We start from the raw sequence: 144,179 nt of genomic DNA, 5'->3' as shown, positions 1-144,179 counted from the left end.
TATTTGAGGCAGCAGCTGGTGGTTCAGTGGATAGAGTACTGGGCCTGGAGTTAGGAAGGCTTGAGTTCAAATCCAGCCAGAGACAATTAGCTGTTTGACCTTGGGCCTGCCACCTAACATCTGTTTACCTTAGTTTCCCCAACTGAAAAATGGGAACAGAAATAACACCTACTTTGAAGGGTTGTTGTGAGGATCAAATAAAAAAAAATTTTTTAAAGCATTTAGCACAGGGCCTGGCACATAGTAGATGCTATGCAAGTACTTTTTCCCTTCCCTCTCCCCATCCTTATTTGCTTTCAAGACAGTTATTAAATTTATTTTACTCCCATGATTTAATTAATTTATTGGTACTATTTTAATGTCTTTTTTCAAATGATATTAAAGAACGTTCACAGGCTCATGGATAAAAGGAATCAGAGCTAGACGAGGTCACAGGGTGACCTAGTCCAACAATCTCATTTTACAGAACAGGAAACTGCGCCCCAATCGGAGGGATTCACCCCAAGTTATACAGGGTGTAAGTGCAAATCTGAGATTCAAACCCAGGGTCTCTGACTCCAAATCCCATGTTCTGTGGCTACTTCTTATCAAAACAACCAGTTTGAGAGTAAAAATGCAGCATGCATACCAAAAAGCCAGGCTGGATTTTTAAAAAATCAAATTCAGGCAAAAGCAATTGTGGAGGTAACTAGAGAGAGTTTTCTTTTCTTTTCTTTCCTTCTCTTTTTTTTTTTAACATCGATCAAGTATGGGTTTTTATTCGGTGGTTATTGTTTTACATAACTTTGTTTAATGAACAATAAGGGTTTTTGAGAGGTATAGTGATATCTGTCCCAAAAAAAGAGGTGTATTCTTTCTCCCCTAATTCCCCAAAGAGATGTATGTATATGAATGTTTATATATGTATATGCATTTATATACATATATATGTATGTGTATGTGTATATATCATATATATATATATTTATACATATATAAATATATACATACACACACAGAGGTACGTTATGTGTGTAGCATGGACAGATTAGTTTATGAGGGCCCGTCCTTGAAGCCTGCTTCTAATCTAAGAGACTAAGTGGAAATTTGGGAGCTTATTTTGGGCCATGCTTGACTAAGGGACTGATACTGTGTGACAACAAAAAAACTTCTGTTTTTTGGTTTTTGTTTTTAGGCAATTGGGTTTAAGTGACTTGCCCAGGGTCACACAGCTAGTGTTAAGTGTGTGGTCTGAACTCGGGTCCTCCTGACTTCAGGGCTGGTGCTCTATTCACTGCGCCATCCAGCTGCCCCTACAAAAAGACTTCTGATTGACTGCAGAACCAGAACTGATGCCTCAGGCGTTGCCAAGCCACAAATGTTATTGAATACAAAAAAGGCAACATGCCCTTTCATGGTTCTCTCTCTCTCTCTCTCTCTCTCTCTCTCTCTCTCTCTCTCTCTCTTACTATACACACACACACACACACACATACACACACACACACACACACACACACACACACACACGGGCCTGGAGTCAGGAAGACCTGAGTTCAAATCTGGCCTTGGACACTTACTAACTGTGTGACCCTGGACAAGTCACTTAGCCTCTGTTTGCCTTAACACATTGAAGAAGGAAATGACAAATCACTCCAGTGTCTTTGTCAAGAAAAACCCATGGACAGTATGGTCCAGGGGTCATGAAGAGTCCAACATGACTTACCAACTGAATAACATGTATGTATGTATGTATTATAAAGACTTCTGATTTCATCACTATAGGGAATTCCTAGTATAGAAGACAAATGTATATCAGCAATTCATCTGTAACATGTAGTCTTAGAAATAGTCAATCAACAAGCATTTAAATGGCTCCCTCGTGCTAGGCACCGTGTTAAGTGCTGGAGATTCAAAGAAAGGCAAAAACCAGAGATGCCTGAGGCCACTGGAATGTTAAATAACTTGGTCACAGTCACAAAGTCATTACATATTAAAGGCAATTGAACCCGGGTCTTTCTGCCTCTGAGACTGGTTCTCCATTTTTTAAGTCACATTGTTGGAATCATCACTGGTGCTACGATTTCCTTTCTTCCATACAGGCTCCAGGAAACTCACCTGATATCAGGACCCCTTCTTAAATATTCTCCACATTGGGCACTGAAAAAAAAAAAGACAAAACCTCCCTTGAATTGATATTTGAGCAATAAACATCTGACCATCTTTTCCTGTCTGATTTCCTCCCATATACACCTCTACTCTGTTCTTTAAGAGGACTAAAGTACTTCACGGCAGATTCGCTGTGTCTCTGGATGACTTCAGAAGAAGAGACTTTTGCCCTCTTCATCAAAGGCAGTGCCCAAAGACAAAGGCAAGCACAGTGCCTAGTTGTTGTCTCCTGTGAATGGGCAAGAGGCGATGCACAGAATGGGGAGGATAATTAAAATCTTTGAATGTTTTAACCACCCTCAGAATGGACTCCAGTGACCATGAATGAAAGCTTCATACACTCCAGCACAAATCCTGATGTGTAGCTCAAGCAAACAATATAAATCAGAGTGAATCGATCCAGCTAACAACAAGACTTCAAACCTTTCTCTTCGGAATGTGCAGCCTGAAGACAGTATCACTTCGGTTACTTCTGCTCTTAAGCCACTGGTACGACGTCGAGAGCCCAGATCACTTTTGGAAATATTTGGGGTCTACAAATGCTATGCCCCTTCAGAAGACTCAGGAAAAATACCCCATGGCTGTGTCTGCATAATTCCAAACACGCAGATGAAAACTGAAAACGTTAGGGCAACATCCCAGTGAATTCCCACACTCAGCTTTTAGCATCATGGAAGAAAAACCTCCAGCTGTTTGACTGCATTTTTCAATTTTTCCTCTGACCCTTGAGCATATGTTGAAACATATACTGCAATATATTCTAACCTCTGACATTGTGTAGATATTGTCAATATCTCATCAGTTTGTGTTTTCCAGAGCTTTACCATCTTCTTTCTTCTGCCTGACTTTAACATAAAGAATATTTAGTGGGCAACCAAGACCACCACATACTTTAAAGGGAAATACAAATGTAAAAACAACGCAAGGAAAAAAGTGCTGTCTCCTAAGACAAGGCTACATATGTATCCCAATCTCTCACACACGTATGCACATACACACATGAACCCAACAAATAGACAGAGTAGACTATTTTTCCCTCCACCAAAGTGATTAAAATAACCAGCTATTTGACACTGGGGAGACACAAGGCTCATTCTTGCTCAAGCCAAAAAACCACATTTAGATAAAACATTGCAGAAGCACCTGATTTCTGTTTGGAAATCTATTGATCATTTTCCGTCTATCACTTGAAACTTTGTCTCTGTGTTTTTAGTAAATGTACAGAGTACATTTCAGGGACACTACTCAAGTCCCAAATGCCCACCAAACCTCCTTTTCATTTTGGAGATCAAATCGATGCTGAAGATAACTTTTTTGCAGCACTCCATACTATAGGCAAAACTTTAGCTATGAAACATAACTGGTGCTTATTTAATAGGAAGAAAATCTTTAAGTAAATGAATTGTAATAAGTAGAAATCAATGCACCCAAAATTAATGTACTCCCTTCTTTGCTCATGAGAATTAATATTTTGTATTTTGGTAACAGGATATATTTGCAAATGACTTACCTTAATTTATATTAAAGAAGAAAGGAAGAAACAGAGAAGTGAGGTGAGCATTCAAAATACAATCAATCAGTGAAATTGCTTTACTTAAAACAGATATAAATGAATTGGCTTTCTAACAAAAATGGAAAAGGAAATATTTCAAACTTCTGTTTGATAAAAGCTGCCTTCAAGAAACCAATAAGCAGTAAGTACCTCTGACCTTTCCTCTGAGCTCTGCATTCCTTAGAAAGGCATATTCATAAGCCATAGATCTCTGGAGAGATGATTTCATGACATATAGCCCGTAAATCTCTACAGTAGTCCATTTCACAGTGATAACCGAGCCCACATCTTCATTTCTGTCTTTAACTGCAACCTTGGTAAGCAGAGATATGCTTAGGCTTTGCTAATGCCAGTTTCTCCATGACAATGGAGTTGTTAAAGAAAGTTATTCTAAAGACCAGAAGGGGCAATGCTTTCTAGAAGGTGTAGACTAGATCGATGTGTGGAAAAGACAATGTTTTGTATGCTTGATCATCTGGAGAGCTATGAATTCTATATAGTACGTATGGTGAATCACTCAAAACCTGCAGCGGGGAATTCTGCAATTAAATAAAAATGAAAAACCACACAATGCACCCCATTATTAGGGCACATCCCAAAGACTAGTGATTTCCACATTTCCTTCTTATCTTTTAAAGTTACATCCAATAATATTGAGTTAACATGCATTACAGATATAAACATATATGTAAAGAGTAAACATATAGCACACACATGCACATGTTTATTGTACACTTCAAGAAACATTTTAATGAGGCAGGAGTGGAAATCCATAAAGGTTTGCGTGTCAACACTGGTTCCATGGCAGAAATATTTTCCTTCCTCTGTTTCATTACTGAAAATATGAAACATGTTAGGAGGGCAAAAAAAAAAAAACCAAAACACTCTCTCGTGAACAAATACTTATACAGACACGAAAGCTTTTATGGATTTTCTTTTTTCCCTATCAAGAACAGGAGTGCTGCCATTCTCTAGCCTTAATTTTGTCTAACCCAGGATAGTATTACAGATGTTGAGCTTTAGGGTGCAGTATGACCATAATGATAGCTTAGGGGTTGCAGCAAAGAATTCAGAGTAGTCATATACAATTTATGGGTGGCTTGGAATCTCCTGCATCAGATATCCTTAAAAAATTATTCCTCAGGCCTTTTTGAGGCTCAATTCTTACTTTATATTCTATGAGGAATTTTTAAAAAGGAGTTCTGCATCAAATACTCTTCTTCCTGAAGTAAACACATCTGTTTGATAACTAAAGGGTTAGTGGGGGAATAAATAAGGCATGTTCTTTCTTTTTTTCTTTTTCAGTGCAAGTTCTGAACCAAGAATGAAAGGGTCTGATTAAAAAAAAAAATTCAACATGAATTTGACTCAAAGAGAGTGCAGAGTAAATAAAGTGCCAATTTGCCCTCTAACAAACCCCAGCTCTGCCGGCCTTTCTGCCGCCACACAAAAGTGTATTTTCCAAGAAAATTGGTTACAGCAGTTAATATGCTTTATAAGAGTGGCTTAGAGCAATAAGGCAGTGAGCAAGTCTGTTCTCCTTATAGAAGTTACATTCTCTACCTTTCTATCCTTGCCGCATTTCTCCTTTTCCCAACCATATGGAATCCATCTCATTCAAGGACAGAGAGGAGAAGTGGGGTGAGATACTTGGAAGTAACTAAGACTACATTGGACATTTTACCAGCACACTACAGAAAAGTTTTATTTCCAATTGATTGGTTACAAATCAGATAAATAACGCTTCTAATGAAAGTAACTTTGAACTGCTCGAAATGTTATCTAGAGGAGTCTGGGGTTTATCAGAAGTCAAATGTAGCTTTAATCACATCAACATGCTAATTACAGGCAACAATAAAAGCTTTAAGAAATGATTGCATGGGTTTTATTACTATTGACAGTCACAGAGGTATATTTATTTCTGGGTGTAATTGTCAGAAGACTTTCTCCAGAAAGACTTGTTTGTATAATTAAGCATGTGTTATGCAAGCTTATCTACTGATCAGCTCCTGTGGGTTATGAAGCCCTCCTAGTACCCTAGGAAAAGAGAGAGATGGAGAGACAGAGAGAGACAGAGACAGAGACAGAGAGACAGAGAGAGACAGAGACAGAGAGAAAGAAAATTAAAAAGGAAAAGGACAAGAGAGGGTTTTTTCAGCAACCTATTTGGGAGGAATAAATAATGTCTAATGTGCCTTGAGGGAACTCTGATTCAGCCATAACCTACAAGGAAGAGAAATCTTAGCGGCTATTAAAATTTTTATTTTTTTAAAAAGTAAGTGAAAACCATCTCCCTACCCCCACCCGCCATCAGTGATGTAAAAGCAGGGTAAAAATGGAATGGGACTTACACAGTTTTCTTTGGGGAAAGGAGAAAGGAAGTGGTTTATTCTGGTTATAGAAATTATAGGCAATGAGAAAAAAACAACTTCAAAATATATGTTGAGAGAAATAGACAAAGTGGAAAATAACTACAAACAACCATGTTCCCCCCTTCACTTTATTATTTTTTTGTGGATTTATTCCCATTTCTTTAAATCACCTAACTTAGAAATCAATTTGCATTTTTTTTTGTTAAAAGCTTGACAGAATTGTTCTAAGCCTTCTCAGCCACAGATACTTTTCCATCCAAATAAACAACAAAGGAAAATTTATGGTTACAGCCCTGAGCATGTTTTTAAGTTAGGAGACCTGAAACACACTTAAAAAAAAATTCCCTCTTATTTTTAACGATGAACTGACTGCATTGTGTCTTGGCCAGGAAAAGAAAAAATAAACCTTTCAAACTGTAAACTATTTTTTGTGCCATAAAGAATCATTCAGTTCTCGAAGGTTGAGGGAAAACCTTAATTAAAAATATCATTATTATATTGAAAGGTGTTGGACTGAATTTAATTCTTTCCATTCCCCAATATTGGCATTAGTTCAATTTCCATTTCATTCAAAGCCATTAAAAATGTGGCAAATCCTTGATCAATTTTTTTCCCTTTAAACAGGGTCAGTTCCAAAGTTGTTGTCACATTTTAATGGGTTCAGACTCAGTTTATGCAACAGACAATCAAATGTTTGCTTTTTAAAGCCCAATAAAAAGTAGGAGCTTTTAACCTTTCAAAAGCATTAATAACATGCTAATGACATCATGGCCAAGACCACATTTGGAGTTCCCCAAAAAACTCCAAATGACCATTTTGAAGAGAAAACAGATTTTTAATCAAATGATCTGTTATTTTAATGGCCACTTACAATAAGGGAGATTTATTGAGAAGCATAAAGTTTGTTTGCATGACTGAAAGCTAAGCTTTTAAAAATTACCTTCCTCTGAATCTTTTCCCCTCCTTTTTTAGTTTCCTTGCAACATTATACTACCAAATATTTGTGAGTTGTGACTAAAATCTGTAGCTTTATTCCGCTTTAGAAAAGATGGGGAAAATGAAAAAGAGAAAGACGAAGAAGTGGTGCCAATTTGTCTGCTCAAGCTCTGATTATTGGATGCTGGGTTTAGGTTTTTTTTTTTTTCTTGTAGAGGAGAGGGGTTTGGTGGGAATGTTTCTCCCTTCAGGTGAGATATCTGATATCCATCCTGAGACCAGACATAGGGCCAAACTTTCATCCAAAACTGCACAAGGGAAAAGAAATTAAGCCTTTGGATAAAATTCTTGTCTAAATTTGCAGCAGATCTGTAGTTTCCGCTGAGCAATTATAGCTTTTTTTTTTTACGTTTCTGATTGTAAAGAGCACTGATTTTTTAAAAAGCATTTCTGATAACTTGAGAACCTTGCTCCCTCCCCCCCCACCCCAACTCCTACCCCCTTTGGGTCTCTGTCCTTCTTTTCTTTTTCCCTCTCCTGTCTCCTGTCTAGAAGTGCTATCCAGTGACCCCTGGTGCTGATTAAAGTTTCTCGGGTGACCCCTGAGTGCATTTTATTACACTAGTTGGTAATAAAACCTGCTTAAACTGCTGGCTTATCCAAACTCCCGCCTCTTCTGTGGAAAGCCCCACGGTCAGTCAGACCTCAGCCAGAGGAAATACAAACAAGCCACCAGAGCAGAGGCAGAGAGTGCTTTAAGGCAGCCTGATTCAATAATAGAGAGGTCTCCCAGCAGTCACCCTTTCTTCAAAGCTTCCTGGAAGATTTGAGGGAACACACTTAAAATGAAGACAGACAGACATGCAGCAGTTTCTCTGTGCAATAAATAGATAAGTAAGCTGGTGTACTATTGGAGTGAGGGTGGGGAGAAGACAGGGAGCAGGAATAAACGGGGAGGGAAAATTAGGGGAAAGAGTCAAATCAGTTCATTAGTTAACAATCATATATTTTGTGTCTACTGTGTGCCAGACACTGTGCTAAGTGCTGGGAATACAAAGAAAACCAAAATAATAAACAAATGCATGAATTTAATTAATTTATGGATTGATATATGAACAAGTAAATGAATGAATGAATTTGTAATCCCTGCTTTTAAGGAGCTCACAGTCTAATGGGGAAGACAATACACAATCATTTTACAAACAAGATATATACAGCATAAATTGGTGATAATCAACAGAAGGAAGGCTCTGGAATTAAGAGAAGTCAGGAGGAGCTTCCTGTAGATGGTGAGATTTTAGCTAGGACTTGAAGGAAGCCAGAGAGGGAAGGTGACAGATATGAGGAGGGAAGGAATTCATGTGTGGGTGACGGGGAAGCCAATGTCACTGCATGGAAGAGTACATAGAGAGGGGGAGGGAAAGATTAGCATGTAGGAATACTGGAAAGGTAGAAGAGAGGCAAGTTATGAAGGGCCTTGAAGCTGAACAATGGATTTTAAATTTGATTTTGGAGGTGATTAGGAGCCCATTTATCTTCTCCACTTTAGATAAGAGATTGAAACATATTACGGGGTAGGTGTGAGCCATAGCCAAGACAGGTCAGCATTAATACTCCTGCCAATACACCATGCAATGCTGTCAAGGGAACAGAGGTAGATAATGGAGTATTATATGCAGGGCATAGCAAATACACCAGTTTCCCTTGAATGTAGCTTGTGTAGAAAAAGACTCTGAGGTGAGAAAGGGAGGACCAGCCCCTAAGGATCCCTAAGAAGACCAAACTAGCAGTTTCAGTCTGAGTTGCACTTCAAGATAATGTAAGGGGTAGAGTGGTTTTGTGCATATATATATATGTGTTGTTCTTTTAGGAGAGAGAAGTTTGGTGGGAAGATTTCTTTTTTCAGAAATGAGACGCCTGATACCTCCTAAAGAGTCCTGACAGGGTTCAATGTTAGTTAAAGCCTTATTTGTCCTTTTATCTCTACTCAGGCCATAACCACTCTAATTCAGGTCATTATGCCGCTGGCCCAGACCATTACCACAGCCTCCTGATTAATCTCCTGGCCTTCAGTATCTCTTCTCTTGAACCAGTCCTCTATGTAGGTGCCAAATTGGTATTCCTGAATAGCATCTAACTCCTCTGCTTAAGAAGTTACAGTGGCTTTCTTCTTGTCTCTGGGGACAAATATAGACTCTGTTTGGCTTTTAAAGCCCTTCACAATCTGACTCCATTCTTACCTCTCCAGGATGAATGCATATTACTCTCCTTTATACCCTCTGCATAGCAGCCAAACTGGCTTGTTTGCTGTGCCCTGTATGTGACATTTCCTCTTCAGCTCCCCCACAACTGGAATATATTCCCTCCCTACTTCCTCCTGAATCCCTACCTTTCTCAAAAGTTCAATTCAAATTCCATCTCCTACAGGAAGCCTATCTTCCCATCCTCATTCCACATATACACATATATGTTTATATGCATATATATACGTGGACACACATATATGCATACATATATGTATATACAGGCACACATGTGTGCACATGCATGTACATGTTTATATATTTTTTCTTTTTTACATGTTACCCCTCAGTAGAATGTAAGTTCATGGAGCAGAAACTATTTCAACTTTGTCTTTGTATCCCCAGAACCTAGCACAGTGACTTAAACATAGTAGATGCTTAATAAATACTTTTAAAGTTAATATGTGAACAAAGGAGTCATTAGAGGAAAATCAGCAGTGTCTAAGGGCACTCACCTAACCTTCTGAGGTCTATAACAAAAGGGAATGATCTCATTCTCCCATCACGCTCCTCAAAAGCAGGAATCATGTCCTCTTCTTAACGTATTTTCATCAGAGGCCAAATGTTGGATTCATTTTTTGTTCTGGTCCGGCATGACGTTTCTTTTATTCTTATAATTAAAAAATATTGTGGCTAGCTTGGCAGTTGACAATATAAAACAGCAAAAGTTCCCATTCTACCTGGAGAGGGTCATATGAATATTTTGGCATAATTTTCAGAACCATCCAGGACAACGTGTCCATTAGAACTTTAAGAATGTCCAAGTTTCATCAAGAATCAAAGGAGTTGGATTGTGATGACTGATAGTGATGACTCATCATGGCATGAGGAGGGAGTGGGGGAGATCTATATTTGTTTTACTGAGTTGGAGGTCTCATAGTCTGACAACCACCCAGCTACAAACCCACATGATAAAAGTTAACAACTTATATGCCTAGGACCAAGATTTCTAATTCTTTCTACATGTCACATTTAAATTCTCTGAAGAAGAGAAAAAAGAGAAGAAATGATGAGAAGAATACTGATTGTTGTATATTTGACAAGCCATGGCATATAGTATGAATATTATGATACTGAGGGACTGGTTGTCTTTGAGATGAATATAAACATGATTTCAAGAAAAGAGGGAGAAGGACCATAAATCTTGAGTCTGAATTGCAACCCTGTTTAATCCTTGATTGGGTTCTGATGGTCTGTTCAACCCCCAGGCTGCCTGTATTAATCCAAGTGCTAAATCCTAATTACTAACTGCTTTTGGTGTTTCCAGATGACATCAAGATGTTAGGAATTAGAAAGACAATGTCAAACTCACAGTACAAAAATGAATGGAGGTTACTTTATTCTCATAGAGCCTCTAATATACCTGTTTGTGGAGAAGACAGTCGGCAAATCCCTAGTAAATCCAAAAGGACTGACTCTCAAAAGGAAAGAAACTTTTAAGCTGTTAGGTTGACCATGTGGCTTTTCAATAGGACTTCCTTTGCAGACACTGAGCAGCTCTTCAAAGTCATAAGACTGCCTTATGAGTCCATCATTGCATAGTTCTCAATTCTTCTGGACATTTCTAATCCTTTAAACTCATTTGCATTTCTGCTCTTGACCAACAATGGATTATGGAGCATCAGAGAATTCAGAACAGGTATGAAAAGCCTACATTCATATTGTAAGTGGCACTATACAAAGTTACACAGACATAGTCCCTTCTCTTTGGTACCTCACAAGCCAAACACATGCACCCAAAGCATGCCAGGCGTAGCAATTGCCACCATGAATGTCAAAATGCACAACTTCCAAAATATATGTCATCCAAAGATAGTTCACAGCTGTGCTGTCATCAAGAGTTTAATTTCAACATCACTGATGTCATGGCCATAAAATTAGATTTAAAAAAGCCCAATATAATTGTTACGTTATTTTAACCATCAGGATGGTAAGTAATGAGTGATCTGGTCACTACCTATAAAGCTGGCTGAGAACCACTGATGTCAGGGGCTTAATCAATAAGACACACATATAGTGCTTATACATAGTGGGTGTGTGCCAATGTTTGTCAAATGAATGGTTTTCCATTCAATTTTAGCAGGGTTTTAAGGAATTGCTTAGGACTTAGACATGCTTACACTTACACATATTACCCCCCCCCAAAAAAAATTTAATTATAACAGGCAACAGCAACTGGAGCCAATTTGACACATGCATGTGAGATATCACCTAGCTCTCCAGAAAGGCCCTGATTCCAAATATAACTAACTCCCATAGTGTCTGCAATCCCACCATTAAAGAGAGATTCTTGGATAGAGCACTGGCCCTGGAGTCAGGAGGACCTGAGTTCAAATCCAGTCTCAGACACATAATATTTCCTAGCTGTGTAACTCTGTGCAAGTCACTTAACCCCAATTGCCTCACCAAAAAAAGTCATTCTTTCTGGTTTTCCTTCCTGTAGGCCTTTTTTAAAAAAAAACAATACTCCAGAGGTAGAGAAAGGTAGCAAAATTGAATTGATTCTGATCTACTTCCTCTTGATAAGAGGAATGGGCCTGCTGAAAGCAGGAGATGCCTGGGTGGGAGGGAAGAATGATGCTTATGGGAAACAAAAAAGGAGACTAGGGAAATGAAGGCAAATTTGACTTATTTAAAAATTTTTATTAGGACTAAGTCTGGATAATAGCAATAGTTGCATGGAGAGAAGAGGATTATGGGTTCCTTTTTTTTTTTTTTGCATTCCAGGCTTAGAAAAGAATCTTTAGTACATAGTCATGCCCTTAATGTGAAGGATAATTATAACTTTTTGTTCCACTTTGCAGGCTATTTCTATTTTCTGTCATTTTAATAGACAAGTGTTGGCATTGAGATAATTTTTATATTATTTATCTATTCTCCATTTTCTGTAGGCCAATCCTTGAATTTCAGTAATAATTTATATGAAATATAGCTTTTATTCTCCCTAAAATGTTGGCAGAAATTTCAGCCACTTCTGCTTTGTGCATTTTGGTCTTTGGACTATCACTGAGTTTGGAGCCTCAATTGTGGATTTGGCTAATGCTGTTGCTAGACAACAAATTTTACAAAACTGTAAAGGAAGGGGGAAAAGCTAGAGAATCATCACTGTCTCTTTGAATTTGGGGCTTGGCTGAGGGCTGGTACATACAGCAAGCCAGATTTAGAACCTCCTCAGACTGTGTGTGTTCAGAGACAAGAATTGAACTCCAGGATCTACCCATGGCTGGCAGGAGACAAGGTTCCACTTTAAAGGAAAATGTTTTCAAGGGTTCTCAAAACTCATCTCTTCTGGAAGAGGAGTTCAGTCACAATCAGACTAGTTTAAGGATTTGGCAGCCGTCTTGTTCCCTGAAAGACAAAGCTGCTGACTTTGAAATAAGCTAAGCTGAAATTATCAATGTGATCTTCTTAAAACACCATTGAGCCCTTTGTCCCTGAACTTAGAGCTTCTAGGAGATGTGCATGAGCATGTACACACATGCATGAGCACACACACAGACACTCATATACACACAAAGACACAGAGTAACATGATGATTCAGGAAATCCAGTCATCTGAGAAGATCAAAACCCCAGAAGGCTATTCCTGTGACTCTGGCACTGACCAGTGATGCTTCAATGTTTGGGTTCAAATTAGTAATCAATGACAGTGGTTCCTAAGCTGAAATCAGTCCACAGATGAAGTGTGTGTGTGTGTGTGTGTGTGTGTGTGCACGCGCGCGTGCACGCATGTGTTGCAAGGATGACCAACCAACTTTAAAAAAAAACTTTCTTTGGCTGTTTATTTTTCTCCAATCATCTATCCACCTATGATAGGCAACAACAGTGCATTGTCACTCCAATGAACCAACTTGATGTATGATTTTCCCCACCTCTCCAAATCCTGCAAAACGGATGGCTGACTACCTCCATCTAACCTCATTAAGGCTCTCTGTCCTCCAACACATGCCTGGGTGTTTGGAAAAGATATTCGATATGGAAGGAAACATGATCCCAGATCTAAGCTCCAGACTGCTACCAGAATGTGTCATGTGTCTGGCACTGCATGTAAGTACCCTGCCAACTTAAAACTGACTCCATCATCTCAGTTTTCTTGAAAGAGAAAAGGAAGAAGAAGAAGACCAGATCAGATCAGAGGATGGTAAAAAGAAATCTCACTAAAAACCCATTGTTTGAAGAAAAGGTTTGGACTTTGGTTAAAAATTAATTAAATAGGTAACATCTGGTGGATTTTTCCTCAAGTATGGCTATTGAATATGTGTATATTTATATAATATTGCAATATTATACATATTTTTGTATATTTATATATAAACCTTATATAATCTTATTTATTTCAAAATAATTATTATTGATATCTTTTGTTTTTACATTGCCTTTATTTTCCTCATATTATTTCCCTTCTTCTTTCCAGAAAGCTATCCATTAAAATAAATATTTTTTTAAAGAGAGAGAAAAAACCCAGCAAAACTACTCAGTGTGTTAAAAAGAAAAACAACAACTTGACATGTGCAATGTACCATACCTATGAATCTCCCACCTCTGCAAAAGAGTGGGATGGGGAGGGAGTGTAATCCCATATTTCTTCTTTGGGGTCATACATATTCTTTATAATTCCATAACATTCAGCTTTAATTATTTCGTGTCTGTTCTTTCCATTGTGGTAGTCATTGTATATATTTTTTCCTGACTACTTAACTTCACTTCACATATCTTTCCATGCTTCCCTATATTCATCATACGTATTACTTCTTACATCATACCAATATTCTATTATATTCTATATGTTGTACCATATACCATTATTCCATTACATTGTACCATAATTTATTTAGCTGTTCCCCAATTTAGGGGTATATTTCCAGTTCTTTGCTACTACTCTGACCTCCATCTTGGTGTGTCAGATCAAAATTACTGGAGTGGAAGGTCCAGGAAGCTATAATCTACCAGACTTAGTAATTGGCCTAATTTAAGATGAGAACTGAAAACTTGGTATGATATTCAATAGCATTTCACTTCCACCCCCTCACGCTGTGCAAATGGAGCCCCAATAACTACATCAATTATAGAACCAAGAGATGCTTGAAAGAAATAGAAAGCAACACCTTTGCCAGCCATTCCTAGTTGAAGGACCAAATAAAGAGCCAAATCGAAGAAAACACCTAATATAGTGAAGAATTACTATGGGTTAGGTGCAACCTAATATAAAATTTTAGAATAATAAAATATTTCTAAAATAATTGCAAACTGAATCCTAGAAGGGGGAAAAAAGAATGGTTGGACCACAAGGGATCTAAGAGTGGATAGAAGGCCTATTTAGAGAAATAAAGGTAGAGATAAAGAATGCAATTAGAGTTCTTGAGAAAATACTTGAAGGATGATAAACAGCTTAGAACAAAAGCTGGAAAATCTTGCCCAAGAGGTGATATCCTGGAAAATAAAATAGAGAAACCAAAACACAAAAATTCAATGATATAGCAAAAAATGTTAGAGCAAAATCAAAAGACTAGATAATTAGAAATTGTGAGGCATCTACTATGAAAAATTCTGGCTGGGAAACACAACAAGGAGAGAGAAACACTGCAAAGCAATAACAACAAAACCTAGCTACTGTGTTTCAGGAAATCATAAAAGAAACCTGCCCAGAACTACCTAACTGAAAAGGCAAAGTGAAACTAGACAGAATCCACAGGTCATTGCCTCAAACAAACCCCAAATTTAAGACATCCAGAAATATGTTTGCCAAACTCTAGAGCTCCCAGGTTAAAAAAATAATAATGCAAGAAGGCAGGAGGCTAAATAATATTGTGTCTGAAATATTGTGAAGGGGACTTGTGTTTTCAGAATGAATTGGCTTAATTGACCTTTGAGATCTGTTCTATTCCTTAAATTCTGCAATTTTGTATGATTGGTAATTACAATTCTTTTACAACCTCCTAAATGATTAGGACTCCTACTAAATATCTTTTATGTATTTCCTACTTAGTATCTAGCACATTCAATGCTTATGAATATGATAACAATACACTGGTTATAAAGTATTCATTTAAAAATTCATATGCCTAGACGAAACAGTGCAGCTATTCACCTGCTTTTGTAATAGTGCTAGAAATGAAAAGAAAGATGATGATTAAGATTTTTCTCCTCTTTGGTTTCTTTGGACTTCTTCAGCCTCAAAGAAAATAAACATGCACAGCTGTTACATCACTTGATTTCTGCTCCTGAAAGGTATAAGTGTGGTGCAGAAATTTGGGTACCTCCAGACATTCTTTAAGAACTAAATGAAGACTATCACAATGGATTCTTCTCTGTGACTCTGGCGGCTTTACAGAAAGAAGGTCATTGCAAAAGCATTCAGAAGTCATTAGAAAAGCACTCAGGCAGCTGTACTAGGTGTCTTTCCACCCTCAGCTGTGCTGGAGTGCTTTCTTGCCTAAATTTGTGCAAATGAAATACTGTATGTTCTGCTGTCTGTGTCCACACCTGGGTGGGACCCACGTTGTAGTCTCACAGGGACAGAGGCTGAGCAGGTTAGTGATCATCAAACCCTCCCTAATTAGGGAGTAGGAGAAAGAGTAGTAAAGGAGTCCTGGCACAAGTGGAATTTGGGGATGCAACACCTCAGGCCAATGTGAGGAACTGGGTCAAACATGTCAAAAGATTGAAGAAAAACCAAAGGTCAAAGGCAGTGTTAAAGGTGGCTATAGGGTGAAAATAAGAAATCAACAATAAATGAAGGGAAGGGAGCTAGAAGGAGGTAAGGTCCGTGCATGTTTCAGACTGCAAGAATTTGGTACCATTTAAGAGGTACAGAAAGTGAGTTCAGCTTATCACATTCAAGAGCCTAATATATTAATGAGAGTTTTAAGCCTCAAAGTAGAAAGCTAAGTTCTACACTCCAACCTAACCCCAACCCCTTACCTGGATTAGTGCAATAGCTTCCTAATTGATATCCCTGCTTCAAGATTTCCCCTACTTCAGTCTATCCTCTGCACAGCTACCAAAGTGAATTTCCCAAAGAGCAGGTTTGACCACATCACTTGCCTTCTCAATAAACTATAGTAACATCCTATGATTTTTAGGATTATATAAAAACTCCTGTTTAGCTTTTAAAGCTGCCCTTAATATGTATTTCCATCCTTATTTTACTTTACTACCCTTTTTGCACTCTTCAGGTCAGCTACTCTGGCCTTTTTGCTGTTCCTCACATACAGGACTCCATCATCTCCAATATCCATGCCTTTATACTTACTGTTCTCAATGATTACCATGCACTGTTTCCTCACCTCTGCCTTTTAGTATCTCCTCTTTCCCTTACCTCATGTACCATTTTGTCCTCTTCTGATCCCTTTAGCTGCTAATACCCTTCCCCTCAAAAATAAAATGAAACAAAACAAAACCAATTATCCTATATTTACTTTGAATTCTCATATAGATACATGTTGTCTACCCAATAGAATGTAAGTATCTTAAGGGAAGGGGCCATTTAATTTTTGCCTTTGTATTCCCAGCAACTAGTACAGTGCTTGGAATAAAGGAGGTTCTTAATACATGCTTACCGATTGATTGAAAAATGACATGATCTCTGGTTCCCTTGGCATCCTGGTCACCTTATTCTGGTCCAGTCCAATCTGTTAATGTCTTTCCTACAATCTAATGCTCAGAGTTGATCATCATTCTCCTCATGTGATTTGATTAGGGCAGAATATAGGAGAACTATCATGTCTCACATTTTGGACACCATGCCTTTATTGATGAAGCCTAGCATTGCAGTAGCTCTCTTGGCTACCTTCTCATACTGTTGGCTCATGGCTCATATTTCTTTCAGCATACTAAAACCTTTAGGTCATTTCCATATAAACTGTTATCTAGCCATGATTCTCCCATCCTATACTTGTGAATAATAGTAATTATAATGATGGTTGATGTTTTATAATCTTTTCAGGTTTACGAAACACTCTCCTCACTGTAATCCTCTGAGGTAGGTAATGAAGTATTATTTTCACAATTTTACAGATGAATACTTGAAGCATAGAGGTATTACCCATTGAACCTCTTTGGTTGGTTGCGATATCTACCCCTCCTCTTTTTTGGATTGGCTGGTAGTTAAGTGGAACTGAGAGTAGCAGTGTGGTGCCTGTTGTTAAGTCAATATCATGACATCTAGGTGGGATGGCTGTGAAATTCTCTGGATGTAATATTGCTGGTATGGGTAGCTGAGTGGAGTGGGAAATATTTGGTCTTCCAAAGAATATTTGCTTAATGATTACCCTCTCCAAATCTGGGAGATTGTGTTGAAGATGACTGGAACTGAGTCAGGAGGGGCCATCCATTCTGTGGGCTATAAGAGGGGCTGAAGAGAATCAGTGCCATCTCTTTGGATTCTGCCTTATTTGGGATTTATCTAGTGCTTCCTCTCCTTTGAACTTCCAGCAAGGAGAAGGGAAGGGAAATGTGTGTATGTATGTGTATACATATCTACATACACACAGACATTTATGTACATACATGCACATACACATACATGCATATACCAGTACTGTGGACTATCTATCCAATTGCACATGAGTCTGTCTAATAGACATTATTCATCCGTTTAGATTTTCCTATAGTATGTGGTTATTTGGGCTATATTCTTTTGAGTAGTAATGGATTTCCTTTAAGAGACTCTGCAGTATTCCAGGATTTGATAAATTCAACTTAATGCCTTCCACAAACAAGAATACCTGATAGGTCTGACCATCTGTCAGGAAAATTCTCCACTTGGTTGCTGTAACTGGACCCCTTAAATGACAATGGACAAGAACCTTTGTTGAACATACATTCTATGCCTTACTTGAAATTAATAATCAGAGGGGAAAAAAAACAAAATTAGTTCTTCTGCAATATCTTTCAAGGAATCTCGTGTGATTTTAAGATGTGCATGTCAGCCACTTTGTTGGAGGAGGGCCTTTAAGACAGCATTTTGTTCTTTCAAATCAATTTCCTTTTAAATTGCTATGAACAAACAGTGAGATCTTATAGTCTCTTTAAAACCTTTCAGTCAACTGTTTTACTGTAAGGCTATGAGTTGCTATAGATTTTGTGTTTTTTACTACACAGTGAGCTAGTTTTACATTGAGTCAACATCTGCCTCTCTGAAACCTTTTCCTTCTGCCTCCTGAAGTCAAGAAGAACCTCTTTCACCGGACAGACCTCCAAATACTTGAAAGCATATAACTCAGCCCCGTCAATTTTTCTCTTCTCCAAAATAAAGATCCCAAGTTCCTTCAGCTAACCCTTGTGGGACATGCATATAAGTCAGAGAATATTGGAGACTCATATGCTGAAGAAAAATGAAAATTATTCATGAAAGCAATTGCACACCATCTAGTTTCATGTATGGCACAAATGTGTGTGTGGTCTGGGTGGGTAGCTTAGTTCAAGAATGTCAACAGTGATGACTGGCCTGGATTCCTGAAATCATCTCATAGCTATAAATTCACAAATCAGAAAATCAGTCCGGACTTTTTAATTCAGAAAATCTGGTCGTCTGGAGATGTGAATGAGGTCACACAATCCAGCCTCTACCCAAAGCATGACTTCTTTCTGCAATATGACTGAATTGGTCCAGAACCAATTATTTACTGACACCTTTCTCTCATTTTTACTTTTATTATTTCTCCTAAAAGCCATGTTAGAGGTACATATCACTTATACTTGTGCTGATACAGTCATTTTTCTCCTAAAATTCTAAAAGCTCTCCCATTCATCAAAAAGAAAATGAAATCTTGCTAGGGATACTCTTACCAGAGAGTAGGGCTTTGCACTACTTATTCATGTTTCACTACACATTGCAGGTTTGCACATTTCTTCTTTCCTTTTTTCCTGGGGGATTTGTACAGTGTGAAGCTTAGAAGCTCTGTTTGGAAATGTTTTGTTCAATAAAAATATACGCAATCATAATAGATTACATTTGTATAAAAGTTTATTGTTACTCAGCAATGTAATCTAATTCAACAAACATTTATTAAGCACCTACTATGTACAAGGCTCTAGGTAAAAAGAACAAAAGATAGTTCCCACTCTCAAGAGCTCACACTCCAGTAGGAATTGCTTCATGCTCATCATTTCATTTAAAAGTCAGCCTTGTGAATTGAGCAGTGTGAATATTAACATCTCTACTTGACAGATGAGGAAACTGAGACTTGGAGAGGATAAGCAGAAGAATTCCACAGGGCAGCTAGGTGGTTCAGTTGATAGAGTGCTGGGCTTGAAGTCAGGAAGACTCATCTCCCTGAGTTCAAATCTGGCTCAGGCACTTACTAATTGTGTGACCCTGGGCAAATCACTTAATCCTGTTTGCCTCAGTTTCCTCATCTGTAAAATGAGCTGGAGAAGTAAGTGGCAAACTACTCTAGTATCTTTGCCATGACTTGATGGGGTCATGAAGAATTGTACATGGGTAAACAACGAAAGCTAAGAATTCTAAAATCTTAGTACTGGAAGGAACCTCAGAGACCCCTTTTTTTACAGATGAAAAAAGTGAGGCTCAGAGAAAGGAAGTGACTTGGCCAAAGTCACACGGTTAATTAAATGGCCGATCTGGAATTAGGCAAAGTTGGAGTATTTGGTGTAGAAAGGCAGAAATGTTATTTTTCAGCAAAAACACATTTTGTTGGTTAGGCCTTGCAAACACCAGGCATGTAGAGCCCTGTAGTAATAATAGCTTACATCCATGTGTCTGAAACATTTTTGCAGTGACGGAACACTTAATTTTATTTTTATTTTTAAAATAAGTTTTTATTGATATCTTCTGTTTCTTACATCATCATAGTTATCCCAAGTTTTCCACCTCCCAGAGAGCCATCCCATGTAACAAATAGTAATTTTTTGGGGAGGAAAAAAATTATTACAGTTAATCGATACATTCATGTATTCAAATATTACCATGCTGTAAGAAATATAAACTATATAAACTAGTGCTGAATGAGGTAGACAGACTCAAGAATTTCCAATTGCTGGGCATTTTTGATTATTAATTCATAGCCTGCAATAACTGAAGCTATTAATTGTCTCAATTAGTATCTTTGCTGATTCCCTAGGATTGTTCAAGTAAACCATCTTATCACTAGCAAATAGGGATAGTTTTATCTCTTTGTTACCTATCTTTATGCCTGCGATTTTGTTCTTTTGTCTTACTGCTATTGCTGGCATCTACACTATTATCAAATGATGGGAGAATGGTCATCCTTGCTTCCCTCTCATATTTATTGGGAAAAGTTCTATTCATCCCCATTGCATATGATGCTCACTTTTGATTTTGGATAGATTCTATTTATATTTTAAAAAGCATACTTCTGTGCCTATACTTTGTGGGGTTTTTAAGCATAAAAGCTTTTGAGATCTATTAAGATGATTATGTGGTTTTGAATGATTGGGTTTTTAATATGATTAAGTATGTTGATTATTTTCCTAATGTTGAACAATCCTTGCATACCTGGTATTAATTACGCTTGGTCATAATGAATGATAAATCCCTGTAGTCTGTTTGACAGGATGTTGCTTAAATTTTTTTGAGTCAATATTCATTAATGATTTGGCCTGTAGTTTTCTTTCCCTGTGTTTTATCTTTCCCTGGTTTAGGTATTAGAACTATATTTGTTTCATAAAAAGATTCTGATAGAGTGCTTTTTTTTTTCAATTTTTGAGAATAATTTGTGAAGTATAGGTGCTAACTATTCTTTAAAAGTTTAATAAAATTATCCTGTGAATCCATTGGGACCAGAATTTTTTTCTTTTCAGTAGGTTTTTCCCCCTGCTAAATCTATTTCCTTTTCTGAGATTGGGTTAAGATGGTTAAGATCTCTACCTGGAATTTTAGTAGTTTGAAGTATTTTGCATTTTTGAAAGTATGCCTCTATTTCCTTTGTGTTCTCAGTTTTGTTATATAACTCTTCATGATGTGTTCTGTCTTTATATCTTCTGGTTTTGCTGTGATATATACTGAGCTCATTTGCTATTTTATTGATTTGATTTTCCTTTCTCTTTTTATAAAATCAAATTATTTAAATGTTTATTGATTTTATCAGTCTTTTCAAAAGAACCAGCTTTTAGTTTTATTTATCATTTCTATGAGTTTTTGTTACAATTCATCTATTCCTCCTCTAATTTTAGTATCTCCTGTTTTGTGCTTATTTTGGATTTGTCGGTTTTCTAATTTTTAAATGCCTATTCAGCTAATTAAACCTCTCTTTTTCTATTTTATTAATGTACGTTTATAAAGGTATGGTTGTTTTCCCTGAGGGCTGCTTTAGCTGCAACCCCAAAATTTTAGTATGTTGTTTCGTCATTTTTATTAATTGTTTTTTTGATTTGTTCTTTGACCAACTCATTGTTTTGGATTTCATTCTTAAGTCTCCATTTGGCTCTTTTGTTTGTGGTCCCTGTACCAATTATGATTTTTGTTGTGTTATGGTCTGTAAAGAATTTGTTAACTATTTCTGCCTTTTTACATTTGTTTGCAATACTGCTATGTCCTAGTACCTAGTTAATTTTTATTTAAGTTCCATGTGGCATTGACTGAGAAATATGTATATTCTTTTCCTGTCCTATTTAGAAAATGCCATAAGCCTTTTAACTCTAATTTCTCCAATAATTTTTATCAGATTCATATTTTCCCTTTTATTTATGTTTTTGTTACACTTATCCAAAACTGAGAAAGGGGCATTGAAGTCTCCTGTCACTGTTGTGTTACTCTCTATGTCTTCCTGTAGTTCAGTTTGAATGCTAAGGCTTTTGGAGTGTGTAAGTTTATTACTGATAGTGATTTGTTGTTTATGATTCCTTTCAGCTTAATATGGTTTCCTTGTTTGTCATTTTTATTTTTTGAATGTTTTGTTTTTGCTTTGTCAGATAGCATGATTACAACTCCTGCTTTTTTTATTCACTAAATGTAGAATAGTTTTCCCCCATCTCTCCAGTTTTATTCTGTGTGTTTCTTTGTTTTTTAAATGTGCTTCTTGTAAGCAACAGATTGCAGGGTTTTGTTTTCTTCTCTAATTTGTCACATTTTTCCATTTTATTGCATTATTTAATCCATTCACATTTAAAATTATGACAATTAGGTTTATATTTTTCTCTGCTTGACCCCAATATTGTGTGTGTGTGTGGGGGGGGTGTTTTCAGGGTATGATTTTTTTTTCTTTTCTGCTTTAAACACAGTACTATACTCCTTCAGTTACCTTACCTTGGTATTTTTTAAGGTGGCCCTATTATTACTGGATCTCTTCCCCTCACTTCTGATCTCCAACTCTTGTTTGTTACCCCTTTCTCTTTTTTTCCTTTTTTCTCCCCTACTTTTATCTGGTTATTTAATTCTTTCCCCCTTTTCTCCTTTCATTTAATAAAATTCATTCTCCCTTCCTTTCCTTCGCTTCAACTAGTCCTGTTCATTAGTTCTTTTTTAATTTTTATTTTGGGATCCCTTTCCAAAAATAACTTCTTTCATTTTTTTTTTATTATCCATCCTCTTTTTTGGTGAGGCAATTGGGGCTAAGTGATTTGCCCAGGGTCACACAGCTAGTAAGAGTCAAGTGTCTGGTCTGAGACCAGATTTGAACTCAGGTCCTCCTGACTCCAGGGCTGGTGCTCTATCCACTGTGCTACCTAGCTGCCCCATATTCATCTTCTTTTTCTGTCTACCTAGACTCTCATTCTCTGATTCATGACCCCTATAATTATCTGGTCTCTATATTTTCTCTGTATTTCTCATGGAATCAAAACTTCCAAGGTATTCATTGTAGGTTCTCCCCAATAGGTAGTTTCTGACACTACCTTGTTGGGCTTGCCCTGTAAACTCCCCAAACAATTCCAATTATTGCAAGTGTCAGAGAGGACACTGCCCTATGGTAGGGCTCTTCCCCTACTAGGTCACTGATTATACCATCTACCCCACCATTATTCAGCCCACCACTGAGTTATACCCTCTACTAGTTACCTTTTTTTTTTCACCATTTGCCTCAAAATCTCCCTGGGTCTATGTTCTTCCACTCCCTCACACACAAGTTGCTCCCAGGAGTTCCAACTCACTCCCTTCCAAGGTAGGATGGGTAGAATTTTCAAGCATCTCCCCTAGACCATACTCAGTAAAATGTCCCCATCTTTCTTCAAGGATCTTCTCTCCACCCATAGAAATGCTCATCAGTGGAACTCCCTCCCACCACCACAGCAAGGCCTCTTTCCTCCCCCTTTTTTCAATCCTCCTCCCACTTCCTCAACCACTCCCCTAGGCTCTTCCCTTTCTAAGATCACAGGAGTCACCTTTCTGTCATTGTTAGCCTTTGGTTTGACTCCAAAGCGTCACACATTTCTTTCTATCCCCCTACTCCTCGTCCCCCTCCCACCCAATTCATATACCCTTCTAGGTTGTAATGTAGCCATATAAAAACCATTGATTTACCTGTAGGCAGGAAATCACCAAGTTATGGTCACTCTGTCCTAGGCCTGCCTCTTCACTGCCACCTGCACTAGACTTCAGCCTTCACTCCTGTCCCCTCGTGTACATTTAGATAGAAATTTCTTATTGGTCTCCCTGTTGTCACTACATTGCTGTTATTATCCTTGGCTGCTGCTTCTATTCATTCCTCCTTTGTTTCTGTTGTTTGGGGTGTTGGAGAAACAAATAATCTCTTCAGTTCTGGTTTTCTTTCTAAAAATATATCAAATGCTTTTCTTTTTATTATTATTGAGCATCCATCTTTTTTCATTTATGGTTAAGGTCAGATTTGCAGCGTAAAACACACTGGACAGCATCCTGAGCTATATTGCCCTTTGGAACACATTATCCCTCTTATATTTTCTGGTGAGAGTAAAATGGTCTTGTTAATTCAAATTTCTTTTCTTCTGTATTTGAAGATCACTTGTAGAACTTGTTTTTGAATTGAATTATTTAATTTAACCACTATGTGTCTTGGAATTTGCAGCCTTAGACTTTTTTCTGGAGGTGATCTATGAATTCTTTCAATTGGTATTTCATTTTCTGTTTCCAGAGATTCTGGACCATTCTCTTTTATTGTTTCCTTCATTATGGTATTAAAGTTTTTTGCCCTGTTGTGTTCATCTGGGAGACTTGTGGTCCTTAGGTTGTCTCTGTGCATCCTATCTTTGAGACTGGTAGGTTTTGTGTGTATAGTGATCATATTTTATTTTAATGTTATTTTTTTCCTCTTCCCTAGATTATTCTTCACATTTTTATGTTTGCATTACCAATCTATTGTTCTTTTCTTTCTTTAGTGAAACTTGCTGTCACAGATTCCAGTTTTTCTCTTCCATTATTTTTGCTATTTAGCCCATAAATTCTGCTCCCATGATTTTCATTTCTCTTTTGGAACACTCAGGAACAGTGTATTATGGTTTCATGCTCTCATATTCCACAGATTTCTCTGTCTCATCAAGTGTTGGATCATTTTTTAAATTTGTTTTGCTAGATGCCCAAATTTGTTTCCTAGATCTAGGGGCCATATTTTCTTCTGTTTTTAATATTCTCCTATTAATTTATTTTTTTTTTTAATTCATGGTTCACCAGCCTAGGTCTCTGCCTCAGGTGACTTTTGGGTGGTCAGAACTGGCCCCAGCTGGATTTTATACTCTTTTTCTCAGACTTAGTGGAATGCTGCACAGTATCTGGTTAGTTCTCTGGCCTGATACTGGAAAGTTGGAGATTTGCAACACTGGTGCTATGGGGTTGCAACCCCTAGCAGGCTTTTGCTCCTAAAGAGTGGCCAACAAGCTGACTGTATATTGTAGCCCAAATGTACTTCTGCAGCCTAGAGCCAGAAGATCCATGGTACTGGAAAGAAAGTGGGGGGAACTAGAGTATGTGGTTGTGTTGTTGTGGATCCTTGATTCTGCTAGTGTATCCTGACTGCCCTTACTGTGGGAGATAAAGGAGGGGTGCTGAGTAAGCTCAAGGTCAGTGAGTGTCAGTTCCTGGGTTTGGGTTTTTTTTTTTAATCTTCTTTTGAATTCTGGGTGTCCTATATCATGGAGACAGCTGAACGGTTCATTTAGCCCAGTGGTATCAAACTGAAATAGAAACAAGGGCCACTAAATCATACATAAGTTTCCCTGTGGGCTATATCTATACTTAGTTTTAAAATGCAGTATTATCTATGTTTTATTATATTTTTATTTCTTTTGTTAATTATTTCCCAATGTCATATTGATCTTATTCAGGCCTCACTTGGGAGAGTTATGGGCCTCGTGTAGTTTCACGTTTGACACTTTGGGTTTGATTGTAGCCCAATTCCTTCATTTTACAGATAAAGAAACTGAGGCTCAGAGGGTTTAACTAACTTGCCTAAGGTAACAGGGGTAGTAAGTGGCAGAGGACTTGAACCTTGGTCCTCTGGCTTCAATTCCTGCCATCTTTCTGCTGTGCCATGTCAAGTCTCCTGATCATTTGTTCTCATTGAATGTTTTATTATTAGGAAAAAGGTTGCTTGCAATGACTCACCTTGGAAGATGCTCGTATTAATTTTTCTATGATCCAATTCACATTTAAATTACAGACTTTGTACTTTCATAAAAACTCTGTGAAGTGGGTAGTTTTAGTATTATTATTCCCAATTTACAGATGAGGAGACTAAGCCCCAGATAAGTGGAAATAGGAAGTGGATTAGAGACTTAGATTTCCTCCTCTGGCTCTAGCTCTATTACCCTATTATCTTTGAGGGGAAGGTACAGTGGAATGGAGTCAGAAGCATTGTTTCCTGATCCCAGATATGTGTTTGTGTAACTCTGGATACATACCTCTACCTCTCTGGGCCTCATTTTTATTCTCTGCTAACCTAAGGATGTTCAATTAGAATGATCTTCCAGCTCAGAATCTATGACCTTAGATTTATAGCTCCCATTTAAGTTCTTGAACATGATCAAATATAGCTATTAAATGTCTGAAGCAGAAATCGAACCCAGGTCTCCTATTTCTAAAGCCAGAACACTTTCAATTTCACCCTGTAGCTCTCATTAGAAGAAGTAAGCCCAAACCAATAGTAACTTTTGTCAGGATTATCTTTGGAGAAATTTGATGTTTCAACTTGGTTTGTGGATATTTTTTTCATCATTGAAATCCTGTTTATTAATAATTAGCCCTTCTTGTCTTTGGTCAAACTTCTTGATTTTACCTCAATTATCCATGATGGGCATTGGTACCAAAATTATAAGTGGATTCAAAATGTACCATACTCTAATTATATAAATGCATACTGACTGTTTTTACCTAGCCTCTACAAAGACAGTCTGACAATCATTTCATTTTATTCTACATATTACTGGGCTCATTCAATGATTCTAGGCCAATAAGAAACCAATATTTTGGTCATGTAATTGATTTCTATCAATATTTTGTAATTTACCACAACAGCTGAGCAAACACAAGATTGGAAGCTGATGGGGACCACAAAGAGGATGAAATTACTGTGTGCACTATCTATGTCCCCACCCCATACAACACCACTTTGTGAAACTTCTAGTGATGCTTCACAGGTGGGGCTCCCTGGAACACACTTTGTGAAGCTAACATAATATAGTAGACTAACAGTTCTCAAAGTGTGGTCTGAGGACTCCTAGATGTCCAAACATCCTTTCAGGATGTTCACAAGCTCAAAATTATTTTCAAATATTAATACATTTTACTTTCCCATATGAAACATATCAATAGATATAACCTACATAAACCCTCTTTGAGGGAGGCACTTCAATAATTTTTAAGAGTGCAAAGGGGTCCTGATCTAAAAAATTTGAGAACTTCTGTAGTAGAGATTATCTCATTTGATTCCAATAACAATAGTAGATAATGAAAGTATTATTTTGCCCATTTGACAGATAAAGTAACTGAGGCTCATAGAGGTAGATATAGGATTATAGACTTAGTACTTCCCATCCAGCTGTAGCTCTATTATGATCTTCAGTGAAAGGATTTAGCCCAGCTCACACCTATTAAGTGATAGAACTGAGATCATAAATTTAAAGTAGAAAGGGAATCCAACAGTCATTCAGTTCAAGCCCTGTCTTTTTGCAGTGGAAGAAAATGAGGCCAAGAAAGGTTAATTAACTTCCCCCAAAGTCACACAGGTAGTAAGAGACAAAACCCAGATTTGAACTCAGGTCCTTTGACTTCAAATCCAGCACTCCTTCTATTTAAATTGAACCAATTCTGGTGTACTTCCTACTAAATCACAAAATAGACATCCTGATGAAATTTGAAGCCTTGTGAGAGAAATGAATAACTGCTCACCACAAGGCACAAATCAAAACACACAAAAGCCATTGTGTTGAATTGAATTTGACCTTTCATCTCAAATGCCACTAAAAGCAATATAGGCAAGGCAGACTACGGACATCCTCAGTTCAGGTGTTGCTGACTCTGAAATTTATATTTTTTATTTGATCGTCTCTAAAATACTCTTTGTTCTCTTGCATGAGTAATGAGTCCAGGTTTTTATTAGGCTCACTGTAGTGGGGTGTAGTAGCTAAAATTCCTCCTAAACCTGTAGGTGTGCAGATTCCTTTTTCAACACAAGCTGCTATCTCCTGTAAAGACATATTTCACCAATAAGGTTCAAGGCCGTGAGGCTGAGAGAAGAGTGATGATAACAAGCCTCATCTAGCATCATAAAACAGGAGGCTGCCTCCTAGCAGCCAGCTGCTCTGGAGCGTGCTGCCTGCAATATGTATCACAATGTGTTGATGAAAAGGAATTTCTCCTTCTTGAGGAAAGAAGGAGACCAATGCTGTTATTCAAGGATCTAGTTGATTAAAAAAAAAAGAGGAGGGAGGGAGGGAAGGAGAGAGAGAGAGAGAGAGAAAAAGAGAGAGAGAGAGAGAGAGAGAGAGAGAGAGAGAGAGAGAGAGAGAGAGAGAGAGAGAGAGGTGGAAAAGGCAAAGAAAAAGAGAAAGAGAGAAGAAAGAGGGAGAGAGAGAAGTAAAGGAGAGAGGAGAAAAGGAAGAAAAAGAAAGGGAGAGAAAGGACAGGAACAACAGAAGAAGATGAAGAAGAAAGAGAGAAAGAAGAGGGAGAGAGAAGAAAGAAGAGAAAGGAAAGAGAGAGAGAAGACAGGAAAAGATAGATGAAAGAGAAAGAAAGAAGGAGAAAGAGGGGAAAATAGAGGAAAGAGGAAGAGAGAAGAAAGAAGGAGAAGAGGGAAAGAGGAAAATAATGAAGAAAAAGAGAGAAGGGGAAGAGAGGAGAAAGAAGAAAAGGATGAGATAGAAGGAAAAGAGAAGAAAGAAGGGGAAAGTGATAGAGATGGTGATGGAGGCATAAAGGAGGGAAAAAGAAGAAAGGAGGAAGACCTGGACTTTAGGCCCAGTGAGGCTCTTCCACTAATTAGTATGACCCCGGGCTAATCACTTCACTAAGGCTGCTTTTTTTCATCTCTACAGTGAATGTTACTAGATGACTTTAAACATTCTTTCCAGCTCTAACATTCTGTGAGGTAACTTATCCACAGCTTTAGTGGGCATTGATAACAGTCATAGCTAGCTCTGCAACACACAGCAGAGAGGACAGGATGATTTGGCAAATAACCTTGTAAGCCAAAAGACAGTCTTATACAGATTATTTGTGAAGAGGTGATGGCTGTGCTGCCAAGGAAGATGATTTCTGAAGCATCTCATCATATAAAAGGCAGGGCTCCACAGGTAATTTACATCCATTGCCCAAAGCCATTCTGGGAAGAAGAGAGAGAACCCTGTATACTCCCATTGCTCGGTGTTCTCCTTCCCATGACCAATTTCCTTTTGACTTCAATGATCTGATAAATAGGAGGCTCCTCAGTTTACCCCTTGGCATGTCATCTCTGGGCTCAGATTACCTATTGCTTGTAAACAGGACCTCAGATGGGTGAGCTCTTATTAAATATCAGATGTAGTACCTTTACTCAGGTAAAACAAAGGGTAGAACGAAAGAGTTCAAGCCCAACAAATATTTATTAAGCACCTACTATATGCAATGCACTTGCTAGGTGCTGGGGAAACAAAGCTCTGTACCCTGTACCAAATCTATTAATATGCAAAATGAATAGACTAGAGACTAAACAGATGATCTTGAAGGCCCTTTCCAGCTTTCAATCCTATGATCTTACAGTCTACTGGGGTGGGGGAAAGAGTAGAAATACTAGTTATAATAAGTGCATGGGAGAGGTATGAGAGATTAGAGGAGGGAGGGATGTAGTAGTAGTAGTAGTAGTAGTAGTAGTAGTAGTAGTAGTAACAGTAGCAGTAGCAGTAGCAGTAGCATTTATATAGCACATTTCAAATATTATCTCATTTTATCCTCATAACAGGCTTGGGAGGTATATGATTCCCATTTTACAAATGAAGAAACTGAGGCAGACAGAGGTTAGGTGACTTGTCCAAGGTCACATAGCTGCTAAGTATTTGGAGACTTTGAACTCAAGTCCTCCTAACTACAAGTCCAGCACTCTGTCACTTAGCGCTCTAGATAGCTGCCTTATAGCTAAGGGGGATCTTGATGGAATTATTTTTGATACCAGAGGGATGGACACCTAAGTCTTTAGAGAAGAGAAGGAAACTAATAAGGTATAGGAGGAGGGGAACAGAAAAGAAAGAGTATTCCAGGAATGGGGAAAAGTTGGCATTTAGAAGACAGGAAAGGTCAGGATGAAAGTGGGGAATGTTGATAGTACAGTTTGGCTAGAGTATGAAGTATATGAAGAGGAATAGTATAAATTCTATGAAGACTGGGAATCTAGGCTGGCTCTGGATTGGGGAAGGTCTTGACTGCCAGGCTAAAGAATTGGTACTTTGCTCAATAAACAATGTTGAGACAGTGAAAACTTTTGAGCAGTGAATTGACATGGTCAGTGAAGCAAACAGGGAAAATTACTCTTACTCTTGAATGTACTATATAATGACACTCTCAGGTAACACAGAAAGCAAGAATTTTAAGATCACAGGATTTAGAGCTAGAAGGTAAGCTCCTTGAGGTCAGGGGCTTTTTGTGTTTGGGTCTTTGTGTTCCCAGTGCTAGCAGTGTCTTGTATACAGTGGGTGCTTAATAAATGCTTGTTGAAATTGAATTATCATCTATCCTAGCCCAATCCTTTTATTTTTACAGATTTAAAACACAGACAACAATAACTATGCTCTTTAGTGATATTTATCAGATCTTTAGCTATTAATAGTGATAAAACTATGACATTCCTCTTCTTTAACTTTATTTCTAGGTAGCAACAATCAGAACAAGAAACAAAGAAATGAGAGTGGGACACAGGAGAAAGAAGACTTCTGTCAGGGACAAGTGAAAGATAAGAAACTAAAAAGAAAGAATAAAGAAGGGGAAAGGGGAAAGTTTCTAGGGTGGCTACCTTCTCCATTTTTGTCCCATCCCCCTTTTTAGCTCCTTTTATGTTGTTTTCCTCATAAACTCCCAGTCTTTCTTTTTCACTTATATTTGTATTCCCTGTGCTTAGCACAATGCCTGACACATGAATGTAATACCAACCTCTCTATCTGTCTATCTGTCTGTCTACCTATCTATCCATCCTCTCTGTCTATCTGTCTATTCATCCTGTCTGTCTGTCTATCCTATCTATCTGTCTGTCTGTTTGTCTGTCTATCCTAACCAGCTGTCTGTCTGTCTGTTCATCCTATCATCTATCTATCTATCTATCTATCTATCTATCTATCTATCTATCTATCTATCTATCTCTACTTATCCATCCATCCCATCTTTCTATCTGTCTATCTAGCTATCTTTAATAAGAGAAGGCTGTTAAATGTTTTACAAAGGACTCTGGGGGGGAAGAATGAAATGTATGCATGACATACTTCTAAGTTTAATCTGCATTATTAAGATTTTTTCTATCACTTTCTTCAGTCCAAACAATCAATAAAACAATAAACCAAGACTTAATTTGTAGCATTGGCTGATTTACAATGGGTAAATGCTCCTACTGAAAACTCAACATTTGTCTCTCTTGAGCTGGCCCCAGCATACCAGTGTGTGAGCTTTCTAAGGAACAAGATGTTAGGAAGAAGCAAGAAATAACATGCTGTTATTCAGGATCTATATATGCCTGTCATTCTATGTATTTAAAAATGGGCTGATGCACAGTTAGATCATTTGGTGCAAATTTCCTACTTTACAAGGGAGGCCCAGAGAAATGGGGTGGTTTGGGGCAGCTAGGTGGCACAGTGGATACAGCACCAGCCCTGGAGTCAGAAGGACCTGAGTTCAAATCCGGCTACAGACCAAACACTTGACACTTACTAGCTGTGTGACCCTGGGCAAGTCACTTAACCCCAATTGCCTAAAGCAAAGAAATGGGGTGATTTGTTCCAATGTCACAGACAGAGACAATGGCAGAATTGGGCCTAGAATCCAGTTCTCCTCATTTGGAGTTCAGGACTCTTTCTACCAAATTTTGCACTCCCACCTTATTCATTCCTGGAAATAGGTGGAGAAATTCTGGAAACAAAAAGAGAAGGCATGTGTTAAATTGTGAAAGGTTTCATGTGAAAAATTAGCCAAGAAAACCAGAGGCAACACCTCTGAATGACTGAATGAATATGAAAGTAATGACATCTTGTTTAAAAATTAAAGAAATCAGAGGAAAGTCAGGTTAGGCCTTCTCTGAGTACTATTACTACCGTGATGTTGCATTGACAGTTCTGGCTATTTTCTGCCCAGTGGAGAGTATCTCCCTTTTTCTATTTTTTTCTGAAAACTGTAATCGAATGAACTACTATTGTCTCTGCAGAGATTGTGATCAATGCCTATTCTATTTTTCTACTCAGTATTCTTGTGGTCTCCAGGAACAAAACTCCCTTCCCTGGGCAGCACTGTCTCACATATGAAGTTTCCACCGCCAGACTGTCTCAATTCAGCGTTTGTATCCTCAGCAATTAACACCAAGTGGGATACAAAGTAAGGGCTTGTAGAATGATTATCATTCTTCAGAAAAATCATAGATCGGATTTATAAATCATTTTAAGATTTATAAAGAGCTTTACATATATTGTCTCATTAGATCCTCCCAACAACGGTAAGAGAGGATGCTATTATATCCCCATTTTAAAATAAATTAACTGAAACTAGTTTAGTGATTTGCCTAAGGTCATGTAACTAGTTAAGTGCCTGAGGCAGGATTCAAACTCAGGTCTTCTTGACTCCAGGTATGCACTCTACCCAATGTACCACATTAGCTACATTTGAAAAAGGGGAAATAAGTGAAAAATCAGAGAATAGGAGAAAGAGGTTGTTAATGAAAATATAAAAGATAAACCAAAATTTGAGCATAATCTGCTTTACACTAATTGAAAAGTCACATATATAATTTGGATTGTTGGCTATCAATCATTATTTTGAATGCAGTGGGTAAGCCCCGAATTTATGTAAACGTTCTATGAGTGAATGCTTTTGTAAATCAACCATTCTCTAGTGAAGCTGTCAATTATCTCCTAAGATACATACTTTGGAAATCTGGATTTTTTTTTTAAATAATGGATTCTCTTAAAGTGGGAGCATGACTGCCTATACTCAGCCCATGGATATATGGCATTGGTAGGTGAGAATAAAGTTAGTGAAAGATCTTCAAGTCAGTGAAAACTTTCATGGGCTATTTGATGGAGGAGCAATAATATGGAAAACAATTTAATTTGACACACAAGAGTAAAGGCTGCATGATGTATTGGAAAGAACACTAGATTTGGGATTAGAGGAAAATAATTTGAAAACCCCGTTCTGCTACCATTGTAAAGTTGGGTGAACTATTTAACCTCTCAGGGCCATGGGTCCTCACCTGTAAAACTGAGGACATCTAATGTTTCTTCTACATCTATGATCCTATGGCCTTTCATGGAGAGCTTCGAGATTTTATCAACACACACTTACACAATGTTCCTGATGACGAAGTCCATACTTTATATCCCTCATGATAGTATTTGTCAATGAAGTAAACAAGGCACTGTCTAAAGTTATATATTACATTTCAGTCTCCTTCCTTTCAAGTCCCTTCCAGTTCTGCAGACTGAAGCCTAGTCTACAGCTCTGCACAAGGAAGAAAAAATGAAGGCAAGAGCAGGAAAGAGGAGGAAAATAAGGATGAAAAATCCAAAAGGAATTTTGAGTTTGTTTTTTGTTTTTGTTTTTCCCTGAGGCAGTAAGAGAAAGGCTGATGACCAAGAACTCTGAGGAGGTTGAACGAGGTGAATAGTGGCATAGAATGTGTTGAAGTAATAGGTTCGTGACCTTCAAAGTGTTGAAATAACACATTATTTTCAGATTTTTTTTTTTTACATTTCCAACTTCCACCATGTAAATCTATGGTGATGAGAGGCAAAAGAGCAGCGGGAAGGGAGGACAACTGGAGGTAATAAGAAGAGCCAATGGTTTTAGATCCAGCATAGCTTTCTTCCACAGTGCTCTCACGTGCATATTATCTCAGAAAATTGCAAAGAGGAGGACAAAGACCAGTCTCCCTGGTGCTTTATTATACCACTACTCATTGGAGTGTGGAATTTTATAAAAGGCAGGTCCCTGTGAATACTTTTTAAGCAAAAGCAGAATAAAAAGAGGAACAAACACTCATGCATTCACCACTCGGGACTCAGAGAGGGAGAAAAGCACATAGCTCTTTCAAGGCTTTGGTCATCCAGTGTTCAATCCAATCACCTTGCTTGCTTCCTAGGGTTGAGTTTGGTCATTTGCTAGCTCCCAGCTATTTATCCAAGAAGTGGGAGCAGAGAGTCCTACTTGGAAGAGGTATTTGTGGAGCATCACAGGAGAGGAGAGTGGATGAGAATAGTGGGGGGGGGGAGAGTGGAGCTTGGCTACAGGCTCCCTAGGTACCAAAAACCAAGTAGTACTGGCCAGAGCAATGCCATGACTCAGTGATTATTACAGACACATGCACACAAGTTGGCTGAAAGACTCACACCCTTCCCTTAGAAGATGACAGCATTTGCCACTGTGCTCTCTCTGGTTTATAAAAATGATGCTTCCCCAAACATTTTGCATTCATCCCATAAGACCTGCCCTACTTTAGGCAATCAGGAATTAAGCTCTCAAGTACAGACCACATAGGGAGCCTATGAGTAACAGCAAGTCATCATGGGACCTAACTTCAGGGCTCTTAGTAGTGCCATGAATCCAGTGCGTAAAGTGGATTTTTTTCTACCCCAGGAGTCTGACATCCAAAGCCAATGTGAGCAAGCACTCTAGGAAGGAGCTAAAACCAGTATGGATCTGGGTCCCTGATCTGGAGCTGACAGATAAAGCATGGCTAGAGTGCAGTTGTCCATTGCTCCAGGCTATTTCCACTGGGGGTCTTTGCTTATTAATATATTTCTGTAACAAATTCATAGAAAAGTTCTGTAAGAATATACCAATATATATTACTAGATTACCTACAAGTACTTTTTGAAAATTCAGTAAATATTTTCTCCTCCTCATTTCTCTGCCTCATAGTGAGGCTGGTTGCTCATGGGCTGTCCCAACCAGCAGAGCACAAGTTAAGGCAGGTCTTACCAGACTTTGGCTTCAGGATTGACAATGGACTGTGTGTCCATTATCTGAGAACTAGATTAACTAATTTAAAATAATTATAATAATAATAATGTCACATTTATATTGTACTTTAAGGCTTACAAAGCACTTTCCTCAAAATTCTTGTGAGATTGGTAGTACAAGCTAAGTTTAGGGAAGCTCATTACCAGGATTTCAGCTACTACAAAATGAATATTTTTGATTATAACTCATGAAGACCTACTACTAAGTAGTAGAGAAAGCTTATTATGCTCACATTAAGAAAAGCATTAATCTTCAAAGTAAGTTGAAGTTAGTAATTATTATGTAGTCAAGTTGCAAAGTCTTCCACTCATTTATCCTTTAATTTTCAATAGCCTGACATGTTGTTGTTGTTAAGTCACGTCCAACTCTTCATCACCCCAATGGAGGTTCTCTTTACAAAGATACCGAAGTGGTTTGCCATTTCCTTCTCTGGCTCATTTGACAGATGAGGAAACCAAGGCAAACAGGGTTGAGTATCTTGCCCAGGGTTACATAGCTAGGAAGTGTCGAGGCCAGATTTGAACTCAGGAAGATATCTTCCTGACTCCAAGCTCCATGCTCTATCCACTGTACCACCTAGCTTCCCTTAATGGAAGAGACAACATCCAAATAATTATACACATAGGAGGTGTATACTGCATAAATAGAAAGCAACCTTAGAGGATCGGAATTGAGTTTAAGAGGAGGGGGAGGAAAGGCCTCCTACTGAGATTGGATTTGAGTTGAATTCTGAAGGAAGCCAGGGAATCCAGAAGGCAGAACATTTTATACTTGATCTTGGAGGTAATTGGGAGCTATTAGAGTGTATTGAATTATGGGTGGAGGGGATGACATAGTCAGACATGTCCTTTAGGACAATTACTTTGCCAGTGAAGTGGAGGATGGGTCAGAATGTTGAGACTTGACACAGGGACACCAAACAATAGACTATTGAAATAGTCAAATATTGAGATGACAAAGGCCTAGGCATACTAGTCTATGTGTGGAGAAGAGACGCATAGATATATGGAAAATATTGTGAAGGTAGAAACAAAACTTGCCAAGATATTGGCTAATTGTCAGTGAGGCATTGAGGGTGACACTAAGGTTTCCAAGTTGGACAACTGGGAGAATGGTGATGCTCTCAACAGTGATAGGAAAATTTGCAAGAAAGTAGTATTTTGTGGTAAAGATAATGAGTTCTGTTTTGGCCTTGTTAAGTTTAAGATGCTTATAGGCAAACTGAATTGAAATTTCCAAAAGTCTTGTAATAATTCCAGACTAGCACTCAGGAAGATGTGTTAGCCTGCATTGAGAGAAAATTCCTTATCAAGGAGTTCTCTCTACTAACTTAATCATTGGTTTGTCCATTCTCTATCCCTATGTTTTGTATATCCTTGTATATATCCAAATTATCTTCCTTTTAAATTGTAGGTCATGTAGCAGGTTTCTGAAAGTGCAATGACCAAAATTTAATTAAATTAAATTAATTAAAAATCTAACGTGTAATGAATCCGAGGTGTTTCTGGTGTTGTTTGCATTGTGCAATTTCACTGCTGCCTTGGTTCTGAACACACCAACATGTGCACTTTGCACTTCAGATGCCCTCAGGCCATGCAACACCAACAAATGGGGCCCAAATGTGAAAAGGGGTCCTGAGTGGAAAAGGTTGAAGAAGCCCTGATCTATAGAATGTAAGTTACTTCAGGGCAGGAATTGTCTCACTTTTTTCTTTGTATTCTCAGAGCTTTACACAGTGCTTGAACATTGTAGAAGCTTAACAAAATACTTTACGATTGACTAAGCATGCTCTTGAATAACTGGAGAAGAAAAAAAATCTAATTATCCACGGAAAGGAAAAAAAAATATTTCTTAAACCCCAACAATAGTTACTTGGTCCAGAATTGGAAGGGGCAGGGCAGCTAGGTGGTGCAGTGAATACAGCATAGACCCTGGAGTCAGGAGGACCTGAGTTCAAATGTGACTGCGATACTAGCTGTGTGACCCTCGACAAGTCACTTAACCCCATTGCCTAGCAAACAAAACAAAACAAAACAAACAAATGAAAAAGAATTGGAGGGTGCCAGGAAAATTCCTTTTAAATCTGTCTCCAAACCTCTTGTTCATAAAAGCTTAAAAATGGGAATTCTACAGGCTATAAATCCTACCTCACCCATTTGTTAGCTATGTGGTCCTGGGCAAATTATTTAATCCCTTGAGCCTCAGTTTCCCCATCTGTAAAGTGAAAAGGTTGGATTTGATGGTCTTTAAGGTCTCTTTGGCTATACATTTATGGTCCTTTGGCTATGTATGGGAAGTGGGGTATTTTTCTCCCTGCTACACTCTTTGTACGAGCTTAGTGGTGCCTAAGTTTATGTTCTTATGTATTATGGAAATCTGTCCATTTTTTCACATGGGTTCAGTGTGTCAATTGTGACCATAAAATGTCATTGAATACACCTCCTGGCTCTACCCTCAAGAGCTCACTCTGAGGGGAATGTTCACTGGAGGGTCCATTCTGCTGGCCAGATGGGAAAGGGGGCTCTGCCAACTGGTTGTGCCAGGAAAGCCCCCAAGGAGCTTTCCACTGCCAGTCAACATCAATTACTATGTATCCCATGCCTGATGGGCACATGGCTCAGAATCAAGCCTCCCACCTTGGCTTGCTGCCCTGGCAGGGATGCCTAGATAGGCTGAGTTTCCTGTCCCAGTTCAGTGGAGTGGGATATAATATCAAGCACTATTTTAAAGGGGGTGGAGGCAGAAAAAGGGTTTGGAAAACCCACTCCCAGATGCTAAGGCCAAAATGCAGAGAGTTCTAGCTCTTTATTTTATTGTTCAGGTGTCAGTGCACACATTAGGCTTTTAAACTTTTGTTGAATTATTGAAGTTATTAAAGATTCTTTCTGAAGCCTAGGGGAAGGTTGAATGGGGTTAGAGATTTTGTACATGACCACCGCCCCCTACCCCAACTCCCTTCTCTCACCCTTCTTTCCTACCTCTTGTTCCCTTCACATGATGAATGCAAAGGGTTAAGAACCGTAGGAATCACAAACTGAGGATTTTTCCTTTTCCCCCTTCCGAATCCCCAAACTAGGCTTGCTGCCTGCCTAGGATCAGGGTGTGCCACCAGCCTCTGCTTTCTTTCCGCACCTCCTCCTACATATTTCTGCCAGATGGTCGCTTCTGCCTGTCTCGAGAGCATTCCCCACCTCTCTTCTTTAACCTGGGCAGAGCAAAGTTGGGTCTCCAGTCCCTCCCTCCGCTACCCCCATTCCCTCGCGGCGGCCGGTCGTGGCGCCTGGATGGCGACGCTGTTCAGGAGGGCGGCCGAGAACAGTTCTTCCCAGGCCCGCCCGCTCGGATTTCCCAGGGAAGCTTCCCTGCGCGCCCAGCGCAGGCTGGGGTTGGCGCGCCTCTGGCCAGCGACCGAGGCTGGGCTGCGCTGCGCTGCTGGGCTGGGCTGGGCTGAGCAACAGCTGGCCATGCCTTGCATCCTTATAGAGTCACCATCGTTTTATTAATAAAACCGTACCATGAGGTTGTTTTTTTCTTTTTTAAGGGAATCACCGTTCTTTTATTAATGAAAGCATATCATGATATTTTTCTTAAAGAATACCATCCTTGCCGTCCTAATTGCTAGGACCTTCCAGCCAAATTATACATCCGTGGTATCGAATAAATAAATAAATAAATAAATAACCTGACATCTTTGTAATCTTTAAGACAGAAATAAAGCACTTATGAAGAGGAAGAGAATGAGAAAAAGAAGAAAGGCAGCTGCAAAGGAAAAAGTGGGAGCCATTCTTGAAGTATGTTATAGAATAAAAAGGGGAGAGATTTCTCCACATTGTTCCCCTTCCTAGTCCCTATATGCTAGGCCTTCCTCTTAAGTCTCCAGTATGCAGACATCAGAAAAGGGTCCCAGAGTTCAGGGTCCCAGAACTAGGTTTAGTCCAGAACCCGTGGGGTGGAGCTCACTGGAGGTTAGAGGAGGGAGACAGAACCTTAGGCAGGTCCCAGAACCTTAGATCCTTTTCCCCCAGCATAGTGGAATCAGGCCGAGCCTCCGTCCTGAGCCGAGACCTCTCCAAACGAGCGCAGAGGAGTCTAATTCTCCCGAATTTCTGACGCCAACCTCGCCCTCCCGTCTGCTGCAGGGTGGGTACTCAAGGTCTTCTCTTGAAGACTCACTGAATCGCAGGGTTGGGAAGGGACTCCAGAGGTCACCCTGTCTACTTCTATAGAAGGAAAAGCAAAGAGAGACATCCACCCACGTGTTTCTCTTGTATGATGGTTAGAGAGGACTAGGGCCAACACCTCTGGGCAGCCAGCAGAGAAGGAAGAGGAAGGACAGGACAGTGTCCAGGGACCAAGCTCACTCCTCTTCTGCTTGCTTCAGAATGAAACCTTAGGGAAGAGACATATTTGGATTTTTTTATACTAATTGCTAAAACCGTAGACCCAGATTCATCTTGATTGAATCTAGAGGTCTTCCCTACAGGAGACCTATTTTTAAGAGGACCCCTCCCCTCCCAACACCTCGAGTGCACTTGGTTAAGAACCATGGATGGCTAGGCCGAAAATCCAGGTATCATAATCTTCCTTCTCATTCCTGTTTCCTTCTGCTTTCCCACCAACAAAATTCTTTTTCTGTTGTCCTCTTTCTCTTGCCTCATACCTCCCTCTTTTTCTTTTCCAAAGGGATTCTCTTTTCTGCAAAAGCTGCCTTTGCTGTGAGTTTTACAGCACCAATGAAATATTTTTGTTTCCCAAAATAAGAGTGGAGTGCTGGAACACATTTTTCACTCCCTTTCAGACAAATATCATCTGACCTAGTAAAGCCCTTCCTCAAATTCTCCTCCAAGTTGGTTGTTTAGGCCTAGAGGCAGCCATGGTTTCTGGTCTGAAGCCACATCTTCATGTAAAGTGGGCCTACAGAAGTTAGAACATGAGCCAATCTCATAGGACACTGTGGTCTCTTTCATTTCCATCATTAAACCCAATTATTCATTAGAGTGGCTCTTAGAATTTTGACTTTTGCTGCCCTACTATGTGCTTTCTTTTCCTCATAGTCATCATTCTATATTTATTGAAATTCAGGAGGTACTTTTCCTGGAGTGTATGTATACCCCCTCTTCCTTCTATATTCCCCAGAACTTCAGTAGGCAAAAATATCACGTCAAAGAGATTTTTCAGCTTGGATAAAGGAGCTCCTCTTTCCTCTCCTACTTCTCTTTCGCTGCGCCAAGATTCCCCCCACTTCTGATTTTATGAATCCACCAAAAGTTCAGCCCAGACCTCTTAGATGGACCACAGAAAAGTAAAGCAAAAATGTTTGAAAGAGGTTAGGTAGAGTGGGAGGGAGGAAGAGAGACAGAATAAGAGTTTTTAAAACTGAAGATCTAGATTTGGGTCTTGGGAATACGAACCCATTCTCCAATGGCTTGTGAAAGGAAACTAAGAAGGCCTTTTACAAAACCACGTTCAATGAGACTGATCAGTGAAAATCAACCATTCTAAAATACATATAGACATTGATGTGTCCAGGCAGACCATAGGTACATATACAGTTACACATTTGCAAAGTGATTATCTGTGGGCCTTTAATATAAATTATATACTATATGTATGTATGTATGATATAAATAAAAGTGTCACATAAAAATTTCTACCTACCCTCATCCCAATTTGCGTCTGACTGGCTATATGCACATCCAGCTAGAGTCAAACAACTGGAGCCTGCACACACACAGATCTAGGCATGTGGACAGATGTTTGACTTGTCAAAGACCCTCAGATGAAAAGGACAGAGGGAGCCTCGCACTGGCACTGATCTGGGCTCAGTCTGCCGTAGAGGGGAAAAGAAAGAGAAGGAGGGGGTTGGTGGACTAATGATGAAAAAGTCTCCTCCAACCCAGCTCCTTAATTAAATGCATGGAAAGAACCGAAGCAAGCACATCTGGTTTCAATCTGAAGCCCTTTGATGGCATCAAATGTTCTTTTCCCAGATCAGGGGGCTGGAAGTTCTGGGCTAACTATGGCAGTTTGGAGCCCAGACTCCTGCCATTTACACACACGATCCCTCCTCTCCTGTTGAGTCTCTCACTTTAAAAAAAAAAAAGAGCAAGCCAAAGTTGGGGGGGGTGGCATGTGTTTTTTTAGACGAGAACACAAAACACCACAAATAAACACTCAATATTTTACCTGCCAGCCATGTAGTAATTCATTTCTAATGAGACTATTAAAGCTGTTACTGAATTCCAACAGGTCAAGAAAAATTTGCTCAGCACTTCTTCTTCCTCCTTATTTAGGCTTTGCTGCTCTGAGGACAAAAGTGTATATGTATATTTAGACAGATATTTTCTGTCTGTCTGTCTGTCTGTCTGTCTGTCTGTCTGTCTGTCTCTCTCTCTCTCTCTCTCTCTCTCTCTCTCTCTCTCTCTCTCTCCCTCTCTCTCTCTCTCTGTCTCCTCTGTTCCTTCAAAGTTGAAAGGAAGGAGCAGGACTCTGAATACACCAATCCATCTTATCCCAGTTCCAAGCTCTTCTGAGTAACCTTTATATCCATTATTACCCGAGCTATCCCCAGTACCCCGCCAGATTGGTATTTCTATTTAGTTGACTTGGGAGGCATCTTAGCTGGATAAAATGAGGTAACAAAATTGAATGGGGTGGTGAGCATTTTATTTTAATCAGTTCCCTTGGGAAAATGAATAACACAGTTATCAAGTCGGAGAGGTACAGACGTCTAAAGCTTTAGATACAAAGTATAGTCCTCCAGAGAAGGCGTGGGAGATCCTTACATTATTTATTATTGTTATTTTATTACATTATTTAATAGGCTGTCAATACACAACCACATCCAGCCCCCCACCTCCCCTTATATCTTTCTCCACTCAGTCTCCCACCCTCCCTTGCCTAAAGCAAAACTGTTGGAATTGCAGGAAACGTTAAAAAGAGAGAGAGAAGAAAATTTGATTGCGATGGATGTGGATTTTTTCCAAAAAGTTTCCCCGCAGCTGTTATCAAAACATGCAAATGAGATTTTTCCAACAGGATCTTAAGCAAATCAGGAGGAGTTAATGCTGAAGCAAAATAATCAGCCCGTTTGAAGTGTCTGTGGGTTTCAGTTTGCCTTCTCTCCCTGTGATACTATTGCAGGGGAATGATAATTAGACCTTTACTTACGAAATCCGAAGGGGTTCGCTCGCGCCCCCTCCCTCCCTCCTTCCCCTCTATTTCTCCCCCCCCCTCAGATGTTGGCAAAGAGGGTTTTCTTAATCAGACTGTTTTTTTGGTCCGGGGGAAGGAGGAAGAGGGAGATTGTGATGGAGAAAGGGGTCTGTAAAACGTCAGAAACAGCACAAAGACTTTGCCACGTAATTACAGGCTCCTATTAAGTCGAGATCTGCCCTCCCAGGGGTCTCCAATTTTCATGTATTCCATACAAAGCCTCCTCTGCATGCCAGTTAGTGCCTTTTGAAGTGCCAGAGAGCTTCTTGATCCAACTGAGAAGGGAAAAGGAGCTCAAAAAGAAGAGGGGGAGAGAGAGAAGGGAAAGGAAAAAAAAATCACCACCCTCCCTTGGACTCTTGAAACCCTCATTTTTTTTTATTCCTTTACGAAGAGCAAAGTGAGCGTCCTGCTCTCCAATACATCTGCAAGACATCACCCTCTTCTCCTGAAACTTTAGTCACTCCTGAGAATCAACAGGAGTGCAGAGAGGGGGGAACACGTTTTCTTGAAGATGTTTTAAAGCTGGAACAAGCCTTCTTCTGTTGGTGCTTGAACTCTTGCCTGGGAATAACTTCTTAAAGTAAAAAAAAAATCAAAACCACTTTGATTTTTCTCTTCTCCTCCCCCCCAACTTTTCGCTCTTCTTCTGTTTGCGGAACTCCCTCCCCATCCCTGCTGGCTTTCCCTTCCCTTGCTTCCCCTTATTAATAATAACAACAGCAACATTATTATTATCATCATCATCATCATCATCATCATTATTATTATTTTAGTGCTTGTGAAAGTTTTGGGGGAACTGGAAGCGATTTTTTTCTCCCCGAATGTAGGGCGATTTAAAAAAAAATTTTGATTGTGTGGAATATCTCTTTGGAATTCTCCGGGCTTCTGGGCTACAGGAAACCAGCGAAGGCTGCAGGAGGTAGCCAGTGGAGAAGGTTCTGCTCTTCAAAAGGGGTCCCCGCCTTCTTTACTTTTTTTGCTCTCTCTTTCTCTCTGTCTCTGTCTCTCCCTCTCTCTCTCTCTCTCTCTCTCTCTCTCTCTCTCTCTCTCTCTCTGTCTCTCTCTCTCTCCTCTCTCTCTCTCTCTCTCTCTCTCTCTCTGTCTCTCTCTCTCCCTCCCTCTCTCTCTCTCTTTCTCTCTTCCCCCCTCTCTCCCCCTTTCCCTCTCTCCTCCCCCCTTCTCCTTTTCCCACTCTGTCTCTCTCCCCCTTGCGCCCACAACGTTTGGTGCTGATCCGAGCGGGAAGAGGGGGGTGGGTGGGATTGGAGGGGGAAGACCATGACCTCCAGCTATGGGCACGTTCTGGAGCGGCAGCCGGCCCTGGGTGGCCGCTTGGACAGTCCCGGGAACCTCGATAACCTTCAAGCGAAAAAGAACTTCTCGGTGAGTCACCTGCTCGATCTGGAGGAGGCCGGTGACATGGTGGCCGCCCAAGCGGATGAAAGCGTCGGCGAGGCGGGACGCAGTCTGCTGGAGTCCCCCGGACTGACCAGCGGCAGCGACACTCCTCAGCAAGACAGTAAGTGTGGGTTCCCCAGCCTCCGGACAGACTGGGACGGGAATGGGCTTCGGGGAGCTCTTGGGGAAAGTCGACAGAGATAGACAAGAGGCAGGCAGGCGGTGGGGAGGAAGAGAGGATAGCGGCTAGGGGAGAGAGGAAAGGGAGACCTGTAACTGGGGAGGATCAAGGGACCTGGACGGTGGGTCAGTCAGTAGTCAGGGCCAAGAGCGAAGAGGAGAGTAGGGGATTTTGTACCAGTGAGCAGTGTTACTATTTCTAGAGCGTCCTTGTCTAAAGTGGGATCAGGCTTGAGTTAGAAGCTCTCGTCAGTCTTCCGTCTGCCTAGTAAAGAACTGGGGACCAGCATTTGGGCTCTCCTGCTTTCTTGAGCTAATGGGATTTAATATGTTGTCTCCTCCTACTTTTCTTATCAGGACTTAGAACCCCATAAACAGGAGGGAGGAGGGAACTGAGTGATAGCGAATGCGTCTGGGATGCTTTGATAGGAGTGGGTTGAAAACTGTAGGAGGTGGGGAGTAGGAAAACCGAAGCCGAGAGGGAAACAGGCGGAGGAGTGAAGAACTAAGAGAAGAGGAAAGTTCTCTGAGGTAGTGAGTGGCCGGTTTGCTCGCGGGCAGTTGCCTAGCAGGCAGAGTCCAGTAACACAGACAGTAAGAGGGCCCGGCAATCCTCTTGAAAACGCAGGGAATCCGACTGGAGGGCACTTGGTGCAGTTTGTCTGCGAATCGGCCCGCCCCTGCGCGGCCTCGGAGGTCCGAAACTGAGCCCGATTCCGCCGTTCTGGGATACGGGATTCGGATGGAGCATCTTTCCATCCCCAAACCATGCCTAATGACTCCGCCAGCTTACAGTCGCAGAACCAAAGCCGACCCAACCAAATTCTGAGCTCCCTTGAGAACATGTAGGGCTGCGAGAAGTGCCCCTTTGTACAGAAGGGAAAACAGGACTTTCACTTAGTCTCCTACCCACCGCGGTCACAGACCCTCAGGGTGCATCCACACTCTTGCTTAAGGTGCTCAGGAGTGGAAGGTTCAAGGCACTGTCCGAACACATTCTGTGGAAACTTTGGATTTCTCTCCCTGCCAACTAGCCACGCAAGGCAATTCTCCTTCCCATACTGCCACAGACTTCTTCATCCAGAGCTCTTGCTCTCGATCTATCAAAAAAAAAAAATCATTCTAAGCACCATTCAAACCCAAATTTCCATTATAACGCCGTCTAATCAATCGTACCCTGACATGCGTTTGTTTGGCCATTGGGCCTTCAGTTCTGTTAACAAATCTACCCCAGGCAGGTATGGTCGTACTCCAGCTTCGCACTGGGAGAGGACTGAGGGAATTTCGGCATCGTCTATTTAGTTGGAGGAAATGGCTGGCCCCTAGAAAATTGTATGTTTTTGAATTTGGTTGTTAGTCCCTTTGTGGGGCGGGGGGAGCTTTCTTAAGAGAGATTTTATCACTTTTTTCCGTAACTAGGTAGATTTTTGCTCTGGAATTAGAAAATGTGAATTTAAAGTGTGTGTGTGTGGTGTGTGTGGTGTGTGTGTGTGTGTGTGTAAACATCACCCTCCCTCATGTTTCTCCAAAAGAAACTGCTGTAAATGGATGTGCCTTGAAACAAGAAATGAGACGATGAGAAATCGAGACGTTTACCTATATTATTTATTGCTCTGGAAGATACCTTCCTAAGAAAGCCAGAACGTGTTTCTTTTGGTATGCACAGCACCCCCCTCATCCCACCCCCCAGTAGCCCAGAGAAGATGCCGGGGGCCCGTTCGACTCTGCATTCTTTCACCTTTCTGAGCACTTGACCGGGTGCGGTGGGAGAGTCTAGCAACTCAAGATGGTCCCTCCTTTGCTCAGTAAAATTGTCTCGTGACTAAGAAGGCCAATTATTCACCATTCCAATTGTCAAGTTATGAAATGGTACCTGGGGAGTAAGGTGTTGGGTGGAGGAAGTATAGTCTTCAGTGCCTCACTATTCCTCTTTAGAAAACTCTTGCCGCTCTTATGTAGAAAGGCATCTTGTAAATCGCCTATAATTTATTATTTGTGCAAACATTTGATATTCTTCGGGAGGATTCAGGGATCCTGCACGTAATATAAAATCAAGCCCGGAGGAAATTGCTGCATAAGACATTGACATAGCCGAAATGGACTGAATCTCAAGGTCTCTTTCCTCCCCAAGAACAAGATAACCAGAAAAGAGAAGCAGGCCGAAAACTTTATGATCCCTATCAGGCCAATTAATTTTCTGCAGCGCCTGAAAATCTTCCTAATCATGGAATACTACAAGGTTATAGCACCGTGGCAGTCCTGGCCATTTGTTTATAAAAGCACTTTATATGCTCTGAGAGGAGAGCTGGAAAATATATGATTTCCTGGTGCTATATATATAGGAAGTGCAGAGGTATTTCCCTGGGGAAGGAAAAGATGGGTTGAGTGACTGAATAAGCACTTCTGCTGGGCCGGGAGACAGTCTGTTGGGCCTGTAGAGGGACTGCCTAGAAAAGGCTGTTCAGAGGCTGGAGGTGGGAGGGAAAGGTAGCATTCCCAAGAAGAAGAAAGGACAGTGGGATTCAAAATCATTTCAAAACATCATTTCAAAACAAAACAGAACAGCCTGTAGGCTGTTCTGCAAATTCGATTTTTGATGTGTGTTAGGTTATGCAGCTTGTCTGCACCGACAGTGAATAAAGGGCAAGGTATATAAACAATCCAAATGGAAAGCTATGTCCCGAGGGAAAGAGGTGTCTGGGCTCGGATTCTCGAGGTGTCTGGCTCAGAAGGTAACAAGTGATCCCAGATCACAGTAAGATCCAGGAGGGCAGGAGAGAGAAATTGCCCTGCCCCGGAGGTGAGGCGACAAGTCCAGCGTACTGAAAGCCTTGAACGGGGCAAGCTGATAATGGAGAGAAAAGAGAGGGTTGGTGAAGGATGGTTGACAGCTCCCCTTCTCCAGACAGAAGAGTAATTTTTAGTATTGCCAGATCCATTTAGTTGTAACTACGAAACGCGGAACAGAATGAAGAGAGTTGGGGCAGGGATCGAGAAGAGGGTTTTGGTTGGTGGTGGGAGTAGGCAATAACAAAGCAGACACATTGTTGGGAAATCTTAGGGGCAGGAGCACGAGCGTGCTTGCAAGCCACACAAATTAGATGCTAACAAGAGATATGGATGAGATATTTTGACAAGTAGGATTGTTGCTTTTAGAGTCCGTCTGTTTTCTCAACCCCGCTTCCCTCCCAGCGTCTCCAGTGATCAAAACATGCCTATCAGCGTATCAGATAACTTTCGAGGTACCAAAGGCAGAAGGGTAAGGGCCCATCCAAGCTCGATCCATCCTCAGATCAGAAGCTGTTAATGAAGATTCCCAAGGCGAACTCTTGTGATTTTCTTATGGAGCTAAGACTCCTGGTGCTGTGACAAGCTTCAGGACTCGGGTCGAGGTGATAAATTACCCTAAGTGAGGGGGGAAAAAAGACAAAGAGTGAATACTCACAGGGCTCCCTCCCACTGGGATTCAGTGAAGCGAATTCTAAATTCTTTCCTTCGAGGAAGTTATTACAATGTGGAAGAAAGATCCTAGTTTATTACAGTGAGGAAGAAATATCCTTGCCCGTTAAAGACATCCGAATTTTTTTTTTTTGTGGAGGTCCAGCTGTTGGGATAGGTTTCCCCATTATCTTCACCCCGAATTTCTTATTGGCGTGAAATTAGTAAAACATTCTTCCTTTGTGCGGATGGTCAATACGTGATCTTTAGGAAATACGAACACACACACACACACACACACACACACACACACACACACACACACTCTTTCTGTACTCCAGTCTCCAGGTCCTCAGGCTTCATTGAACCACATTTAGATCTCTAAATGGCTCTTTCTAAAGATCTAAGCCTTTTGCGGGCTTCGAATCTCTTCATTTAAATTCTAAACAGGGAAAATACATATATATGTGTATATATGTTTTCAATTGTCCTTGGAGAAATTCGATTTTCTTTGTTTAGTCATATTTATTTCTTCTTCCCTGAGAAATTTTCTCTTTTCCTGACTCGGTGTCTTCTGCCTGGCTCTTGCCTCTCCCTAAAGTACCCAAGATTATACTTCGTAGAGAGTCTTGGGTGTCCCACAAAGCTCCCAGTTAGAAACAGAAAGGGTGCGCTAATGGGGGAGTGAGTGTATGTCCGTGAGAGTTTGGAGGGGGAGGATTTTTTTTTTTTTGGAGAGTAAGTGGGACTCATAAAAATGTGAAGACCCACTTCTGGGAGGTGGTGCATCCTGCTGTCATTTCTTAATCTGAACTTCTGCAAACTCTAAAAGAAAAAAAAAAACGCCTGCCTGCCTTCCACGTTTCCGACCTCTAAATTAGTGAAACCAGATTGTCCTAATAAGACCTTTTGTTGGAAACACATGTAGCTATAAAAAGGTAGACAGAAAGTCAATTAGACACACGCGAGCGCCTGTACACACGAGAGCAAAATGATGCAAAGCGTAGACCCAAATGGAATGGGTGCAGCACAAAATCAGCGGAGCGTTGGGAGTAATCCATTAGTCACAAAGAGCTGGGGAGCTCGGGATGAAGCAAGGTGTGAAGGCTGGGAGTTCGAGCCAGAGCCCGAACCCGCCAGTCCAGCCAGGATAGCTGAGGCCGCAGCAGACCCAATGACAGGAAATCTCTCCTCGTCTCTGGCGCCGGGGGAGTTTGTCCCAAACCCCGCTGGGGGCAGATATCATTCTTTATACTGGACATCTATTTTGATTCTCATCAGATTGAGCATTTCTTAAGTAAAGCCAATCTCACTCCCCAGCGGTCCTGGGAACGGGAATTTTCCTCCTCGATTTATTGCGAACATGTATTGGCATGGGCGGGTGTGTGTGTGTGTGTGTGTGTGTGGTGTGTGTGTGTGTGTGTGTTTAAGAATCAAAATCTGGGATCCAGCTACTAGGATTCAAATTGTGGGCAGGGGAAACCAAATTATCATTGAAACATTGCTTATGAATTTTAAAAGAAAGAATGTACTCACAAAGAGGAAAGCATTAAGGAAATGACAATCTGCAAATAAAATAATAATCGTCATCAACCATCACCATCACCAGAATCATCATCACCAACATTATTCCAATTATCTTTTCTCTAAGTTGAATTACCAAGGATTCCAGTTACTGCCTGGGAAGGCAAAAGGCCCGGTGGAGTAGTGCCCACCACTCTCTCCGAAAGCACCCAGTCCTGCTTCTCTGGATGCATAATAGGATGTTCTGTCCTCCCTATTTTCTTTCTTTTCTTTTCTTTTTTGAGGGGAGAGGATAGTTTGATTTGTTAGTCATTCTAACTCCCTTCAGGCACACAGGTAGGCTTCCTGCAGGAATGAACCAATTCCTTCTTTACTAGACAGTTAAGGAGATCTGGGAATGCCGGTTAGTGACTCCTGTCAGCCCGTCTCCCTCTTCCTCTAGCTTTGGAGAGATTCCCTCACACCTTAGCATATACCAGAACTTTAAGACACCTTAGAGATTATCTAGGCTCACCTCCTCATTTTACAGAAGGAAAAACCCAACCAACCGACAACAACCATACTTCACACAAGCCTGTCCCTCTCCCAAAGGCCCTGTCCAACTTGTTATTAATTGTGGAAGTTATAGAACGGCACACATTCGTTCCCAAAAAGGGAAAACGAACATAATAATGGTCACCGATTCATGATTACTGCCAGGTGTATTCACATGGTTGGAATTTAAAGGCAGGTTGTGACTGGGAGTGCCTACAGTTGTTTGGTCTTTCCAGGGGTGCTGCTAATATTCTATCATATGAGTAAATGAACAGTAAAGAGAAACAAACATCTCAAAAAGCAAAGCAAAGCAAAACAAAACAAAAAAAAAAACCACAAAACACCCCACTTGCATTAGAGCCAACTCTCCAGAGAGGATCCAGAGGGTTTTCTGGAGCCAGTCTAGCCCACACTAGGAAGTCTGAAAATACATTTCACTAGGATCGTCCGTTTCTGCAAGTAGAGATTCCGAACACCCTTCTCTGAGCTAAGGGAGCACAACGCGGGAACTGACGGAAGAAGGGAAGCGATAAAGAGGTTTTTATTTGTTTGTTGCCCCAGCAGAGGATTAGCAATAAAGGGAATCTGTGAGATTAATTCAATTTTTAAAGGTGAGTTTCCTTTGTAATTCCTCTTCCTCCCCTTCGAGTACCAGGAGCACAGGCAAAGCATTAAGTGTAATGCCTGGGAAATATTAGACCTTTGACAGAGAGCTAAGGGAACTTTCCACCAACCTGGAAAGATGGATGTATTGACATTTGTGTAATGCGGTGGCTCTTGCAGCAGGGAATCCACATTCCCACCCAAACCAGAAACTAATCGAATTTATTGAGCGATGGAGAAAATGATAGCTAATAGTTAACATTTATTTAGTGTTTTAGGACTTGCAAAGCAAATTGGCTGGACCATTGTGAACTATTATAAATTGGGAGTAGAGGGTTGTGTGTACCTTTGGGGTGTGTGTGTGTGTGTGTGTGTATGTGTGTGTGGTTTCACACTCACCTCAGCTTCTACTGCCTTTGCAGGTATGTGTAGAGGGTTGGGTTTGGGGACCGTTTTAAGAAAATAAAATATAAATCTTATGAAACAGCACTCCCAGCCCAAAGGATGGTCCAAAGTACACTCTCCACCTTGACGGTTCCCCCTCAAGCTCGTAATTAGAAGTTCATGTCTGCCTTTCGGCATCCAAACATTTATAAAGCTGCAGCGGTGTTGACAATTAGATTGAAAAATCATTGTCATGGCCAAGTATTTTACTTTTACTTGCCACTATTAGAATCTGAGACCCTTAAGAGCAAGAACTATCTTCTGCCTTTCTTTGTATTCCCAGTGATTAGCACAGCGCCTGGCACATAGGAGGCACTAAATAAAAGCTTATTAACTGACTGATCCTGGTGGCCACTCTATTGCTCCCACCATTCTTGCCCTCCAACACCTTTCCAATGATATAAACAGAGACAAATAATTTTTAAACGTGTGTATCCATATGTATGTGACATGTATATCCTTGTAAAATAAAATTGTCATTATATTCTGGGTGATCAGAAGCCTCCAGTAATGCTAACATCACCAAAAACATAAGTGCGGTAGCATAGTAAATGACCCCGGTCTAAATCAAGACAATAAAGACAGGGGACAGCTGCTGGAATTAGTTTTTAACTGACTGACAGCGTTTTAATGGCTAGATCAACAGGTGGGAGACTTAGGAAGGAGGATAGGTTTACAAAAATTTTACTCTTGTTGTAGGATGTATTTCCCATAACATCCACCCTACCTTAAAAACAAAACTAAGTTCTACACTGTACTATATTATATTAGGGAAAAGAAATGTAATATAGATTTTTACCATTCTGATCCTTCCCCAGGAAGATTCTCCATGATATTGTTACCTGCAAAGACTGGTGATGCTCACTTTGGGGTTGTGTGTGTGTGTGTGTGTGTGTGTGTATGTGTGTGTGTTTGTGTGTAAAACACTGTATTTGTGGTCTCAGAACCTGGGTTTGGATCCCAAGTCCTGAGATCAAGACACTTAAATTTGGTCTCAGTTTTCTCATCTGTTAAATCAAAGAATTAGACTAGATGTCTTCTTGGCTCCCTTCCACCTCTAACTCTGGGATCCTATAAAACAGAGACAGAGACATATATGAAGAGATTAAAAACAAATCTTAACCAACCATTAATCTATAAATTACCTTCCCCCAAGTAGTAGGAATAAATTGAATTACCTGGGATTAGCTTTTCCTCTCTTCCTAGAACTGAGGAATATGTATTTGAGGCATGTACTTGAACAGAGTATTTTTTAAAGCTTCTATCTTCAAAGATCTGTTTACAACCCAAAAGTATAAGATAGATGCATATGGAATATGAGCTACATAATGGATACGCAGTAGTCTAGCATGGTGTGCTGAGTACAGTAGGCATTTAATAAATGCTAGTGGAATGGTGTATAATATCACCAATCCCTCAACAAGAAAGATTTTGGTGTTTATTTTATGCATTATCCATCACCCCTATTTGTCCCACAAATAAGGCAAGAATGTTTTTAAAAAGACAAATAAACAATTTTTAAAGCAAGTTCCTTAGATACAAGTTTGGTTAAAAGATAGGATCGCCTCCTCCCAACCTCCACTGTTTCCATTTCAACTCTCTACTATTTTGTAAGGTTACTTGTGGAAAGTTCATGATTTTATTTACTTTTAACGAGCAAGCAGACACTGGAGGTGAATTTCCTCCTAAAAGTGACTATGCAGAAACACTCTCACACCAGGTCTTAGGTTGACCAGAACTATTCAGATCTGATTTTGTGTTCCCTTTGATATGAATACTGAGGAAACGCTTTAAAAACTATGACTATACCTTCAGGAAATTTACACTATTCCTTTATGTGCCCTAATCCCTTCCAGACCATGAAAAACCTATGACCAAAAAATCCTTCTGAACACTTGCTGGAATTTGGGCTGATTTAACCAGAGCACATCCCTAGTCCAGAAGCTCTGACCTTTCTTTCTCAGTCCAAAAGGGGGCACCCCATTTCCCTCTAATCTCAGATTAGGATCTAGTGTCCATAGGATCTCCTGGAGAAGTAGAGGGAAAGCATTGCTCACCACTCAAAGGGTGGAGTTGGCTATTGAGCTTCAGGAGTAGAAGCTTAAAAATAGGAAGAGTAGGGAAACTTTTTAGAGAAAAAAATATATATGCCATATAGGAGAGAGATAAAGGTCAGGGAAGAGGGAGGGAGGGGAAGGGAGAGAGAGAGAGAGAGAGAGAGAGAGAGAGAGAGAGAGAGAGAGAGAGAGAGAGAGAGAGAGAGAGAGAGAGAGAGAATTAAAGTAGCCTAAGTGAATACTGGTTTACGATCTGTTTCAGAGCCAGAAGATCCATGATGTTTAAAGAATGAGGAAAGGAATGGAGGTTACAGGAGAAGAAGGAGGACATAATGTATTCTAGGTGGAAGTTAGGGCTGATGACTTGTGACCTTTCCATGTCTGTGCTCTAGATATAGGAGCTATGGCACTATAGAAATATCAAAGTCCCCTGTCCCCTGGTCCTTATATTTAAGGACAGATGTGACTGATTTGGGGAAATATTCTTCAGTTTTCCAGGTGTCTCATTTGAAACAAACAATATGAGGCAAGTATTTGTGTAAAATACTGCTGGGTGCCAGTGTCAGTGAAACTCCGCCCCCCCATCAAATTTAGAGAAGAAACCATTCTTTAAAACAAAAAATAGAAGTGGAGGATAACTCTAGACAAAAAAATCAGCTTTTTTTCTGCTTACTTTGAGGACCAGTGGTGGTGGTAGAATATATAACATAAACTGCCTGATTTAACCCTCTTCACATTCCCCCTTCATTTCCTTCTTTGAGCCTTTCCCCTTATTCCCTCTCTTTATCACTTGGAAATCTCTGAGTTCCCTCTAGCTATTCAGGCCCTAGGTGTTTCAATGCCACGCTCAAGATATACCTCTCCTTGGATACATTTTCCTGGCTAAATCCCATCCTACCCTGATTACTACTACTACTACTACTACTACTACTACTACTACTACTACTACTACTACTACTACTACTACTACACTTGTTATAGTAAGCACCATAGAGTTTAGCATTTAATTGTTTTCTAATAGTTTAATGTGTATTAATTTTGCTCTCAAAGCTTCTTGAGGTAGACACTGTCTTGTATTTCTTTTTGAACTCACTTCCCTTTGCCCTTCCCCTCTTAATTCTTTGAGCCACTTTTGGTCATATATATGCTCAACCAATCAATAAAAGACACAATAATAAATTGTTGCTAGGTATAATTCTATATTTTTAGAATCTATAACCCTGAGTATGAACTATTCAATCATTTTTTTTCTCCAAAGACAATGGTTCTCAGACTTTTTTGGTGTGCAAATCACATAAGGAATACAAAAGCCAGCCACGCCAAACCAGACCACCCTACTTGTCTTCACTTGAAACCAAACAAGCAAAAAAAGCTTTAAAAAATGATCCTGAGATCTGTGTGAGCTACAGTATCCCTATCACTCCTTGTTGCTCCAAGCTTTAGTCGATGAATTTTCAGAAGCCAATCAAAATGGACCAGTTCTTTCTCTTCCCTCACTCTCTTCTTTCTTTTTTCTCTTGTGCTCACTGAGATTATACAGATAAGAACAGATGTTGTCTTTGAAGTTTGGACCGGCCTGTAGATCATCTGGAAGCCCACACTTGGAAAGCTTATTGCTTAAAGGAATCATTTATGCATGATCCTGTAGAAGAAAGAAGAAGGAAGGACATATAGTTGTAGAAGATTGAAACCTTTCTGGTTCTAGAAGACAAACAGCTTCCATTTATATATTACCTTTTGCTTAAGAAAGCATTTTTACTACGTATATTCTCTTACTATAACTGAGTGAGGTTGGTAGGACAAGTCTATTGGAGAACTTTTGCAAGTGGACTCCTTCCACAATGCAAAATGCAACCCATCTAGGACTTAGATATTCCCTAGTAGGTTTCTTGAGGCTTAGACTTGCCTAGGGTCTGGGGTAGTATGAAGTTTATAAGTATCAGAGGTAAGGTTTGAACCTAGGTCTTTTTTTATCTTCAAGCTGAGTACTCTATTCACTAGGCCATGTTGCCTTCATGAAGCTATTATCACCCCATTTTACAGAACAGAAAACTGAGGCTTAGGAATACTAAAGACCTACTCTGTCACTCAGCTCCCAATGCTATATAAGGGGAGAAGGAAACAGCATTTATTTCTATGTGCGGGTATTGTGCTGAGTGATTTACACATAACTCTAATCCTCACAGCAGCCCTGTGAGGTAGGTGCTATTATTATCCTCACTTTATGGTTAAGGAAACTGAGACAGATAGAAATGACTTGCCCATGATCATATAGCTAGGAAGTATCTGAGGCCGGATTTGAACTCAGGTCTTCCTGACCAGGAAGGCCTTTTGATTCCTTTTTGAATTCTCTTTCTCCCAGAGCTGCATCTGAATTCCCTGATTTTCCCTTACAATAAAGTTATTTGAGGTTAACCCCGCTTTTACTTTTGTGAAAACTTCAGATCTCTATGATGTCCCTGATGTGAGAACCTCCTCCATTAACGCAGCTGGTGACTCCTCCATCTTTAGTAAGTGTAAGGTGGCTTCAGGAGTTGTGGTAACCAGAGAACTAATCATATTGTAGCCTCCAGCAATGAGCTTTGCTCAACTCAGCTACATTAGTTCTCAGAGGACAGAAAAAAAAGTCTTTTGCTGGACTCTTACCAAAGCCCTTCCATCCTGGCAGAATATACCTGTCCAAAGCTTGCTTGGTTTAGCTTCAAGAGCGCAGGGTCACTTACACACACATAACAGTGAGGTGTGAAAAGAGAACCTCCATGGAAAATTATAGATTCAAAGAAATAAAAGAAGAAATTACTCATGAAGTGTGTTGTGGTGTTTAGAGTATTGAACTTTGGATTCAGAAGACCTAGGTTTGAATTCTTAATCAGACACTTAGTAGCCCAGTGACCCTGGGCAAGTCAACCTCCTTGAGACTTTTTCTCTATAAAACCAGGATGATAATAGCACCTACCTCATAGGATTGTGTTTTAAGGATCAAATGAGATCATGAATGTCAAATAATTGCCAACACAAAAGTACTATGTAAATGACAGTCATTAATATTACCATTTGACATCAGGGAAATGAACATATAGGACTACGCTTCACAGTAAGACAGTGATATATTTCCTGAGACATGTCTCCTGAGAATAAGGAATTATGGGGAAAATGAGAAGGGGTGGTAACCCATTTAAATGGGCTACTTATAAAAGGATACATTGGTAACTGCTTTATACTGGGTATTTTTAACCATTTTAGTTTAAGGAGTTTTTTTCTTTCTTAAAGAAAAACAGAAATTTTCACCTTCTAAATCAGTATATTTAGTAGTTTCTCTCAGGCAGCTGATCTATTAAGAAATTGGTTTTGGTTTTAAGGAAGTGAATCAGGAAAGGTATTTTAATAAGAATAAAAAGGTAAGCAAGATGAAAAAACAGCAAGTAGCTGTAATTTTATTGTTCCATCTCCTCCTCTTCCAGTTAAGAATAAAAATTAAAAATAAAAATATTTTTAGCTTTAAAAAAACTCACTGGGGGTGGGGGGAAGTTGCAAAGTTCTCCATATTGCTTGTTTCTAAAGAGGGGAAAATAGAACCACCCAGTGAGATCTTTGTCTATAACCAGATGTGTTGTGCAGTAATTCTAATCCTTAAGATGGGTGGAAGACCATGGTCTCAACCCTCAACACATTTAAGAAATAAATTGTAATTTAGTACATTAATCAAGAAACTGAAATCTGCAGTTTTGCTAGGCATATTTCAGGGACTGAATCCCTTCTGACAGAATAAAAAAGCCATATAACTGCCCACTTTTGCTCTTCCTGTTCTTCCCTTCTTCAGCATGAAGTTTTTCCTCTATGTGTGTGAGACTGTGAGTGTGTGTGACTATGTAGTCCTAAAGATTTAACAGGCCATGTTTAAATTCTAGTCCCTCTTGGGAAAGACAATATAGCATAAAGGAAAGAACTTTGGATTTAGAGTCAGAAAATGTGAGTTCAAACTCTAATTCTGGTGCTCAGTGCCTGTGAACCTCTCTGGGTCTCAGTTTTCTAATTCGTAAAATGAGAGGATTGGGCTCTAAAAGCTGTAATATCCTTCTTCATTCCATGCTTTCTCCTTTCTTCCTCAAATTCTCCTACTCTTAGGGTGCTTTCAATGTTTATTGAGTATCTGGTACTTTTTGCTTCGAGGAAATTCAAAGTTAGCAGAGTGAATCTTCAGCAAACTCAGACTATGTCCAAAAGAGGTTACACACTAAAGATACTGATTCATTGGTTAATTAATGCAAATTAATGGCTGGACTCTTTTTTCCAGACCAATCATCAATCATCTGATTAAATTGATAGATTATTTTGTTACTACTCAAAGCCTAAGAAGAAAAACCTATTATTGGAAGTTATAATTTTTAATTTAATATTTAGTTTTAATTTAACTTAACTTTAGTATAGTTATAAACATAAAAACCATTACCAAAAACCAATATTTGAATAAAAATACAATTTTACATAAACCTTTAGCATTTAACAAAGTAGAACCAAACAGATGAATAAACAAGAAAAACAATTAATGTATCTGTTTCCAAGTCTCTGAAATAGGATCAAAGGAGTATGGGTTTAGAATTAGAAGAGCGCTTAGAGATCACTCAGTCTAATTCTCTCATTTTACCAATGAGGAAATCAAGACACGGAGAAATTCCTTGTCACACAGCTATTAAGTATCTGTCTCAGGTAGGATTCAAACTCATGACTTTCTGACTCCAAGTCCACTATTCTAATTCTATCCTAGGTGCTACTACAACACTACCAAGCATTTGAATGTCAAAAATTGGTCTTACATGAAAAACTGAATTATTAGAGAGAGAGCTGGTTTCTAAGTCAGGAAGATGCAAGTTAAATTCCTGCTTTTTGCACATACTGGCTATGTGACCCTTGTCATATTATTTAAAATTTTAATGCCACTGGTAATTCTCTTGTACCAAGATTCTTGATTCTGTGTGTATGTGTGTGTGTGTTATGGGCCCCTTTGGTAAATATATAAAATAAAATAAAATACATATTATTACAAAGGAAACCAATTATATTGAAATACGGTTATCAAAATATTAAAAAAAACACAAGTTAGTGGATCCTAGGTTAAGGACCCTTGACCTGATAACCATGAGGTCCTGAGCTTTGCTGGTCCATATGAGTAGAGGGAACTTTTTTTCTTTTAGTGTAGAAATGTAGTACAGAAATTTTAGCGTGGAATGTGTATGTGTGTGTGTATGCGTGTGTGTATGTGTGTGTGTGTGTGTGTGTGTGTAAAAGTTCCCTACACAGAAGAAATCACAGATCCAGATTAAAAAATATGTTTTTTTAGGTGACTGTGTTATCCTTTAAATCTCATAGACATGAGCTTTGGACCTAGCAAACTGGTTTTCATTTCTGGTCTTAAAGTTACTATGGGAAGCAGACCCATCCAAATTTAGTGATTATATTTTAGTGAGAAAAGATGCCCACCAGCCTGAAAACAAGTACTAGGAATCCTTGTTGTACCCTCTGGCTAAGGTAACAACTTTCCAAATAGCTTGGGCCAGCCATGTTCAATTGTCTTTAGAGTTCAATGGTATCTAACTACTCCATTTTTTCATTGGTGAATAGTGCTTATCAGGTTGCCTGCTATTGCATTGAAAAGTTGTCAGTTCTCTGACAATGCTTTTTTCTCTAACCAGTTTAATATGACAAGTTTTCAGCTGCCAGCTTGATATGTGACCTGCTTATAGGAATTTTCATCAGGGTCATTTGGAAATCCTCTAAGTCTGGAAACTACACAGATGATATTATATTATCACACAGTATTCTCAAGATTATTTTTCCTTCCTTTCCCTTCCTTTACTCTTCCTCCCTCTCCCTCCCTCTCTCCCTCTCTCCCTCTCTTCTTCCTTCCTTCCTTCCTTCCTTCCTTCCTTCCTTCCTTCCTTCCTTCCTTCCTTCCTTCCTTCCTTCCTTCCTTCCTTCCTTCCTTCCTTCCTTCCTTTCTCTGCCCAAACCTTAATAGACAATTCAGAAACTGCCCCTAATTTCCTAAGTGGCCAATCAGTACAGCCAACAGTTTTGAGACCTGTGGAGAAGCTGGACCATCAAGGAATGAAAAGCTTTGTCCAAGCTATCCTTCCAGGCCAGGGGTGTGGCAGGAAGTGGGGCTACAGGGCATCAGTACTTAATCCATATTTCCCTTCTATATGATAAATGAGAATTTACTGTAGATAAGAAGCAAGGTCTGCTAGGAACTCCGTTTCTCACCTGTGGAAAGACTTGCTCATTTGTGTCTGTAATCTTTTGCAGAAAAGTCCTTAAGATCATTGGATGTCCTTAATTGGTGCTGCAGGTGTCAACTCTAAAGTGTAGAAAGTGCTCTGTGGTTCTTACTTTCCTATATAGCCTTCTGCCTGTGTTTTTCCCTCTGTTTTGTTCATTTCTAGTGCCTGGGTATAAAGGAATAAAGAAAAATCAAGTGATAAAGTCTATGAATAGAGTAGCAACGATAGCATTTAAAAATAAAACTGACGTAAGAATAGATGTTATTATGTGCAGATGCTTTGAAAAAAAATACAACTTTTCTAATTTCATTAACTAATTAACCAACCAATCAATTAATTCCATGTGCTCTGCCATAGGTGGGGGAATAAAATAAATATAAAACATTGTCCCCACCCTCAAAGAGCTTATTGTCTTTTTTCCTCTAGTTCCCAATGTTCTTTTCCAGACCTTGAAACTACCCTATCACTTTTTTAATGTAATTTTTCTTTTTTTTTTAAATTATGAATTCTGAGCAGTTCTTCTCTGTCCCCTTCACTCCTTTGGCTCTTACCAGTGAAATGTCTTGTGTAGGAGCTGCTTTGTGATACATCATGGGATCATAGAAGTAGAGTTGGAAGGGACCTGGATTGAGAAGGGACCTTAGAGTTACAGGGACCTAGAGTGTCCTCTTTTCATTTTTACAAGTGACTTGGCAAAGGTTACCACCTAACAATACAAATTGCTTCTGCTCTTTCAACTTTGCAAAGTGCCTTTTCAATTAATTGATGAATCAATAAGCATACATAATACCATAACCTCTTCTCAGCAAGGGGAGGAGCTGAAGTTTAGTTTTACCAGGTCAAAGGAGGGACTGGTGGATCATGAGAGGGGGAAGCTGGAGAACTTCTGAGCCCCATGGAGTGAAAGATGATGCTACCCCAAAATGAATATAATCGTGAGCAGTCAGAGCCTAGTCTGGCTAGCTGAATCACCTAAGAAGTGATAAGCCTGCACAGAATTTTGTAGTTTCTCTGACTGTCACCACTACTGGGACCTGGGACTTCTTTCTCTTCTCATGCCTCATTGATGACTGGAAAACTGCCATCTTAACCTCAGGTGTTTCCTACTCTCTTTAGACTTTGTTTATTTGCTATACATATTTTTATAATGAGTTTTATCTCCAGATAAAAATAAGCTGAATTTCATTGCACCCTGAGTATTTGCTATAAATAAGCAGAATGTACAATGGGGAAGGATGAAAGGAACCATGGACCAACAGCCCTAAACTTAACCAGAGCCTATTTCTCTTCAGAGACACAGAGGAGCCTCAATACGGTATTTTGTTTTGCAGCAGCAAGGTGGCGAAGTGGATAGACCACTGACGGGATGGTCAGCAAGACTTGAGTTCAAATCTGGCCTCATTTACTAACTGTGGCAAATCACTTAACTCCAGTTACTTGCTTAAAAAGCAGTATTTATAGGGGCACAATGGATAGAGCACCAGCCCTGGAGTCAGGAGGAATTGAGTTCAAATGCAGTCTCAGACCAAACACTTGAGACTTACTAGCTGTGTAACTCTGGACAAGTCACTTAACTCCGGTTACTTCCTTAAAAAGAAGTACACACACACACACACACACACACACACACACACACACACATACACACATGATATATACATGTATATATGCAATATATACATAATGAATGATATGTAATACAATATAATTTAACATATTGTGATCTGAGCCTCACAACTCAATGAGATAGGCACTATTCTACAGATGAAGAGACTGAAGCTGAAAAAGGTTAAGTGACTTACCCAGGGTTACAGAGCTAGAAAGCTACCTGAAGCAGGATTTGAATCCAGGTCTTCCTGGCTCCAAATCCAGTATCCACTCCGTGATACTGCAGAGCTTGGATTTGAACTCAGTCTTCTAACTTGAAATGCAGCAGCATCATCGTGCTTCCCTTCTGTCACTGCCTTGCACCATGGCTTGGTTTTTTGCATAATTTGTCTCTCATATAGATGTGAGGTTCTAAGGCCAGGGGCCAATCACAACACCTTTCAGTATCTCCCACATACCTAGCCAGCTGAGTCACAGGTCTCTAATTAGAATTATTTTTGGTAACTTGAGCATTGCTTCTCTGTTTCATGGCATCATCACATCTCCCTTAATAGAAGTAAAGTTTCATATTCAACAGTTGACTTTTTTTTTAAAAAACTTAATCATTTGCAGAACATGTAGCAATAAATATTTTATAATAATTAATCTTATATAGGTACTTTAAGGTTTACAAAGAGTTTTATAAATATCATTTTATTTTATCCATGCAACTATCCTGGGAGGTAGGTGCTAGCTATTACAATCCCCATTTTACAGACCAGCAACTTGAGGCAGAGGTTTAGTGACTTGTCCAGGATCACATGGGGCAGCTAGTTGGCACAATGGATGAAGTGCCAGACCTAGAGTCAGGAAGACCTGTGTTCAAATCTCAGATGCTTACTATGTAAGTCATTTAATCCTGTTTGCCTCAGTTTCTCATCTGTAAAATAAATTGGAGAAGAAAATGGCAAACCACTCCAGTTTCTCTGCCAAGAAAACCCCAAATGGGGTCATGAAAAGTTGAACACCACCAACCACCACCAAGATCATACTGCTAGTAAGTGGCTGAGACCAGATTTAAACTCAGATCTTCCTGAATCCAAGTCTAACACTCTATGATTGAATGAAGTGGGAATATGAAAGATATGTCATTAACCAGTGAGAGAACCATTCCAAGCCGTGAAGGTGAATGTGCACCTGGGAAGAATCTAAATGGGAGGTGCAGAAGGAAAATATTTTCTTCTGAATGTTATTGAATTGTTTCTAAGAGAAAAAGACAAGGGGAATGGCTTGTTGCCTTGTGATATGGGGGACTATTCACATAGTTTGGAAAGTAGCTGAAAATGTGACTTCCTGACACTTATGTAATTTCATTTTCTTTCTACACTAGATGGAGATTAGACCAGCAACAATTTTGCTTTCCCCATTTTCAGTCACTAACCCTAAGGGGATGTTGTCTTTATGGTTCCAACCCAGGCCTTTTTTTTTTTAAATAAAGTTTACAAAATTTCAAGAGAATGAAAACTGTTGCATTAGTGCTTGGAGCTGGTCTTGGCAAAAGCTAAAGCTTAGCGTTCAATATCCCATTTAAGGTCAGCACCACCCTCTTATACTAAATGGATTTTCCATTAGGCAGCTGGCTTTGTTTCTTTCTAATGAAGTAGATGCAATTCATGCCATGGAGGAAAAACATAATCTTATAATTGACCATTTATTTACCTCTCCACGAAGCCACAAGCCTTTAGAGAAGTGTGGGGATGGTGGTTTTGCAAGTCTTGGAGTGAGAGAAAAGAGAGTTATCTCTTCCTTTATAGGAAGGGATACATTTTTTTTTCTTTTTCTTCCAGAGAGCTAAATTCTACAGGGACAACTGGTGAGTAACAGGCTTCTAATCCCATCTGGGATTTTTTTTTTTCCGATGACTTGAGCTTCGCTCTCACAGCTTATGGCATCACCATGGTTCCCTTGATGGAATTATAGCATCATAATTCACAGTTGACTGTTGTTTATTTTTATGTTTAATCATTTGCGGAACACAGAACAAACGCATTCAAGGGGGTGAGGTGGTTATGCTCCAGCAAAGCTTTCCATCTCATAACTAAGTGCATCACAAGTAATTCAAAGAATGTCACAATATTCCATGGTTCAGTTGGGATTGTCCATGAAAATGAGCAATGCTGACTCACCTTCTCATTGGGTTTTCCTGTTGGAAAAGTTACTCAACCTTGCTTAGCGTGGCTTAATGGAAACCAAACACCAGTTCTGGAATCAGTACACTTGGGTTTGAGACTAGTTCTACCCTTGTGACTCCAGGCAAGTCATCTCATCTCTCGTGGTCTCAGTTTCCTCATCTATAAACTGGGAATAATAATACTTGCATTCTCTACCTCATAAGATTGCTGAGAGGGATACAACTTTGGTAAACCTCAAAGTGCTATATAACTGAGTTATGTCTGCAACTGAGCCTCAGTTTCCTCATTATAATGCAAATTGAATTTAATAAATGAATTGCATGAATGTAAAATGAATTTAATAAAAGATATACCACCTACCTTATAGAGCTATAGAGAGGATCAAATGAGTCAGTGAATATAGCATATATTGTAATTATATTACATATATGAGATAAAACATGTAAAGTACTTTCCACTATATAAATGCTAATTATTGTCTGAGGTACATAACAACTTCACTGTTAGCACGTCTTTTTGTAACAGATCGTAGGTTTCAGAATTAAATAGTAATTCTTGTCATCCAATTTTCTATCTTTCCTGGGTCAGTCAATAAACATTTATTAAATGCCTGCTATGTTCTAGGCACTGTGTTAAGCCCTTAGATCTAAGTAGCTGTAGGTCAGAGGGATATGCTACACAGGACATAATTTAGAGGGAGTACATTATTCCCAGAACACATTTGACTGAATGGCTGGTTTGTAAAATCTTAATAGAAAAAGCTTTGGATAGCAGTAGAATCAAAATTTCTGCCTCTGTTGTTATTTTCCCTTTGAGTGTGAGATGGGTTAACAGTAAAAAAAAAATTCTGTCATTCTGATAACTTTTGGAGCTGAGATAAAGAGACTTTAATTAGAGGATAGCAGCCAGCACTCACCTCAAAAATCTGTAAATTGGTTGCTTGGAACTCAGAATTTATTTATTTTTCATTAACAAAAAATATTCTGGGCCAGATATTTCAAGTTGGAGGGAATCTGCAGCAACCATTTAATCTGACCTATTCATTTTACAGATGAGGAAACTGAGGCCCAAGGAAATGATATGACCGGAAAGTTCACACACTAGTGAGTGCAGTGGCAGAGCCAGGAACCAAGCCCAGATCCTCTGACTTCAGATTCATTACTCTTCTCCCTGGCAGGTCTTTATAAGCCTAGTTAATGGAAATGGTTGAGTGCTACTGGTACCAGTCTGAATGCTGGGTGCTGGGAATAAAGCACCATGTATTACAGGAAAAAGAGAATAAGAACTTCCTACCCCTTTCCTGGTTCAGATCCAATCTAGAGCAAAATTTCAAAATAGGTAAATTTCATCATTGGAACCCACCAACTCTCTTTAAGCCCCTTCCTCCCTTCTCCTGGTTAATCTCTCCCCCAGCCACCTACATGCTACCCAAAGCTCCTACTATATAGCTCTTATACTTTGGGGGATGGGCAGATAGCTCCTGAATTACTGTTAGTACTAGTACTAGTACTACTACTACCACCACCGGTACTACCACTACTACTACTACTACTACTACTACTACTACTACTACTACTACTACTACTACTACCACCTAGTTAACATTTATATAGCCCTTACTATGTAGGAGGCATTGTGTGAAGCACTTTATAAATATTATCTATTTGATCCTCAAAACAACCCTAGGTGGTAGGCGCTATTATCATTCCCATTTTACATTAGAAGAACTGAGGCCCACAGAGGTTAAGTGACTTGCCCAAGGACATAGACCTTAAGTATCTGAGGCTGGGTGAACTCAGGACTTCCAGACTCCAGGCCCAGCTCCCTATCCACTATACCATCTGAAAAAAAAATGCCTTTAAGGGATCTGGTCTCAAGAAGATGTTAGGAGTAAAGCCAATCTATTTGATTAAACCACCTTGAGATGTGATTGATACCCTCTTAACCTTAGAGACCTCTCGACCTAGAGATGCCCTTGTTTAAAAACAAAGATGTGTATTAATCCAAATATCTCCAATTGATGAAGTTAAGGCATTTTAGTAAACTAAAGAGACAGATAAATGATAGCAGACATAGTGACATAGCCTCAGAGTCAACAAGACCTTAGTTCAAGTCAGGCTCAGTCTGGCTGTGTTATCTTGGGCAAATCACTTAACCTCATAATAATCTAGGCAACTCTCTAAGACTGTCAGTTGCTAAGTGGTTAACTGTACCAGTGGAGGGAATTTCCTCACCAGGAGATCCCTATATGGATGAAATCACAGAACTATTTGCAAAAAAAGAAAAGAAAAGAAAGAAAAGCATTTCAGACAGTGGGGAGAAATCTATTTTGGGCATAAATACCAATCCAGATTGAAAAAAGAAATCCCAGGATCATATTCTTAAATGGTCCCTACTTTTCACACATTCTTCCTTACACTTAAGAAATCCAGTTTTCTCAAAGTTCTAAGTTTTCCCTCACAATAGCTTTCCTAGCAGCAGCTCCAACAGTCAAAAGGGAACACAAACAGCTGTTTTTAAGTCAGATATTCTTCAATCACAGATTGCTTCTATGTTCGTTGAGAAGAATGGTTTTGTTCTGAGGAAGAGGAAAAATGAACTCCGTGTAATTTAGCCAAACAACAGAACTAAACACTGCTGGAGATCACTATTCAAACATTTGGCATCTTGTTAGTTGCTCTTTTACCTCTATTCTAGTACACAATTAGGGAGGGAAATCTAGAATCTAGGACATGCAGATTTATGCAAATCTAAATACTCAAATGTTTCTTTACATATTCAAATGTTAATCACGTTAAGTAAAGCTGAAATTAGACAAAGATGATCTCAAAACAATATTTGCTGAGCATGTGTCGATTCAGTCATTTAATAAGCATTTATCAAACACTGGTGCTAGGTACTAAGCTGAGTGGTGGGGATACAAAAAAGGCAATCAATTAGCCAATTAACAGGTATTTATTAAGCACCTATTATGTGCCACTAACTTGGGCACTGAAGATTAAAATACAAAGATGAACTGTGCTTGATGCTTTCAGGGATACTATGGTCACTTATGATGATGACTTTGTTTTGTTTCCCCCATGATATTATAAACTCTTTAAAGGCATCATCAGCAATTAGTACGTAAAATAGTGCAGAATCCATTGCTAAACTGAATGGAAAAGAATAAGCATTCAAAGGGAGAAATAATGATGTCTGGGACAATTGGTGAAAGTTTCCTGGAGGATATAGGACCTAGCCTGGGTTTTCAAGTTTAGAAAAAGAAAAGCAAGCATTCCAGGGTAGAGGAGATGGAAAAGATCGCCTTGAGATTAGTTCTAGCATTTTTTTTTTGACTCTGGGAGCCAATTTCAGCTTCTAGGAAGATGGGTCAAACAGGTATGTGAATTTTATACCCTCCACAGGCTATCACTAGCATTTAGAACACTTCTAGAAGAAACAGAAGACTGCTGAACCTGGATTCTAATTCCAATTCTGCTTACTGTTTGTGGTGTGATCTCATAAAAATCACTTACCTTTTCTGGGCCCTGTTTTTCTCACCTATAAAATGGGAGGGTTGAATTAGGTAATCTCTAAGGTCCCTCCCAGCTCTAAATAGATGATCCCCTGTCGCATCACGGAAATTAGGTGGCAGCTTGTCAAATGCATTGTGGGTATCTCTCTTCATGCCAGCTGTTCTGTTTTTTTCTCAGTGCTCTAAGCATTCCACCCCCACCTAATTAGCTTCCCAAGCACTAACTGTGACAAATTTTACACAGGGATTATTCAAAATGAAAACATCCGATGGAGAACAATTGGCCACAGTTAGCATTAAGCCCTAGGTATGCTGGTGACTAAAAAGAGCCATGTGAAGAATATGATGTTTTGGAAGGAAAACTGAAGTTGGTTTAAACAGAACTTTAGAGTGAGATGACAAGGCATCCTAACCACAATTTGTGCCAGTCCGCATACAGTGTGTTCTTCTTCTGATACAAACCAAATTATCAATGTTCTTTGCTGAGTCCGGGAAGCTGGATGTAGGCCAGGGGGCTTTTCATCAGGTTTCATTGCACCCTCTGATGAGCCTTCTTTAACATTTTCATTAGAAATATTTCCGCAAGAGGGAATTTGGTTGGAAAGTGCCAACTAACTCCTTTATCATCTCTAGTTGTGTCTGAAATACCAAGTGAATGTATTAACATGGACTTTGGAGAGAACAACCGTGTGTGTGTGTGTGTGTGTGTGTGTGTGTGTGTGTGTGTGAGAGAGAGAGAGAGAGAGAGAGAGAGAGAGAGAGAGAGAGAGAGAGAGAGACAGACAGACAGACAGACAGACAGAGACACATAGAGATAGAGAGAAAAACAGAAAGAGAGAGTATGGAGAGTAGGGAAAGTCACACTTTTACCGGAAACACTAAAAACTAGATCAGATGGTATACTTTGAGGAGAAACTGAGAATACACGTTCTGTAATTCACTAAGAAAACTAGATACAACGTGGAGTTGTTTCTTTTTGTTGTTCATGAATAGTAATATAGACTAGACTGATGCAAAAGAAAAAAAAGATGATGATGGATATAAATTACATCTAAAAAATGGACCATTTGGTGAACAAGTTGGGCTTTTCCCAATTCTTCGTGTTCATGATTGCTTTGCCTTTGTGCTAGTTACTACTGGCAATTCTTTATAAAGAATTATGCAGTGATTAGCAGCGTTACCTTTCATATTACAGATCCAGAATGAGGACTGGAACTCATTGCTCTTGGATCTTCATTTTCTCTTCCAGTACTGTGTAGTGTAATCTCTCTGGGTGTAAATCAGATGATCATTTTAAGGAGGAGGGAACCCTGCCAAGCTGAAGAGGGAGGAGACAGTGGTACTTGCATTGCCTTTGGCAGCAGGATTTATCCTGGATTGGTTCAAGCAGACCTTCAGTCTCCAGGGCTGTCAATCTTGTACCTTCCACCAGCATTAAACTCATTTGAAAAATAATTAAAAATATTACAAAAAAAATCACCCAAAAAACAAAGCCAGCTTTATTTTTAGTTAAGTGTAAAAAATAAGTTGCTGTTTGTGTGCCAGGTTGCTCTCCTTTCCTCTCCCCTCCCTTTCCCTCCCTTCTGCTTTTTTCCCCTCTCCTCCCCTCCTCTCCCTTCTCCTCTCTTCTCTTCCCCTCCCTTCCCCTCTCCTTCCTTCCCTCTCCTTACTTCTCCTCCCCTCCCTTCCCCTCTCTTCTCTTCCACTCCCCTCCCTGTCCCTCCTCTCCTCTCCTTTCCACTCCATTCTCTCCCATCTTCATTTCCTTGCCCTCCTCTTTCTTCTTCTCTTTTTTCCCCCTGTACATATGTTTGGGTGACTGGAAGGTGACTACCTGAGAAATGGTAAACAGTCTGGGCACCAGCTAAAATGTAGGCTTGCAGGATTGCAAATTGGGGAAGGAATACCTGGCCTGTACCATCAAGTCCTGCCCTACTGTGCCTGTAGAGGGGCCAAGGTGGTACTGATGGGCTGAGAAAAATGAAATGGAGGCTAAAGAAGAGAAGAGGGGCAGAGAATTCCTTACTCACATAATTCCAGAGTTTTCAGCAAGGTTAAAGTCTGAGAGCTCAGGAATGCCTGACAGAGTGGGCCTGAGGAAAATGTGATTTGCCAAGGTCCACTGTTTCTGACTTTGCTTCCGACTCCAGCCTTAGGAGCATTAGCCGTGTAGTGAGAATGGAGGAGGAAGTCACCTGATGGCAGAACACTTTAACAAGGCTTGGGACTTAGAAGAAGGCAAGGAAGTGAGCAGTGCTAGTAGCCGGTTCAGTCACCAGTGGAATTGAAAGTCTCAGGAGACTTATAGTCATATCTTAATTTAGTGTATGAAGATTTCTCACTTCGTGTATGTCCTTTTTCAAGGTGTAAGTTGCTTTCCCTCCATTACCTAGCACACTCATGAACAGCTTCATCTCACTTCTAGATGCACATGCTTTGAGATTGAATGTAAATCTAAGGGAACCCAGCTAAGGAGGTACACCTGCAGGGAAGACCATATCATATAATAGGCCACAAATGGTTTCTGGGTCATTTGCTTTCATGGATTTTCCATATCACCATTTTCCCCCTCCCCTACCAGGGTGGACAGTCTGCAATTGACTAGACTTTTGCTAAAGTATGTTTGCTAAAGTAAAACTTTGCTAAAGTTTTTGTGTAATTGTACCTGATTTTCATATTGTTCCATAGTTGTCATTTTTAACCAAACAGGTGATTTCATCAGGGTATGGATCCCCTGGTGAGGAGCTCACTGTACCAATATAGTTCAGCATCTTCTCTGCATCTTGTAGGCTCAGACAGCACCTTTAAGCGCTGAACAAATGACTTGGCCAGGCTAACACAGCCTTTCTATTCCAGAGGCAAGACTTGAACCCATCTTCCAGTTTCTATTGCCAGCTCTCTATGACACATTGCCTTTCTTGCATAGGACTCAAAATATGATTTTTAGAGTGACATGAAAACAACTTATTTTATTTTTAAAATTCTTATTCATTTTGAACTTAAAGACAAAAAGATAGAAAAAAAACCAACCCTGAAACATTTCCTTGTGTGCAGCACAGCATTGAGGATTCAATACAAAACCCTGAATTTCCACTTCAGACTGTTTACTTTCTTTTGAAAAATTATATAATAAATACTATACATTGATTTCAAGGCTACTCTATTTTTCTGTGCTTCCTTCTAACTTTTCTTTTGTACTCTGATGTGTACTTATTATTTTTTTCTCCCTTTCTACCCACCCCACCCTAGAGAAGGCTACCATTAAACACAAATATATATATGTATATATGTAAAACCATACTGTATGTAATTCTAGTTATCATTTCTTTCTCTGGAGATGGATAGAATCTTCTTGACTGGGTCCTTTGTGATTGGTTTGAGTATTTATGATACTCAAGATGCATCAGTCATTCAAAATTGTTCTTAGGTCAATATTTCTGTTACTACGTACAATGTTCTCCTGATACTGCTCATTCTGCTTTTCATTATTCCATGAAAAATAACTTATTTTTAAAAGGTTATCTTGACTATGGGGTCAGCATATTGGGGTTTAAGACAATATAAATAAAAAATAAACAGATTAACAAATTTCCTATTATATATGAGAATATTTTGAAAGTAGTGAGGACAAACATTTGGCTATGTATATTGTCAGTGTGTGGAAAAGCCAGTTTGAGAGCCAGTGAATTTATAAGACTCCGGGCTTATCTGCTGTGTTCTCTAGCTTCAGAGCAGAAATCTTCACTGTTGTCCAGAGACTCCTTTCAGAAGGCTTATAAATACTGTGGGCCCTGTCTGGATTCGGACACCTCCTGCTGTGTTTTCAGGCACACAGTTTTCATCAAAAGGAGCAGGAGATTTGCCCTGAAGGAATGAATATTACACACTTCAGCAAATACTAAGTCCTTTCTCCATCATATCACCACTCAGTTGGTGGGTGAATTTTCTCTTGACATTTTGGCAAGCATCTGGAAGCCATTTGGTGTGGGGGTTCTTTAGGTAACTGTATGGAATCACCCCTAAAATGAATGTATACCCTTTGGAGATTTGTAGGTTCAGAGAGCAAAATGACCGTATCATTCAAATAAGGGCAGACTGAAAAGCATTATGAGAAGAGGGTAGACAAATAGTTGCTATATTGCTTAGAAAGATATCAACTATTTTTTTTTAATTCAGAAGCAGCATGAGAATCAAGGCCTTAAGAATCAAGTGAATTGGTCTATCCTGACAATTGTGGTATAATCCCAAGGAGACCATTCTTTCATCAGCAATCTGTGATTTCTTTCTTCTATATCTGTTTCACTTACATCCTAGAGATTTTGATATGGGTAAGACAATGAGATATTAGAAGGTGAAACATCAGATACAGCGTGTTACTCACGTGTACTATTCATGAACTCAGGTCCATATGACCTGGAATTACTCATGTTCCATGTCAGAAAGACACAGGATTTAGAGCTAGCAGGGACCTTGGAAGCCATGTCCTCCAATTCCCTCACTCTACAGATAGGGAAACTGAGTCAGTGAGATGGAGTGACTTGTGCAATATCACACAGGTTAAGTAGTGGAACTGGGAGAGAAACCTAAGCCTTCTGACTCTAAATCCAGTACTCATCCATCCGTTGATCCATCTATTCATCTATCTATCTATCTATCTATCTATCTATCTATCTATCTATCTATCTATCCATCCATCCATCCATCCATCCATTTATTTATTTTCTCATTACTTTCCATTGCTCTGACCATTTGATTTCTTAAAGTAGATTTTTTTCAATTAATATTACATGTACATGATCACAATAAGTATGGCCCCCTTTCCAATGTAACGATTTTTCTAAAATAAGAAAACTTTTATAGGGATTTTGGTATTAAGTACATAGTTGATAGTCATGTTTAGTCAACCAAAAAAAAGGGACCTATGATTTTTTAAGGGGCAGCTAATTGTGCTGGGCTTGGAGGCAGGAAGATTCATCTTTTGAATTCAAATCTGGCCTCAGGTACTATCTAGTTGTGTGACCCTGGGCAAATCACTTAACCCTGTTTGCCTCAGTGTCCTCATCTGTAAAAATGAGATGGAGAAGGAAATGGCAAACCACTTCACTATTTTTGCCAAGAGAAGCCCAAATAGGGTTATGAAGAGTAGCAACTCAGCAACAACAACAACAATAAATGATCTCGTATTTTAAAAATAAGATGTATACTTAAAAATGGTACTGGGACTCATTATACCTTATCTTCTCCTTGGCTTCAACATCTTACTCTTTGATTAACTCTTCACATTAATCATCTGAACACACAGGTTGGATCATTCCATTCTCCAGCTCAAAACCCTTCAATGCCTCTCCATTATCTAACAAATAAGGTCCAAATTGCTTACTTGGCATTCAAGGCCCTTGTCAGTCTGGCTACAGCTTTCTCTTAAGATATTACCTGTTGTATGTCCATTGCTCCAACAAAAATATTTTCCTGCTTTTGCTCAGTCTGCTATCTAAGACTAGTATATTCACTCCCTCACCCTGCCCCACATCTCCACTCTGAAGCACATTTCTATCATTTGAAATCATCCCCACTTAAAAAAACCTACCTCAAATGATACCTGCTTTGTTTGTTCCTACCAGGCAGAAATGATCCCTCTTTGAACTTTGACAGCAATTTGTACCTTTCATGGATCTTATAACAATAGCTACTATTTATGCAACACATTCAGGTTTACAAAATACAAATATTTTCTCATTCAATCTCACAACAACCCTGGGAGTTAGGTTATGATTATTATCCTCATTTTAGCAATGAGGAAATGAAGACAGACAGGGGTTAAGTGACTTGCTCAGGGTCGCACAGCTATTAAGTGTCTGAGTTCAAATTTGAACTCAGATCTTTCTAACTCTAGGCCCAGAGCTCTATGCACTGATGCCACCCAGATTCTATTTTCACTGCATTCATATTCTCCTTTGTACTAATTGTCTACACTTAATCCATGAGATGAAATTTCTTGATGACCTGGAATTACTCATGTTCCAGGTCAGAAAGGCATAGGATTTAGAGCTAGCAGGGACCTTAGGGCCATCTCCTCCAATTTCCTCACTTTATAGATAGGGAAACTAAGTTTCAGTGAGATGGAATGACTTGTATCACTATACTTGTATCACTAAACCATTGTGATATTTGTGTCACTAAAACATTCTATCTATCTTTATGTTCACCTGATCTTCTTGTGATCCTTGAATATGAAGGGAACTCAAATGATTGTTGAATTAAATGGTTGTTAAATTATTAGTATACACTATCAAATAAGATATTTATAAAGCATTTAGCATGATGCTTGCCACATAGCAGGTGCTATATAAATGCTAGCTATTATTACTACAATATAATATGACTGTTACATAGTCATATTTTTTAGGATTACATTCTACATTTTAGGATTATATTCATTACATTTAAGATTATATTACAAATTCTATCCCTCCAGATGATCACGTGGGCTGGGTTCTTTACTTATTTATTATTATTATTATTATTTTATTATTATTAATTATTTATTATATAGGGGAATTTTATGAGTGATTCTTAAGATTGATGAGAATGCAGCAAGCACTTTGTAACTGTATTGAAGCTAGCAGTTACATCCTTTGATAATGAACATGCAGTGACTATGTATATATGGATATTTACATTTATAAAAAAAATATATATATATATACACATGTGAATACACATGTTTTCTGCCCCTATATTTTTCAGCACACTGAGTACCATCTTTCCTAGCCCATTATATCTAATCAGTCTTAGACAACTGGACCAGGCTTTACATGCCATCTAGCTGTCTGTTCAGGCCATTTTCCATTTCCCCTACTCTCTTTCTCTATTCCCCTTCCACCTCTCTCTCTGGGCAAAGTAATCAAGCTAATGCTATCATACCTTCTGGAAAGAAGATTTTCACTGACCACCCTACAGGTCAACTCACCATCCCTGTGACTCCCTAGACTTAGATGCCCATCCCTGGTCACTTGTCCCCCATATGCGGTGTTGCCCCTCATTTTTTGAAGGCAAAATCTCAGAGGGTAGGGACTATCTTACTTTCTGAATTTGTAGCATAAAAATAATTAGCTATTAGTTGTACCTCTAGCACTTAGCACTGTGCATAACACACAACAATTTTGTAATAAATGCTTTTCACTCATTCACACATTTTATATCAAAACACTTTGTGACATCCATTGGACTGACTTTTCCAACTCAATTTATTTTAACAACATTGCAAATATGAAACTAAAGGTGAAAACAGAGTCTTATAGGCATATGGGATTGTGGGCTTTTTGATTATGCTTAGACTGTTGCTCTGTATTTCCTCCCAATGCCAGCACTTCATCAAGGATATTACACAGAGGAGAATGTGCCTGAAGACAGTGATACATTTGAGGACTGTTTGCGGAGTCACTCTTAATTTTTGTGAAATCATACCAAGAAGCCAGATGTTGGATTCCTTTCAGGGTCCTGATATTTAGTGGTATCGAATAAATCTTTGTACATTGCTCAGGTTTTTTTCCCCCCTCTTTCTCTTTTGGACAGTGGGTTTAAATATGGAGTGAAGTAAGGGGTCCACGGGGTACTACAGTTAGATTAAGTCATAACAGGTTAAGATGAATCATGTGAGAAAAAATCAAAAACAAATTCTTTGGGATTGAATCATCATTGTAGATTTGGAGAGCAAATGGGGTGTGTGTGTGTGTATGAGTGCGCACGTGTGCATACGTGAAGGACATGAATCAAACAATAGGAAAACTTTTTCAAATGTCAGTTGTATTCTGGCTAAGAAGAATTTGCTTCCCATTTCTAAATATGAAATAACTGATGGCATACACACATACATATGTATGTATATACAATTTTATTTATTTTATTCTGAACTGAAGAAATAAAACAAGCATTTCAATAGCATAGTAAATGTTAAAAAAAAGATGATTGTACATGAAATTGCCAATCTATTATGTACAATTTGCTATTCCTTTTAAATCTATAATACAGTTATCATGTACCTTTTCCACTTGTTGTCTTCCCTCTCCCCCACCTCACCCAGAAATGGCTATCATTAGACACAAATAGATGTGTGTGTGTGTGTGTGTGTATAAAACCATTCTATACATACTTCCAATCATCAGTTCTTTCTCTGGATGCAGACAGCATTTTCCTATGTATGTCGTTTGCAGTTGATTTTCACTGATAGCATGTAACACTTCCTGTAAAACTCCAAACAACTTAAGCAAGTCCCTTGCTCTTGCTGACCGTCTTGTGTTGAGAACCACTGGCACACAAGGACATGGGCAAGACATTGCAGAGGGTGTATCTATTGCCTGAATCATCAATTACTTCAATAACTCCTTAGGTCTGCGTTGTGGAAAGGGTTATTGTTCATGAATCTGCCTTTTTAGTCACACAAACATATTGACAGTACCTGTTATTAGTGATAGTATTGTATAATTTGAAGAACAGCTAAAATATATACAGTAAGAACATCTACACCCACAATTGATATGGACTTGCAGGTTATTCTGAATTAGTGGAAAAGAAATAATTAAAATGTATGTTGAATTTTTAAAACACTAATATTTTACCGAGGCAGAAGTAGTCTACTTGTTTTATGTGCCCAGTGGAAGTCCCAAAGCTATGATTCTGAAAAAGGAAATGGAAGAAGTGAATATATGTATAGAAAGATTGAGAGTTTAGCAAGCATGAGAAATGGGAGATGAGATAATTATATGATTTGATGCAGGTGGTAAGACTGCAGGGGTCACCAAAAAGAAATTTTATTAACCAGAGTAAATCCTCCAGAAAGAGCTTGAATATCTGCTTAAGGGATTTCACATAGTCAAAGAAATATTTGATAAAGATGTAATGAATTGAGTCCTGTATTAATCCCTAAGTTGGAGTTTAGACAAATGTAGAGAGAAGTTCCTTATTTCTTCCTTCCTTCTTCCCTTCCTCTCTTTATTTCTTTCTTTCTCTGTTTAGGGTGAAAGGGTGGACTAGGGCACTTTTACTAAGGAAAGTTTGGTCAGGAGGTGGTGTGGAAGTATTCCTTGTACTATTGCTAATTTAAATATATACATATGTTTACATATATATACATGCATATATGTGTGTATATATATGTATACATATACATATACATATACATATATATATACATATATATATGTATATATATATAAAACATTTATATAGCTCTTTAAAGTTTGCAAAATGTTTTACATTTGATTCTCAAAATAACTCAGTGAGGCACATTATTATCCACATCATACAGATAAGGAAACTGAAGCTGAGAAAAGTTGAGTGATTTGCCCAGGGGACACATGCCTAAAATGTGTCTGAGGTCAGATTTGAACTCAGTCTTCCTGACTACAAGTCCTGTGTGCTATATACTGTTCCACCTAGCTGCCCCAATAATTGTTGATATCCAACATTGTATAATTGTACAATGTAGGTATGATTGTGGAAAGTCAATGGATAGACCAGAACTGGACTGCTCAGATGAGCAAATTGTATTAACAGAGTTTGGCTATCATGTGGATCTTTGAAGGGTCACTAGGCCTTCCACAGAGGACTGGCTTTCTTGGCCTTAAAAGGCTATTTTGAGTCAGGTAAGAATTGTTCCATGGAAAATAGGAATAACATTCTTAAGGGCTGGATAATCCTTGTGAAATGGGTCTGAGAGATCAAATGGATGGTCTGATGCCCTGGTAGAATAATAGAATCCTAGACTTTTAGAACAAAGTTAGCTTAGACACCATCTAGTCAAACCACATTTTTCAAATGAGGGACTTGTGGCCAAAGAAGTGAAATAATTTCTCCAAAGCCACATTTCCCCCCTTCGTATTACAATGCCTTGGAAGCAGTTTGGAGAATTTTATTTGGAGAATTATGTGAAATCCTAGAGTTGGAAAGGACCTCTAACTCACTTAACCTCTAACTCACCTTGAGAGTGGGATCCTGTGGGCTTTAGTTATCCCCAGAAAGTGGATCCAGAGGATCAGGAATGGGGTTTCCACTTTTGTCCTGCTTTTTTTTTTTTAATTTGAAATTAAAGGGTCTACTGAGCAGCCAGTGAAGAAAGACTAAGTAGAGAAATGGAAAGACTGGAGTTAGGAATGTGAGTCAATGATCTAGGAGCAAAATCTGGAGCAATAGACTAAAGGACCTTGATATCAACTGCATGAAGTTGGTTTAAATAATGAGACAGTCGAAACATAGTTGATGCCCAAACAATTTCCTTACATGAAATAAAATAGTGATTCTGCACTCTCATCCACTCTGTATATAGGAAGGCTACTGGCAAAGGGGAAGGACCACATTCCCAAAGGAACAGACCAAAGGAGAAACCCCTCTCTTGTGCTTTTGGGTGATGGTGGCGGGATATTACGATTTCGCGACTCCTCTTATTTAATTTTATCACAACAACACACCTAATGCTTGTTTAGAGCTTTACAATTCACAAACACTTTTGGCATGATAGAGTAGAAAGGATACTGAATTTGGAGTTGCAAAGTCTGATTTCAAATCTCACATATTATATGTGTGACCTTGAGGGAATCACCTAATCCCTCTGGGTTTCCTTTTTTTCACCTGTCAAATCAGGAAATTTTACCACATGGCTTCTAAGTTGTCTTCCATCTCTATATCTATGATGCAAGATCTCATTTGATTCTTGGTGAGTCAGATGGGGGCAGGTGTGATAAGAAAACTGAGTCTCAGAATGGTCAATTACTCAAGATTATACAGTTCTACAGCTGACTAGTGGCAGAATCAGGACTGGAATTCTGGGCTACCGATTTAGATTGATACTCTTTCCATATCTATGCATCTACCTATCTGTATATCTGTTTATCTATCTATGTATCTATCTAGTATTTACCTATTTCTGTATCTTTCTATGGATATACACACACACACACCTAAACAATTCTTTCTATCTATCTATCTATCTATCTATCTATCTATCTATCTATCTATCTATCTATCTATCCAGTCCTAAACATGTGTAACATTTATCCTGATCTTTAGATCTTCAGGAAACAACATTCTAAAACCTCTTATTAATTCATTTCACTATTAAAAAGATGTCCACAGTCAGAAAAATCTTCTTGACCTAAATCCCTTTATTATAAAGTAAGAATATGGCTTCGTACTGATATATATATATATATATATATATATATATATATATATATATATATACATACACACACACATACATACATATACATATATATATGCACACATATAAGTATGTATATATGTATATGTGTGTGTCTATATACATGCACATGCACATACATGCATTCCCCCTTTTTTTAAACTAGAGGTACGGTTTCAACAATTTGGACTGAATTCTCATTTTAAAACGGCCAATCTTCAAAGAGACCCCAAGAAACACCAGGGAAAGGGTTGGTGAGTCAGTTTTGGGCACCTTTCCTAGAGTCACTGTTGAATTAGACTTCCAGCACACTTTTATGGGATTCTCTTCCATAAAATTGAACTGCTGAATCCATTTGGAGGAAAATCAAGTTCATTCCTCATTTATGGTCACTGAAGATTCCTTATGGGACAAATATTTGGTCCATTATGAGGATTTTCCAGTTATAGAATCCTTTACCTAATAATAGAAGTATAAATTTAGCTACCTAAGTTTGGAATGGGGGAGGAGGGAGGAAGAGAGACAGACAGAGATAGAGAGACCGAAAGAGAGTGACGTAGAGAGAAACAGAGGGACACAGAGAAAGAGACAAAGAGAGATAGAAAGCTGTGGAAAGAAATAAAGCAAGAGAAATCTCCCCTTCTCCCTCTGCACCATACAAACACATACCCATTTCTGGAGATGAGATCCCTGAAACTTAATACAGTCAAAGGATTTTCTACATTTGGCATATAAGGTTTGCCTGGGAAAATATCTTAGGAGCATTTCTTTACAACTTTCCTTATGTAGATATTTCATTCAAATCTGGATGACAGATGTTTTTTTCTGATAGACTTTCTTGGTTTTAATCACTCCTAAAATTTATCAAACTGACCTTCAAGCTAGTCCCCTTAGGCTTGTCAAATCATTCTTTTCCCTCTGTCTCCTTTGACCAAAGAATTCTGGGGGAACTGTTTGTGTGCCACTAGTGTTTGCTGCCTGAGTCCTCATGGGACAGAAACTCCAGGAAGGCCAAATACCATAGACTTGTTTTTATTACTAATCACAGGGACCTACCTTGAAGGAATGGGGTGTGAAGAGATGAAAAAGCAATAATAGATGTCTTGGAAAATAGAAAACATTGCAGAGAAGGCTAATTACTGTGGCTAAAAGTGGCAACAGCCCAACAATGTGATTAGGGAGCTGGGGGTCAGAGGGCAAACACTAGAAGATGGGTGCAGTTGGGGTCACTGTGTCCTAAAATTACTATGATGCAATTTCCTGACTACACCAGTCTCAGGGGTCCTGCTTTCAAGAAACAGGATATTGAAGATGGCAGCACTGCCTTGCCCTAAGAGAGGGATCAGGAAAGACCAACAGTTTGCTTACTCATTGGGCTGAGATTCCCTTTTTCATTTTCCTTGTTGCTCTCACCAGTCAACATCATGAGTAATTTGGAAATGTTTGTTTAAGGCAGAACCTGGTCAGCCTGTCTCTTAATTGGTAACTGAGGCCTAAGATGGCTTCCTGCTAAAAGGCCAATAGTGCACATACCTAGAGGGGGAAGGAGAAGACTGAGTAATAATAACCCACACTTACAAAGTGCTTGAGCGTTTACAAATCACTTTCTTCACAACAACCTTGTTGTGGTAAGTAGTATTACTACCTCCCTCTAACCGATGAGGAACCTGAGACATGAAAGGTTAATTGCCTTGCCCAAGCTTACACAGCTAGCAACATAAGTCTGAGACCAGACTTGAACCTAGCTCTTTCTGACACCAAGGGCAACTTGCTATATACCCTCTCCCCCATGCTACTTTTCTCATGGAAAGGGAGAGGAAGAGAGAAAGGAGAGGAGGAGGGAAAGAAAGATAAAGGAATGGGGAAAAGGAGAGAAGTAGAGAAGAAGAGGGGAAAGGATAGGGAGAGAGAAAGGAAGAGGGGGAGAGATCTTTAGAGATAAACCACTTTTGAGCCTTTTGAAAGAAAGGTGTGAAAATGCTATCATCAAGATTTCTTTGGTTTTATGTCCTAGAATCTCCTTTCCTTTAAAACTCTGATAAAATGACACCTTGTAAACGAAATGTACCTGTTTCTTCCCTCCCCGCCAGCCAGGTACTAGTGTTCACTCCTTCTCCCCCACACATCTTGTATTTATTTTTTGTATGCGCTTATTTTGACTAATAGAATGTAAGCTTCTTGAGGCCATGGAGCATTTAATTGTTAACTTTTATCCTTAGTGCCTAACATAGTTGCTAGAACATAGTAGCTACTTTATAAATGCTTGTTGATCCATTAGTCAAGGCTTTGTTACTATGTAGTTTGGTTTCTTTGTGCTTTCAAGTAGAGGAATACATCTAAAATTAATTGCTATAAGCTTTCAGCTTCTGACTTGTATTTGTGGCTTTGTCTTCCAACTGAATCCCACCCCCATAGAAGCATTTAGGAGGATCTAGGTCAAGGTCAATTTTAAAGATAAGATTTCCCCCCCCCCTTTTTAACAGGGATTTAAAAAATTGATATATTTTGGGTTTATATTACCTGGATTTTATCCCTCATCCCTCTCTCTCCTCCCTCTCAGAGCCATTATTTATGAGAATTTAAAGAGAGAGAGAGAGAGAGAAGGGGGGGGAGAGAGAAAGAGAGAGAGAGAGAGAGAGAGAGAGAGAGAGAGAGAGAGAGAGAGAGAGAGAGAGAGAATATCAGCAAAACTAATGAATACTTAAAAAAAAACTAACAACATATGAAATGTTCCACATCAACAGCACCCCATTGCAAAGAAGTAGGGTTAGGTGTTATCCCACATTTCTTCTTTGGGGCCAAGCAAGTTCTTTACAATTTCACAATGTTCAGCATCAATTGTTTTATGGTTGTTCTTTCCATTTACATTATTGTGCTCAATGTGTATATTGTTTTCCTGGATTTGCTTCTTTACTTTGCATCAGTTACTGTAAGTCTATATTCTGCTTTTCTATATTCATCACATACACACGCATAATTTCTTACAGCACAGTAATATTCCATTACAAACATATGCCACAATTTGTTTGATCATTCCCCAATTCATGGGCATAGGCTTTGTTTCTAGCTCTTCAAAACCACACACAAAAAAGTGCTGCTTTAAATATTTTGATGTATCTGGGGCCTTTCTTTTTGTTAGTTGCCTCCTTGGGAATTCCAGTGTAATCTCTGAGTCAAAGGGCATGGACATTTCAACTACTTTATTTGCATAACTTCAAGTTGCTTTCCAAAATGGTTGTATTCATTTAAAGTTGCCCCACCAACAATTCATTATTGTGCCTGTCTTTCCCCAACCTCTCCAACATCGACTAAAAGGAAAATGATAAATATATTAAGAGTAACTAGGAATAATGAAATTCTGAGTTGGGAGGGACTTTAAAGGTGATCTAATTTTAACTTCCCACATAGTGTAGAAGTCCCTTCTGCAGGATCTCTGAGATATGCTTGATCTGTCCTCTATTTTAAATCCTCCATTGCTGGGAAGCTCACTGCCTCTAGAAGCAGCCAATTCCATGATTACTTCTGAGTGTCTGAAAAGTTTTTTCTTACGTGACTTACAAGCTGTGCACAGATTAACCACTGCACATATCTGTTTTAGTATGTGTTATAGCAAATCCCTTTATATTATTAGCAGTGTGTAACTTCTTTTATAGAATCATACTATTTTAGAATTGTCAAGGGATCCAGCTCCTCACCTTATTCTCTTTGTTTGGTCCAAGCTAAATACTTCTCAATTTCTGGTTTTTGCTTTTCTTATTCTCTCTTCGTAGCTAGACCCAACCTGATGCTCTGATGTTAGCTCTACCATGTACCACCATATTTCACTTATGAAGGCCTGTGTTTAGGGACTCCTGCTATTTCACGATTACAGCAGACTGTAAATTAAACCTCATCGACCACCCCCCACACTTCCTGTAATAACTAAGGCAAATGCACTGAACCACTTGAGTCTAAAGAGCAGCAGCTGTGTGTGAAGTAATGTTTTCTTATAGATAAAAATACAACTACTGTAATATCTGAGAGACATTTTTCCAACAGTATTTCAATAAACAGTAATGAAATGGAGGTCCAGATATCGTTCTTATCATTTGTTAATAAAAAAAAAAGAATCAATATATGCATATAATAATTATATAGCTGTACAATAATATATTTATATATGTAACTGCACACCCTGTGCAAGACATCTTATGATGTCCACATGAGTTATGTAAGTGTACTATTATCCTTATTTTGCAGATAAAGAAACTGAGGCTTAGAGAGGGTAAGTGACTTTCCCTTGGTCATACATGTTAGTATGTGTCAGCCTTGAAATTCAGAATCTTGGGAGGCAGCACAGTTCATTGGAAAGGACCCTGGAGTAGAAGTCAAGAGACCTAATCTACCATTTAATATGGTAGATTAAATATTAAATGATAGTTTAAATTAGGCAAGGCACTTAAGTAGGTCTTTTCTACTCGGAATATGAACCAAACCTAAATATTCTGACTATCTGGGACAGGATTGGAGCTCCCCATCTATATCCTTTTGTGATATTTTTGAAAGTGGTTTTTTGAACTCTGGCCTCCTGACTTTGGAGGAAGGAACGAATGACAGAGAATGATAAATGAGGTCCTCAACAACGTGTCAGTCCTTCTTTTGCGATGGTTCCACTCAAACTGTCCTTGAACACAGAAAACTTTTGGAAACCTCCACATTTAGACAAGCTCTCCAGACATTCAGGGATTACAGGTCTCTCTTCTATCAGAGCTCCATACTTGCCTTTGTGCATTTCACATAGCTAGAAGCTCTTCTCCTGCCCTGGAGATGGATCTGGGAAACTGCATAAGCCCCTTGGGCCAGGAGCTGGCAGGGTTAAGTTGAAGTAGTTAATTTCATACTTACCCTTTCCCACTATCCAAAGCCAGAGATAAATAGATAGACAGACAGACAGATAGAAATCTAGATGAATTGATGGATGGATGGATGGATGGGTGGAAGAATAGATGAACAGATAGACAGACAGACAGATAAACAGACAGGTAGATAGATAGATAGATAGATAGATAGATAGATAGATAGATAGATAGATGGATGGATGGATGGATAGATTGATGGATGGATAGATGGATTGTTGGATCAATGGATCGATGGATGGATGGAAGAATAGATGAGCAGATGGACCAACAGGTAGGTAGGTAGGTAGATAGATAAGTAGACAGAGCTTTTATTAAGCATTTATATGCAACTGTATTAAGCGCTGGGGTTCCAAATATGGCAAGCAAGATAAGCTTTGCCCTCAAGGAGCTTACATTGTAATGGTAGAAGGCAACACATAAAGGGGAACTGGTAAGTTGATGGGGTTGGGGTTCCTGTCTGTGGGGTGGCATAACTAGGGGCAGGTGGGGAAATAGCATGGAAATCTGGGTCCTGGCAAAATAAGGCAAAAGTTATCACAGGTAAGGGACCCAGAGGTGGGGACATCCCTTGCATTTTCATGGTGCTTTTATTCTTTTCAAAGCATGGTACAGTGAAAAGGCTACTGGGCTTGGAGTGACCTTGGAGCAATGTCTTTACCTCTCTTAGAGTGTTTTCTTGCCTCTGCTCCCACTTCTTCCCACCCCCTTGCAGCCAATCCATTTTCTGATACTGTTGCTAAACTAATTGTTATTCATCAAGCTCATCATGTTACTCCTCTGCTCAGATATCTCTAATGGATTTAAGAGAAGTAGCATGTCACGATGGATGGAGTTCTGGTCTAAGAGGCTAAAGACTTGGAATCAAGTCCTACTTCTGACACAGACTATGCGACCATGAACAAGTTACTTAAACTCTCAATGTCCCCAGTCAAGCCGCTAAGACTATAACTTGCAGAGAAGGTACTGCTCTGCATTGCTGGAGGGAGTTTCCTTACTTGGAGTTCCCGAGACCAACCTTTTAGTATCATGACCCCCCTTATGCTCTTAAAAATTATCGAGGACTCCCCATGCCCAGATTTTATTTACGTGGGGTATAACTATCAATGTTTACTATTTTAGAAATTAAAATATTTTAATATTATTGTAAAATAGTTTTGACCCTGAAAGGGCTTCAGTGATGCCATACTTTGAGAATCTCTGTCCTATGTTAATGGAATCCCAATTTTGGTCCTCTACATAGCTACCTTTCTGTTACTGTTGTTGCCTTATCTTTCTACTTGACTGTAAACTCCTTGAGGGCAAGGGCTCTGTCTTATCTACAATTTGTATCTCTTACCTCCCTCCACCGCCTTAGTGCAGAGGGTAGTTGCTTTATAACTGTTCACTAAAGGAATGAATAACTCTATAAGGTGCTCCCCCTGTCCCCCATTTCTGTATTCCATCTTGTTTACTCTGTCTTCTGCTTTTATATTTTAGTTTTATTTCTTACTGTCTTTCATTTTGAAATTCAGTTTTCCCTTGGGCCTTTTCTGCATTCTCCATAGTAGTAGCACAGATCATCAGAATAGTTTAGGTCTTTTCCATGGCTATTCCCCCAGATCATTCCCAGCCTCCCCCTTCCCCAACCAGTCCCAACTCTAAATAGATAAATTGGATTGGACATGCTTAGTGTGGAAAGAACATAGCTGCAAATATCTCTTGGTCCAGGCCTTAGCATTAAAACAAAGAAGACAAGTATCAGCACTTGCTATTCCTTGGCCTTAACTTGAACATTATGTCAAAAATCCAGTGAAAAAAGACAGGAGAAACATGTGGATCTCACCTGCACTGGTCACTCAAAGTGTTAAGTAGAATAGGGGCCATGGGAGTGAATTACACATGAAAGGTCTCAGGCCATATGGCAGAAGGAAAAAACATGCATGAGGCTCCATGGCTATTTGAAGAGAGACTGAACTTTTCATTCAGTGGGAGTTATTCCCACTTCACAGGAAACAGCCATAGACAGACTTCATTGTGTGTATTGGGTATGGGTTTATTATATCTTTTTTTTTTTTTAAGGAAAATAAGCATCAGGAATTCCTAGCTATACTACGACATTCTTTTATGCTAAACTTTAAGGCATTTGTAATTCTGATGTTAATTTTACTGATTTTCATCTGTTTGTACAAGCTGACTTTTATGGAAATAAGGGTATTACTATGGATCTGTACCTTGGTTTGCATACATTAATGGGAGAATGGATAACTGAAATCAGAAATGATGCAAAAATCTCACTTTGTATGACATTCCCCCCGCCTTCAATTTGGTAAATCTTTATACATTTTTTTCTGTCAAGAAGTAAAGTTGTGTGCATTGACATTTGGCATCCAGAAATCATCATAACAATGACATATTAATATAGTTCCTCTTATAACCAAGATGCCATGCATACATTGTGATCCTCACAATGACCTCATGAGGTAGGTAGTACAATTATTATATAGCCCATGTTATAGAAGGTAAATGGAGGTTTAACAGGGTTCAGTGGATCATCCATGGTTATACATTTAGTAAATGTTAGAATGTACCTGAAGCCTGTTTCAGTCCAGTCCTTTACTATTATTCCAAGTTATGTGAGTAGTTGTGAAACCAAAGAGAGTCATATGCATATGTATATGTATATGCATATGCATATGTGTGTATATATCCCCATATATATATATATATATATATATGCACACACATATGTACACATGTTAGGAACACGCAAGCTAATGTGGGGAGACAACAAGCAAATAACTATGTATAAACAAGATATATATAGATTAAATTGAATATAATTGCAGAGAGAAGACAGTATCATTAAAAGAGACCAGGAAAATGGGGTAGTAGAGGTGAGGAGGGAGAAAATTACAGGAATAGGGGATTTTTTCAGCCTATACAAAGAATGCTTTGAACCAGGATGCTTTTCACACTAATAGCACCTTTAGAATTTCTTTTCTTTTCTTTTTTTTACATTTTAGCTCCCAGAGTTCCAGATCTGTGATTTTACTTCCTCAATGTGCCCATAAACACAGTAATCACAATCTGTAGCTCATAGAATCAGATTTAGAGCAGGAAGGGTCCTTAAAGGGCATTAAAACTAAACCACTCATTTGAAGAAGACAAAATGATACACAGAGAGGTTACAGGGGTCTTGCCTAGGGTCAAACAGCTTGTAAGAGTCTGAGGTAAGATTTGAATCCAGATCTTCCTAAGATCTCTAGCTCCAACACTCTATCTACTATTCCATATTACCTTTAGTAATGTGGCTTTAATATGAACTAACAATTTCTGAAGTCTCGGTATGACCTTTTATGTCTAGTAGATACTCATTCTATTTTGTGTACCAGTTGACATGAAATGACAAGGTAATGTGCTGGCCTGAGGTGGGGTGCCACATGGGATATGGGAAAGCTTTTTAAAATCTTTTTTTTCAGAAGGATACCTAAGTCACCGAAAGCTATAAACTGTCTTCTGATAGGAAAAAAAAAAAGCAAGCAAAACATTTTGCAATTTGTTGGGGATGATGGGGGAAGGGGTGTCTTTATTTACATGAAAATATTTTTAAGAGCTGGAGGGGAACCATTTTGAAAATGTATAAAATTTTAACCATCCCACTACAGCAGGTTAAACTAAGGAACTTTGTCAAATAAAATGAGTCCTCCTAGATGTGTTCTGAGCCCCTTTCTCTGAATATAAGTATGAGCTCTGTCAGAGGAAGGAAACAGTAAAGTTCTCACACACAGAGGGAGAATATTTACCACTCAGTAAACGGGTCTGGGGCTTGCAACATGAAAGCCCTAATTTAGCTCAGTGAGTTCATGTTGAGCATCAATAAAATGTGATTATTTTCAGACTGAGGATCTGCTTGGCACACCCTTCCAACTTAATAGAGCTAAATAAGGTTATTCTCGGAAAAGATTATCCTTAACTGGTAACTCTTCATGGACTCCACTGGGCCATTGTGGAAAGAACAAAAGTGTGTGCTGACTTCTGCAGTCCTGATAATATATACTGCAGACAGGACCTTAATGAGTAAGAATATGCTCTTATATACCCATCTCCACCAATCTATGCATATTCAGATGAGGTCTGGAGCTTTGATTTCATAGGAATCAGGAAATCCTGGTGTGTAGATTGATAATTTATCTGTAACTAAGATGAGTCAGGGCATTAAGTGACTTGCCCATGGTCTTGCAGCTAGAATGTTATCAGACAAAGGATTGGAACTCAAGTCTTCATGACTCTGAAGCTAGCCCTCTATCCACTGCTGCTCATACACACATACAAAGTTTAAAAGTCATAAAGTTCAAGGAATAAAAGTATTGCATCTTCTGGTCATATACCATCTAAGACACTAGTCATGCCATAATGCCATATTACTTTCATAATGTCATTTGTTGTAATGAGGAATGACTAAAATAACACCAGTGAATTAATTTGTTTTGCTTTTTATAGTGTCGAAGCATTTTCATGTGCATTAACTCATTTGATCCTTTTGAAGTAGATTGAACAGTTATCACAATTTCTATTTTATAGATGGTGGAGGAAAATGAGGCTGACAGAAGTGAAAGAAATTGTTTGAAGTTACATGGGGGGTGAAATTGACAGAGTTGGAACCAGAGCTCATGTGTTTTGACTCTATTTTCCATGAGTTTTCCATTCACTCACACTGAATTCAACTGAGTGATAAGAAAATATATAGTAAATAATATTAGAATAGTAATAATAAGTCACAATTTATAGCATTCTATGGTTTGCAAAACATTTCACTTACAAACCTGTGAGATAGGCAGAGTAAATATTATCCCCAATTCACAGATTAGGAAACAGAGTCTCTGAGAGGTTGTGACTTGCTTGTGGTCACACAACCAGGAAATATCTGAGTAAGGATTTGAACACAGATCTTCTGACTCGAAAACTTAATGGGAGAACCAATGCAATGTATCTATGTCATTTGACGGGGGTCCTCTACTTGAAAAATAGTAAGAGAGTATTCAAATGAATGGAACACATTGGCTTTGAAGAGCTAGAAGTGACCTCTCTATGTTCTGGGTTCTTAAACAGAGGTTCTTAACTTTTTTAATGTCAGACATTTTTGGTGTCCATGTCTGGTGTAATGCATAGACCCCTTCTCAGATTAAATTATTTTTAAAAAATAGTTGAGGGAAGTGCTACATTTCAGTTAGAAGTTAGAGAAAATAAAGATGGAATTCCCACTCCCTTCCAACTTCACAGGCTTTCTAAAATCTCTCCATGGACCATGACCTTGCCCCAGGTTAAGAACCCTTGACCTAAAGGCAGAGCTAGAGGGGAATGTCCATTGTACATTTGGAATTAGAGGACATGCGTTTGCTGCCTAGATTTACTGTTTTTTGCTAGTGGGCCTCAGTTTCCTTATCTTTAAAATGAGGGAGTTGGACTTAATAACTCCCAAGGTCCCTTCCAGCTTAAATGTTCTTTAGATTTATATAACCTGATTAAGCCTTCAGTGAGTCACTGAATATTAACTGCTTGCAGACAGGAATATTTCATTTTGTTTCATTTTGCCTTCCTATCCCCAGCACTTAACACAGTGTCTTGCACATAGTAGGTGCTTAATAAATGTATGTTGGATTGGATTAGATGAAAAGACTTGAATCCCCATCCTGTTCTTTCAAGTTTCTCTTAAAGGGAGAGCAAAGATCTTTCACTTATAAAAATCCATCCCCTGACCCAACACAAGCATCTTCAGATCATCCAGCTCAGAGCAAACGATGTCAACTAGGGCCGCAGAGAGGGAGCGAGCATGGCCATGTCTATTTAACTTTTAAAAGCCAAGCCCATAATTTCAAGTTTATCACCAGTGGGTGTTTATAGCATGGCTGGAGCCAATGGGAGCTATTCGCTTACCTGTCAGTGATTTGTTTTGACTGGTTATTCTTGAATAATGGCCATTTCACAAGGACCTAAGGCCCATGCTGAAAGCTTGGGAATTCACCAGCCTCTGTGAGAAGAGATGGAGAGGTGGGGGAAGGGAGCCAAGGCACTGCAGTGCAGGGTAAAGGAAAGGGTACGGGTATGAGGAAGGGTCGAGGTGTCTCTTGAGAAGGGTCCTGGGCTTTTAATTTCATAATCCTCCCTTCAGCAAGTCCTGCTGGCTGCCAAGAGGCAGTGTTATCCTTTTGCCGTGTTGATGGCCCCCTAATCCAGTGTCAATGTAATTGAGGGTGAAGTCTGTGCTTTTGCAGCTAATGATAAATAGGGCTTTTAAAGGTTGTAATTTCTTGTTTAACTGATGCCAGTTGCAAATACTTTGTGCTGAGGATTAATCCCCCATCCCTTGCTGCCAAATAAAATACAGTGGAAGTCTGGGGCCCATTTTTCAGCTTATTGTTAGTCACAGCTTGCCTGACAGAGTGCATTTTGTGCAGGAGATAAATGCTTAAGCAGTTGGCTGCCAATCTCCATACAGGAAGGGCTTCCCTTCCACCCTCCCCTCATACTCTGTTCTATGTGTTAAACACATTTATGTTTCTTCAGCAAACATCTAATAAACTGTATTAACAAAAATTATACACATATCAACACCAATTATAGGCTAGTAATTGCTGATTCATGGAGTTAAAGGGATTTTCTCCAGGTTCTCAAATACATATCCCAGGCTACCCTTCCAGCGTACTCCAGGACCCTAGTTTTCAGGCAGCTACTCTGGAGAAGCAGAAAGAAATTGTTCTTCTTGTTAACTTAGGTAAAACCAAGACTTTGGGGGCTAAGTCAGGGGCACTGACTTAGAAGATGGTATGTCTGACTCACGATTCTGGGAGGGGGAAGTTATACAAGGGGCAGGAGAATGGAGAGACTTAAGGAGGATGGGCAATGGTCAATGTGGAAGTAAGTGGAAATCACTTCCCCCAATCCCAGGACTGATCTGGGCTTGTTGTTTGGTCATTCAGTTGTGTCTGACCCTTTGGGACTCCATGGACCAAACTGTCCATGGGTTGTTTTTGGCAAAGATACTGGAGTGGTTTTCCATTTCCTTCTCCAACGAATTAGGACAGAGGGAGGTTAAGTGACTTGCCCAAGGTCACACAGTTAGTAAATATCTGAAGCAAGATTTGAACTCAGGTCTTCCTCACTCCATGCCCAGTGCTCCATCCACTGAGCTGCCTAGCTGCCTCTGGGGGTTACTACACAATTTTCCCAACCCCCCCACCCATATTTTCTCTCTTTTTCTGTCTCTCTCTTTGTCTCTGTCTCTCCCTCTCTCTCTCCATCTCTCTCTGTCTCTGTCTCTGTCTCTCTCCCCTCATAGAGATATTCCTTGCTTGATATAATGGGGTACTACTTTCCATTTACTTTGTCTATATTTTGCATTTAATTATCTGTGTGTGGGGCTTCCCCCCCCCCAGTAAAATATAAACTCCTTGAGGGTAGGGACTATTTTCATTTTTTCTCCTTTGCATCCCTATCACTTAATCTCATGCCTAGGACATAGTAGGTGTTCAAAAGGTTGTTTTTTTGATGCTGAATTGGATTCATAACCTACTGGAAACTTAAATGTCAATTTAATCCTATTTTAAGTTTGCTAGTTAAGCTAGTTGCTTAAAACAATCATTTCATTCAACTTTTGTGAAACAAAGAATCTTTTTTTTTTTTAAGAACATTGCATCCTTTCCCCCCTCCTGCTCTTGTATTTCCAAAGCTGGGTAGAAACAAATTTGCCTAAAATGAAGAACACCTATAGGTCACTTCTAGTTTCTGAAACAAGCAAGTCACTCTCAGCTTATGTGTTCACCAAGGACTTTTAGTGTGACCACTTTTCAAGGATGTTGAAGACAGGCTTCTTTTTCAGCTACCTTGGTCTAGGTGGCTTCTGAAGTCCCTTCCAACTCTGAGAGTGTGTAATCCTGGGAGTAGTAAAACATACTTGGGATGGTTTGGCAAAACCATTTCCCAAAGCCTATTCATTGAGTGAGTCACAAATTACTGTTGGTGTTCTATTTCACCTTTTGCTGCTTCAGTAACTTGGGTTCATGCATAGAAGAGCTTTTTGTAACCACAAGAGAGGGATGTATAGTGCTAACTGCTGCCCCAAGGAAAAGTGGAAAGTTACTATAGCCTTTATAGACTATGAGGTTCCTTATCCCAACTCTCACTCAAAGTTATGAGTCATATCCCCAGAGTGTGAGGTTGGCCGGCTACATCTTCCCTCTTAGGGTTCTAGGGGTACCCCTGAGGGATTGGGTGTATCTTTCTAATGCTATTAGCTCAAGCCCCCATTCTGGTGTGTTTCTCTCAATATCAATGGTCAGTTATCCCTTTAATACCATCTAACCAGTATCAGTTAATATATCTTCAATATCATGAATACCATTGATCAGCTCTCTGTTAAAGTAGCCTATTCCACTCGTGGATGATTCCAACCATTTAACTGTAGGTTTCTGGATTATGGTCAAAGTTCCCTTTCTTCTTAGTCCTTAGAAGAAGCAATATGGAATACTGTAAAGTGCACTTGACTAGGAATCAGGAGACATTAGTACAATACTCATTTTGCCAGATGTGCAATATTAGGCAGTTAATTTAATCTCCTTGGACCTGACTTGCTTCATCTGTAAAAATGAGACAATGGAGCTACATGTTTTTTGAAGCCCCTTCTTGCTCTAACATCCAATGATATATAAATCCAATTCTTAGCTCCCTTCTCAGGATGAACAAGGTCTTATTTCTCTCAAGGATCTCCAAGTTGTCAATGTCCTTTCACTCTGTAAAGTCTGTACTGTGAAGCTGTGCATAGCTCTATGTACAGGAAGAGCAGATCAGCTTTTTTGATAACAAATAGGCTACGTAAGGAAGTATCTAAATTAGTTTCTTTTTCTTAGGTAAGTGGCACGCTGAAATGAACACTAGGTCTGGGACAGAAGTCCTGGATTCAAATCTAGACTCAGACACTTTGTGTGTTCACAATAATTTTACAAGAGTTTGAGGAGTCTAATTCTCTCTCTTCTTTTTTTGGCAAGAAAAAGGATTGAATGTGCATGAAATGTTTGGTTCAAAATACTTTTAAATTCTTTTGTCTCAGAGGACAAAGAATGCCTCTGAGCACTTTGAACAATCCTTCTTTCTCTGTTCTTTTCATCCACCGAAAATAATTTTATTCAAATGAAACTTAAAATATTTCATTTCTTGTACTAACTTTTACTTTGTAAAAGTTTCTCTTGAGGATGAAATGATTTGATGCCTCAGAAATGGCCATGATCAATTTACATTCTCTTCCCAGGCCTCAGTTGCTTTAATTATAGAATAAAGGGGTTGATTGGACTTGGCTCCTTCCAGCTCCAAATCCTATTACTTCTAGGGTACCATCTAGCTCTGGAATTATGTGACCACATGATTTTTGTTCAAGGTTATGTGGTTAGTCAACGACAGAGTCAGAGGTAGAAGTCAGAAGTCCTGCCTTTGAATTGAGAGGTCATGTATTGAAAAGAATACTGAACTCAGAGTCAGCAGAGACCTAGGTTGGAATCCCACTTGTAACATTAGTTGTGCTTTCATTTCTTCATTGGTAAAAGAGGGATAATGGTACCTGTAATACATCATGGAGGTGAAGATAAAATATATATACATGTACACACATATGTGTATATATATATATATATATATATATATATATATACACACACATATGTATATATATATATATATATACACGTATGTATACACACACATACATACACATATAGTGCTTTGCAAACTTTAAAGAGCTATATAAATGCTATCACCATTATTCCAGAATCTTAGGATCTCAGTGAGGTCAAATATTTAAAAGGCAATTATTATGTTTCATTCTGTAAGCTAAACATCCTTCAATTCCTTCAACAGATCTGTATCTTGAGACTCTCCACCATTCAAATTGCCCTCTTCCCAATGTTCTCCTACTATTCAATGTCCTGTCTAACGTATTCATCCCAGAACTGACCATTATGTGGTCTGACTAAGAGAGAATAGAATGAAAAAAACCTTCACCTCTCTCCTCCTGAGCACTATATGTCTCATCACCTGCTAAGATCACTAAAACCACATCAGCTTCTTTTTTTCTTTTGGCTGCTACATCCTACTGTTGACTCATAACTGTTCTTGCAGTCCATTAAAATCCCCATATGTTTTTCAGATAAAGTACTAACTACACCTCCCTAACATTGTACTTAGGAGGCTGATGTTTTAAAGCCTAAGCTAAATTAGATTTCACATTTACCTATATTCTCAACATTCTATCCTGTCAAGCCCTTTTTTGTGTCTTGCTTCTATCCTCTGCTGTGTTTAGCATTTCCTCCCAGTTTGTATTAGCTGCAAATTTGATAAACGTGTCTTCTACACCTTTATTTAAGGCACTGATTAAAAAAAAAAGCCAAGCACAGATTCCTAGGGCATTCCCCTGGAGACCTTCCAAACGGATATCAATCCATTAATGACTACTCTTTGGATTTGTCCATCCAACCAATTTCTAATCCATCTGACTACATGATTTTCTAGATCATGCACTAATTTGTAGTCAGTCAGTCAATTAGCACTTATTAAGTACCTACTATGTGCTAGATACAGTGCTAAGTGCTGGGGACACAAAGAAAGAGGGGGGGAACAAATCCTTGTCCTCGAGAAATTCACAGTGTAATGGGGCAGACAGGGTACAAACAATATATGTACAGGATAACTTGGGGGGTAGTCTTAAAGGGAAGGTGCTAAGATGGAGGACTGTGAAAGGCTTCCTGAAGATGATGGGATTTTAGCTGGGACTTTAGGGACACCAGGAGGCAGAGAAAGAGGAGGGAGGACTTTCCAGGCAAGAGGGACGATGTGGGGAAAATTCCTGGAAGTGGGAGATGGAGTGTCTTGTGGGAGGAACTGCAAGAGGTCAGGTTTACCAGATCACAGAGGAAGCAGAGGTGGAAGGTGTAAGGAGAGTGGAAAGGTAGGAAGGGTCAGATTACCAAGGGCTTTAAAAGCCAGAGGATTTTGCATTCGATCCTGGAAGCACCTAGAGTTTATTGAATGGGGAGGGGAATGACATGACTAGACCCATGCTTCAGGAAGAACCATTTGAGGGCTGTGTGGAAGATGGATTGTGGTGGAGAGAGACTTGATGGAGGGACTCCTTCCCAACCTGAAAGACTTACCTTAATCCAGATGTGAGCTGATGAGAACCTGCACCGGGGAGGTGGCAGGGTCACAAGAGAGAAAGAGGATTTTCTAAAACCTCAATAAACTATATCTAAAGCATATCCATGACCCTGCTGAAAAAAAGAAATGAGATTAGCTTACCATTTCTGATTTTCTGACTCTTTTTGATATTCACTAGGCAGCTGGATGACACAATGCGGAGAGCATTGGGCCTGGAGTCAGGAAGACCTGAGTTCAAATCTGGCCTCAGGCACTTAATAGCTGTGTGACCCTGGGAGAGTCTGCTTCAGTTTCCTCAATTGTAAAAGGGGGGTCATAATAGCACTTACTTGCAATGTTGTTGTGAGGATCAAATAAGAAAATATTTATAAACACTTAGCACAGTGCCTGGCACATAGTAGATGCTCAATAAATGCTTCCTCCCCCCTTCCTTCCTTCACTAACTACTACTTGAATAACATGCTCCAAAATTTTTTCAGGTAATCAAAGTCAGACTCAGAGCACTAGAGTTTACAGACTCCATTCTCTCTCCTTTCTCGAGAGCTGGAACACGTCTTGATTTGCAAGAAAGGGAAGGGAATAGAGTATGCAAACTATGGCCCAGTTCATTTGACTAATCAGTATTCTAATCAAGTGCTCTTTCCACAACACTGCCCTGCCCTGCTCTGGTTAGAGAAACAAGACTCACAGACAGAAAGAATCAGAAAATGTTATGGGGTGATAGATACTGAAGCACTAAACTGGGTAGTGCCAAAGTGCTATTGGATTTTGGAAAAGAAAGAGCTCGGTGTGGGCTAAAGTATAAATAAATGTTTGATGAATGGAAATGCTTTGGTTTCAGAAAGAGGGTCCACTAAGGTAAGGGGTTTAATGAAAATTCTTCCTACCCTGATTTTGTGCAGAAACAATAGTTCTCTTTCCTATACCTTAGTAACCCTGTGTATAAAACGGGGACAAGAGTAACCTACTCCTTTTGTTTTGTTTTGAAGGCACATTTTGAGTATAAATGAGATAACACATATGAGGTGCTTCATGCTCCTTGGAAGAAAGAAGCCACATAAATTCAAAGTGTTACTGGAATTATTCAGATGTACCAACTCCTCCCAATCCTTAGAGGTTCAGACCACAATCACATGCCTTTCTTGAATGGAATTCTGCTTTCTCAAGCTGTCTGGTGAATGTAGTGGGAAACAGAGGCTTCCAACCCTTATCCTTAGGGCTAAAAAATCTCTAGGCTGTGGTTAAGTTTTGGCCTGATACCACGAAAAACAGATTTCCAATATCCATCATATCCAAAAGTTAAGGAAGGTACACAAGATGTAATAAATTTACTGACCTTTGGTCACTGCATTCATTCTATAGAATAGGATGAAAACTTGTCTTTAGATCTCCTATGGGTTTAATAGAACTTGGAACATCAAATAAATCTAGTGTCTTCCTTTTTCTTGCCTGATATCTCTGTGCCCCACTTGCTTAATTTCTTTTTATTTTTTAATTTAGTATTTTATTTCCCCCAATTACATGTAAAACAACTTTAACATTCTTTTTTCAAATTTTGAGTTCCAAATTCTCTCCCTTACTTCCACCTTTCTTCCCCCCACCCCTGCCATTGAGAAGGAAGGCAATTTGATATAGGTTATATATGTGTAGTCACACCATCTCTTTTTAAAGGGACAAAGGACCAACTGGTTTTCCCAAAGAGACCTGTACCCCTAGTGTCCTTGCGTCCATAGAAGGCACAGTGATTCACTCCCAGGCTTAAGGAAAGACTCTGCTCTGTCTGGGGAACACATTGTTTCTCTGAATATTCTGCCCTTGGAAGGAGCATTGGCCTGGAATCTACCTAACAGGCCCAGATTCTGTTGTTACTGGATCCTCTGTGCCATCATTTTTCCAGCTCTGACAAGATGTTCTTTTTTCTGGAGGGACTCATAAAACATACCTACTGGCCTAGGTCTACAACTGATTCCAAGATGGCCCACATACTATTTGGGTCTGAGTGGGATAGTCTTCATGTAATGCCTCTTGGAAAGTAATGAAAGGAAGATTCTTGCCACCAGTGATTCACCTTTAATGCCCCAACTCATTTTTCAACCCCCTTTCCGTTCTCTCAGCTGTGTGCAACATACAACAATTTATGGCCCTATTGATCCAGTCCTTGGTAATCACAACCAGAAGAACTTGGCAAAAGCCCTGAGCTGGAGCCTGACATTCTCTGGCTTCTTGATGTCTGTTTGTTTAAATGTTAAACATATGAAATATCTATTGAGAATAAGTTTCTTGTTTATGGCTGACTCCAGCTGGCAGTGGCATCTCACGAGCCATTGTCAGGAGTTCATATGTACAAAACTATATGTTGAAGTGAGTTACCAGATACAGTCAGAACCAGCCTAGGAAATCACAGCAATCCCTAGCTACCCAGCAAGGCTCTCCTGAGACAGCATATAAGCACTGAAAGAAATTTTATGAAAAATCCAAAACTCTAGGGAAAAAATCTTACATTTCAGAGAGGGCCTTGGGAATTAAAAATTGGCATTTGCATTTGATTGTGTCATCCATTTTGGAGAAATCACTAAGAGCCATGGTCCCCACAATGCCGTGGACATCTCAGCCAACAGCAATCTTGGTGGCCCATTCTCGGAAGGAGTTTGAACCTGTTGCCTGGAATGGGCCACCAGGAGTGCTGCTGGCTAAGATGTCCATCGCATTATGAGGACCATGACTCTTAATGATTTCTCTGAACTGGATGACATGAACATATACAAATGCCTCAATTTTTAATTCCCAAGCTCCTCTCTGAAATGTAAAATTGTTTTCTAGGGTTTTGGAATTTTTAAAATAAAATTTCTTCCATTTCTCCTTCCTCTTCTCTCAAATAGTTTACTTATAGAGTTTCAAAGTCCTGAGGTTTTCTAAAGGATTAATTTAAAAGAAAGTAAGTACTTGTATATTATTAGGAACGAATCTTCCTCAGGGCATAGTAATAATAAAAGAGTACAATGTAGATGGCACATTGTAACCATCTTCTATGGAGGCATACATGGCCACTGGACTATAGGAATTCTTAATCTGACCATGCATTAACTTTAATATACTTAGGTTTCCTGAGGCTGGTCAAACTATCGACTCACTCACTATCACTCAAATATATCCAAACCATCTTTTATCTTCAATTTGGAGCTCGAAGGGGCCCTAGAGGTTATCTGGCTCATCTTCCTCATTTTAAAGATGAGTAAATTGAGGCCTAAAGAGATTAAATGACTTACCCAAGATCACACAGCTACTAAGTGGCACAGCCAGAATTCCAGCCCGATTTCTCTTGTCTCCAGACCCAGTTTCTTTTTCCATGCCCATATGCTCTTCCAAACGACCAACATCATAGGCTCATAGGATTTAGAGTTGAGATTTTAGAGATTATCTAGTCCAAACTCTTATATTACAGATGAAAAGGTTGAGGCCCAGAAGCAACATGTCCCTGTGAACATGTAAATAAGACCTAGCTATAACAAACAGAAGGTGAGCTTTGGTGATTTCTGCTGCTCCAGATGCCATCGTCTCTTTCCTCTTGGTATTAGAGTTTCTCAGATAGACTGTGACAATCACTCAAAGCCCCAGCTAGGGTGAGGCGACCTGTGTCTAATTCCAGGGCACTGACATTATTTGCATTCTAGAAGAAATGATAGAGCTTTACACCTAGTTATCAAGAACATTTGGTTAAAATAGGAAGTTAATAGATGGGGAGCTAGAATGAGCTTTTCTTCTACTCCGCCCTTCTCTGTTCATTTATGCATGCAGTAGCCTACTTCTGATAATCCTCAGTCTCTTGCCCCCTCAGCATGGGGCCAGAATTTCCTCTTACTGAGGGCATACATTAGTCCACTTGTATTGAGTCCAGTTGTTCGTATTTATCATGGCTGTGAGCAATCCTATTACCAATTCTGCTACCATGTGAGATGGTACCCTACGGGAATACAGCCTAATAGTATAGTTAATATAATAAGTGTTTATGGCAAAACTTTTGAAACTAACAGGTGAATATGGCACAAAACCTTTATGTTTCCTTCTAGGTCCCAACCTATGGTTACATCAATGTGGGGAAACTCCCTCCATAGATGCAGATATCTAATAATTTGCATAATCTTAGAGAGTTTATAATAACCTCATAATTTTAGAGTTTCTTGGAACCAGCAAGAGGTTAAATGACTTGCCCATAGTCATATATTCAGTATGCGTAATAAGTAGGGTTTGAATTTAGGTGATCTCAACTTTAGAGTCAGCAGTATGCCAGCCTTGCTCTGGATCTTAGATGTTAAGAGAGGATAGTAGCCTTCAGTAGGAAAATGGAGCAGTTTGCTACAGTTGGGAAGCATATTAGATTCAGAGTCACAAGATTGGTGTTTGAGGTAAAATCTGGCCTCAGACTCTTACTTGCTGTATGACTCTGGGCAAGACTCTTAATTCTGTTTACTTCAGTTTTCTTATTTGTAAAATGAGTTGGAAAAAGAAATGGCAAACCACTCCAGTATCTTTGCCAAGGAAACCCCAAAAGAGCCAGACATGACTGAACAACAACATACATTTATGTATAAATATATTGTGAAGCAGTTAGGTGGTGCAGTGAATAGAGTGCTGGACCTGGAGTCAGGGAGACTGGAGTTCAAATCCAGCTGCAGAAACTTACAAGTTGTGTGATCCTGGGTAAGTCATTTGACCTCTCTGCCACAGTTTTCTAATATATAAAATAGGGATATAATAACACCTACCTCATAAGGTTGTAAAGATCAAATGAGATAACATATCTAAAGTGCTTTGCAAATCTTAAGGTGCTATAGAAATCCTAGCAATTGGTATATAGTAATCATCTCTTAAAGCACAGCCTATGACCTATTCATCTAATGACAAAGCTATTTTTAATATTTTTTCATAAAGAGACCTCCTAATTCTTAACATTGGCAAATTTCTCCCTAGGAGGTACTATGAAATATGTAGGGTCGAAAGGGAATTCACTTCATTGCTATAAACTTGTGCATTGTACCTGGAACAGAAGAGGAGAAAAGAAGAGAAGGCATGGAAAAAAAAGAAGTTGAATGTCTGTATTTTTGTAAATGAAGGTGTACTGATTTTGAATTTGCAGTGGTGCCATGGTATCTCTGGCCAGCCTTCCTTAAAAGAAATGATAGCAAGGTGTGTGTGTGTGTGTGTGTGTGTGTGTGTGTGTGTGTGTGTGTGTGTGTGTGTGTGTATGTGTTCAGGGGAGGAGGGCAGTACTTGGGAAAACGTGAGAAATCTGGAAGAAAACCAAATAGGTCTCAAAGGAAATGTGTCTAGATGTATAGGAAAGTATTGCTGAAAGCAAGGCCCTGGCTGGCATGATAGACTGAAATGATGGAGGTGGTTGGTTTGAATTATAGCTCTGTCAAACCACTCTCCTTATCCTAGAATAAACTCCAGTCCTCATTATTTTTCCTTTTATCTTGGGTAATTAACAGGCATTTTTAGTCCTTTCCTGTGTCCTTGCTACTTCCTGTCATGAGCTGAGCAATGTGAATAACTCTTGCGACTTTCAGGTTATGGGAATATGGAGGCAAGAGTCATGACATGAACAGCCATGACATGATGATTACTCATACATTTCCATTGCAAGCAGACAGAGTTTGTTAACAAGGAGTCCTTTTGGGCTGCTTCACAGAAGTGACATGAGTCAGTGGAATAACATTATTCCACAAAGATATTTTGGGGGTTTTGCTTGAAATGAACACTTTTGCTTATACGACCTTTGTCCATTGGTTTCTTCCTTTATTAAAAAACCGTCGCATATCCCTAGAGAGGAAGTGGCTGTCCAATTAAGACTGAGTTAGGTGTGGTTGGCAGAGAGTAATGTTCCCATAGATTGGAGAATGAATTAGCCAGGCTTTGGCCCAAGTTCCTTTGCCAGTCAAAGTGAACAGAAACCACTGTGACTTGAACTGACTCACTAGAAGAGAAGACAGACTAAAAATGAAGGTTATATTTTCCCAAACATAGGATTTTTTTTTTTGGTCCCAGACTCGGTCTTTGAGGGCTTGTGTCTTCTTATGTCAGGGGTCAAAAATAAGTACTCTGAATATCTCATTCACACCATCAACATCTTTTTTTTTTAAATTATTATTACATAGGACACTCTACTAGAGGCTGGGGAATAAGAAGAACTAGAAGACACAATTCCTGTCTTTGAAGGGATTACAATCTAGTTGGAGGAATAGGGCATCTATTCATTTTCTAATTTTAATTTATTTTTTCACTTAATAATATTTTATTTTTTTCCAATTATAGGGCATGTATTCAGAAAGGATAAATATCAATACAAAGTGTAATATGCCAAGAGCCAAATGAAGGACATAGATAGATGGATAGATAGATAGATGGATAGATAGATAGATGGATAGATAGATAGATGGATAGATAGATAGATGGATAGATAGATAGATGGATAGATAGATAGATGGATAGATAGATAGATAGATAGATAGATAGATAGATAGATAGATAGATAGATGGATGGATGGACAGATAGATGGACAGATAGACGTCACAGGAATTCCAAGGAGGGAATAGGTCTTGGGGACTGATATGGTCAGGTTTCCCAGAAGATATAGGCTCCATAGGATGAATTTAGGCTAGACTTTTGGAGGAAATAATATGGTCTAGATGGTACAGTAGATACAGTGCTGGACCTGGAGTCAGGAAGACCTGAGTTCAAATCCAGCCTCAGAAACTTCCTAGCCTTGTGATGCTGGGTATGTGACTGAACTATGTGACTTTGTCTTAGTTTTGTCATCTGTAAAATGGGGATAATGATAGCACCTACCTCCCAGGTTTGTTTTAAGGATCAAATGAGATAATGTTTCACTAGACTATGGGCTCCTTTAAAGCAGGTACTGTCTCTTTTGCCTTTCTTTGTATCCCTAGCATTTAGCACAAAGCCTGCTACATAGTATGTGCTTAATAAATACTATTTGACTGCTTGACTCATACAGAGGAAATAACACCTACCTGAACTTAGAATCAAGGAGAGACTAAGGGTTCTATCTTCCCTATATCTGTGTGAACATGGGCAAATCAATTACTCTCTTTGAGCCAAAAGAGGAATGGAAAGCAGTAGTGGGTCCTCCCTCAATGGAGGTCTTTAAGAAAAAGGTAAATCTCTTGGGCATGATATAGAGTAGATTCTTTTCCAGGCATGGGTTAGACAAGATCACCACCAAGATCCCTTCCAAATCAGAAATTCTATGACTTTGTGAGTTGATAGCAAGAATGGTCCAGGCTAAGGTCAAATCTAATGTGACTGGTGGGAGTTCTTGGAATTTGCTCCACAGGGTTCATAAAGTAAGCATTTGCTGAAAAACTAAAGGAAAGTGACACAAGGGTTGGGGACAAAATGACAAGCAACTTGGGTGGGTGGAGTCTCCTAAAAACTCTTCTGGTAGCATTTCTCCAGATTAGGGGTACAGGCAAGCTAGTTTTTCCAAAATACCATTCAATAGCAATACGAAATTCAGCATCCCTGCATCTGGTTGGGTGTGCAAGGCCATCATGCTTGTAGCCGTAAACTTTTAAGAGACCTCTAAGATGAAATGCCTGCAGTAGTATAGAGAGGCTGGGAGTACCTGGCTTAGGTTAGAATATGCCATCTCTTTGTCAAAGAGAAGAGGTTTTACAAGTCATTCATTGGTTAAGGTGAGAATTCTGCTTACTAGTTAGTCTTCCCTGAGCACCAGGAATACTCTAATCAAGCAAAGGCACAAGTTTTCTCAGGTGGACTTATAGCCTAACAGTCTCATATCATATAGAAAATGCTACCATAGGGAATAAGATAGGACTAATAACATGGTTTATCATAGACTTAGCACTAGAAGGGACCTGAGACAGACCTGGTCTGGTCCAACACCCTCATCTTACAGATAGAGAAACTGAGGCCCTGTGAAGTTAAATAACTTGTTAAAGGTCACATATGTAGCATCAGAGATGGGATTTGAACCCTGGTCTCTGATTCCACAGCCAACGAGATTTCATCTGGGAGAAAAAAGACTGAGGATCAAGTCTTAATGCTTAGCAATTTTGCATACAATCTGCATATGGACAGGCTGTTGCTGTTTGTCCTCTCAAAGAAGTGAATCGGGGTGTCACCTTTGCCTTTGTATTCTCAACACTTACTATAGTGCCCGATACACAATTGATATTTAATAAATGCTTATTGATTGGTTAGAAGGAAGATCAAGAGAGAATAAATCATATGATAATTTGTATTGTTTTGGAAGAATGCATGATCCCAGAATGGCTAAAGGGAGTAGGTGAAAGTAAAAGGAGAAAATAGGAAAAATGGATCATATTTAATTTATTCTTATTCAAAACCATCAGGTTATTTTATGCTTAGGGTAAGCTCATTGCTGGAAAAATAAAATTCTGTGAACTTTGTCATTCATATAAAACCACTGGGAGGCATCAGGTTTGCTTATCTAATGCCTTGATTCAGCTTCTGAGTTAAATGTGTCAATGGATTTATTTTTAAATGAAAAGAGATCATTATGTTCGTATATGTCTTTCTCAAGGTTTGGAAAGGTTTCATACTTACTCAGAAACTTATTTGGTATCAGTTTTAAGCCTATCATTTGATAGTTAGGGAAACCAAGGCCCAAAGAGGTTAAGTAATTTGATCATGGTCACCTAGATCATAAGTGATAGAGCTAAGACCAGAATCCATGTTCTCCTTAGTGCTGGATCAATGCCCTTTCCACTATACCACATTGGCCCCAGTATGTGTTTGAGAGAACAAACAAAACAAAACACTTTCATACTCTACAGACTTTTCTTTCCCAAAGGAGTGTACAACTTCCATGTTCAAATATGGTCTTTCCCCACCAAGTAATGAGTTCAGTCCAATTTTCAAAGATTCAGGCAGGCAGATTCCTTTGGTTAGAAAAATGGTGTATATATTTCATGGAAAGACAATAAAAGAAGAAAAAAAAACTATACACATCAAGGACCACTGAGCCTAATTCCTTGTTTGGTAAGCTATAAAAGGGCTCAAAAGAATCTCAAAGTGAACAAGGACTGCACAGTCGGAAACATATAGTTTCAGAGACCTGGTCATGCTTGTATACCACTGTGATTTGATGGTGGAGAGGGCCAGGTGTGCTGTATAAATGGCACTGGAGGTGCTGCTAATCCTGTGTTTGAGGTCACTAAAATACACTAAAGCCAAATCTGTGCCCGTGCAGTGGTCTCAATTAAGGGAGCAACGTGCCATTTATCAGGGGGCCCATTAAAAGGACGCTGCCTTAATTGCAATTGGAGCTAAGTATGCACAGAGAGACCCAGATGAATGCCATAGCCTCATTTCACTACTTTTCATTGGGCTTCCAGTAAAAGCCGTACACTTTTTAGTGGCTTTCGCAATTATGCTTCCCTTCAATTTTCCAAAGGTTACGGGGACTGAACCACACAAATCCCATTAAAGTAAGTAGCTGTTGTGCAATATAAATCTCTTTGAAAACCTTTGCCAGGGCCTATAAAATGATCAGCTGGCTGGACATAGATGCCCCTTGTCTGCCATGTTTGCAACTAAGATTCCAATGACAAGCTTTGATGTGGGGATAGATTTCTCCTACTGAGGCCAAGGTTTTTGGGTCTTATTGCATCAGATTTCTCTGAAAACTGAAGTGATTAAGACTTATCAAGAGCATTTGTCTTTAAGCTTTATTCTGAAAATATGCCTCCATGTACCCTGAAATTAGGTTCGCCTGACCAAAGATTTGGTTATATTCCAGCATTTGCCTACAGGAAGTTAAAACAGCATGGAGGTGTTGATACATGTAGGCTGTTTACATAACCCAGTGAATGAAAAGTAGTGATGGGGTTGACAATGACGTAGGTCCCACTCTTGAGGATCTTACTTTCTCTCCCTTTCCACTTTACTCTTCTTCCCTATTCCTCATTCCATTTCTTCTACTCTCCACTGCCTTTCACTCCTCTTTTTACACTTACATACCCAATCATCGAATCAATTAATCTACAAATGTTAATTGTGTCTGTTATGTGCTAGGCATTAAGGTAGGCATTAGAGATGTAAAGATAAAAAAGTCTCTTCTTAAACAACTTGCATTCTGTAAAGGGAAACCATGGTTAAATGACCAAGAGTAGGCAGCAATGTCCTAACCATACGTATGATGTAAAGGCTACTAGATCCACTTCTATCCTCATTAAGACAGAGTGATCCTTCCATCCTTTCATACGATAAAATTTGAAGGCTGGGGCATGTATCAGGCTAAAATTAGAGCAGGGCTATTGATTATTTGCTCTGTTGTTTCTACCAATCTTGAATCAGAATGAGTTGTGAAACCTTAGTTCCCTGAATTTGTTTTTCCTCTCAAGATCTCTGCTCATAGTTTGAATTATCACCAGCTAACGGAAATACTATTCTGTTAGGTGCTGCATGCCTTCCTCCACTGGCATTTCTTGGTTGTTATTTTGAAATGTCATTTTTGGGGTCATACATCCTTTGTAAGAGGTAGGAAATGGAATGATGTGTCCAGGGAGCAGAACATTAGAAGGCTTCATGTACAAAATCAGACCTATCTCTAAAATCTGAGAGAAAAGGCCTCAGAGCTGCTTGCAACATGCAAGAGAGTTGATTCCCTGGCTTAGCAGTAAATCAGTTCAGGAGAAAAAAAAAGATTCTCTTTTTCTTGCTTCCATCATGATCAGGTTATCAATCCTAGCACAAAAGATGTTCAATCTATTATTTGACATTTACTCATCATAGCTTTTGATTAGCATTTAGAAATTGCTCAGTCCCTTTGACATTTCTCTCTCTAAATTACTCTCTATACATTTTTGATTTTGCGTAAGTACATGTTGTATTCCTCCCCGACCCCAGTAGAAGATATGTTCTCAGAGGTCAGAGACAATTTCATTAAAATGATGTTTGTATGTCCCACATCTAGCAAAGGACATTGTACATGATAGATATTTAATAAATATTTATTGAATTGCATTAAATTGAAGGTTCTTAACTTCCCTAAGTTGATTCTGCCCACCAGGACTAAAATATTTCCCCTACTGGTTTAAAGGTTACTGCCAGTTATTGTTATTCTCATTTCATCAAGGGACCATCATGTTTGTAATTATGCATATTTAAGCCTTTATCATTGTTCTTGGCTAAGTACTTCTAGTTTTGGACTTGTCTGTGATTCCCACTTGTGTCTTGAGCTATCTTGCTTCCCTTTTCAAGCTGCCTCATTCTCAAATTAATAATAAGTGTACAAAAATCACAACCAGCTGAAGCAGGGTCAAATTATTTAAATTCTTTAAAATCAGTTCTATGATATAAGAAAGAGCTTTTTTTTTCATGAGAAAATACTGCAAGTATGTGCACTTTTTCCAGACAAAAAGTTTGGATTCAAAAATATGCTAGGATATTACATTTTGAAGAAATCTCTGAGTATTTCTTTTTAAAATATTTTGTTGATAATCTTTTGTTTTTATATCTTCTAGATTTCCCTCTGTATCTTTTCTGCTGTCCTCTCACAGAGCTATCCCATGTAACAAAAATAAAAGGAAAAAAAATTAAGATTAAAAAAATCGCCCAAATTGATCAATACATTGAAAAAAAAATCTGATATATACAACACTATGGAATTGTTTCCCTTCCCCTCATCTTTGCCCCTCACATGCATTGTGTGCAAAAAAGTAGGGGAAGGTGCCTTCTTGCATTTAGTCTCAATCTGGCTCTTTATAACTTCAGAACGTTCAGTTTCTTTTGCTTTGTAGTCATCCTTTCCATTTCCATTATTGTAGTCATTGTGAACAGTTTCCTTTACTCTCTACTTATTTCTCTTTGTATCAGTTCACATCAGTTTTTCAATACTTCTCAGTATTCACAATATTGCTATTTCCTACAGCACTAAAATATTCTATTGCCTTCATGAACCATAATTTGTTTAGCCACTCCCCAGCATCTATTTCTTTCTAGTTCTTTGCTAACACAAGTGCTGCTATAAATATTTTAGTGTATATTGAACCTCTTTTTTCAATGTCCTCTTTGTAGTATATACCCTTACCTCTAGATCAAAAGGCATGGACATTTTAATCACTTTATTTTTATAATTCCAAATTCCTTTCCAGAAAGCTGGTACTAATTCATAGTTTGACCAACAATCAGTTAGTGTGTCTGTCTTTCTACCTCTCCTCCAATATTGACTATTCCTGTCTTTTGTAATCTTTGTCAATTTACTATGTGTGAGGTGAAATTTCAGGGTTATTCTGATGTTCATTTCTCTTATTAGGTTTTTAAAATTATTATTTCACATGGGTTTTAATTCTTTGCAAATTTTCATCTGAGAATTGTTTGCTCATAACTTTTTATCATTTACCTATATGTTTGTATGATTGTCTATTTGATGGAAAGATTTTTCCCATGTTTTTGTTTCCATTCTTATCCTAGATGCATTAGTTTTATTTGTGAAGAATCTTTCCAGTTTTGGGCAATCAAAAGTACATTAACTTTTCTAAGTGTCTCTATCCCTTATTTGGTTGAGAGTCTTCCCCTCACCCTTTGTTGCCCAGGTATTACTACTGTCTCTGCTTCTGGGCCAATGATGTAACCTATTCCTAGCTCTGAAAGGTATATGATCTTCTACAAGTCTATTTTTTATGGTATGATCTTTAATATTGAGGTCACATTTCCATTTTGAGTGCATTGTAGAATATGGTATAAGATATTGGTCTAAGCCTAATTTCTGCCAGAATATTTTCTAGTTTTCCCTGCAATTATTATCAAATAGGGAATTCTTTTCTAGATAATTTGTATGTCTAGGTATATGAAGCCTGCTAAGGCTCATACTAAAAATATAATAAATAAATCCAACTTGTATCCCTTCTAAGGAAGTGTATGTGAGAATCAGTGTATAAAAAGCAATCCATGCAGCAGAAACTCTCCAAAGTAGTTTTTTTAAAGAAGGTCCCAAGTCATGCACCTCAAGGACAATGTTACAATGAAACTTTAGGGTGTTTTATTTTTGGGTATTAGGGTCTTGAATTACTTGAAGAGTTTCAAGGTTCTGTTAAATCAAAATATATCTCCAGAATATTTACAATACCTTTCAGCAGTGATTAGCAAAAGAAGTTAACAAAAGTATGATAATAATGATAGCTAACATTTATATAGCACTTACTATATGCCGAAAGCTTTATGGTTATTATCTCATGTGATCTTAGCAACAATCCTGGTAGTAGGTGCTATTATTATTCCCATTTTACAGATGAGATAACTGAGGCAAACAGGGCAAAGTGACTTACCCAGAGTCATCTAGCTAATAAGAGTCTGAGGCTGGATTTGAATTCAGGTCTTCCTGACTCTAGGCCCAGCACTCAATCCACTTTATCATCTAGAATGGGCATTGGACTTTGAGTCAGAAGGCTCTTATGTTTACTACCCTTGTGATGGTGGCAAATTATTTAATTCATTCTTTTGACAAGCATTTATTCAGTGCAAGGTACTGTTGTTGTTTTATGAGGGTTGGATATACTAAAGATTTGGGCCCTGCTCAGTAAACGCGTGACTTTGCTGCGTTGGCGGCCACAGACGTGGACTAAAACAATGGTGCTGAAAAATATTTATACAGTGTTTGTATAGTCAATTACCCTTGAAGCAAGATGTCAATCCTTGCTCCTTTCTAAGTATTGCCTTGCTTGGAAGGATGAGCTATAAAGATGCCCCAGAAGGAGGGGCTGTGCTGGAAGAATTCTGTATCTGTAAGACTTACAAATAAACTTAGTTTGTTTTTTTATGACTCCAAAAAATCATAGGTTGTTTCTTTATTGGCAAAATAAAGTATGTCTGCAGAAACTCAAGAAAAATATAGAGCTATTTTGGTAAATAGAAGCCAGCTTAAACAAGAGAATGGTAAGAGCTCTGAGTTAGGAGTCAGGAGTGTGTCCAGGCTTTGCCTCTGACTTGTGGTGTGACCTTGGGGAAATTACATCATCTCTCTAGACTGGATTTTTTTTTTCATCTGCAACATAGGTACAATAATCTTTTCTCTACTTAATTGAGAGGGTCGTTGCAGAGATCAAATAATCTGATATATATTGGAAGAACTGTACAAATACAGTGTGGTCAATATTTCAAGGACCTGTGACTTCAATAGTTTGGCAACATCCTATGTCGAGAGACTGATAATATATATCCATGACATATACACATATACACACAATATATATGCATATAATACATGCAAATACATAATGCACACATGTATAGATATACATACATTACCCATACCTATACATACATATACATAAAGTATGCCTTAATCTTTGAAAGTTACCTGAGGTTCAGAGAGATGACATGATTTACTAGTGATTACACAGCTATCAAGTCTCAGAAGAGAACCTTGAAGAGAATCATCCAGCACTGTGGATGATGGCCCTCATGGGTTTTTATTAAATAATGATAATAAGGTAGCAATGTTTTTCAGAATTCTACCATGCCTAGGTTGGAAACACTTCATTTAAGTTTCTATAAATACAGTCTCTTGCATTTTGCATAAAACCATGACTTACAATTCAGAAGAAATGGTAGTTTCCATTTTTGAAAAGAAAATCTCTACCTTGGTTATAGTCAGTTTTCATGAATCAGTTGGGGAAGACCTTTCTATTTTTAGGTGTAAGTACCAATGTGACTCAAAAATTTAGTTGAGGTGGTGGCCCCGTTATGAGTTCTTCTAACATATTCTTGGTGCCAACAGTAATGTAACCCTTCTGGCTAAACAATATAACCTGGGTGGTTATAGTTTGTTACAAGATTTGTTTCTGATGTACATTATAAACTAGGGCAAGGAACTCTTCATCTTTCTACTTGGAATACCAGTTTCTGTGATCAAGGAAAAAAGACATGTCTTCATAATGGAACTAAATCTTCCAATGGTCTGTTACTTTTAGTCAAGTAGGGATGCCACAGAAGACATGTGTTTACACTGGGACTTGCTACTCAGTTTCCCCCACCCCAAACTCTATAAAGCAGTCCAGATATCACAAGTAGATAAAGTTTTACTTTGGCTGAACATAACTTTTTGGCTTAAAAGAGCAGTCAAGTATGAACAGTTGTAATAGGAGTGCCCTTGAGTGTGGCCAAGATCATACACACACACACACACACACACACACGCACATACATATACATACACATATACACATACACATATGTGTATGTGTATATGTGTATGTATGTGTGTGCGTGTGTATGTATATATGTATGTGTGTGTACGTGTATATATACACATGCAATTGCTGCTACACGCAACAGTACCATTGCTGAGCAGGGACAAATGCAGACCCTTTTCTCCATCTTTCTTTTTCAGTTATTAGATTACATTCCTTCTAAATGGGCTCAAAGCTTCCAGCTTTGAAGAGTTTTGAAAAGCATCTTTCCTGGAAACACTTTTCTTAGTGCTTTTTTCATTTACTCTGATGATGTGGCTCTTCAGTGTTACAGTGAAGGCATTGCCAAGTGGCAGGATGATCGTGTCCATTTATGTATGAGACAGAAGGGCAAACATATCATGTTCAAAGGAAAAGGCACTGATTTTGGAATCAGAGAACCTGGGTTTAAATACACTCTTACAATGTCATGTTGAACAAGTTGCCTACCTTGCCTCAGTTTGCTTTTTTATAAAATGAGATTGGGCTTAATCATTTCTAAGATCTCTTCCTGATCCACAGAACAATTTATTTTATTTTATTTTTTAGTAGGAATTGAAGCCAGTGGCAAGATCTACATGGAAATAATTAATCTGATCATTCAGGGAAATAAAAACAAACCGGAAATGTACTGAATTTGAAGGCAGGACCTGGATTTGAATTTCGGTTCTCCCACATACTTCTGTGTGACATTGGACAAGTCATTTAACTCCTCTGGGTCTGTTAGCTCACTTGTAAAATGAGTGAGTTGAAATAAATAAATTCTCAGGTCTCTTCTAGCTCTAAGTCTTTTTATCTATCATCTGTTCACTCAAATGTTTGATAAAATTAAATTAATCCAATATTCTTTGACTATGTATTGTATACAAGGCATTGTGCTAGGCACTGAGGATTCCTAAATGGGCCCAAAGCTTCCATGCTAAGCAGAGAAATAGCAGGCATGGCCCCTGCCCTCGAGAAGCTTATAGTTTGGGAGGGAAGCAGATAAAATAAGGTACACAAAAAACTACAACATTAATTGAAATGTATTAAATCCATAGGAAAGCTATGAACTGCTAGGAGAATTTCGAGAAGAGAGAGTCATCTCTAGCTGAGAGGAATCGGTGAAGGCTAACATCTCTTTATTTTGGATATCTTGACTTGCCCTATGGTTATTCTGAGGTTGGATAAACACTGCCCAGTTCAATGTCCCAAAGACTGAGATGTCCTGTGACATATTATAGGAAGTGAGCATCTTTGGGCAGGATGTTCTAAAGACCAATACGAATTAAAGTTGTTTTCTCTGGAAAGCTGGTCAGAACAGCAAACTGCAGTCAGAAAACGTACAGTTTAGCTCCATCTCTTTTCCTACCCTTCATTCAACCTGATAAAGCCGTTTATTACAGAGAAGGGTCCCTCCAATGCCCAACGTTTGCAAACCTCTGTAATGTTTACATTCCCTCCGGTGCTTCTAAAGATGCTGGGCCGGATCATGATCTCCCATGTCAGGGGCAACAAACAAAAACAAGGAGCTCACAGTCTGGATACCGTGAGCAAAGACAGACGTGCTATGAGGCTGAAGGGCTGCCCCTGCTGCCTGCTGGTCTTCTCTTCCCATTACACCTTGCCCCCCCAAGGATGTGTGCCAGAAGGGAAATTGCTGGGCTCTCTTTATTTGCGTGGTTTTTTTCATACCCAAACTCATCTGGAGGGGTGCTATGATTTGTTAAAACAACAACAGTAACAGCAAACACACAGCAAGGATTTCACTCGGACCTACTGCCAGAATCTTTCAAGTCATAGTTGTCTGCTCCCTGTCATATATTATAATTCTCCATCTCCCTCCCTCCCATCTTAGGGGAGCTGGTGGTTTATGGTGGCCAGCCAGTGGAATTCGGGTTAACGACAGGTTTACTTAAAAAAAAAAACAAAGGGAGTACACTTGTAGTTTTGGGAATAGGACATAAAAAGTCTCATTAAGCCCTAATTGTGTGACTGCAGTTTAGAAGAACAAGAGAGAATAGGTTTAAATGTCAGCACAGATGAGTTAGAATTTCACCTGAGGAAGAAGTTCCTGACAATGAGGATCACAAATTGCTGGCACCGCTTCCCTAATCTCCTTTTGGGGAGGGTCTAAAAGAATTCATCTCAGTTGGGGGTAAGGAAGGACCGACTAAAAGGCAAAGTAGCTCCTGAAGCTCTTTTCTAGACCTTTGCTTTTTTAACTGGATCTTCAAGTTTGGTTGGTGACACCTGTCATCAGGGCTCAGACCACCTGGAGAGACCTGAGCTGCCTTATCCCAATCAGGGAGATAGGATTGCAGATGCCAGTAAACCTAAGGATGGTACCAGCCTCTCTCCTTCTCTGAGGGTCTCTCTGGGGAGCTTGTGAAAGTAGGGAGAGCCAAGCTTTAGGGGCTGGTGTTCAATAAGCCCTAGTAATCGCTGTGGAGCTAAGTGTTTTAGGAAGGGCAGTAAGAGACCACGTGAGATTTCTTTGTGGCACAACCACATGGTTACCTGGACGATTTTCCCAGTGCGTCTATGCGTGTTCCCTTACGTGTCTCTGGGCAAAGTCTTGAGTATCAGGCCATACTACAGATAGCCTGAGGGCTTAGCCACATTATGGAGACTAAAATACTGCTTAATTATGATGCCAAGCTACAAGGTCAGAGACAGCTGAATCCCTGATGACACCTTCTGAATCTCTTAGCCGGTGCTTGTGTGTCAAAGGTCATGGGACCTTTGCACTCAGAGGTCACAGTGTCCTGACAGGCGTGACAAATAGAATCATTGACTGAAAACAGACCTGGGGATTGAGAAGAATGTCTGTGGCACATTATAAATGAAAAAACATTGCACTTGCTTTACAGTTGCTAGAAGGTGGCACTTTTCCAAAGACATTAAAAGGATCAAAGGTGACTACTTTTATATTACTTAACCTTTATCTTGCTTCTAAATAGCGGAGTAGATGACGGTTTTTTTTGTGGAATATCTAAGGATAAATTAGACCTGGGAAACGGATAATAAACTCACAGTGGAAAAAGCACTGAAGTAGGAATCAGGAGGGAGGCAGCTAAATGGCTCAGTGGATAGAATGCTGGGCCTGGAGTCAGGAGGGCCTGAGTTCAAATATGACCTCAGGCATTCACTAGCTGTGTGACTTTGGACAAGTCACTTAACCTCTGTCTGCCTTAATTTGCTAGAGAAGGAAAAGGCAAACCACTCTAGTATCTTTGCCAGGGAAAACTACACACAGGGTCACAAAGAGTCAAGCGTGACCGAACAACATCAAGGAATCAGGAGGCTTGAATTCTTTCTCTTGGATCACCCATTTACTAGTGGTATGAATTTGGCCAAGTCGAATAGGATCTCTGAGCTTTTGTTTCCTCTCCTGCATAATGGAGATAATGATATTTACTTTGCTTACCTCATAAGGTTGTTGTGAAGAACAAATGTGACAATAGACAAATGGTAAATTGTAAAGTTCGGGATAACTGCAAGACATTAGGTTAAAAAAAAGAAGCTTGGTAGAAAAATATTCAAGGTTAAGAAAACCATCCCTACTCTTGGGTTATTGAGATAGGTTCTAGTAGTTATAATAGATTTGCATAGAAAAAGAAGACTCTTAACAAATGTTGAATGAATGAATGAGACAGTATAGTTAACTGAGAGTCCTATTCAAATTCAATTCAATTGGAGGCATTTATAGCTGCACTTACTGTCACAGCACTGTCAAGACCTCCTTACTTACATGTTGCACAAATGCTTAGTTACCTGCCTAGACTTTTCTCTTGGTGGTTTGCTATTTAGGGAAAGGTAGACCTTTGGGAATGGAATCCAAAGTCTGGTTCAACAGGCTGAATGTATGATTTGGGTTGTGATAGCTTACTGAGTTATAAATCTCGGAGAGATCTATGGGCTAAGTGGCCAGGCTTTGTGGCTGGCCCCATGCAGTAGTAGGTTAGCACAGCTGGTATTCTGCTCAGCTTGATACATCCATCATTCCTGACTTGAGCTGGGTTGGGGAGGTGGGGTTGGGTGTACACTAATCACTACCTGCAGACATGGAAGATGGAAGGCTGGATAATTGGCTTGCCAGGTTTCCAAAAGTAGATTATGAAAAGAGGTTACACTAAAGGCAATTGTGGACTTAGTTAGTACTTGGGAAAGTCTCAGGCTTCACACTCTCAGAGTCCTATTTTGGGGAGACCTTTTACAGGAGGTCTATCAGTTCTACTCCCTTTTTCTGGGGAGTCTTAGAGTCTCCCAGATGCAGAGTTAGCTTAGCTTGATGTCGATGGTGTATCTTTGGTAACTCCAATCTGTTTTTGTCATTTTAAAGTTCTATTGTTGCCTTTTGTTTTGAAGTCATTTCATTTCTCCTTAAAAAATCCCTTTGTTGAATCCTTTCTTGTAACAAAGAAAAAACCTTTCAGCAAATCTGGTACTGTGACCATTGATATCATATAGAAATTCCACATCCAAGGTCCCTCATCTCTCTACTGAGAGGAGGAAGGAATGTTTCATCATCAGTTTTTTTAGGATCAAGATTGTTCATTGTTAATTCTGACCAAATTAGTTTGTCTTACAGTATTGTTATTGCTTATGTTGTCACAGTGCCAAGAAAACTCAAAAAATGGGGTCACGAAGAATCAGATATGACTGAAAAATGACTGAATGACAAATATTGTCATAGAGAAAAGCAGGGGAGCCTTTGATCTGCTCCCATTGAGGGGGACATTCAAGCTTTGACCCTGTGGGTGGTACCCTGGCCCAGTAGATCTGGGGTTCTTCTGATCACGTCTGTTAACCATTATTACGGTGGTTGTAGATAGTGTTCACTTAGTTTTTATTTCTTCACTCTACACCATTTAAGTGTTCCCATGCTTTTCAATTCCTCGTACTCATTGTTTCTTTTATTATTGTAAGGGGTGGAAGGTGGGGTAGAGGTGTGATTTCTGTACTTTCTTAATGTGGGGAGATACTAGTATGGATTCCCCACCCCCCTCCACCTTCATGCACCAAACTCATCTTTTAACTGACAGTCTTAGAGAGCTGCTTAGAGGACCAAGAGGTTAAGTGACTTTCCCAGGGTCACCTAGCTAGTGTTCTTTTGTATAGAAAAACCTCGTCCATCAATTTATCTTCACAGAAGTCAGCAAGACATCACCAAGGCTCGAATACAGGTCTTCTTGATTCTAAAGCTGGCTTTTTATCAACTGCATCATGTTGTCTCTCTCATCATTTCTTATGTTGCTGTAATATTCCATTATGTTCATAAGCTACAATTTATTCAACTGTTCTCTAGTCAAGGGGTACCTATTTCTTATCTGTTTTAAGGACATTTAGTTACTGCTTCAGTAGCATGGATCTTGGATGGGAGCCTTGGCCATTGAAAAGTGCGGGTCCCATGCTACTTCCAAGAGGCTACAGGATAAAAACTAAAGAAAATTCCCAGGGGGAACAATTTTTTTCCCCTAGCTTCCTTCTCTACCATAGAAGGTCAGGTTGAATCTGCCAGGATTCTGAATCACATAGATGAAAACACATGTGTTACAGGGCTTCCTGGTTCGTTCAGGCTCTACCTCAGCTATGCTGGGGTATAATCTCAAAAATGACAATGATATCTATTCAAATCAAAGACAAACTGTTCAACACCATAGCAATGCAAGTCTGTGCTCCAACCACTGATGCTCATGAGGCCAAACTTGATCAATTATGCAAAGACCTACAACATCTTCTAGAAATAACAATGATAAAAAAAATGTCCCATTCATCATAGGGGATTGGAATGCTAAAGTAGGAAATCGAAAGGTAATTGAAATAATGAACATGTTTAGCCTTTGAGTACAAAATGAAACAGGGTGAAGACTAATAGAATTTTGTTAAGATAATTCACTGATCATAACAAACACTCTTTTTCAACAGCTCTATACATGGACATCACCAGATGGTCAATATAGACATCAGGTTAATTATATACTTTGCAGCCAAAGGCAGAGAAGCTGCTATACAGTTAGTTCAAATGAGACCTGGAGCTGACTGTGGATCAGATCATGGGCTTCTTAGTGCAAAATTCAGGCTTAAATTAAAGAAAGTGGAGGAAACCATCAGACCATATAAGTATGACCTAAACAACATGCCTTGTGAATATGAAATGGAAGTGATGAATAGATTCAAGGGATTAAATATGGCAAATAGAGTGCTTGAAGAACTATGGACAGAAGTTCTAATATTGTATAAGAGGCAGCAACAACAATGATAATAAAACATTCCAAAGAAGAAGAGCAAGAAAGCAAAATGCTGTCTGATAAGGCTTTACAAACAGCTGAGGAAAGAAGGAAAGCAAAAGGGAAAGGAGAAAGTGAAGGCAGAATTCTAGAGAATAATGAGAGATAAGAAGGTTTGCTTAAATGAGCAATGCAAAGAAACAGAAGAAAACAATAGAATGGGAAAGATAAGAGATCTCTTCAAGAAAATTTGAGATATCAAGGGAATGTTTCATGAAAAAATGGACATGATAAAAGACAAAAATGGTAGGGACTTAACAGGAGAAGAGATTAAGAAGAGGTGGCAAAACAGAAGAACAATACAAGAAAGATCTTAGCATCACTGATAACCTCCATGGTGTGTTTACTGATCTAGGATGTCTGTCCTGGAGAATGAAGTCAAGTGGGCTTTAAGAAGTATTGCTAACAATAAAAAGTTAGTGGAGGTGATGGAATTCCAGATGAGCTATTTAAAATCCTAAAAGATGATGCTGTTAAAGTGTTACACCCAATATACCAGCAAATTTGGAGAACTCAACAGTGGCCACTGGATTGGAAAAGATCAGTTTATGTTCTAATCCTAAAGAAGGGCAATGCAAAAGAATATTCAAGTTACTGAAAAATTGACTCATTTTACATGCCAGCTTAAGATTCTGCAAGGTAGGCTTCAGAAATATGTGAACCAAGAATTAGTAGAAGAGCAGTCTAGTTTTCAAACATGTGTAGGGAGGCAGCTAGATGGCATAGTGGATAGAGCACCGGTCCTGGATTCAGGAGGACCTGAGTTCAAATCCAGCCCCAGACACATAACACATACTAGCTGTGTGACCCTGGGCAAGTCACTTAACCCCATTGCCTAGCCAAATGGAAAAAAAAACAAACCAAAAAATCAAAGATGTATAGGAACTAGAGACCAAATTGCCAACATTCACTGGATAATGGAGAAAGCCAAAGAGTTCCAGATGAACACCTCCTTCCACTTTATTGTCTATACTAAAGTCTTTTATTGTGAAAATCACAGCAAAATGTTGCAAGTCCTCAAAGAGATGGGAGTACCAGATCATCTTTGCTGTCTTCTGAGGACCAAGAAGTGAATGTTAGTACTGAACATAGAACAACTGATTGGTTTAAGATTGGAAAAGGAGTACAACAAGGTTGTATGTTGTTACCTTATTTATTTAACTTATATGCAGAGTTCATCATGTGAAATGCCATGCTGGATGAATCTAAAGCTGGAATTAAGGTCTCCACAAGAAATAGCAGCAATCTCATATATGCAGATGATACCACTTTGATGGGAGAAAATGAAGAAGAATTAAGAAGCCTCTTGATGAGTTTGAAAGAGGGGAGTGTAAAAGCTGGCTTGAAGCTATATATATATATACATATATATGTGTATATATATGCATATATATATATATATATATATATATATATATATAACATGTTTATACACACACACACACACACACACACACACACACACACACAGATCTGGGCAACTGATCCCATCACTTCCTGGCAAATAGAGAGAAAAGAATTGGAAGCAGTGTCAGATTTTATAATCTTGGGCTCAAAGATTTTACAGATAGTGACTGCAGCCATGAAATAAAAAGATGCTTGTTCCCTAGAAGGAAAGCTATAGCAAATCTGGATGGCATACTAAAAAACAGATATATCACCTTGCCAACAAAGGTTCATATAGTTACAGCTATGGTTTTTTCTGGTTGTGTTTTGTCCTTCATTCTTGTTGAGGATCATGACATCAGGGAGATGATGACATGACTTGCAATTGACTTTGATCTGAGTGAGGGAGGGCTATGCAAAGTCACCAGTCTCACTTTCTCCTCCTGACCTGTCTGGGTCCAGTGGCCAGATATTCATCAGGATGACTGGAGGTGGCTCAGGATGCAATGGGAGACCCTGGCCCTTTTTGGTTTTTCTAGTAGCAATGTGTGGCTGTGAGAGTTGGATTGTAAGGAAAGCTGAGCACTGCAGAATCCATGCTTTGAAATTGTGGTGCTGGAGAGGTTTTCTGAGGGTCTCTCGAACAGTAAGAGATCAAATCAGTCAATACTTAAGAAATTAATTCAGCATATTCACTGGAAGTTCAAATACTGAAGCTGAAGTTTAAATACTTCGGTGGCAAAATGAGAAGATGGGACTCATTAGAAAAGACCCTGATGTTAGGAAAGATTAAAGGAAAAAGGAAAAGGAGACAAAAGAGGATGAGATGGATAGATAATGTCATGGAAACAATGAACACAAACTTGGACAGACTTCAAGAGATCGTGGAAGATATAGAAGGGCCTGGCATGCTATGGTCTATGAGGCTATGAAGAGTCAGACACAACTGAGTGACTCAATGACAACATTCCCGTCTTTGTTGCCTTCTCTATTCTTGGGAAGTTAAGATGTCTCATCCTTTTTCTCCCAAAGAGGGCTCTTAGATCATCAACCCAAGGCCTTCTGACTACAGACAGCCCCAAGTTTCTATACATAACTGAGCAGTGTCAGTGAATCCTTGCTGTCCACATAGGGTTATGGAAGGCTAGAAAGTAGATCAGGGCTGCATCTCAGTATGTCAAATCATTTAAACTTTCTTAGTCTCAGTTTCTTTGGCTGTAGAATGGGGAGAAAAACAGCCACTTCATAGGGTTATTGTGTGGCTCAAGTGAGGTACCAAAGCAGAAAAATGGAGCAGGAGAATGATGATAGTAGAATGTAATTGACTTGAGGATAGTGGCATTTTTGTTTTTGTTTATCTTTGTATTCTCCATGCCTAGCAGAGTGCCTTGTTTATAGTAGACATTTAGTACATGTTTGCTGGATTAGAAGTATAAAGAGAAACCATCAGAGTCTTTACCATCCTTCATTCTTTTCTCTTACAGATGATCAGCTGAACTCAGAGGAGAAGAAGAAGAGAAAGCAGAGACGAAATAGGACCACCTTCAATAGCAGTCAGTTGCAGGCATTAGAAAGAGTCTTTGAGAGGACACACTACCCTGATGCTTTTGTACGGGAAGACCTTGCCCGCAGAGTTAACCTCACTGAAGCCAGAGTTCAGGTAATAAAATGCTTGCAGAAATCCAGACATAAGCCTTTGGGGAAGCACCTCCCTGAACCAGAAACACCATCTTGAGATTTCAGAATGGTTGGAATGTTGCAATAAAAATAGAATCCAAAAAAATATTAAGATGTTCCTCTTCTGCCTCTCAGTAAGAACATGGGCAAACAGTTTAAACTTATAGAAACAAGATAGGGTAGAACTTAGCAGGTTGGTTGGGTTGAGGACATGAGAGGAGGCATAGGAAGAAATAAGGAAGCTATGTTATAACAACAAATACGTTAATGGATCAAAGGTCCATGGTTTCCTTAGAGTAGGAATTCTCTCCCAATCTATAACTTAATGCCTTAGAAAGTTGTTTGATTGGAAAGAAAGCAGGTCCAAGCTTTTGTGCCAGTCAGGGTGGGATGGGGCCCCTGAGTATCCCTTGTATTTCCAGCCTGGGCAAGATGGAAAGATATGGTCTTAAAAATTGGATTTTTCTTTTCTTTCTTTCTTTCTTTCTTTTTTTTTTTTTAAAGAAAGTTATCTGTGGGTAGAGCTACATGGCATAGTGGCCCTGGATTCAGGAAGACCTGACTTCAAATATAGCCTCACACACTTGACATTTACTGGATGTGGGACCTTGGGCAAGTCACCATTGCATCACCAAAACAAAACAAAACCAAAAAAAAAAAAAGGAAGTTATCTGTGGTTGAGAGAGGGAGGTGAATTGCTTGTATAGTCTCACAGCTATCAAGTGTCATGGACCCAAGAGGTCTGTAAATGATATTTCTGAACCTAGGTCTGCCTGTATCCAAATTCAGCATTCAATCCAATTCAACAATCATTTCTTAATTACCTGCAGTGTTCTAGGTCCTTGAGAAAAAAAAAAACAGACAAAAAATGAAAATAGTCCCAATGCTAAAGAAGCTTACATCTTGTTGGAGGGGAAACACCATGCATAGAATAAGTAAATACAGAATATATATTAAAAATGAAAATAATTTTGGGATGAATACTGGTGAGGGAGAGAATCAGGGGATGCCTCCTAAGGGAGGTGGCATTTGGGCCGAACCCTGCAGGGAGCTAGGTAAAGACAGAGAATATTTCCGGCAAGGGAAACAGCCAGTATGAAGGCATAAAGACAGGAGATGAAGGAACAACATGGCAGGGTAGGCCAGTTCAGCAGAAACGTAGGCTCACGTTTATACAACATTTTAGCACAGACAGTATTATTTATCTGTATTCCATTCTAGTGATGTAAGTAGGGCAAGAGCAAATGGAAAAAAGAATCTCAGACCAGTAAATCCTTCAAATGCGAATGCAACAAATCTTGCTGTTGCAGAACCCCTCTGATGGAGTCGGAAGCAGCTTACTGAGACTTAAGAAAATGGGCAATGTTGCTTAATGAAATCTGTGATTCAAATAAGATTCTCCAGGACAAATGCCTCTTTCAAGGGAGTGATTTGTGCTCTGTTCTGTAAGCCAAAATATACAAGGAAGTCTTATGTCTCCCCATGTCTGGCTATGATATGTACATACATACATACACACACAATTATTCTGATGAGGTGGGTAGGGGCAGGTTCTTGAGCAGGAGGGGCTGAACTTTGAGGGGTATACACACACACACACACACACACACACACACACACACACACACATGCATATATGTATTTGGTGAGGTAATTGGGATTAAGTGAATTGCCCAGAGTCACATAGCTAGTAAGTGTTATATGTCTGAGGCCAGATTTGAACTCAGGTCCTCCTGACTCCAGGGCCAATGCTCTATCCACTGCGCCACCGAGCTGCCCCCAAGGTCTGTAAATGGTATTTCTGAAGTGACACGGGTAGAGCTAGACGGGGGATGCAGTCCACTCTCTCCTTGTATCCTTGCAAAACTCCCATTCTTCCCCGTCCCTGTTCTCATCTAAGCTGCTTCACAGGGCGTGAGTTCAAGGGATATAATTATAATTTATAGTAAAGTAGAAGTGATGGATAACAACTAAATGCTGTTATTCTCTCCTAGGTCTATTTTGAAAGGAGTTGTTAATAACAATATTTCAGAAATAGTGGAAAGTGGTAAAGCAAGATATGTCAGGGGTAGGGGGACTTCCAATCATATCACAAAGGCAAAAACCCATTCTGCATGAAGCTGGTCTTCTCTCTACCCTCCTCCTGCTCTGCCCCCCCCCACCTACGTTTTAGTCACTGCCAGAAGAGCAGAACATATACTCCATTATTAATAGCTGCTAAAGAAGCAGGATAGAACCTTTGGCCAAGCTGCTATGCATGCAGAAGCCAGAACATCTCTGCTTGTAAAATAGTGCAGCACTTAGCCCTAAGATACACATTGAGACATGAAAGAAGGGGAAACTGTTTAGTTTGGCATCACTTTCAATAATACAGAGATGTTTCTTTAATCACTTAAAGGGGCATACAGGAAGTGTTGTGAAATGAATATTGTGTTTCAGAGACACAGATGGTTATGGGGAAGAAAAATAAGAGCTCTGTGTATGTAAAAATTCCTGAGATAGCCCTGATCAAGATTCTACCACTGGTTGGCATTCGACAGGAGTGAGATGTATGCTGGCACTTTGTAGGAGGGAGAGAAAGACAGTACAAATAATTCCATGGTTCAAAAGTCAGTGCAGAACTGCCTCATAAGCCAATAAATTGATTGACATGCACTTATTAATCCCCTACAATGTGCCAGACACCATACTAGGTGCTGGAAATAGAAAAGCAAACATGAAATAGTATCTACCCTCACAGAGGTCAATTCTACTGGGGGAGACAAAATGTACATGAATGAGAATGTACAGAATAAATAGATACAGAATAAATATGAGTCAACACTAGGAGCTGGGAAGGGAGAGCAGGATTAGGAGAGACTTCCTGTAGATGATGTTTCTTGAGCTGAGTTTTGAAGGAAACCAGTGATTCCTGGAAGTGAAGAGGTAGTGTATCCCAAGAATGGGGGTAAGTCAATGGGAAGGCACAGAGATGTAAAATAGAATATCGCATGTGGGGAACACCAGAAAAGCTAGTTTGACTGGCCAACAGAGTGTAGGAAGGGGCGTAGTGTATAATAAGGATGGAAGGGTAGGTTGAAACCAGGTTGTGAAGGCCTTTGAATGCCAATCAGAAGAGTTCATATTTGATCCTAGACAATGTTTTGTCTAAGGAGAACCTGGAGTTTATTAAGTAGGCAAGTGCCATGGTCAGACCTCTATTTTAGGAAAATCGTTTTGGTAGCTTTGTGAAGGATGGATTGGCAAAATAGAGCTTTGAGACAGGGAGAAAATTAGGAGGCTGTTTCAATAGTCTGGGCAAGAAGTAATGAGAAGCCAAACTAGGGCAGTAGTCATAAGGGTGTGTATTGGTACGGTTCGAATCAAGAGATGTTGGGAAGATAGAAATAACAAGATTTGGTTATTAAATGTCTCTATGTGTGTGAATAGAGGAAGAATGAGAGTGAGGAGTTAAGAATAACACTGAGGCTGAGAACCTGAGAGGTTAGGAAAATGCTGATACCCTTTAAAGATTGAGGAAGAATTTGGAAGAGGGATGAGTTTGGGGAGAAAAATAAGCTCTGTTCTAGACATGTTGAGTTTGAGATGCCTATAGCAAATTTCAAATCGCTTGCCAGGCAATTTGTGATGTGGGATGGGAATTTACGAGAGAGACTGGGGTTGGAGATGTAGGTCTGGGTTTTTGTTTTTTTGTTTTTGTTTTTTTGCATAGAACTGATTATTCACCCAGTGGGAGCTGATGAGGTCACTGTGTGAGAAAGTGTAGAGAGAAAAGATAAGAAGGTCCAAGGAGCTGCGGAAGAGAGGATGGAGACTGAGAAAGAAAGGCCAGACAAGAAGGGGAGGAATCAAAAGAGCAGTTTTGCAAAAACTCAGAAAAGTGACACTATCCAGGAGGAGGTCATGCCAAATGCCACAAACAAGTTGAGAAGAATGAGGGTTGGGAAAGGTCAACAGAGTTGGTAATGAAGAACTCATTAGTAATGTTACCTGAAACTCAGCAACAGTTTCAGTTGAACAAGAAGGCCAGAAACCATATTGCAAAGGATTGAGAAGCTAGTGAGAAAAGAAGTGGAAGTAATGAAGGCAGAGAATAAGGGAAGGAAAGTTGGGACAGAGAGTGGTGTTTCCAGCCTGTATGGACCCTCTACTGAGCTATACCTCAGGCTTCCAAAACAGACGGCTAAGAATTGGATTAAATAAGCAAGCTCTAAAGTTCCCAAGTTCTTTTCAGTTCTTTAAATGCTGTAATTCTGTATTTTATGTCGTCTAAAACATCCATCTAAAATTTCAGGTTTTCACATTAGAAAAATGACACTGCCTTTGAGGGAAAAAAATGAAACAAAAAAAAATCTTACTACTCTCCCTTTTTAGAGATGATAAATAAAGCTCGCATTTATACAGCACTTTAAGGCTCACCAAAGTGTTCACAGGGCTTATCTTATTTGATCCTCACAACAACCCTGTGAGAGAGATGCTTAAAACCATATCCATTTTACAGATGAGAAAACTGAGACTAAGGAACTTTCTAACGCAGCTCCTAAGTATCCAAGGCAGAATTCCAAGTTAGATCTTCATTGTTATTTAGTCCAATACTCTCTCCATTGCACCACCTAGCCACTCATATAAGTAGGAATGGACAAGTCCTGAATAACGTTAAAAAAATTATTAGTCAGGATCTATGATTTCATTGGTGTGTGAAACCAAGTGAGGCAACTTCTTCTGTGATTGAATATCTGCATTTATTTTGCAGTTCATAGTCTTGGAACATTTCCTGAGGCAAAGGGAGATTAAGTAACCAGTCCATGATCACACGACCCGTATGTGTTAGTGGCAGGACTTTAACCCAACTCTCCTCCATTCTGAGGTCATCTTGCTATTCATTACTCCACATTGCTTCTCTGACTCATGGGACATTAAATCAAAAATTGATGACTATAACATAGCTCACCTTCTAAGTTATAGGATAATAGGATTTAGGAGTTGGAAGGACCTTTGAAGATCATCATTCTATTAGAATGAAAGCTCTTTGTGGGTAGGGATTGGTTCATTCTTTATATTTGTATTCCAATCATCTAGTGCGATATTAGTCACATAGTAGGTATTTAATAAATATTGTTGATTTATTGATGCTTGTTGATGTAGCCTAACTTTGTTATTTCACAAATGAAGAAACCAAGGCTTACAAAAGGGAAATGACTTTCCCAAAGACATTCAGTAAGTAGCAGGGCCAATATTTGGACCTAGGTCAAATTAATTAGTAATTAATGAGATCCCCCAGTGGTCTTTCCACTATACTGGTTAGGATCATGCACTAGGCAAAGAGCTAGCCTTGGAGTCAAGAAGACTGCTATTTAAATCCCATCTCTGACACCTTCTGGCTTTGTGGCTCTGGGCCAGTCACTCAATTTCTCGGGGCAACTCTCTAAGACTCAAGTTACAAGACTCCAAGACTTAACATTATAGAAAAGGTACCCACATGGCTCCCGATACCAATGACATCACAAGTCTGATCATTCTCCCTGACCCTTAAGAAGCCTACATTCTATCGAGGAAGGGATTGTACTGACATTCATGAAAGCATGTGCAAGTGCAGTAAATACAAAATAGTTGTGGTTGGGACCCTAAATATTTGATAACAATAATGCAAAAGGAAATATGAATCTAAGGGAAAATTGAAGGATTTAAAGATTACAATAAGATTATAATAACTAGAGGACTTCTTAATACAATGTCTCATTGATCACACAATCAATCCTTCATCATGGATTGCTGGGGATCCACGGATCAGATCTCTAGGGTAAGAGGAGGAGAAAAGTTGCAAGCTCTCAGTGTTTAAAGGAAAGCAGGAAAGAGTAAGCCAGGGAGAGCTTCATGTGTGTAACTATTTTTTCCCCCTTGCTCTCTGTCTTCCTATCTCTGTCACCTTCCTTCCAGGTGTGGTTTCAAAACCGAAGAGCCAAGTTTCGCAGGAATGAGAGAGCCATGCTGGCTAATAAAAATGCTTCCCTCCTCAAATCCTACTCAGGGGATGTGACTGCTGTGGAGCAGCCCATCGTACCTCGTCCTGCTCCAAGACCCACCGACTATCTTTCCTGGGGGACAGCCTCTCCGTACAGGTGAATGAATGAATGAATGAATGGCACACTCTCCCTTGCTCCACTTCCACATGCTTTACTGCAGTTGTTCCCATGCTGCCGGTGCGGCTGACCGAAATTTCTTTCTGGGTTAGCCTCTCCAGAGACATTCATCTTATTGGCACCCCCCCCCAGCTTTCTGCAGGAGAATACTAGTTGCCCCAGGAGCAGGGTTTGGGGCAGAAGAGAGAGGGTCAGGTCAGCAGCAGTCTCTTCTTGAACTCATGAACACTGAAAAGGGAGAGAATGGGGAAAGGATTCCACAGAAAAGATGATTAAGACTTGGCCAGTTTCCCCTCCTGCAACCGTACTGGAGCAAACTTTCCCTGGCCCACCTCCCCACCCCCATTTACAAATCCAAGAGATTCTTGTATTATTGTGGTCAAATAGGAACCTGCATAATGTCAAGGTAGTTGAGGCTCCGAGTGCTGTATGGAAGGCAACTGTCATATTAAAAAAACAAATGTTTTAGAATAAAAAGAAAAAAAAAAACAAAAAAAACCTAAGCTAATTCTGACTGGTTTCCTGACCATAGTTCCTTTCATAGTTGATGGGGATGGCTATGTATCTAAAGTTAGTCTCCTCTACTACTCTTAGTTCTCATCTAGTTCCCGGGGAGCTCTCATGATGGGGCATAGTTATGATGTGGGGTGTTTTGTACATAAGAATGGGAGGAGCTCCTCTCCAAATTTTCATCATAGAACTCTAATATTCCAGAAGAGCAATTTCTGAAAGCGTGCGTGCACACACACACAGAGACAGAGAGAGAAAGAGAGAGAGAAAGAGAAGAGAGAGAGAGAGAGAAAGAGAGAGAGAAAGAGAGAGAGAAAGAGAGAAAGAGAGAGAGAAAGAGAGAGAGAGAGAGAGAGAGAGAGAGAGAGAGAGAGAGAGAGAGAGAGAGAGAGAGAGAGAGAGAGAGAGAGGGAGAGAGAGAGAGAGAGGGAGAGGGGGAGAGAGAGAGAGAGAGAGGGAGGGAGGGAGGGAGGGAGGGAGGGAGGGAGAGAGAGAACCAGATCTAGTCAATGGTATGCAGTTTCCTTTCTTGTGGAGGGAACATCAGCCTTTCCACATTTTGCTTGGCAGCCACTGTTAATTAATGCTGGGAGGAGGGGGAAGGATAGGGCTGCAGACAAGAATCACTTTCCTTATGAACTAAATCTATTCCACATGAATCATGCTGCTGTGTCACACACAGCCAAAAGTAATTAATTAAGGACAAAGTAGAGACCAGGTCTGAGAACAGTAGGCCTATATTCTCTTAGGTGACTTCTTGAGCTACTTGGGCCTATACCTAGGCTATCAATGTAAATATGTGACGGCTGATGACCAAACCAAATCTGTTTGCAACAAAGGAGGAACAAGTAGCCCATTAATCTATTATGCTTCTTTTTCTCCCATTTCTGAGGCTAATGTTTGACTTAAACAATAATTTCTGCTTGATTTCAGGTTCTAACGAGCCTTCCAGTTCTAAATCCCATGATCCTTTGTTTTTCTTTTTGCAGTTGAGGGAACTCAAGGCTCAGAGAGGTTAATTGACTTAACCAGACTCACATAGCCAAACTCAAACACAGCTTTTGACTATAGATGATTATCTGCAATCAAGGCTTTTTCACAAGTTTAGAGAAGGAAAGTGTATTTGCTGAACTTAGCTCTCTGATGAAAAATGTCAGGATTGATATGAAGATAGGTTTTCATAAACCCACACCTAAACCAATAAGAATAATCCCCAGAAAGCTAAACAGACATGTGTTCAATGATTTCCTAATTTTCCTTCCTTTGTTCTGGACATCAGCCAGAGTTTTGAGCTTCAGTCTTCCATGTATAAAATGCACACATAGGGAAAATCCTATTAGTGACTACCTCTGCACCCAGAGGTGGCATCTAAAGGTATACTACCTGGCATAAGTGAGGAAAATCATGTCCGATAATTAAGACAAAAATCATTATTCAGAACCCAGGTTTTCCATTGGCTATTTACCATAAAAGTCTTTCAGATACTTTTTGGAAATCATACATATACGCTCAATATTTTCAAACCATATCTGGCTTTTCCATTACTCAAAAAGAATGAGTAGATTTTAGGACCACTGTATAACTGGGGAACTCAATATGTACCAAGACCTTATTAATTGATAAGGTGTTTTGAAATTGGCCCAAATAATAACATAGTATTTCATGCTAAAAAGCCCTTAACACAGATTATATCACCAAATCCTCATAATCGTCCTTTGATGAAGATGGGACAAGTGTAATAACATTATCTAGAAAAGAAGAGGGTGGACCAAGATCCCATTCTCACTCTAATTCTTATGATCCTCATTTTTTGCATAAGGAAAAAGGGTCGATGGAGGTTAAGTGACTTGCCGAGGCCACACAGCTTGTAGGGGTTAGAGCCAGGACTCAAGGTCAAGTCTTCTGACTATAAGCCCTGTGCTCTTTCCATTATATCATACCAGCTCTGTGTGCAAACTATGTTTCTCTGTATGTATAATACATATAGATATAGATATACACATATATGTATCTCTGTCTTTATACACATATGTGTATCTCATCCAAAACGATCACAAATCGCATGCATTCAAGGCCAGGTAAAAAGCTGAGGACAATAGAATGGGTGGGTAGCAGGGACTGAAATCCCTCCTAGGGTCAAGTTGAAGTAGATGAGCAGGGAAGTAAAACAAAAGCTCACATCCCTGAGCGTGTCCTGAGCATGAACATAAGACTTAAATTGATAACAATATAGGAAGGGTGGCCCAAAAGTCTCAGTGCCCTTTTAAGTTATTTTATTATCAAAGATTTAAACTATGTTAAGACTTTTGGTACATCCTGTATAATGTAAAGGAAGGGTCATTTTAAGATTTTTTGCTAGTACATTGACTAGCACCCCTTCACTTTCCTGGCTTTCCTCTTGAAATACTTAGTGCCTGGAAGGAGAGCACATGGAGGTTGGTGACATCAGATGCAAGGCTGACTTGAACTTTTCAAAGTGCAGAGAGGAGAGGGAGACATGTTGCTATGTCAGGACATCATCATAATGCCAATGAACCTTAAATGCCATCCCTAACTTCTTCACATTAACAATAGTATTTTTCACTAATAATCTCATAGCATCCTTTTGGGTAGTTCCTCTCTCAGATACATAGCGAGTGATAGTATAGAATTGGCCAGATCTTGCACAGGAAGTAGGTCCCAGGACAGAAGGATGAAGTCAATCTTTCAAGTAATTATTTTATAAAAAAGCATATTTTTTTAAAAAGCATCAACACATTTTCCTGAATGGCTGATTTGTGCCTGGCATATTCTTACCCAATATTATATATGGTGTTTACATGACTTATTGTCTAATTTTCTAACGCTACTGATTTCCAATGTTGGCAAAGCACTGGTGTAATGAAGGCAGGGAATATAACCCCAGATTGATCTCCCAGGTCAGATATAAAGGAAGTGCGAAGGAAGGAAGAATGGTGGAAAGACAGTGAAGCATTAGGATCTTTGTGTATGATGGGGACTGGAGACACGCTTACTACTCGTACTAAATACCTAGTTACTTATCTGATTTTTCACAGTAATCAGGAGATGTTTTCCTTGGGTATTGTTCATGACACTTCTGTGGGGTGGTAGCTCATAGTCATTTCTCCCATTTTCTAGAGTTGGGCGCTGAAGACTTGCCCAAAGTTCCATGGCAAATCCTCAGCAACATCAGAACTAGAACTCATTGTCCCTAACTCCTGTCCCCACTGCTTAACCTCTTGCCTCGAAGTGCTACATTTGCAGTTAAGATATAACCTCGCCACTTGGACCAAAATGGGAAGGGGTGGAGTATAACGATGGGAAAAAACCTCTGAAGTTTTTCTTGTCCTCTTATCTTTCCTATAAATTAAATGGTCCATTTTTCTGACCAGAAATTATGTTCTGATAGCTGGAGGACAATATGTTCACAACCTAGGGTATGTTAGCAAAGAGATAGAAATGCTGAGGTAGCTCAGGATAATTATCCAGCTCAAGGCCAGCAAGCCTTATAGAGACCTCCAGAGCCTTTCTAAATCCCCTATCCTTTCTTTAGGAGAATGTAGAATAAAACCAGAACACCAAAGCCTCTAGCTTTTGGTCAGGATTGAGATGGAGGTCATAGGTAACTATAGAATAGCCAATATACCATGTTGCTATTTTATCTTTCTAGCTCACTGAGTTCTATCTCAATCTGATTCACTATCTGGAGAATTGCAGAGTCACAAAGGGAAGAAAAACAAAACCTTGTTATCAATCACTAAGTGAACAGTCACTTATTGATTTGCTGTGTTCCAGTCCCTGAGCTGCAGGCAATAGGAACACAGAGACAAAAATGGAATAGTCCCCACCCTCCAGAAACATATTCTAATGGTCCTCACAAGATTTCTTTTTCTAGCTTTAACAAGGTTCTGAAGACATCTGCACCATGGTAGGAGACCTTAGGATCATAGGATTTTTGAGATTTGGAAAGGACTTTAGAAATCAGCTAGTCTAACACTCTTATTTTACTTTATGACCCAGCTTAGAATTATTTGCCTAGGTAAATTGTGAACTTGGCAAAAGGGAGATGGTCACTGCTGTGGAACTCATTCTCAAAACCCCCTGATGGTTTGTCTCCCAGGGTGGTAGATATTGGTAAGCCCTGGGCTCCTGGCTTTCACTTGAAGAGGAGTAGATGAGGGACAACTGTCTACAGTCAGTCTCTCCTGTGGGGGAATGCTTGTCTTCCATATGCCTGGCTTTGGCAGTCATTCACAGGGGGAAGGCTTGGTGTGCCAAAGCTTCCCAGAATGACAAGTAAAAGAGAGGGCTTGACACTTTTAATTGTCCACCTCGTCCCTCCCCAGTTTTTCTTGTCCTGCTCCCTGTCCCCTCATGGGATCGTGGTCACAGTGCTGCCTGACATCTGCTGAACTCGTTTGGCTTATTTTTCCCTTTCACACTTTCAAAAATAGATCTTCGTCCCTCCCAAGATGTTGTTTACACGAGGGGCTTCATAACGGATTCTAACGGAAGACACTGAAAAGGTAACTTGTCAGTGGGGGAAGGGGGGGGTATCTCGGGCAGGGTTTGAATGCGGAGTAGCATACTCAGGAAGAGGCATATATTCCCAGAAAATTGAGCAGTGAGGTGCTTGGGTGGGGAATGCCATTAACAAGCAAAACAAAATATGTCCTCCCCATGGCTGTTAGAATAATCAAAGCAGGGATAGTTCTCAGAGGAGTCTTGGTGAGACGATGCTACCTTAAAAGACTGAACTTTTAATCCTTATTCCTTGCTTGACCTTAGCCAGGTCAGACCATCAATCTGTTCTTCAGTCATAGAATCATAGCTTCAGAGCTGGAAGGAACTTTAGAAGTCAATTGAGTCTAACCCCTTCATTTTACAAGTAAGACAAATAAGACCCTGAGATGTTAAGTGATTTGCTCACGTTCACACATGTAGTTAGTTAATGATAGAGCTAGAATTTGAACCCGGTCCTCCAGGTCCAAATCCAACAGTATTTCCATTAAATGATGCTGTTTCCCAATTTCCATGACCTATTTTACAGGAGTGTTTGAAAGATTAGAGAGGTTATGTTCTAAACATCTTGAGAAACAAAGGAAGATGCTAGGCAACTACACGTTTTTTTTTCCTACAGCAAGTGTCTACATGAATCAGATTATGAAAATTTTCAGATATTATTTCTAAGTGAAAAAATTAAACAAAGAAATAGTGATATTTAACAAAGCATGGTACAAGTGTAGCCTGTTTTGGGAAATCAGATTGAAACATTCATTCAATTCAACATGCACTTCTGAAACTGTTGTGTTAAATGCTAGGTGAACAGGGAACAAAACAGAACATTCTCTGCTCTCAAAGAGCTTCCGTTCAAATTACAAAATTTGGAAAAACAAAATTAGAAGGTGACTTTTTCATTATGAAAGACATAAGTAGAAGTCGTATTTTAAAGGTAAGATTGTCTAGTGTATTTCATGAACTTGATTGAGCAAAATTTAATTTACACACAACTTCTCAAGAAGCCTGGCTTACATAAAGTAAGCTGTAAATGCATAGTCTTTGCTACTATTATTGTTCAAGCAATGGGATCACTCTGCAAGTAAGTCACCCACCCTTATGCGTAACATTTTTGGACATTGTTACACATGTGAAGAGTGATTTTGGGGAAAAAGACAAAGGACTGAATATTATTCTTTGTCAAAAAATTAGGAGACAGAATTTTTGAATCTCAGCACAAACCCTAAAATTTTCTTTAAGCTCCTTGTCTGCAAAATTGGACTTGGATAGGGATCATGGGATGACTTTATTTTTATCAGGTCTTTATTTTGGGAAACCTACATGTGATCTAAGTCCCAGTAGCATTATGGTATTTTTCAGTTCTAATTCCCATTGAAGTCCAGAAAAACAATAGGAATCACTTAACTTTGAGCTTGAAGCTAAACTAGGGTCAATCAGAATGAGATAAAATTATGTAGTTGGGATTATTATGACTCGTTCCAATTTTTGCTTTACTTTATTATTTTTAGCACTGTATATACAGGAGGTCAGAAAAACTTGGTTCTGTTTCTGCTTTCCTCTTTGATCTCACACAAGTCAACTCATTAATCCAGTCTTTCTACTCTAAAATGAGTTGAGACTAAGAAATAAAGACTCATTTCCATAAATTACATATGCAAACAAATTTAAAGACTTGATAGCTATGTTAGGCATCTCTTTTTCCCATGTGTATATTGATGGTTGTTTACACTAGTTCCTTCTCGAAACAATCTGACAAGTTAATGTGATTCCATTGAACCAAGAACCAAACATAGTAAAGGTACTGTATCTCTTGCAAATACATGAATGTGAAGGAGATACAGCTTTGACAGCGTAGGCAATTTCTTATGAGCAAATTCTCTCCACCAATGCAATTGGCAAGCCTTTCTATGCTTTAGTAGCTGGCTTAGTGAAGTCCTGGAGACACATGAAGATTGACTAAGGTCACACAGTAAGGGCCAAATGCAGTATTTAAACCCTGGTCTTCCAAATTCCAAGTCATCCCCTAGACTATATTTCAAATAAGTGACTAAAAAAAAAATCAGACGCCAAGTGCCAAATAGGCAGCCAGCTGTCTAATCTGCTCAGCTGAATCACTTCTGCCATTAGCTTCAACCTAAGAACTTCAGGCTTGCTCCACTTTAGTCTAACCTTCAGCCTTCCTTTTTCCAGAGCAAATTTGTTGACTCAGGAGATGCAACCTACATAATTATTCATTCTCATTTCCCTAATGCACTCTTCAAGGTTAAAAAAAAAAGAAATTCCTGGGTATAGTTCAAAAGAAACTATAATCTCAGAACAAAATTCAATTGATGCTGTAGCCAAGGCCCTATAAACGCAGTCTTTCTCACCGAATTCAGTCATGTGTTAATTCTACAGGACAGAGGAGAAAAGGGGAATGCACTAATGGCTGAAATCAAGAGAAAGGCATGGTTCTTATTAATAAGGCACGACGAAGACAAGCTCAGCCTCCCAGTGAATATTAACCAAGGATTCAGCTGTTTTCCTGAGGTCTTTTAAAGGCTGTTTTCAAACAAAACACAAAAACAAAACCAAAGCGACCTTCAAGTTTCTTCTTGAATTCTTATCCCAGGAACTTTATATGTAGAAAATGGTTATGTTTGGCTCGGTTTGGATAGTTCCGTAGCATAGGAAGACAAGATGAGAACATCAGTAGTCATATCTGTACATTTTCTGCCTTGAAAACAAGTAAAATAAAGTTAATCTCTGAAGCACTTTTGTTTTCTTTCTTGAGAAAAGCCCATAGAAGAGGTGATGGCTTGAAAATCCAGTGGTCTTACGTAGACCCTCTTGGATTGGTGAGCATTCTGTGCCTTCTCACCTCTAGCATTTTAGGAAGCAAGCTGTTTCCTCTCTACCCTTATCCCCTTTGTTGAAGTGTCATTCAGTCAGAAGCCTATCAAGTATCCTACAGACACAACACACATACTACCCCCCTTCTGTGGATTAAGAGTGTTCATAAGCAAGTCAGGAGTCTAAAGGAAACATTGCTGTTAGCTAAAGCGGAGATGCAAAACCCTGTGGGTAAGACAGACTCTTGTAACGTATATACAAAATGCCACTGGAATCCATAGGTATAGAAAGAATAACTGTTTTCTGGTGACTTAAGCAGAAGCTTGGTATTTCAGACTCTCTGATGTTCATTGGGGAGGTGCTATGAGATGTCCAGAGAAACTGGATCACTTCTTTTAACTCTAGTTCATGAATTTATAAGCCTATTTTGGTTGGTACCTGTGATTTCATTGATGTAAGGAACTTCCAGTGTGGAAATTCTCCCATGGATGTAGATCAGCAACCCACTTTACCTTAGAGTCTTCTAGAGTTGCCTGGGGACACTATGAGGTTAAATGATTTGCCCATGGTCACATAGCTTGTGTCAGAGGCAGGAAGTGAACTTAGCTCTTTCTGACTCTATTCACTATGTCATGTCTGGCTTTCTAAATAATAGGAACAGAATGGAAGTTATACCATCTCTCTACCTAGTACAGAATTCAGTTCACTAACAATTAAAAAATCGCTTTGTGAACACTAACTACTATAACCAAACAATACCCCAGAATATCGCAGCCCTTGTAAGTCACCTATGGTTGTCATTCCAGAAGTAGTAGCTATAATCAGCCACCATGATGTCACTGTTTTGAAATATTATGGAACCTACTGCAATAAATTTTTGATGAAAGTGTGCTATTTAGTAGTATTCCAGTAGTATCTAGTACTATTTGGATGAAGGTGAACTCATGAGGCCATATTCTCCTGATTAAAAGATGCACTTTATTGCCATAATTTTCCTCTAAGATAAAGAAGTGCTGGTCAACTTTCATGTTGAAGAAAATTTTAGTGTGATACTTTACTTAGAGAGCACCTTGGTCCCATCAGAAAATTTACTATGGTAGTATCTAGATACTTAGATGAAAATATCCAATAACAAACGTAGCCAGTAATAAATCAAGCAACTTTGCCAGTTAGTTTTCTATCCAGAGATCAAAATCTTCATCAAAATTTTAAAGCTATCATCATTTTCCAACAAAACTGTTTCCCTGGGGTCATTGAAAGACTCTTCTTTCCTCCTCTTGATAGAGAAAAGGGCCATGCTTTCCTCCCGTCATTGAAGGCTTATCTCCTGACCTCCCTCCCCTGCCAACTCACCCCATTAGAAAATGAAGTTGAAATGATCAGGACAGATAGAATGAAGGCAAAAACAATAACAAAGCAACCAAACCAGACTAAACCAAATAAACGAATAAACAAAACAGGAGAACTTTGACCTGTTTAATTTATTCCTGACTCTCAGAAAAGTAGACTGGTATTCGTCAATGCTACATAATATGAAAGTTCAAATCTATTAGAAAGTCTCCTTTTGTGTGATTTGTATGAGGTATCAGCCACATTTTTTTCAAACTCTTTTAACTTTACCCTGAATAGTTTAAAAAGAGGCTATATAATTCAAAATTTAAACCAATATTAGGCTGACCACACCACCTATGATGAGTAGAGATCTCAAATCCAGGCACTTTCTTGTCTTAGTCCCCAGATGGTTACTTAAGTGTATGCTAGATGAAGATGCTAGCAGTTCCAATAGCATCTGGTGCTGAGATATACTGGTTCACATGGGGATTCAAGGCTATATGTTTGTAGAATTTGATTCGATAGGATTCCTTGGCATGCTTGGAAAGGCATAGCTTGAACAGTGGAATGAGGACCTGCAATTGTCTTTTAATAGTCAATTCTTTCTGAATGGTACAACTACCCTTGTAGTTATCATGATGATACACAGCAGTGATGGATGAGAGGGAAGAAAGAAGTCTTATCTTCTACCACATGTCTCACTAATACCTATTACTTGTAAGATAATTGTCTTTCCGTCTCTATGTATAATTATATGTGTGTATATATACATACATGTATACATGTCTATATATATATATGTACACATATATCTATAAAATGTGTGTATATGCACACACATGAAATGGGTTGAGAGCTTCTCAACCAAAAGAAAGCCAGTTACTCTATAAGCAATTATTAGGCACTTACAGGCACTATGTTAAGTACTAAGGCTGCAAAGGAAGGTAAAAATGCTATCCCATGTTCAAAGACCTCACATAGGAGAGACTACATGCATGTCAATAAATAGGTACATATAAGATGCATGAAAAGTAGATGAAAAGTAATCTCAAAGGAAAGGGCTCCAAAAGTTGTGTATGGAGGAAGGAACCAAGAAATGGCTCATAGAAGCCACAGGATTTGAATGAAGTTTTGAAGGAAGCCAGGGGTTCTAAGAAGTAGAGAAGGGGAGGGAGCCAGTACAAAAGACCTGAACTTGAGAGTGGGAGATTTGTATGTGATGAATTGCAATAGGCCTGTGGAGCTGCATAGCAGAATTCATGGAGGGAAATAACATGTAAGAAAAAGTAGGAGGAAGAGGCCAGTTTGTGAAGAGCTTTACATGCCACATAAAGGATATTATATTTGATTCTGGAGGTAATAGGGAGAGCTGCTGTCACCTTGTGAGCCCTCTTCCCCTCTCTGCTGTCATGTTACAAGTGAGTATTGAGGATATATTCTGTCTGTCTTGGGGTAGCAGCCTCAGTTTTCTCTCTTTTTTGGTCTTACCACTCGAGCCTTGGAACAATAAACTCTCTGGTGGCTGACAGAATCCTGTCGGAATGTAAGGGACAGAAAAACACATGTCATTCCATATATGAGCATCCTTTCCAGTTGAAAGGAATTTTGTTGGATCAAAAAAAATTAGGAGCATTTTCATTGAATTTAAATGTCTCTTTTTGAAGAGGTTCAAAGTGATGAATATTCTATAGCAAACCGTATAGTCATTTGTGTGGTGTGTTTGTGTGTATTTTCTTCTTGAGGACATGTAAGTGCATACATGGGCATTCCCTAAAGCTAACCAAAAACCTCTAATTACAAATTTCAGCACACTAGCTTTGAGGTCTTGAGATCTTAATTACAAGTTTTAGCAATGAAATGCAACTTCCTATACTTCTCAGTGATGGGTGTAACTAGAAGAAGAAGAAAAAAAAAGCCCTTGAGACTTTGGTGCCTGAATTCAGAGCTGTTAGTGCTAGAGGAGACCTCCAAAGGATTTGTTCAAAGGGAAGAAAGAGGCTTGTTAGTTTCATTAGTAGCTGGGAAGAGTACTTTATATATCCCCGAAGTGGTGATAGCCTTAGGCCCTGGTCCTGGGTACAATGAGCTATGTGGACCCATCTTCTAAGGCATGCAGAGCTACCTACAGCGTAGTTCTGAACTGTTGGGTGGTGTGGCTCATATTTTTGGCCCACTCATTGTCTAGAGCTTATTTTTAAGTGCTTGCCTTCCCCCAGTGCTGATTCCTAAGATCAGGAGCATAGGCAGGAAGGGAGGTTCAGGAGTGTTTTGTAAGGTTAACTGATGAAACACATTTGCAAGTTTTCCCTCTTGGAAATTAATCACTGCTCACTGGAGCCAACACAGCAAATGCCTTTCCTTCTTCTCACCCCACCCCCACCCCATCTGTTCTTTCCACTGCCCCCACCCACCCCCAACCACTGAAATTGGTTTCCAAGTGTCATACGGCAAAGACTTTGAGCTTCTTGAGACTAATGCCTCCTTTCCCTGTTCTCTCCTTTGTCCCTACAGTGCCATGGCTACTTATTCTGCTACATGTGCCAACACTAGCCCTGCGCAGGGCATGAACATGGCCAACAGCATTGCCAACCTGAGACTGAAGGCAAAGGAATATAGTTTACAGAGGAACCAGGTGCCAACAGTCAACTGAGAAAAACAAACAAAAAAACATTCAAAAACAAACCTAAGAAGAAACCAGAAACAAAGTAAAACAGAAAACCACCATAAGATACCTATCTTGCTCTGTCTACTGCTTCGTCTGCTGGGGAAAACAAACAAACACAAACAGACAGACAAAGAATGCAGAACTTAAACATTGGGACCATAGCAGAGAAAAGCAAGAGAGGAGCAAACTGAAAAAAAAAAAAGATTAGTTAACAAATGTTTCCTCTCCCTTTGGGATATCACTACCATTTGTTCCTGTGTTTGATTATTTTTATTTTCATTCATCTATGCTTTGCTCAGTATAATGCAAGCTTCTTCAGCTATGTCCGCCCCATCCCTCATTATTCTAAGTTTTTTTTTAATTCATAACAGCAGAACTATATAGACATGCAGAAAAGAGTGCCTAATGTCATACCGCTGACCCATCTTGAGCCTTAGTGCCTTCCCTGTCCTTCTGCCTAGCTCAGTGTCTAAAAAGCTCAGAGGGCTCTCAAGATTGCCAAAGTCTTTTTAAAGTGCCTGTCTGCCTCCCCAGAAACCTGATTTGCTCCCTGATTCTCTCTCTGCAATGTATGAGCAGGTTTTGAGGGATAGCTTCGGGAAAACAGCAGCAATGTCCAAAGCAGGTCACTAGCCTGTCCTGATCTCTTCCTACCTGGTTCATTCAGAGCACTAAGCCTTATTTAAAATAATAGCAACATAAAACATGACCCATCCACTCCCCAAAGTACCAGCCATTCTGGGTTTAGAATGATCCATACCTTCACCATTAGCTATTTTGAAGGGGGAGGGGAGTACCCTACATTTAAGAGAAATAGAAAACTAGTCCTATGCACAATCAAAGACTGAGATCTGTAACTGGTGTTGCTCACTGCTTCCTTGGTGCCACGGGTAAAAGGATAGTCAGATGCACATTTATATATATATACTGTATATATTTATATATATATATGTTATATATACATATATAATATTCTTACGAGCTTGGTTAGATGGTTTCTCAAATGTAATGCAATGAAGATGAAAACATCAGGATTGTCAGTGGGCTACCACCACTTTGTGTATCTCTAGTGAAGGCAAAAATTACTAGTAATTAGGCTCCTGGTTTATTTTCTTTGCTGATATATAATTCCAGTTAAGGCCATATAGGGCAACCCTTTCAAAATAGATTTTGTTGGTGCACTGTGACTTAAAATGGATCATAGCTTGATCTGAGGGTATGGAAATAAGGCCCTTTTATGAAGAGGTTGGTTTCATATGGTGTGATGAGAAGACCTGCTTTACAGTGGGAGTTATTTTAAAGAGAAGAAAAGCCATTTTAATCATCTGTCTTTTCTTCAATCAACAGTAATCTGAAAAACATTTTTTGGAAGTCAGCTCCTTAAAAAAAATAGAATAAACCCCCAATTTTAAAAGGCCATTTCTTTAAAAAGTGATTTTGAACCAATTGTACTTGCAATTGGGAGCATGGATACTTTTATGGTTTTGTTAATTGATGTTGATTTTCCCAACTGTGCTTTAATCTTACCAGGAAACCTCAACCGAGTTCTATCACCATGCTGTGCCTTAGTTTACCTGTTTGCAAAATGGGTTTTGTATTACTAATCTACCTCACAGGGGTGTTGTGAGGTTCTAATCATTTGTTCAAGTCATTCCTTCCTTGACTTTGTGGCACCTGGGAGGAAAGATGATGTCCTCATTTTCTAGCAGGAAAGTGCTGCCTTGCTATAAACAATTGCAATTGTGTATTGGGAAATGGGGAAACTGATATAAACTCACAGATTTCTCAACCACCATGTCTTTTGGCCAAAAGGTTAATTTACTTTGACTGCATGAGAATCAACATGAGAATACCGAGAATGCATGCCTTCTTTTTGACAACCCTTGTTTTTCATTCATACTTCTTCTCCTGAACAGCTTGGCTCTAGCATTATAAATTGCAAATCATTAAAACACTTGAGATTGATCTGCAGATTCCCTGGTGAGGGCCAAAGTGGTGAAGACCACGTAGAGGATGCAAAGTTCTGAACATGCCCCATGCAGATCAGTCATGTTCTTTACACAGCAGGTTGAGTTCATCATGACAATCTTTCATTTCTTCACATGGACTGCCATCCAGCCAAATATGTATTCCCTCATGCTGTCCCTAAATCTCTGTTGTGATTACATGTGTATTCTGGTGGATACAAAAGAAGTTCATATTACATCATCTTGTTTATGACCAAGTACTTTCCCTCCTCTCCCAACCTACTTGAGAGAATTCTCACTGGACCCCTGAACTATATGCTAAGGGATGTCGAATGTAAGGATCTCTATACTCATTTCCTACTTGGCCTCTTGGTTTTCTTTCTGATAGCTCATGAAAAAATACCAAGGTCCATGAATTAGAAAGTCACGATTTGTCTTGTGAAAAGAGTATGGTCTTGAACATTTTGAAATCTCCAAGGAGAGTAGAGGACTAAAAGTGTAATGAGGTAGGGTGTGTAGCGAAGGTGTTGGAAACACCGTTATTTCTAACAAGGTGCTTAGGTTTCTGAGGTAGGGAGAGAGGACAGGATCATTCTTAAATGAGATTTCTCTAAAACAGCTTGATATCCCTTGCCAGTCAAGAACAGAGAGTACTAAACACACGACCAGAGTTGGATAAATCTTAAGACTGGGACTACAATTCCCAGACACCTCAAAGTGCCACCAATGCTAATCAACCATGAGGATTTTTCCTGCTGGAGAAACCAAAGCACTGGCATCCATTTTCCTTTGCAGTTCACCAAGAATTATAGCACAGTACAAACGCTATGGTCTTGTGCATTTCTTTTCTGTTCTTTTTTTAAATGCAAGTATTATATGGAATTTAGAGGAGTAGCCCTCTGGCTCCTGGGTCAGGTGCCAACTGGGAACTTGGGCACTACAAAGCTTGAGGCATCTCCCTGTTTCTCACTCTTACCATACCCAAATAATGATAATAATAATAATAATATATATAGACTATCTATCTGCCAGCCTCACCCCTCCACATAACAAGATGCTGGTCCATAGAGGATTTAATAGGTGAAATAAAACCAGGAGAGGTGATGAAATGAAAAGGGAACAACACTGAGGGGTAGAAAGACCTCATAAGAAATGTATTATGTAAATTATATCTTGCTTTATGTTGTAAAATATACAGTGTTTGCGCTAGAATAGAAATGATTCCTTTTCAATAAAAAGAAAGAACACTCATATCTCATCTCTTGTTTCATGCTCTTGTGTCTATTGCCTCTTTGATGTCCAGATACCCTGTTCTACAAAGTCTGAGATGGATATTGAGGGGAATGGGATGAAGGGAAGAAGGGGCAATGAATAAGAGAATTGTAGATATATGGATTAGGATCTAACATCTGGAAGGCGCTTCAGAGGTCATTCTCATTTTACAGGCCAAGAAACAGAAGTTTCCAGTGGTTACTTGCCCAAGGTCACACAGTAAATGTCAGAGGCAGGATTTGAACCTATGTCCTCTGACTCTGGGAGCAGCTAGGTTGTGCCATAGTCCATCGAACAGTGGGCTTGGAATCAGGAAGACTCATCTGATCATTAAATCCAGTTTCAGACACTTAGTAGCTATGTGACCCTGGGCAAATCACTCAACCTTGTTTACCTCGGTTTCCTCAGCTGTAAAATGAGTTGAAGAAGGAAATGGCAAACCACTTCAGTGTCTTTGTCAAGGAAACCCCAAATTGCATCACAAAGAGTCAGATACAACAGAAACAGCTGAACTCTGGAAGCAAGGCTTTTCCTACTGAACTATTGTTTTCCTTGAAAAAGGACCTGAAAGAATTATTGATCTTCATGAGTGGTGTGGGGAGAGAGTAGAAATGTTATTTCTTAGAGGAATAAGAAGCCATGAAAAGAAACTGATCTCCAATGTTCTTTGTTGAGCTTACTATTGTCACCAAGATCTCAAAAGCCCTTTCTCACCTCCCCCCACCTGCTGCCCCCAAAATACTCTTAGATCCAGTGACACTGGCCTCCTTTCTGTTCTTCACACAAGATATTCCATCTCTAGACTCCAGGAATTTTCACTGACTATCCCCATGCCTGAAACACACTCTCTCCTTGTCTCTACCTCCTGGCTTCTCCAACTTCTTTCAAGTCTCAGCTAAAGTCCCCTTGAATGCTGATCATTTAATTCTGTTGATTGTCTCTAATTTATTCTGTCTACATCTTGTTTATATATAGTTGTTTGCATGTTGTCAGGCCCATTAGACTGTGAGCTCCTTGAGGGCAAGGACTGTCTTTCGCTTTTCTTTGTATTCTTGGTGCTTAGCACAGTGCCTGACATGTAGTAAGCTCTTAATAGATTCTTGTTAACATACTGACATTTTGTTTCCCATTGACTTTCCTAAACCTTTTCAGTCATCCTCAAATCCTTTACGACTCCCTGACCTCCCACACAAGAGGGACATGGCTTAGCATACTATTTCAGTGAGAAGTTTGGAGTCATTAGATCAACACCCTTTACTCTCACCTTTACTTGTAAAATCTTCTCAGCACCATCACCCACTACTCATCCTTCCTTTCTCTTTCAGAAGAAGAGATATCTCTATTCTTTGTTAAAATATGCTCTTCTGTCTCTAATTTCATCCTTTCTTTCCTTTTTCGGTGTCTTGGGGCAGCAGCATTTCCTCTCTCATGTATCTTTAATCTCTCCTTCCTCTCTACTGACAAACTTACTCAGGTTTCCATAATCCTCAAAAACAAACCAAAAAAGTTCTTAATCTGCTATCCCATTTAGCTAAGTGTTCCTTCTCTTTCTCCTACCCTTCCTTGACAATGTTCTTGAGAACTTTGTCTACATTTGATATTTCCACTTTCTCATTGTCCACTTTCTTCTCAATGCCTTGCAATCTGGTTTCTGCTGCCATCACCCTTCTGAAAATACTCTCTCTAGGGTAACTAGTAACTTCTTAATTGCCAAAAAACAATGGTCTTTTTTCAGTCTTCATTTTCTTTGACCTCGCTGGAGTATTTGACAACACTGATCACCCTTCTTTTTCTACATACTTGTCCCTCCAACTATTATCACCAGGTGGTAAGCAAGCAGTAGTCAAAAGGCAGGATGCAAATGCCAAGCCCAGACACTTGCCATTAGTGACAGAGTGTCAGAATCAAAAGAACAAAGTGGGCAGATATGATCTGGTTAGCAAAGCAAAGTATTGGAATCCAAAGACCAAAATGAACAATGAATGTCTAAGGTCAGGGAAAAATCCAAGAACCTGCCATATGAATTCCATGGAGGTTGCCAAGGGCAGAGATGAGATGGAGGATTGATGATTTGGCCAAAATTTGATCTCTAGATTCCATGATGGCTAAAGGGCACAGAGATATGCAACAAGGAATTGTCTGGTTCAGGGATGGGGAACCTACAGTCTTGAGGCCACATGTGGCCTTCTAGGTCCTTAAGTGTGGCCTTTTAACTGAGTCCAAGTTTTACAGAACAAATCCTTTTCTTAAGGGTATTTGTTTGGATTCAGTCAGAGGGCTGCACTTGAAAACCTAGAGGGCTGCATGTGGTCTCAAGGATGAAGGTTCCCCACTCCTGGAGTTAGTGATGGTTTTAGTGAGTTTAGAAGACAAGGTCAGATGGTATACAGTTGAACTTCAAACTTCCATGTACATGTTTGTAGAACATGTGTGTTTTCCTACTGAACTTTGTAGCTTTAACTCAATTCAATAAACATTTATTAAGGACCTATAAGTGCCATGCTGAACACTGGGGATATAAATAAGAAAAAGGGGGAGGGAGGGATCCCTGCCTACAGGGAGTTTACAATCTAATGGGAGAAGACAACACACAAAAAGAAACTGGAAAGAAGGGAAGCTGCCTTGAGGGCATCTTGTTCCATGGAACCAAAACCAAGTAGAGTTACATATGAAAGTAGGGTAGCTGCAAAGTCTAGGTTCTGACTTCTATTAAAAAAAAAAGTCTTTGGGAAGAGTTCCAGCTCTCCAAACAGAGGAGAGAGGAGGCTAAGGGATGTGGACAGGAGTTGGCTTTCTATGGAGTTAGCAGCATGTTGAAGAGATCTGAGGTGATCAGTTTATCCTGGGAGGGTCATCTTGTTCCACAGAATTAAAAGCAAGCAGAACTGCTGATGGAAAATAGAAAACTTGTCCTCTCTCTCAACCCAACTGTCCTCCCAGAATTTGTGAGTTTCTGCTTTTGACCCTGTTTCTGTACTGGACACCATTTTATGCTTCTGGCCCTTTCTAGGTTACCCAGTTCCATTTGCACAAACTCCATCTCTCTAGGAATTTCAATTAACCAGTTAGAAATTGAAAATCATTTTTAGGTGCCTACTATGTGTCAGACAGTGTGCTGGACACTGGGGATACAAATGCAAGTAATGAAACAATCCCTAATCACAAGAACCTTGCATTCTAATGGGAAGACAATACATACACACATATGCACAGAATAAAAATGGAGATATTTGCATTTCTGTAGACAGTTCCCATTCAATGCAATTCAATTGACTTCAACAAGTATTTATTGAACATCTCTGTGTGAAATACTATACTAGGTATTGTGAAAGGTATGAAGATGGATAAAATGCCATCTCTGCCCTCAAGAATCCTGTAATTTAATTAATGGAGGAGATAAGGAAGGCAGTTATAAAAATAAACAAAACAAAAGGCAGAACTTCTGAGTCATATGGAAGAGGTTCAAGAAAAGAATTATGGGGGCCTTGTTGTTGTTTGTCCTTCTGACTATGACATTGGGAAGATGATGTCATGACTTGCAAGTGAATTGGATTTAAGTGAGGCAGGGCTGTGCAAAGTCACCAGCCTCACTTTCTCCTCTAAAGGAGAGATCATAACTAGCTTAAGGCATCAGAGAATGCTTTTTGGAGGAAAGGGCATCAGAGCTGGACCTTGAAGAGAGTACAGGGTGTTCCAAATGTCTTCGTGCTGTTTAAGCTTTAATAAACAGCTAACCTGCAAGACTTTTGGAACACCTTGCATTTCAACAGGTAGCAATGGGAGAGGAAATGGAGGTGGAGGGGAGAATACAGGTGGGAGGAAACCACAAAGAAAGACCTGGAGGTAAGAGACCTACTGTGTATTTTGAAATGGACCAAGTCTAGCTGGGCTAGAGCACAGTGTGCATGAAGGGAAGTAGTGAGTGATAAAGTTGGAAAACTGGTTGGTGTCAGATTGTAGCAAGTCTTACATCTCATGTAGAGAAATTTGGACTTTATTCTGCACGTAGAGGAGCCATCAAAAGTTGTGCCATGATTAGGGTAGGGCCTTAGGGTCTTAAGAAAATGACTGCCTCAGCATTGTGTAGGGTGCCCAATAAATGATTATTGGATGGAGTTGAATAATAGAGGGGGTTTGACTCTGCATTGGTGGTAAGATTTAGGGAAAACAAACTGATGAAATGGCTCATCCTTGAAGTATTGAAGCCAAATACCTATCTTACTAGGTTGTGACAGGGCAACTCTAACCTTAAAGAGCCATAAATTGTGGTTTATTGTTATGGTTCAAAATACATGTAATCTTCAAATATTGGAAATCCAGGGCAACTAAGAGATCACCTAGGCAAAATTAGTAACAATCACCTACCAAATTTAGTACTGTTCTCATTTTATTTGAGGCAGGGTTGTGCATTGGATAGAGAGCTACCTTAGAAACCAGGAAGAGCTAGGTTCAAGTCTAGCCTCTAAAAATGCATGCAGGCTATGTTGCCTTGGGCAAATTTGTAAACCTACAAAACCTAGTACACTAAGCAACTGTCTAAAGCTATACATTGCCGAGAAGGTGGCAATCTGTAATCACAGAAGAAGCTACATCGTCTAGGAATTCCTTACCAACAAAATCACAAGTTCTCTCCCTCTCCCTTTACAATTTAAAAACATGGGTCTATATGGAGTTTAGAGATCTACTAAGAACTAAGGGACTTAATTTCTATTTCTCACCATCCTTTTCTTTCTAGGTATAGGTTGACCAACCCGAATTGCTTAAAACAACGACTATATTTCAAGTAAATCTTGAATCAAACTCATGCTAATTGCTTTGGGTGTGATTAACTTTTAAGTGTCTTTACCTCATTCTAAAAACCTTGGTTTAGGACAATTCCCAACTTGATGATGGGAATTTTCAGTTTAGATTTGTCTGGAAAGGCATCACTCTTTTAAAGTACACTTTAATGGGATGGTTCTCGGGCTTCATTTTGGATTTCTCTAAATCCAAACTTGGTGAAACCAAAGGCCCAAACTAAAGGTTCACATTTCACTTGGCTTGGCTCTTGGGAATCTCATTTTCTATCCCAGAAATGCAAAATGTGACTTGGGTCTGTTAATGTTCAAAGTTCTGAAGAATCTAAAGTTCAATTTGAAAGTCATCAGTGGAGTTTTCTGCTCAACTTAAGCTCCAGATTTGTGCAATGACTAGATGGAATACCTCCTGGCCTGGCAGGGAAATATTGCATAATGTCTATTTTAA

The 144,179-nt window shown here is 39.3% G+C and overlaps 1 protein-coding gene and 1 long non-coding RNA gene across 3 annotated transcripts; one reads left to right on the top strand and one right to left on the bottom strand.

Moving 5' to 3' along the window:
- Positions 1 to 42,165: 42,165 nt before the first annotated feature.
- On the top strand, positions 42,166 to 138,921 carry PRRX1 (paired related homeobox 1). 2 transcript variants are annotated; one of them, XM_020970511.2, is made up of 5 exons: positions 42,166 to 43,624; positions 117,507 to 117,682; positions 123,637 to 123,818; positions 128,804 to 128,875; positions 135,543 to 135,630. In XM_020970511.2, exons 1-4 carry the CDS (start codon positions 43,384 to 43,386, stop codon positions 128,856 to 128,858), a joined length of 654 nt encoding a protein of 217 aa, XP_020826170.1. In that variant the 5' UTR covers positions 42,166 to 43,383; the 3' UTR covers positions 128,859 to 128,875; positions 135,543 to 135,630. The 2 variants fall into 2 exon arrangements, with proteins under 2 accessions (XP_020826170.1, XP_020826169.1); XM_020970510.2 differs by lacking the exon at positions 128,804 to 128,875 and having other exon boundaries at positions 42,167 to 43,624; positions 135,543 to 138,921.
- On the bottom strand, positions 53,841 to 62,039 carry LOC110196994 (uncharacterized). Its single transcript, XR_002321374.2, has 3 exons — positions 61,868 to 62,039; positions 58,545 to 58,726; positions 53,841 to 53,925 (listed from the first exon to the last, which is right to left on the bottom strand). It is a non-coding gene; the product is annotated as an uncharacterized LOC110196994 (long non-coding RNA).
- Positions 138,922 to 144,179: the final 5,258 nt, after the last annotated feature.

Source organism: Phascolarctos cinereus, unplaced genomic scaffold (assembly GCF_003287225.1).
Source record: "Phascolarctos cinereus isolate Bilbo 61053 unplaced genomic scaffold, phaCin_HiC Scaffold_5;HRSCAF=322, whole genome shotgun sequence".
Taxonomy (NCBI): Eukaryota; Metazoa; Chordata; class Mammalia; order Diprotodontia; family Phascolarctidae; genus Phascolarctos; species Phascolarctos cinereus.
This window is presented reverse-complemented; position numbering and strand designations above follow the sequence as displayed.

What these genes read in the sequence shown, in the direction of transcription:
- PRRX1 (XM_020970510.2), top strand. Translation starts at nt 43,384, where the DNA reads ATGACCTCCAGCTATGGGCACGTTCTGGAGCGGCAGCCGGCCCTGGGT. An exon ending in CGACACTCCTCAGCAAGACA is followed by an intron (nt 43,625 to 117,506) that starts GTAAGTGTGGGT and finishes TTTCTCTTACAG; the next exon opens with ATGATCAGCTGAACTCAGAG. An exon ending in GGGACAGCCTCTCCGTACAG is followed by an intron (nt 123,819 to 135,542) that starts GTGAATGAATGA and finishes TTGTCCCTACAG; the next exon opens with TGCCATGGCTACTTATTCTG.